The sequence below is a fragment of the Rhinolophus sinicus genome, linkage group LG02 (assembly GCF_036562045.2).
Source record: "Rhinolophus sinicus isolate RSC01 linkage group LG02, ASM3656204v1, whole genome shotgun sequence".
Taxonomy (NCBI): Eukaryota; Metazoa; Chordata; class Mammalia; order Chiroptera; family Rhinolophidae; genus Rhinolophus; species Rhinolophus sinicus.
The window spans coordinates 76,765,331-76,909,509 of NC_133752.1; positions in this window are offsets into that span (position 1 = coordinate 76,765,331).

Sequence of the window (144,179 nt, forward strand, 5' to 3'; positions counted from 1 at the left end):
CTTGCAAGTGTTTCCTTAAACAGAAGTAGTTCTGTCAAGTAAGATATAAATTAAAGAAAGGACAGAGTGCCCAATCAATGATTGTGGATAAAGGACAAGAAGAATGGAATGTGAGAGGAGAGTTAATTAGCATTCACTTCTTTCCTTCACCTCCTACTCAGCTTTCACTCAGCTTCTCCCTCTTTTCTTAGTTTCACTCTTACCTGTTTAGACCAAGGAATCTGGTTGCCTTTACTTAGTACCCTGGCAAGGAATACACTAATAAATAAATTAACCAAATATGGATCAAACTCTGAAATGAACCACTAAAACCTAGAAAATCTTCTTTCATTATTCATAAATTGCATCTCTTTAGATTTGCCATCTTCAAGCACTAAACAGATACTACTTCCCTCAATAAAGGTTTTCTCCTTCTAAAGTGAGGAACTATTGTGTTATTCAGGAAACTGAGATTAGAAAGATTTGTTATGTTGAGTGAATAATTCTGGATTCATCATTGAAATAAAATGTTGGGACAGAGGTCTAAATAAAACTAGTGGAAATCAGTGAGGTTAGTCTCTGAAGGGAGTTAAATATTTAGTAGTTCTTTCACTTCAGTCCACCCACCATGATTTTGTAGTGCAATCATCAGCAGAGCAAAGAAGAGACACATATTTAAATATAGCAAGTCTTTCAAGTAATATATTTTATTAATTATAAAAAATCTTTGATGGACAAATATCCAAAATTCTTCCTAAACTAAGTAACCAACTTGATATTTTGTCATATAGATGCAATTAAAGTGAAATGACCAACAATTCTCATTCATTACTCTCCACCTGAGACTTTTCTCTATAAAAATAATAGGTAATCCTCCATTTGATGAAGCTTTCTTTTGGCCATAATAAAATCTGTATCTTGTATGAGTTTCTGTGAAATTTTTTATGAGCTCTAAAGTATATTCTTCCGTATGCACATACTTATTTGACAAAAAATGGAAGTGAAAATGTGCTTCAGAATAAAAATTATAGTGAATAGAAAGTGATATAGTTTAATTATTTTTGCTAGTATGTTTTGAAATTATATTTCTTTGGAGTAGCCAAGCTGTGGAGCACTGAGGAACTTTAGGCACTCTCTATATAAAGTATTTTAAGGGAAGGAGGTTCCCTTGCCTCTCCTTAATAACTGATCTTTGCTGTATTCTTGGGAAAATGGGGCCAAGCAGTACCTTACTTTTGTTCTTTGAGTCTCATGTGCTTATCATTATTGTAACAGGATTTAATTTCCTCTGAGTCCTATAATAAAATGAAAAAGTGAAGAGAAGCCAAAAATCATACAGAAGGAAAAAACAATCTTTCATTTCTTTTGGTATACATACGGAATTGTGGGGATGCATTCAGTAGGGATGGAAAATTCAATATAAGGTATTTAAATAGAAAAAAATATCTATAATACTGTGAATAACTACTAATGATTAAGGACGTGTTATATGCCTAGCACCATGATAAATGCTTTACAGACATCATTTCAATTAATGCTTGCCACAACTCTGTTTAATACATTATTTTTTAAAAAGTGATTATCTGGCCTGTACTGAAACAACTGAGCTATATATTTGCATTATTTATTTAACTACACTTACAGAGTCATGGAATATTTCTATGTATTCGATACCAAGGATTGAAGAATAGTCTTCTATGTTCCCCTGGTTCTTGAGAAGAAATGATCAGAAGGTGTCAGTAGAATTTAGGCAAATCTATTTACGAACAGGCAAGGAACAAAAGCAGATCTGAACCAACGGATGCACGCTTCTTTCCGACTCCCACCCTTGATTTTGCTGGCTCTGCCAATCCCCACTGGCGCCCAGTACTGCACCTTTCTCACATGCTCGCTCCCCACGAAACTCCTCTCAGATAACTCCATCCTCTCACTTCCCTCTTCACAGCATTTTCATTAAGTAGGTCTGGTGTGTCCTATCCTATTAGAACATTTTTATCTACCATTAACTGTGACAGTGAACTAATTGGATAAACTAATCCTTACTTTTGTGTTAATAAGAAACAATAGCTTATAAGATATTCCTTCCAGGTAACAGCTAATATTCTCACTGAACTTGTCTTGTGATAAAATGTTCAAGTATTTCTAGGAACTAACTGAAAAAGGGTGATAAGGGAACAATTTAGGGGGCAGAGTAAAAAGGGCTTTAGTTCCCTTCAAAGTACACTCACTTGTAAATTGTTAATTTAATAGATTTCCTTTCCTGCATTCAACATGTACAAAACCTCCCATATGCAAAGCCGCTTTGAGGTGCTGGGGATACAGTGGTGAATAAAACAGCACAGGCCTCGTGCAGGCCCCACCTAAGTCTGTTACATATTTCTAGGGTCTATAAAGCCCTCAGAGGTGAATGAATTACAGACTGTGCTCAAGGAGTTTGCAGGCTCAAAAGTCACAGCAATGGTATTTTGATGACACTTTTTCTTCTTTATCTAATTATAGAATTGGTCATATATAGGATAAACACTGACCTCAGGGTGCTCTTTAAAAAAGTATGCTGAAAGCTGCTGAAGGAGGACACCCTACAGTGCTTTAGGCAACTGTCTTCTCTGATCACTCTGTTAGAAATATACATCAGCGTTCACAAACTCAAATATTTACCTGGGCCTGACAGGTTAAAGAAAAAAAAAAAAATCAGTGATGTCAACTGAGTATAAGATGAGCTGTTGGGACTGTTAAGTTGAAAAGTATGTATATTACTTATGACATTCCAATACAAATCTTAAAAATACAATGCCAGCTAACTAAAGCACAGCCGAGGACCCCAGAATTTGATCTCCATGTCACTACATTTTTATCTCTGATTGGTAGGATTGACTGTAATAATCAAAGGATGCAAGACCTTTAACAACTCTATGAATTCTGGTTATATTTACGGTTCCATTGGGACTGAGAACTATAAATTAGCTTAAGTAATGTTATATTAATCTATTCAAAAAATAGTTAATTCATGCCTTCAATGTCCTGGGCTCTGTTCTAGGTGTTTGGGGATATATCTGAGCCAAGCGAGATGAAAATATCTGTCTTTGTGGGGTTTACATTCCAGCAAGGTAAAATTAAATTGTGGTTTTTTTTTCAGTTTTTTTTTTTTTTTTTAATTTTTATTTTATTAAATTTATTGGGGTGACAATTGTTAGTAAAATTACATAGATTTCAGGTGTACAATTCTGTATTACATCATCTATAAATCCCATTGTGTGTTCATCACCCAGAGTCAGTTCTCCTTCCATCACCATATATTCGATCCCCCTTACCCTCATCTCCCACCCCCCACCCCCCACCCCCCTTACCCTCTGGCAACCACTAAACTATTGTCTGTGTCTATGAGTTTCTGTTTCTCATTTGTTTGTCTTGTTCTTTTGTTGTTTTTGGTTTATATACCACATATCAGTGAAATCACATGGTTCTCTGCTTTTTCTGTCTGACTTGTTTCGCTCAGCATTACTCTCTCAAGATCCATCCATGTTGTCACAAATGTTCCTATATCATCTTTTCTTACTGCCGAATAGTATTCCATTGTGTATATATACCACAACTTCTTTATCCATTCATCTATCGAAGGACATTTTGGTTGTTTCCATGTCTTGGCCACCGTAAACAAAGCTGCAATGAACATTGGAGCACACGTGTCTTTATCTCTAAATGTTTTCAGATTTTTTGGGTAGATACCCAGGAGAGAGATTGCTGGGTCATATGGCAATTCTATTCGTAATTCTTTGAGGAACCTCCACACTGCTTTCTATAACGGCTGCACCAGTCTGCATTCCCACCAACAGTGTATGAGGGTTCCTTTTTCTCCACAGCCTCTCCAACATTTGTTATTATTTATCTTGTTGATGATAGCCATTCTCACTGGGGTGAGGTGATATCTCATTGTGGTTTTGATTTGCATTTCTCTGATGATTAGTGATGTTGAGCATTTTTTCATATGTCTATTTGCCATTTGTATGTCCTCTTTGGAGAAATGTCTCTTCAAGTCCTCTGCCCATTTTTCAATTGGGTTGTTTGTTTTTTTGTTGTTGAGTTGCATGAGTTCCTTGTATATTCTGGATACTAGCCCCTTATCGGAGGCACTGTTTGCAAAAATCTTCTCCCATTCAGTTGGTGGCCTCTTTATTTTTTAAATTGTGTTTTAACAAGGATTATTCCAGTGTTGAGGACAAGTTCTATGTGAACCAGGTAGAAATATGGAGACAAGTTGGGAGGCTGTTTCAGTGATCCAGGCAAAAGACAATAGGGTATAAAATATTCCTCCCAGGTAACATGTAACATTTTCACCAAACGCTTCTGGCAATAAAGTGTCAAAATATTTCTAGGAACTGACAGAATGTCTCAGATCACGGTGCCAGCTAGGACTTAAAATTGTTGAGAAGTTTGACAAATCTAGGGTGGTAGACAGCAACAGTGAGTTATCGCTTGATGACATGTGATTAAAAGCTCTGGTGTGATTAAGGAAGAGGGGGCACGGATGTTCTGAAAGCAGGAATGAGGACTAAGAAAGACAGGTACCAGGAAAGAACCCAATTTCCATTTCAGCAAGAACATAAAGTGAGGATGAGAATGAATACTGAGGAATTTTGTTGATGATGAACCACGTGTCTCAGAGGGTACAGTCGAAGTTGTTAGGAATTGAGCAAGGAGAAATTGAGATAGGAAAAGGATACAGAAGAAGCAGGATGACTATAAAAATTGTATCTGCCAAATGGGACATTTCTTAAAGTGTAAGGGGTCACTGTTTGATGCATGTGCGGGGCAACAGACATAAGATGGGAACCATTTCTGGCCCACCTGGACTCATGGTAGAGGTGAGAATTAGAGTGTGAGTAAGGAGGGGAGCCCTGGAATCTGAGGCCTCTCAGAGCCTTTGAACAGAGTTAAAGGGCCTAATGAGATACTCTTGCTGAATTCAAGACAGTAGCAGAGGGAAGTCACATGTTTGAGCTGAGAACCGAATGACAAGCAGAAGCAGCCTTATTTCAATCTGAGGGACTAGAGAAAGAATTCCCATAGAGAAAACAGCAGGGGGGGAAGCTTGGCACCTCTGAGGAATACGAAGGCCGGTGTGGCTGGAATATAAAAAACAAGGGAGATTAGATGAGTAAAGATGACGATGTCTGGATGTAGTGTTTTGTAGGCTAAGACTCTATTATCCAAGTTATGAATTATCATCTAAACCAGGGATCTTTTGAGAATAAAAGGTGATTCTAGTATTTATTGTACTGTGACTGTAAACCTGGCAGCTCTTGGGTGCGCTGCGACATAAAGTTATCTGAATTTTGAATCAGGTGAGGAGTTGAGTCTAATTGCTCTAGACGATCTTATTTATATTGTCCACCTGGTGGCAGTATAAGACAAGACGGAATATTTTCTCACTTGTCTGACCTAATACTGACATTTTTAGGATGTCACAGTCTGTGTTTCCAAAAACTTCTACAATTTGTTAACTGTATTCATGGACTAAATCCATGCTTTTTTTTTTTTACGTTGTGGGAACATTTATAGAGACTGTAAAAAAATCCAGAACACCCACCTTAATGGATAGTCTTTTAATCAAAATAGATATAAACATTTCTCAAAACAGTAGTCATACTTCCTTAAAAGAAAAACTTGGTTCCTTTGAACAAGATTACAGACAAGGTGTATAGGTTTGAAAATCAATTATTGGCTAAGAGCTGACACTTCTTTGGGCTGTTGCTGAGTCAGCCTAACAGCAAATTCAGGTTTGTCTGAGTGTCAAGACCTCAAAATCATCACACCTTTTAAGCTCCATCCTAAAAATTTAATGCCAGGTTTTCCTTAAATGTTAGTTTCTAGACTCTTTTATCGGTTGTGAGATGAGCCAGCTTGGGAACCAGAGCCACCAAGGGCCTTTTGATGGGAAGTGCAGATAGGTCAACTGTCGTCACCAAGAAGTCCAGCGACAGCCAGGCAGACAGGTGGCTTTCTTGGCAGGCTAGTGGAACAGGGCGGGAGAAGCATTTGGCAGCAAGTAATAGATAAAGCTCCAGGAAATTTGTCTGTGTCTGGGAAATTTGATAGTAGAGAACGATGTTAATCACGTGAACAGTGATTTAGTCCTTGGATAAGGAAGAAGATTGGCCATTTTTAATCAAATTTCCCCAACTAGAATGCTCAAGGGTGAGAGTTATTAGAATATGGACCAATTCCCTCTAATTGTCTCTGGGGGAGGGTTGGGACAGCCTTCATGGAGTTGGATGTGGATTCTGAACAGATGGATGGAGGCTAGGACCAGACAAACACTGACAGACCATTACACTATGGAGCTACTAACTTCTGCTTAAATGGCCATGGGCTTTGCTCTGGCACATTTACCTCCAACCCACTAGGATGCCCTTTTGTAGAGCAATAATAATTAGGATTCATTCTCTTGTCAGGTAACAAACGCTAGATGGAATCCAAATACTACATGGGATCCCCAAGGGTTCAACTAGGACACTTAACTGACAACAGGAGATTGATTAAGGGGCTCAGAAAATAGGATTCCAAAGAGTCTAGTGCTGAGAAGACCTAGAGCCACCAAACCCAGTTTTCACTTCTTTAAATTAATCTCCATATTATTCACCTAAGGGAAAAAATAAAATGTTTTTCTGTAATATGTTCATTATCACATATACAGAAATCTCCATGAAAACCTGGCAAAATGTTAACGAACATATAAACTAAGTAATGAAATTTAGCCTTATTACTTGATTTCCCTTTGGCTTGCCTGTTCCTCTTGGCACTGTGCAGTTAGGCATGAAAATGGTCACAGCTTTGTTAAACATTGTTACTAATAGCAAATCTTTCCTTAATCCTTAGCTAGAAACAACCCACTCCCTTTCCAGAAGCTCAGTAGTTAATTTTATCTTTCATTTACTGGCTAAGACTATTGTCATTATGATGATTGTAATTATTATTATCTACACAAATAATCAGGGTACTTAAAAATGCAAAAGATATTTTGGGGAAGACTAGACAATAAAACTGTTATGTCTCAAAGGCGTTGTAGGGTGTGAAGTTCATTTTTCTCTCCTGCAGACTCAGAGATATTCGTGAAATTTTTTTTTCATTTTCACTCTCAGGTAAAAAGTAATGCTGGTTGTACAAATTCATCTTTAGTGTGATTTTTAAAAAATAGAAAGATATCAAGAGTCGTTCTGTGTTGGCTTAGGTTTGACCTGTGATGGGAGCCTGTTGTAAATTGCACAGAAGTTTTAGAAAATCTTCATTTCAGTTACATAACGTGCCCATTTGTAAAAGTCATACAGTGCTTTCTTCTAGGAAGATCAAAGTAGTGTTCAGAGAATGATCGTGAAGTGAATGCTAACTCCTTTCATGCCATAAAGGTTATGATGACTAAATAGGAGAGAAGACACGAGAGACAGTACTGAAAGGTAAGGGAAATGCAGAAAAGCACAGAACAATAGAAGGAGTGACAAAAGTATCTTTTGTAAGGAAGTACACGGCGTCGTTTAGTCTTCTTTGTGTATTTGAAAAGCTGTGCTTCTGTGTGATAGTGAAAGAGGTAATGCATATTAGGTTATTGAATCATGACATTACAGTTAAAAGCAGTTCACTATTTAAGCGGCAATCCTGACAGGGGCAAAAATGACATGATAGGTACTCAGCAATAGCATTTAATGGTGAGAAAAATAACAATTAAAATGTCAAGAAGGAATGGTCAGTTGGCCTCATTGCTTCACCTAAAGGCTAATGCATCTTTGTGATAACAATGTTAATAATTGATCTGCCCTTTCAAAGAAGACTTAAAGCTATGTTCATATAAAATAAGCTGAATTGAATGAAGCAAAATTGGTAATTCCATGGCTATTTTCAGATTGTCTTCTTCTTATGTTACCTTTGAGATTCACAAATTACTAGCTACGTCTCTATGAACTGCTTTCTCTGGCATTTAAAATGTAGATAATGTGGGTGTTTGTGCAACTTTTTATTTGCGGAACAGCTGGCACCAGAATTAACTTGGGAGGATATGTTTTTGTTTAAAAGTGATTGTCCACTGCTTACCCCAGGCTATGCTGCCTACGGACATACTGACCTGAATGATATATATTAAAATAAGCCAATATTTTAAACATAGAAAATTTTACATAAACTTTGGATTCCAAATTCCACAGAAGGTCAGATCAGTGTGCCTACATGTCAAACACTTTTTGTAGCTAAATACTATAGCTGTCCCCCTTAGACCTGGCCTGTCCTTTTCAGGTTGCCATGGTCCCAGTCAGTTCCTGTTAGCTTCCCCACACTGAAGCAAGGTGTCCGTTGCCATATTTCATTGGATTTGCATTGCTTTGTACTGACATACAGTTTACTTTAGTCATGCATATTATTCTCTCTCCTTGGTAAGTATATATATTTTCACTCTGTTCCATTTTAGAAAAATGTCTTTATAGAAGCTAATAGATGTCTTGAGGGAAGAAGCCAAAGCAAATAGATAGAATTCATTTGAAACATAAAATAAAAATAATTGGATTTCTGCCTCTCAGAGAGGAAAAGGAAAGGGGAAGGAGAGAAGGGAGAGATAATTCTAAAAGGTTTTGTAGCACTGGGAGCACAGTGTGGGACTGTGTGTCCCAAGAAAATTCCCTGGGGTTAGAGAGGCCATAGTCATTTCAATAAGAAGGACAACTAATCACCATTTTCTAGTTGATGTGAGCCAGTATGGGATAGCGAGATGGTCCATTAGTAGAGCAGCTTCTGTTGAAGCATGAAGCTAGAAACCAGAGGAAATGCCAATGATGTTAGCCCAGGAAAAATGCAAAGAAAGTAATGGGAGGCCTTTTGTCTGTACAGGGTTTAGAATGGAGTTTCATGGAGATCTTATTTAGATTTCAGGGTGCTGGCAAATCCCTTTTGACATGTTTTTACACTGTGATTCCTCTTTGGATTACTAAGATCTTTGTATAAACTTACAGTTTAAGAGAAACCTGAAAAGAGGAAGTAGTAAAGAACTAAAGTCATTAAAAATATTCATAAAAAATGACTTATATTAATCTTATTTCTGTTTTTGAGAGCAGATTAGGGAAATGTGGCAAATACAATGTATCTGGACATCAGCAAAACTTTTGACGAGGATTTATGATATCAAATAATAAGGTGGAAGCTATACTTGGATAATTAATAATCCTTTGAAAAACTGTTAAAAGAGTTCCCATCAGCAGATGTTGTTGACTAAATATTGAGTCAATTTTAACCGAAGGTGGATAGCTATAAAACTGTGGTTTCTCAAGCAACAAGAATCTGTTGATTTGAAAAAAAAGAATTATTAATTTGTTTGATGAATAGAAAAATAATTGTGTTACATTTGTAGATGACTTGCAGCTAGAAATAAAATTGCAATTTATTGTATTAGAGCCTGATTCATGTCTCTATAGGTTTAAGAACAGTAAAAATAAGAGCTTCTCTAGTTAAGATAAAATTTCACAATGTGTTGAACTTGCTAGTATGGCTTCATATCAACATAGATGAAACAATGCTTAAATATCTTGCAGAAAGATAAGTTCACCATGAGTCAATAGTTTTATGTGATTGCCAAAATGGCTACGTTGGTCTTAGAATCCATCAGGAGAAGCATAACATCAATAACAGGTATGAAAAAATTGATTTTACCTCACATGTCAGCTCTGATTAGTGATAGGTTCTGCCTACAATGCAGTGTTGAGGGGGAATCTGAGGCTGTATCTAACCTTGGCAGGAAAGCATTGCCATCAACTAATGACACCTGTCATGGCCACAGCATGGAGAGGCAACAATTTTATGCACCTGCTGTTCTTGGTAGAGAATGAAGGAGTTGATGAAAGAAGCCTCATTTTGCTCTATGATGAACATACAGCATTTGGAACCTTTAATTTTTGTTAGTTTCCATTCTTAAAAATGGTATGAGTTTTTACAATGTATATTAAATGGTCACAGTGTACACCCTAAATATATACACTTTTTGTTTGCCAATTATACTTCGGTAGGCTGGAAAATAATGTCATTCTTGTCATTCTTAGATGGAGATGAATGGAAGAGGAAAATGAAACTTTGGGATTGGAGATAGAGCTTTTTCCTTTCAACACCCCCCCCCCCTTTCTTTTTCCCCCTTCTAGATGTGTGTTAATTATATTTGGTACTTTTTGCTTTCTATCAGGTTCCTAGTTACGTACTGGTTTTTCATTTTTAATATGTTTTTGTCTTCTGTGTCTTTTGCTTTGACCTCAAACATCCCTGTCTGGTAATTTTTCTCTAGTATTGAGAGGGAAAATTCTCTATCCTTGTCCCCAAAGCAATGGTTCTCAATCCAGGGTAATTTTGACCTGCAGAGTAAGTTATTTTTAGTTATCACAACTGAGGGGATGCAACTGGCATCTAGAGGCTAGAGGCCAGCAATTCTGCTAAATAGCTTGAAATGTACAGGGGCCTCAACACAAAGAATTATCCAGTCCCAAATATCAGTTGTGCAATAGAATGAAACCTAAAGACTCCTTATCAAGATAGCCATATCCTAAGAATTGGTGTTTAACTTGCCTACTCATTTTTGCACACATTATAAACCATCTTGAACTAGCCACAAAACCATAACCATCTTCAGTATTTTTATTAGATTGAAATATGCCTATTCTATTAAGCTATATTACATTCTCTTACCCACTTACTGTTCTTCAAGTTCTTCATATCCTTGGATATTATTCATTTTCTGTGCATAGCCAATAAGCCCTGATCTACACATATGACCCAATACAGGCCAAATACTTTACCTTGACAAAGAGAAAATAGTTCCACATTGTAGAAAGGAGTCAGGAGGCTTTTGTGTTGAGTCACAAGCAGCATGAGTTGGTGGAATCTAGTCAATGGAGAGGGGAAAAAATGGACCAGCCCAGAAAGAAAAAATATTAGTAAATCCTTATGTAGCACGTAGTATACGCCTGGCATTATTTAAGTGCTCTGCATATGTTCACATCATTTAATCCTCATAACTCTATTTCCCCTATTTTTAAAATGAGGAAACCGAGGAAGAAAAAAGGCAAATGACTTACTTCAAGTTACACAGTTATGGAGTAAGCAAGCGGGAATTTGAACCCAGAAAATCTGGTTACCCGGGAACAATCTATACCTTAGTTTCCAGGTCTAGTTCCCATCACAAGCACATATGCTTTGTTTCTTATCTTTGAATTTTTGTGAGAGTACATGGTATATGATACCACCTTCTTTAGTTGAGCATGTTTGAATTTATTTCCATTTATTTATCCAAAAAAGCCTTAGCGAGACCTGCCAATTTCCATTAAAAATTTCTTAATATAGTCTCTAACTGAAATGCACTTTCTACCATTTTTTTCTGTTGAAATTGTACTACTGCTTCATGATCTAGCTCTCGTCATTCAGGTTATTTGTGACTTTTCTGAACACCCACCTCAAGTTAGAATTGTTTTTCTCCTCTTTGTTCTCAGTGAACATCTTATTCTAGTCAAGGACTTGAGACAATCTACTTTTGATGTTTTAAATTTTCTATTTTCATAATATTACTTTGAACTGTATGAAATTGTAAATGCTTAAGTATTTTTAACTTACTAAAATGGTAATTTCATGTGATTCAATTCAAAATATTGGAAGGAAAGTGATTGTCAGGGAGGTATCTTAATGATCTTTGTACCCTGAATATCTAATAAATGATTAGGGTCTCAATAAATTTTGATGAAATTAAGTGTTTCTTGGACATAACAAAATTTTAGTAATTTGGCAGAATTTTCCCCAAATATTCTCTTGGGGGTACGAAAATGTGTAGAAGAATAAGTCTACTGCTGGCCCTATATTTTTGACTTCTGAAATTGTATCTTCTTCCCAAAAAAACCCTGAAAGTAGTTATTCAATATTTTTATATGTGAATAACCACAACAGGAGGATTAAATGTGGCTGCAGAAAATGTAACAAGTTCACATTTACTAAAAGTACATTCATAAGGATTTTTGAGTTATTATTCCAGTAATATTTAGCAAATAAGTCAGAATATTACAAATGAACAAGGTCCAGTCCTTAAGAAGCTTATGGAATAGTGAGGGACCACATACAGATGGAGCTCTTTGGAAGGTCTGAAGAACAGATAATATCAGGGAGATATCATGAGACATTTCTCAAAGAAGTGGCTGAGTAGGAATTAGGACAGGAAGGAGTACGGGGTATTGCAGAATACTACAGTCAGAGTATGTACAGAACTTATGAAAGCTTGAGAGAAATCCAAATAGAACTGTCTAGGTAGAATATTCGATGTGAGGTAAGTTGAGAGAAGTGACGAGAAGAGTCACTCGAACATTTTAAGTAGGCTATTAACATTTCCAGATTTGTACTTTCTAAAGGTGAAAAAGAGAAAGTCCAAACTGCTGAGTAAAATGAAATGAGTATTCTGGCTGTGTTGCAAAGGATGATAAAAAGAGAGTGAGGGAGACCAGGTAGGGGATTACTGCTGTGATCTGAGCAAACACGATGAGGACATTGAATAAGGATGTTGCCAATTGACATTAGTAGGGCAGTATGTTCAAGTAACATAGAAAAATAGAATTGATAGGAATTGGAAATCAATTAGAGGCTGGGAGTAACCCCATTTTGGTTTCCTGTTAATTATATCTCAGTAGTTTATTGTTTTAGAATAGACCTGGATCACTTTAATGATCCAGGCTCAACTTAATTTTGAATGATGCTTAAACAAAGTCCTCTGTGAACTGAATACTTTATTCAAAATGTGTATACAGAGCCTGGAATAAATTATTGCTTCTCTGGAGACATTCTTTCAAATTAAGTTTCATATAAATTAAACATATCATGATGATGACCAAAACACACTTGAAATTAAAACATGTAATAATGTTAATTAAACAGAAGAAACTTGTAAATTAAAGTCGGCATATATCACCTTCATTTCTTTTTATGAAACTTCATTATTAATGTCCCTTTTAAAAATGAAAGATTAAATAGCATTTTGTCATTAAAAAATGTGTGCCTAGACTGCTATTGTCAGCTAAAGAAGATAATTATATCACTGTTATGAGGAACAAAGTGAGACTGATGAGAGGGGCTTATTTTGTCAGCTCACAGTTTTTTGTTTTTTGTTTTTGTACCAGCATTATGTGACACTTAGAAAAAGGTGTTTTATAACATTTATATTTTTTGGTCTTTCATTTAGTTCAAGTGGAATTGTCTTTTTTTTTTTTTTTTTTTTTTTGCTTTTTTTAAAAGGTTTTTATTAAAAATATAGCTAGTTATTCAACATTTATATGTTTAAAGAAGTGATCACCCTGATAAGTCTAGAAACCATCTGACACTGTTCAACACTATCACAATATTATTGACTATATTCCCTATGCTGTACATTACATACCCATGACTTATTTGTTTTATACCTGGACATTTGGATATCTTATTCCCCTTCACCTTTTCTCCATTTAAAAATTTTTCAATTTCAGTTGATACTCAGTAGTATTTTATATTAATTTCAGCTATACAGCATAGTGATTAGACATTTATGTGATTTAAGAAGTGATCCCCCTGTCTAGTCTAGTATCCACCTGGCACTATACATAGTTATTACTATATCATCAACTATATTCCCTATGCTTTACATTGTATCCCCATGACTATCTTGTAACAACCAATTTATATTTCTTAATCCCTTTTCCTTTTTCATCCACACCTCCGAACCCCCCTCCCATCTGGCAACCATTAAAATGTTTTCTGTATCTATCAGTTTGTTTCTCTTTTGTTTGTTAATTTTTTTCTTAGATTCCACATATAAGTGAAATTACATTGCATCTGTCTTTCTCTGTCTGACATACTCCACTCCACTCAGCTCAATACGCTCCAGGTCCATCCATGCTACCCCAGATGACAAAATTCCCTTCCATGGCCGAACCATATTCCAAACTACTGAATTTTGCCATGTATGATGCACTCCTGTGTATAATGTGCACCCACATTTTTGGCCCAAACTTTCAGGGAAAAAAAAAATCTTTTGTTTTAATTTTTTAATTCAAATTTTTATTTGTTTATATTTAGGTACTTGTTTTTGTATTATAAAGGAATTTCAGCAATTTATTTTTATGGTACAAGAAATTTTATGTAATAAATAGTTACAAAACACAAGAACAGATACAAGGTATAAGAAATTTTATGTACTGATAACAAATTTATGATATTTACACATCATAGAAGGCCAAGAACTCTTTATCATTGCAAGTTTGTAATAAAGTCTACAAAACCGATTATTGTAATTTGGTATTATTTTGCATAAGGATACTGTTATTGATATATAGAGTTACACTTTTAACTCATAAGCATAAGTAAAATAATTAAAAACATTGATATGGATACGGAATTAGTACTCCTCATGTATAATGCACATCCTTATTTTTCCCTCACAAATTTGGGTGAAAAAGTGCATATTATACATAGCAAAATACTGTATATGTGTACCACCTCTTCGTTATCCATTCATCCATTGATGGGCACCTAGGCTACCTCCACATCTTGGCCATTGTAAACAATGCTGCAATGAACATCTCCTCGAAGTAGCATTTTGGGTTTCTTCGTGTAAATACCCTGAAGTAAGGTTACTGGGTCCTTCATTGTTGGGGAGTTGGGTAGGGCAGGGTTCCAATGATTCAGGAGGGTGGAGCCACAAAGCTTACCAGGCCAATCAGATTCAGATTTGGCTGTGGAGGGGGCGGGCTCAACAAAGGAAAATGACGCCCACCTGCTGGCTGCACCAGAGAAAGACTCCACAGAGGGAAAATGCAGACTGTCCTCTAGTCCTCCCTCTGAAGCCATATACCTCAGTCTGCCCACCCTGCACATCTCCAATGCCTCCTGAGTGGCACCATTCCTCTGCCAGAGCCCAAGGTGAGTGCCTGCGAGCAAGTGAATCTGTGCGCCGGCCATTTAAGAGGATGACCGGGTTTCCCACAGCCTTCCGTCCCACCCAGGTGGTCAGAATCCCCAATTTGTTTTACAGCTAGATGCTGTGGTGGGGTGGGGGGTCCTCTTCCCATCACCGGTACTCCAGGCTGGGAAGTCTGGTGTGGGGGGCTGGGGTCCAATGCTTCTCCTGGGGTAACCTCCACAGTCAAAATATCTCTCAGGATTCTCAATGCCACACAGAAGTTTGGGGCCCGTTCCTTGTCTCCGCCCCTCTTTCAAGTCTGCATGTGGCTTCTTCTTTATATTTATAGTCATAGGACTTCTGTTTGACTAGCTTTTAGATGGTTCTCCACGTTGATTGTTTTATAATTTAGTTGTAATTTTAAGGTATTCACAGAAGGATGCAAGCACAGTGTTTATCTATCTTGCCATCTTGGATCTCTCTCCTGAATATATTTTCTTAAAGAGTTAAAAACTTAATTTCTTCACAAGAGTTAAGGGCTAATTTTTTAAAAAATCAAAATGTTTGTTGCAGTTTTGTACAAAAAGTTTCTAGTCATAAAATGTATATTACAAATCATTAAAAAGAGGGATGATTTTTTAAAGAATTAAATCATAAATGTTATCTAAATGGAAAATAAACATGTGTCATGTTTATTATTTGAGAGAATTAGTAAGTTCAAAGGAAAATGTGGAGAACACACACATATGTAGGCAATCAGGAATGTTGAATGCATTTACAATTACATGCAAAACTGTTCCATATCTATAGGGAAATAGTCAAATGCAATCCACTGGTCACAATTCATTTGCATTATTATCAGTTTTCTGTAACTTAACAGAGTTCTCAAACAGCTCAAAGATGACAAAAGGGACATTTTTCACCCATTTCAAAGTTTTTCACAATTTTTTTGCCAAAGGAAAATGTCATGATAGGAATAAAAATCATAAAAACATATTCTCCTCCTGATAACAGGTATCGAAGCTTTCCCCAAGTATCCTTATTCTTGTTTTAAGAGATCTGTAGTACATTCTAAGGCCAAGTCCAGTTTTGAGTAGGGGAATAAACATTTATCACCCTGTTCATTTTGTCAAAGACTACATATTGAGAATTTAATTTGTGCCAGTTGCTAAGTGACTGCTTGTTGGTATGATAACAGTAAAGGGAGAATATTGTGCCTGCTTTCATGGAGCTTACATTCTAGAAGGGAATACTGACAAGTGGCCAGTCAATCATATTACTGTGATAAGAACAGGGTGCTGGATTAGTGAGGTTTCTTAGAGGAAATAAATTTAGGTGAACATGTGGAAGGTGAGTAGGAATTATGCTGGTTACTAAGATAAACGAGGTAAGCAGCATTGCAGAAAAGGGGCCTATGTGGTGGATCCGCACCAAGACTTAGGGGAGCTCACAGGACTTCAGCATCTCACAGCTCACTTAATGCCTCATAAATCAGCGTGCCAATTTGGCACATATGCATTGCCAAGGCTAAAAGGAAATTTTAACTGTCTCTTGCCATTTTTCTTAGTCGGAGATTTTCTTTTTATTTAACTTCTAAGTTATCAGGATTTCTACAATTTACCTTGAAATGATAAAACAAGTTAGGGAAAATAATCCAAAGATTTAGAAATTAGGACTGGTTAAATTCATTCTAGTTTTTCCATACTGGTTTATCCTTATTACCAATACAGCCTGTTCTCTTTAGTTCTTTCACAAATCCCTTAATCCCTCTACCCCATGACCAATAACTCCTTTCGTAAGTAAAGAGAGTTTCCTTTCCTTCTGGGCAGAGACTATTTTTGTATTCCTCTGTGTTTTTATCAAAGTAGCAGTGTAAGAGAGTTGCTTTATTCACATAGGGCACAATGCAGTAAGACAATAACCGATTTAGGTTAATGTTGCAAGAGGAATAAATGTAGAAGCCACAATTTTAACAATAGAAGTAATATAAAATAAATAAAACTCCACTTTTCACAGAGAGCTGGGTACATTTAAGTTCACTCACCATATTGGTGTGAAATCTCTAAGGCCATTTTTTGGTTTGGTTTGTTTTGCTTATTGTCTTGGGGTTTTCAAACTATTTAGATGCGCTTGGTTATACAATTATTCAGATGAAGCAGATTAGAAGTCAGAGATTATAAAACTCAGGTAAATAGTAAATGGATCAGCAGATAGTTAAGTTATGAAAAAAAGGGAGGGGATCCGGCTCTATTACAGCATAATGCAGTAATTAATGGCTGCAATAATGTCTTTAATTCAAGGAAAGGGTAATTATCTTCGATATCTTCTATTTAAAGAAGATATATAATACATTTTGTATTTTTTAAATTTAAAAAGTGCTAATTAAAAAATCCGGTACACACAGAATTAAGCTTTAGCTGTCTTGGTAATTACATTGGTGATACCTCCTAATTTCCTAAGAATGGCCAGTTATATGTGATATAATATGACTCTTGACTCCTGTTATTAATAGTGTAAAAGGTTATATCTATGAGAGAATAAAGTTGTACAGTGCTTGGGTTAAATGGTGAAGGGTCAATGGAGAAATCAAGGACGCAGGATAATATTCATGTTGAGAAAAAATAAGGAAGCATAGAAGGAGAAATGTGGTGATGTGTAGCAACAGTAATTGAGGAGTTTCACCCATCTCTCATGCAGATTTGGCAAGGGTTTGTTGCTGTGGTTTGTAGAACATCCAAATAAATGGCTAGGAATTATTGCAGGAGCTTAGCTCTTCTGGCAGGTGGCCACCACAGCAAATTGCCCCATGCTGTACAGGAGATTGCTTTGTGCTGAAAAGATGATGTCTTAAAGAGGACAAAAGTAAGTGCGTTGGAGTTTCATGGTAGGATGGTAGCCATGGGGGATCTATAGGACAAAGCGCTAGCTAGGTGCAGGTTTTAACTGAAAGTGGATGATACAGCTGTAGGCAGTGATTGCCACCAATCTACCTGTTAGATGTTCAATGAATGTTATGTCATATTTTTTGTTTATTACACTTAAAATAAATCTGTGTGAAAGTGCTAGTCTGGCATTTCAGATAAGAGCTGATCAAAAGGATATGCCCCCCTTGCTCTCTGACTGCTTTCATCTTTTAGTTTTCTTCATAGCCCTCTTCATTCCCTGATAAGGTGAGGTAAACAGAATAATGGCCTCCAAAGATGTCTGCATCCTAATCCTCAAAACTCATGAATGTGTCATCTTATGTGGCAAAAGGGATTTTGCAGATGTGATTAAAGTAAGGACCTGGAGATGGGGAAGTCATTTGGATTATCTGAGTAAATCCAATTAATCCCACTGCTCCTTAAAAGCAGAAATAAACCTTCCCCGACTATAGGCAGGAGATATGACTATGGAAAGATGGCCAGAGGGATGCAATGTTGTTGGCTTTGAAGCTAGAAGGAGGGCACCATGTAAGAAACTTCTAGAAGCAGAAAAAGACAAGGAAATTTATTCCTAAAGCTTCCGGAAAGGAATGCAGTTCAGCCAACACCTTCAATACAATGAAATCTGTATTGAAATTTAAACATAAGAAACTATAAGATAATAAATTTGTGTTGTTTAAAGTCACTAAGTTTGTGGTAATTTGTTACAGTAGCAATAGAAAACTAATACATAGTGTATATATTTTCTCATTGTCTGTCTTTCCTTTCCCCATATATACACACTACAATGTAAACCTCAAAAGGGCATGAAATGTCTTTTCTTTAGTGCTCCGTCCCTAGAATATTTTGAAATGCAGCAGGTATGCAATAAATACTTATTGAATGAATGGATGATTGAATGTGAGAAAACTATTTGAACAGAATTTATGAAAATGTGTTCAAATATTTGTATAAAATAACAATATCAATTTTGAAGCACTTCTATTTTATTTGTATTTCTAAAACACTTCTTATATCATGTTTTACAAATGTGAAAATAGATATTCACAAGCTTTAGGAAACATAATCCTAGTTTTACTATCCATTTATCAAGACTAACAGCAAACTAACATTTCAAAAGCAACGTAAATGTGTAGGAAGTACCATGTAATTTTATAAAATTAAAACCGAGAAAGAGATTTCACATAAGGACACTGAGACACGCGTCACAAAGTGGTAGTAACTTGGGTTGTTTCTGTAGTCCAGGCTTTGGCTTTGCCTTTACAAAAATCTAGACAAGGGATGCAGTTGTTGCTTTTGGAAGCAATCAGGTCCTCAAGGGACAACCCTCATTTATTTATTCTGTAATATAGCTGAGCACTTTCTATGTGCTAGGTATTGGTTTAGGTATTAGGGATACCGCAAAGTACAAAGTAGACAAAAATTCCAGCCCTCATGAAAACCACATCCTAGACAGTGGTGGAGGTAGACAATCACCAAATAAACAATGAAAATATAAAATATATTAAGCAATGATTAGACCTGTGGAGAGAAATATGACACAGAAAGTTGAATGGCGAGAGAGTGCGTATGGTGTGTCTTTTATAAGGAGGCTATCTAGGGAAATCTTCAATGAGTAGGTGAAATTAGAACAAGTCCTTAAGAGAGTTACCGTTTGGAGAAAGCAAGAGCATGAGCTATGAAATTTGGGGAGAAGAATTCCAGGCAGTGGAAATAGTAAATACAAAGCCTTGAGGCAGGATGGACCTGATGTGTTTGAGGACCTAAAAGACCATTGCTTATTTATAGAATTTTAATTAATTAATGAGTTTTAATGTAAAACAAAGTTGAACTTTGAGTATGGCCTGAATGTGTCTAGATCTGTCCATAATCCTTTCAGGTCTGATATATCAAAACTGAAGGAAATAGAATCATTATTGTTCCAAGTCTTTGTTTTGAGAGAGAATGATCCAAGTCAAATGAGTATACTGTGAATCAAGAGAACATGCTGTAATTTTTTTTCGTATTTATAAATGCCATAATTTATTTTTATTTCTAAAACTGAATCACTCAAGTCTATCAGAAAAAGCAATGATTTCATTTGCACACAAAATGTGAAATCAAGTGACTAAAAGAAAAAATTCTGGAGTTTTTCACAATAATCAAGTCACATGATCTCTTTAAATTCTCTGATTACCACAGCTCTTCCTTCTCAATAAGGTTCTGGTTTAGAAAGTTTGATACATATGTACGCTGGAACAAAAAGAAATATACATTCCATTTGTTTATGTTATGGCTTCAACTATGTTGATACACTGATATGTTCCTATACTTTCTCAATTACCCATTTACTGACTGCTTTTTAAGGGTGTATTATTTCTAAAGATGTCTGCTGTCATCTACTACATTTAAAATATCATTTAAAACTGAAAACAGAATTTACAGGCATTGTAAAACTTTAAAGTATAGGTATAAGATAGAAAATAAAATCTATCACCCTATTCCATCATGTTCTCTCAAGAGTTCTCTGACTAACTTCTTTGCTCAGAATTTTTGTGCTTATCTTTCTGTATCCCTCTTCTGAACGTACCTTCCCCTCCCAAACAAAAATCCTACATTACATTTTTCTTTTTTTCTTTTTCACAAACAGTTAAACTATTACTTGTCTATATTCTGGAATAAAGGAATGTTTCTCATATTAAATATATGTTCATGTCTATAGTCACATGTTAATACCTCGCTCGCTCTCTCCCATTATAAAGATGAAAGAAGAAATAATTCTCAATATAAACATTTTATGGTTCTCCAGTACTAATTTTATGGAAAATTGATTTTTGAATGTGTACAGCTTTTCTAGATCAGGTTATTTTAATTAAATTTTCCCTGCCTTGAGTTTTATTTTTATTATCAGTAATTTGTTAAAATAGACTTTTAAAATGTCTAGTTCCTTGTTGTAATTAACTTTACACGGACTGTATATAGTCACTAAATTGCTTCAGTAGATTTCAAAATTGCAAATAGCTGTCCAGTATCAGGAGCTAAATGAAGCTTATGCAGATTCTCAAATAAAGGTCTTAGAAATGTAAGCAGTGAGGACTATTTGGCCTTGGCACAGATGTTCTGATGATTGCGGGAATTGCATCTTTAATTAAGTTTATACTCTAGTGCCAGTTCAAAAACTTTGTTTTTCACACAAAAACCCAATTAAACAGTGAAAGGATGTTCATGCTTCAATGAGTTGAAAAATCAAGAAGAAAAATGTTACAATATTTATGCAAGTTTTTTTTATTCAGACACTGTTGTTAGTGTACTATATCAGATAAACTTCCTGTTTTTACCAATGTTGAAATGTGTGGAAGACCACAATAAATGGGAGAGGGGACTATAGATACTTTCTTCTAAAATTAGATAATTTAGATAATTTAAGGGTACAGAACACTAATTTTTTTACTAGATGATAAAACTATCTCTAGGTAGGTCAACTTTATTCTATAACAATAAAAGCCTATTCAAATCAAGTGGAAATTAAATTTAGAACCAAGTTTTGAATATATTAACATTTTGTATCTTTCCATATATTTATCAATATGTATTTAAACATAAAGCATGCTATTTGACCATTTTGAAGCTGTATTTACGTAACAGAAATTTTCCTCGGTTGCATCTGAATTATGTACACTTTCAATTCAAATAGCCTAACTTTACCATAGAAAGTGAAGAGATTGAAATTGTCAGATTTTAGTAAACATTAACCTTCAGATATCTGCTGATGTCATGGGAATATCCATTGCAAAGCAATGTCACAAACTAACTTCATAGCAGTAATTTTACATAGATTAAATCCTTATCTACTTTACACAACAAACACTCATTTAGATCCCTCCAAATAAATCAACCTCGATAGATAGTTTCCTTCCTCTACTCCACCACCCTGCCTGTCACTTTGAGATGCATATCCTCAGGGTCTCATTTAAATCTTCCTTGTGTTCTTTTCGCTCACGACAGACAAATTGTGAAAGCGGTGTCAGTCTATTAATGCTGAAAACGTGTGTAGATACTTCTAGTTATATCTGAACATACATGTTTTACCCTATGTCCAGATGATGGTGTCTTTTTACCTCTTATTAAATTAGAGAAAGTCTTCACATATGTGACCAAAATAGTTTATCCATGAATGTTCCTCTCTGTGGATATTAACATACAGCATGTAATGGAACAAGGACAAGTATTTATATATCAGAATAAAAAAAGAAGTTCAGGCTGTGGCTAATTTTTAGGCATTAGCAGACAGCTTAGCTCTTCTGAATTGGATGGCACCTCCATCCTGTGTGGGTGTCCCTTGTGTTAAAATTTGTCATGGCTACTACTACTTTTAGAGCTCACTGGCCATCCATATATGTAACTGGAAAAAGATACTTTGGCAAACATTTCTACATATTTACCCCAATCCATGTTCTCTCTCTTTGCTTCTCTTTGAGGGCACAACTAGACCATATTTCCCATTCTCATGACTGTTGGTGTGGCCATGGGAAAAGCTTCCAGCTAAAAGATTATGAGTAGAGTAAATGTGTGCATTTTCAGCTCAGGCTTTTGATGAAATCAATGTGCTTTCTCTTCTCTCTCTCCCCTTCACTGGCTAAGTGCATGTGATGACGGGGCCCTAGGGGATAACAGGCCTCCTAAGTTGATCCCGGACCACTGAGTAAAAAGCTGGATCCCTGAACCACTAATTAAGAAGAATTGAATGTTGACAAAGGAATACCTTCTTGGATTGTTGCTGTGAGCAAAAATTAAACTTCCACCATGACTGACTCACTACATATTTTGGAGCTTATCTGTCACAGCAGCTTCCTTTAATAGAGAAATATCACTTGGACATTTTTATAAATTGGGTATTTTAATTAGTGCTAAAATAAAAGAGTAAAGCCACGAAAGTTGTGAATGTAATATGAGTGTCTTTGTAACAATGAAAAAAAAAAGCCATAAATAGGAGATTTCTGAATTGGTTTAAAAAGAAATAAATGTGAAATCCTAGAACCAGGTAGAGTTACTAAGCAAATACTTCTCATTTGGTAAAAGTCTTAGTTCTCCTTAGGCCTTACTTTCTCATCTAACCCTGAGTATTGGACTCCAAGATTATAACCATCTCTGCAGCCCTATTCTAGACATGGGCCATCTGTGTCTTCAAGTCTGTTTTCTGGGCTTTCCTTCAGTGAGGAAAGCACCTTCCTACTGATTACAGACAGGTGCTTTGTAGGTTTCAGCCCATCCTGCACAATGTATCAGATGATTCCTTTGCTGCGCTAATAATATTTCTTTGCCTCTGGTCTCATGAATATCCTCTGCACAGTTAACTTTGCTCTGCCCAGCGTGATTTATCTTTTTTATGGATTTTTTTAAACAGTTGTTTTATTTTTCAATTATAGTTGACATAATATATTAGTTTCGCGTGTACCACATAGTGATTAGACATTTATATAATTTACAAAGTGATCACCTCAATAAATCTAGTACCCATCTGACACCTACATAGTTATTTCAATATTACTGACTATATTCCCTATGCTATAGTTTACATCCTCATGACTTTTTTGTAACTACCAATTTGTACTTCTTAATCCCTTCTTCTTTTTCACCAACCACCAACTGCCTCCCAGCTGGCAATAATCAAAACTTTTGTCTGTATCTACAATTTTATTTCTGTCTTGTATATTTTGTTCTTTATATTCTACATATAAGTGAAATCATATGGAATTTGTCCTCCTTTGTCTGGCTTATTCCACTCAGCACAATACGTATCATCGATGTTCATCCACGTTGTTGCAAATGGCAAGATTTCATTTTCTTCTATGTCTCAGTAATATTCTTGTATATATACCACCTCCTCTTTCTCTGTTCATCCATCAATGGACACCCAAGCTGCCTCCAAATCTTCTCCATTGTAAATAATGCTGCAATGAGCATATGGATGCACATGTCCCCTGGAAGCAGCATTTTGGGTTTCTTTGATAAATACCCAGAAGTGGGATTATTGGGTCCTTCTTTGTCTCTTGTTATAGCCTTTGTTTTGAAGTCTATTTTTAGACTGGTATTAAGTATTGCTACCCCAGCCTTTTTTTAAATTTCCATTTTCATGAAATATATTTTTCCATTTCTTTATAAATTTCAGTGTGTCTTTCAATCTGAACTGAGCCTCTTGTAGGCAGCATATGTAAGGATCTTGTTTTGCTATCCATTCAGCTACCCTATCTTTTGAGTGGGACATTTAATAAATGTACATTGAAGACTTTTTGTTAGATATATAGTTATTGCCATTTTATTATTCTTATTTTCTTCTTCTTCTTCTTAAAGAAGTCCCTATAACATTCCTTGTAATACTATTGGTTTGCTGTTGATGAACTTCAAACTAGTATTTCTTGTCTGGGAAGTTCTTTTTCTGTCCTTTAGTTCTAAATGGTAGTGTTGCTGGGTAAAGTAATCTTGGTTGTAGGTCCTTGCTTTTCATCACTTTGAATATGTCATGCCAATGTCTTCTGGCCTGCAAAGTTTCTGTTGGGAAATTGGCTAACAGTAATGGGGGCTTGCTTGTAGGTAACTAACTGCTTTTCTCTTGCTGCTTTGAAGATTCTCTCTTCGTCTTTAACCTTTGCCATTTTAATTATGATGTAGGTTGGTGTGGGCTTCTTTGGGTTCATTTTCTTTAGGACTCTCTGTGCTTCCTGGGCTTGTATGTCTTTCCTTCACCACGTTAGAAAGTTTTCTGTCATTATTTCTTCAAACAGTTTTCAATTACTTGCTGTCTCTCTTTTCTTTCTGGAACTCCTATGATGTAAATTTTGGTACACTTGACGTTGTCCCAGAAGTCTCTTAAAGTATCCTCATTTTTTTGGATTTGTATTTCTTTTTGCTGTTCTGATTGGGTGCATTCTGCTACCTTAACTTCTAAATTGCTGATTCAGTTCTCTACTTCATCTAATCTGTTGATTCCCTCTAATGAATTCTTCATTTCATTAATTGTATTCTTCATTTCTGACTGGTTCTTTTTTATGTTTTCTATCTCTGTTTTTATGTTTCCTGTCTCTTTGTTGAAGTTCTCACTGAGATCATTGAGCATCCTTATAAAAACTTTTTGAACTCTGCATCTGGTAGATTGCGTGTCTCCATTTTGTTTAGTTTTTCTTTTTTCTTTTTTTTTTTTCCCCCTGGATTTCTGTTCTGTTCTTTCATTTGGGACATGTTTCTTTGTCTCCCCATTTTTGCTCCCTCCCCGAGCTTGTTTCTATGTATTAGGTAAGGCTGTATGTCTCCCATTCTTGGTAGAGTGTACTTATGTAGTAGTTGTCCTGTGGGGAAGAGTGGTGCAGTCTCCCTGTCACCTGAGTCAGTGCTCCAGGTGTGTCCCTTGTGTGGGTTGTGTGTGCCTGCTGTTGTAGTTGAACCTTGATTACTGTTGTTTGTCAGTGGGAGGGATTGACCTTCTGGCTGATTGGTTGTGAGGACTGGCCATGAGTACAGTGGAGAAGCTGTTGTGTAGGTACTGACCCTACAGAGCAGGATTTACTTTAGCAGGGCTCTGGTGCCTGCCCCAGCTGCCCTTTGGATATGTCATTTTCAGATGTGGCTGGGTGATGCCCCTCCTGGTCTGAAGCTCGCTACTGAATGGTCTAAAGGAGCCTGCTGTGAGGGGCCCTGCTGCAGGACAAATTCAGCCACAGCCTATGCCTTTCCCGTGACCACTTGGCACAAGCCACAAAGAAATCTGCATATGGCAGCAGCCACCTGTGCTGGGCTTGAAGGTGCCTGGGAAAAGCCATGCCATGAACTGAGGCTGGTCACAGCTATTGCTGGGTTTGGGGCTGTTCAGCGCAAGATACAGATCACTCTGAGGCCAGATGCTGCTTGTTTGGGAATTGTGAACATTTGAGAGATTTTAGGAAAGTCCACAGCATGAGCCATGATAGCCCATTTATAGGCAAAAGCCACTAGAATTGGCTTCAGTGTGTCTGCAAGTTGGGTGGGTGTAGTCTCGGGAATCACCAGTGTTGGGTGAAGGAATGGTGTTAGTCAGACTGATGAAGCTTCCTGCATCTGCATGCCCAGAGGGGGGAGGGCTCAACAAGGAAACAATGGATTCTACTAGTACTTCTGTCTGGGAGAAAGCTGCCCCTCCAGCCCCTCGCCCTAAGCCAGACAATTCAGTTCCTCCCCATGTGTCCCTGGTGCCTTTCAAACTGCTGCACCAGTGCTGGAAGTCAGAGCTAGGGAGTCTGTCAGTGCGCCAGTCAATACACAGGTCCTTTAAGAGGAATTACTGGGTCTCTAGCTGCCTTCACTTCACTCTGTTACAATCTCTGCTGGTTTTCACAGCCCAAAATTGTGGGGACTTCTCCTCCCATTAGCGGAATTCTGGGGAGTATGGTGTCAGGCGGGGACCCCTCATTTCTCTGGGGGTGACATCTACAACTGAGGTATCCCTCCCAATTTTTCACAGCCACACAAGGTTGTGAGACAAGTACATTCTATAACTTCGTCCCTCCTACCAGTCTCAAGGTAGCTTCTTCTGTATGTTTTTAGTTGTAGGACTTCTGTTTTTTAGTGAGACTTCAGCTGATTTCCAATGACAGTTGTTCTGTAGTTTGGTTGTAATTTTGATGTGGTCATGGGAGGAGGCAGTCATAGCATTTACTTACTCCACCATCTTGACTGGAAAATCCTCATGTTTTCTAATTGTGTTCAATAACCAATTCTAAATGTGATTTCCATTTTGGCTTAGCCAGAATGGTTTTTACTCAGAGCTCTCACTGAGTGATCTAAAGCATGGTTTCTCTAGGCATTATGTGGTCTCAATATTTGTTCACTGTACATAGAATTTTCAAGATTGTCAGATAGCTTCTTATTACTTTAAAACTAGGACTCACATTTCCTATCTGAGTGGTGCTGCTAGTTCTTAGGTCATCTATAGAGTGGATGCAGTTGACATTCCTGAAGTCAGTTAATAACAGACTTTAGTTACTTGGTCCATTCACTTCTTGAATTTCTGTTCAACATTGAATTATGCTGTTGCAAATGTCAGAAAGGAGTAGTGGCTATGCCGTAATAGAAGGAAGCCTAGAGAAGCCTAGCCTGAAATTTAGGCACCTTGTGTTTAATTCAAGCCCCACACTTATCAACTAAATATACTCCTGATATTTTATTATCTCAATTAAATATTATGGATAAAAATACTTCTTTCAGGGTTGCTGCAAGGACTGAATAAAATTGTGCACCTGGAAGCACTTAACAAATGTTCTAAGATATATTATTTTATTTATATAGCAAGTATAGTTATAATGTTTCCAATGCCTGTCAATGTTATTAGAGTATATACTATATTAAACACTTGATAATGATATATATGATACTCACAAAATGTAAGTGGAAATTCAGTCTTTTGTGTGTGGTGGAGTCTTCTCTCTTTACATAAAAATTGTTCTTAATTTTTTCCACATGTGTTTTACATAAAGGTATAAAATAAAAGGCATCAAGTAGATGAGGATCATTGGGATGAATCCTGTGGGCCCAGCAAATTTCAGCAATAGAAAAGCAATCCCTGAAGTCTATTGGCCTCAGACCCATCTGTCTGCCTATTTGATGTCCTCTTGGTATACAAAATATTGTTGTGGAGGGATAACGTTGTAGTTAAGTATCAAGGCCTCCTCTCTCAGGATATGAGCTGAGACATTTTAGGAAATGTCTGCTGCAACCAAGAGAATAGGCAGCTGCTGTTAACTCAATCCAGCAGGAGCCATGAATAAATTACATCCCATGAAATCTTGTGAACTGAATTTTCCAAAGATCCTGCTTTGCTTTATGCTCCATTTCTTTTAGATGCTTCTTTTTGTTTTAATTTCCCCCCTACCTTAGCAATGCTGAGGACTCTTGCTTATAACACATAGGCTCTTTAGGTGAGAAAAAAATGAGATATTCTATTTTTCACAAATAGCAATAGAATCCTTACACCAACCACTGTGTGTTATAAGATAGTACATAGGTTTAACATTGTGCACCAGTTATTTAACCTGGGCCCCTAGCATAGCTCCTGTAATTTTGAAAAATTAATATAATATACAGCATTAGTCAAAATTATTGCTTGCGTTTTTTCTCTAGACACCCAAAAAAGATAAAGGAATTTATCATGTCTTGTAAATTTTTCTTCAGATAAAATATCTGTGTTTCAGGTATTTAGATACATTTATAAAGACTTCCATTGAAAAAGATGTCCATCCCCTAGATTTTCATGTAACAACTTTAGTGTGACTGAGAATCATCTGCATTTTCAATAATTAAAAAATTGACCTGCTTTATTGGAGAGATAATTATTTACCTAACACCTTAATCTTAAATAAAATGAAAGAGATTCATTGAGAAAATTAAAGGGTAGATATTTGGCTGTTTGATAGCCTCCTGTCTGAAGACTAGACTTTTAAAAAAAGTAGTCATTCAGAAGATCGTTCTTTTATTATGCAATTTTTTGAAAAAATAATTCCTAAGGTTGTTTTATTTTCTAAATTTCATTGTAGAGATAGTACAATGGATTTCCTATATGGAATGTTTCTTTTAAAAATTATTATAAGTTTCAGGTGTACAAAACAACATAATGGTTAGACACATGCACATCTCACAAACTGATAACCCCACCAAGTCTATTACCCATCAGACACCATACATAGCTATTACAATACCATTGACTATATTCCCTTTCTTGTACTTTACCTCCTGTAAATGAATATATATATATATCCAAAAAAATGTATACAAGTGGACACTTTGGTCAACATATTTATGTAATCATCTATCAAAGGACACTTTGGTCATTGCCATGTCTTGGTCACTGTAAATAAAGCTGCGGTGAACATTTGTGCACATATATCTTTATGGATAAATGTTTACTTTCAGATTTTTGGGGTAGATACCCAGGAGAAGGATTGCTGGGTTGCATGGTAATTCTGCTCTTAATTTTTTGAGGAACCTCCACACTGCCTTCCATAGCGGCTGCACCAGTCTGCATTCCCACCAACAGTGTATGAGGGTTCTTTTTTTTCCATAGCCTCCCCAGCACTTGTTATTATTTGTCTTGTTGATGATAGCCATTCTGACTGGGGTGAGGTGGTATCTCATTGTGGTTTGTATTTGCGTTTCTCTGATGATTAGTGACGTTGAGCATCTTTTCATATGTCTATTGGACATCTGTATGTCCTCTTTGGAGAAATGTCCTCTGCACATTTTTTAATTGGATTGTTTGTTTTTTTTGTTGTTGAGGTGTATGAGTTTCTTATATATTTGGGATATTAGCGCCTTATCAGAGGCATTATTTGCAAATATCTTCTCCCTTTTGGTTGGTTGCCTTTTTATTTTGTTGATGGTTTCTTTTGCTGTGCATACGATTTTTAGTTTGATATAGTCTCATCCATTTATTTTAGCTTTTATTTTCCTTGCCTTTGAGAGCAAATTCATAAAATCCTCTTTGAACCTATGGTCCATAAGTTTAGTACCTATGTTTTCTTCTATGCAGTTTATTATTTCAGGTCTTATGTTTAGGTCTTTGATCCATTGTAAGGTAATTTTGGTGACAGGTAGCAGTCTAGTTTCATTCTTCTACATGTGGCTTTCCAATTTTCCCAGCAGCGTCTATTGAAGAGGCTTTCTTTTCTCCACTGTACGTTTTTGTCTCCTTTTTAAAAAATTATCTGTCCATATTTATATGGGTTTATTGCTGGGGTTTCAGTTCTATTCCATTGGTCTGTGTGTCTGTATTGTTTTGTTTTCTACTACCTTCCCAATTGTTGGTTGTATCCTCTGCTTTAATCTGCTGTTAAGTCCTTCTAGTGTATTCTTCATTTCAATTATCATATTCTTCATTTCTAAATGGTTCTTTTGTATGGTTTCTGTGTCCTTTTTGATGTTTGCTATCTCTGTGTTGAAGTTCTGACTACATTCCTTGAGACACCTTATAACCAGTGTTTTTTCTCCAATTCTTTCATTTGGGATTATGTATGTATGTATGTATGTATGTATGTATGTATGTATGTATGTATGTATTTATGTCATTAGTTATAGGCGTTTTGGTCAGCTAATCTTCAGCTGATTCTTAAAGTTGATTGCTTTATAATTTATTTGTAATTTTGACATGATCCTGGGATGCACTAGGCATAGCATTTACCTAACCCACCATCTTGAACCCTCTCCCTGGAATATTTCTTTAATACTATATCTTAGCTTGAACTGCTAAAACAGAATATCATTATCTGGGTAACTTAAACAAGATAATTGTTTTCCTCACAGTTTTAGCGGCCTGGAAGTCCACGATCAAGCTGCCAGCCAATTTGGTTGCTGACGGAACCAAAAATTCCTTTTCCTGGTTTGCAGACAACTACACTCTTGCTGGTTCTTCACATTGTGGGGAGAAACATGAGAGGGTGGGCAGAAGGGAGAGAAGATGATAGATAGTAGATAGATAGATAGATAGATAGATAGATAGATAGATAGATAGATAGATGATAGATAGTCCCTGGTATTTCTTCATATAAGAGCACTGTTCTTATCATGGGAGCTCCAACTTCATGGTTACCATCGAAACCATCGAAGCCACTTTCCTCCCAAATGCTCTACCTTCATATTGGGGATTAGGGTTTCCACATATGAATTTGGAGGGAGACAAATGCATTCAGGTCATAGCATCCCACAAGGGAATCTTGAACTGAAGGAGAAAAGGCCACATCATGATTAGTGGCAACTGCTCAGAAACAACATAGCAAGTTTCAGAAGGGGTTCTAAGGGTTGCTCATTGAAAAACTTGATCAAGATTGTTTATTGGTTTACAGTTAAGAATCAGGGCCAGTACACATATTTCTCAAATTTTACAATGTAAACTCAAGACAAAGTGATATTGTAATTATCAGTGATGGTCTGTGACTTAAGTGAATAAAGTGGAAAAATTAGCATTGTTTCATTTTTACTGTATTTACTTTTAGTATTTTCTATTAATGGCTAATGATACTAGTTTTCCACTTAAGGTGTTAATTTAGGAATTCCTTTCTAAAGGCAAAATTTTTTCTAGAAAAAGAAATAATTTTATTTAAAGCATATTAAATAAGTTCTTAAATGTGACAAAATCTAAAGTTAGTACATTTGAAAATAAAGTGTAGGAAAACTAGATTATCATATTTTAAGTGTTTTTTTCTATATACACATCTAGTAATTCCATTTGTGACCTTCTGCAACACACAACAATTGTTATGGATAATATTTCTTATTTTATTTATTCAAAGTTTTGTTTGTTGCACTTTGAGCTAATGTCCTCTTGCAATTTTCCATCATGGTTACCACTACCCCTGTTACATACACTGAACTGTGTTACCTACAACTGGGATTATAGCAAAATACATGAAACTAACTCTACAACCTTGTTGGGTTAGTAGGACATATATGGAGGCTATTTACTGTGAACTGCACTGTACCTAGTTACAGAATACTGGGAAGATCTTAATGCCCATATGCAGTATGCACATTAAATTGTCTTAATTGCTTACAAGTAAAGAAGGGATAATATTCAAATGCATAATCTTCTAAATATGCTTCCTTGGCCTGACAATGTGATCCTTAAAATGACTTATAAAAGCATATTTTATGTGAGTTGAGTTAAAAATTTTACAAGATGTAGCAGTTAGGTAACTAAAACAATTGCTTCTATCATTGTCTCTAAGAGGGAAAAATTTGGTGATTCAGACACAGGAAGTAAGGGAAGAGGGAGTAAAGCACCCTTGCCTTTTTTTTTTTTTAAGTTTTTTTTTTTTAACTCACAGCAATCTTGTCTTCCAATTTATTTCTTTTTATATGGAGGTATTTTCAAACTTCTCTAAAGATGGTTTAAACAAACTTCATTTTACTCACCAAGGAGTGTTGTGGAAGAGAGGCCTCATCAGATCAAATATAGAACGTCAGGTAGTCTCAATAAACAACAGGTTGATATCAAAGGTTTTTTACATTGTGTACTAGGAAAAAATAATTTTTAGCCATAGATTACCATAATAATGCAATTTGTTTTTATTGTTCAACTAGATATCAATTTTTGATGATACTCTACTGTTTGTTTTTGTTTTGTTTTGTTTTTTAAGATTTTATACCCTGGGGTAAATATTGCTGAATATTTTTCTTTTATGCCTCATTTCCAAACAGCCATATGTTATCAATGTATGGGTGTTAACAAAAGGACCTTAGCCTAATGATTGTCTACTACCATATACGCATTAAACAACAATATAACAATAACACATAGTTCTACCTCAGTGTGACCAAGAAGAATCACATTTTACTTGGTACTAGCAGAGGTCAGAAACCAAAGAAAAGAGGCGCCCGTCTATTAAAAAGAAAACCTGTGCCCTGTGCCTTTTGAAATATGTCACTAAAGTGAATGTGTTATGATTGCTATGGGAATACACACACACACACACACACACACACACACACACACACACTCACCATTTAATCTATCACTTTTCCAGGAAGGAATTGAAATGAGAAAATAAGACTAGCTTAATGCAAAGAAAATAAAATAGCTCATCTTTTTCACTTTCACCCCATATCAGAGCAGTCTGCTCTTTGGTGATGGGTTCTGTTATTACTTTGATAGCTTGTTTTGCCTTGTGTAGAAGAACATGACGTTTGGATATTCCATCACGATTTTTCTGGCACCCTGCCTTATGCACAGTTCCCTAGAGTGCTCCACAAAGAGAAGTCAGATGATTAATCTGACTGCTTCACTGAAAAACGCATTAGCAAGGTAGGACCAGCACACTTTTGTTTTACTCTTGGCATCATTGTTATTCATACCAGAGGTGATTCAAATGGTTTCATTCTACAAGAGACTGCAGAGCAGCCATGCCTTTCTCTGTGAAAGAGACAGGAATCTGAAATGTTTCTTTTTGATTTATAAAAAATAATCTGTTTATTTTCTACTGAGCTGTGCAGTTCTGTGATGACTAAACGCAGTACACATATGATCAGCTTAGTCCTTAGAATAGTGTTATATATGCTTAGCAATAAAATCTATGACAAGGATTATGAGATATTAGGACCTTTTGAGGACCTAAAAGTTTATCGTTAAACATAAGAATTTGTAGAATGACCAGCATATATTTTGGTCAGTGTTTGTGCTGAATCATGACTCATGACAATGCATCCCATATCATGACTTGACAGCTCTGATTTAGAGAGGAGACTTACTCCCCAGTCCCTCTTCTTACCCAGACACCCCTCTGCGGGACCAGGTTGTGTTATATTTTTAAAGGAAAAGGTCCTGCCAAGTTTGGTTAGTTCAAATTTATAACAGTAAACATGGCCACACTGGGGTGGGTACTGTACCTAAGTGGGTGATGGCATCCCCTGATTGCTTACTTGGATTTGATGTGGCTCAGTGGGACGAGGAACTCAGAGTGGGCCATTGCCTTTTTCTTTCTTTTTCAACACATTTAAATAAGCAACTAGGTGGGTCCACAGCCTGATGTGTAGTGATGAAGATGTCACGATGGTGATGAGGATAATGATCATCATGGTACCAAGTATATATTGGGTGCTTACTGTTTATCATCCATTGTCTGAAGCATTTTACATTAACACATTCATTACTCTCAGCTATAGTATAAAGTGGGTGTGATTGTTACTCTCATTTCACAGATGAGACAAATGAGGCTGAGAGACCCTGACTTGTACAAAAAGTTGGCACTGCTGGATTGAGCCTACACAGCTTGCTTCTTTTTTATTCTTTAGCTCTTTCTTCAAAGCAACTGTTAGGAATATGGCAAGATCTCAATATTTGGATTTAGAAAAGGAGGGAATGTGAAAGTGATGGGGAGAGTGGAAACCTCTGTTTAGACTCCAAGACTAAAGCAAGTTTTTGGACTCAGCTTTTAACGGAGTGCTACAATAAGGGTATACAGTGCTATCTGATTTTCATTTTGCTGCTGCTCCTTCAGTACAGTGCTTTCAGAAAGTTTATGGGTGGAATTTTTGGGTGCAATGATTCAATTGACAAGAGCAATAATTGGTCATTTATTTCTTTAATGTCAACTAACTTCACCCGCCATTATTTCTAACTTTTAATATTTTAATTTTATAGCTTGCAACTAGTTTAAATTGATCTTTTTAATAGTTTCCATTTATTAAAAGCAACACACATAAAGTTAATGTTTTTTTTCCATAGCCTTTAAATATTTGAAAAATCCGTGTGGTGGATTGACCAAAGCAGAGTGACTGCTTGATCTGTATTTTTCTGGTCCATTGACCCTAAGAAAAACAGGAAAGGAGACAGACAAGTCATCACGTGAAGGTCTGTATCCCATTCAGCCTAAGCTTAACATATGCTCATTTCAGGGCAGATAGTGAGGATGCCAAAAAAAACACACAATTTCTATAGAGGAACTTTTCAGAAGATATTTCTACTTTAAAAGAACTAGATAAGCTTGGCCAAGTGGCACATTTTTAGGGATCAGGATTGAGTCTGTTCGCATTATGGTGTTTATTTATCAGATGTGTCTTTTTGTCCAGCCACCCTGCTCTCATATAATCTGGGCAGCAGGGAAAGGAGTTTGGAAGGTAAGAGAGTAAAGGGAGACATCAACAAAGAGATATAGAAACAAATGGAGATATTTTGCCTCAAGAGTCCTTAAGATATAGGGATTCAAATCAGTATTTCCTTGGTAGTCTTAAATTAAATTCACATTAATTTTTTTTTTCTATTGAACATACAACCTGGGTTTAAAGCCGTAACACTGGATAGAGTTAAACATTAGTTTATTATTGCCAGTGCTCTAGAGTATGTGGCTACAATGCCGTCCAGCCGAAGTAGCACTGAGAGTACTTGGAAAAAGAAAGCTCGACTTAACAAGATTTGAAGTGTCTTCATGTAGCGCTGGAGACAACTGAGGTCTCAGTAACCGACAGTATTAAAAAGGGCCAGAGTAGAAGAAATAATTCTTGGATGCCCTGTTGTTGCTAATTCACATGGTCATGATATTCAGGAAACATCATGCAGTACAATGACTGGAAGGATTTTGGCAGGGAGCATCTTGCTGAAGACAGGAAAGCCTACAACAGAGGTGGTCAGTGAAGGAGCAGAGCCAGGGAAAACATTTTCCTAAATTGGACCCTTTTTCAAATCCTGGTTTTGTTTGGCTATATAATGAATAGATTGCATGTGTCTGGAAATCGTATATGAACTCCCATAGGATTCAACAAGCCCCTATTTACTCCTTAGTAAGTGAGAGAAATAGTAATAATATGTATTGCATGTTTGATGAACGAATCATTATGAGCTCACTATATATACAGTACCTTGGACAATTGGAAAAGTCCAACACTGTTAGGGGAAAATGGCATGCAAACATGAAAGTTTTACATAATGGACAGCAACGCATTGTATAGAAAAAAATAACATTTAGGATGTATTTTCCCAGAGAAGGAGAAAATACAAGTGGTTGGGGTGTGTTGTAAAAGGTGGTATTAGAGACAGTGTTCTTGATAAAGAACTTAAAAAATAAGTAGGATTTGCATCAGAAGAGGAAAAACAATAATCCAAGTGCCAATTTTAAACTCTAGAATCTAAGCTCCACAAAGACATATTTTTTCTTCAGCGATGTATGCTCAGAACCCAGAGTGGTACCTGGCACATAACAGATGCTCAGTAAATGTTTGTCAAATGAATTAATGCTGAATTGTTTTAACTTTAAAACTAGTGTATTCCTTTTTGTAATGGCATTTGAGATAATCTAATTAGAGAGAAGTTTTTCTCATTGGACTTAAACTTGGCAGTAAATATGGCTGAGGTTGACCAATTTCTGTCTCATATCAATTAAACCTTTCATGGGGTTTTACTCAGATGCAGTCATTAATGAGCAGCTGCCAAGGGCAATGATAATGATGATACATAACACATTGCACTTACACAATCTCCCTTATCCATGGAAGCATAAGTGCCTTACCAACAGTAATTATCATAGCTCTTATGGGAAGTAGGAAAGTATAATTAACACCATTTACAGCTGACAGTGGAAATAGATATTAAGCAACCAGCCTAGAGATATGTAGTAAGTCACTTATTGTTTTAAAAAATATCAGCCTTCAAGTTTTCTTATTAAGCCTTGAAAATAGTGAATGACAAATATCTGATAGCTATTTAAGCCATGTGTTTGTTTGTCTCTCTTTTTTGGGATGGTAGTGAAATAACCAAAAGGAAGATACATTTTTAACTTTGTTAACCCATGTACTGCTTGAGAGCTTGAGACGTAGTTTTAATTCTTGTTGACTATACATTGGTGGGTGCTAATAGGTTAAGGAAAGCATACAACTCGAGTCGTCTACATACGTTTCCTTGGCTCATATAAATTCAGGCATGTAACAGTTACTCAAATTTCAAGTAGAAATGATTGTGTTATCACATGTTTAGCTCCTTTTCTTGCAGCTCCTGCTTTTTCTCCTCACTTATAAAATGGCCCCACCATAGACGCTAAGATCAATCTTGATATCTGTCAAGTAGACCTAAGGAACAATTGGGTTACATTGATTTGCCGTCGAGATAAGTTTACTTTTGATTTTGATTTGATCTTGTTTTCCACTCTTAGTGATGAAAACTCTTTATCGAAGTGTATTGTACACGTTAGTGTGAGTATGTGTACATGTCTGTGTATGTGTGTGTTGGATGGGGGGATGCCAAGCATTTGTTTCTCTCTTCTTTTGTTAATAGTATACTTGTATCAGGGTATTTCTAACACAACTGACAGAAAAGCAAACCCAAATGGATATAAGCAAAAAAGAAGTTTATTAGCTCTATTAATTAAAAACTTCAGGGACAGAACTGGCTTCAAGTATGGTCTCTTTGAGCTCAAACAAGATCCAGTGTTTCTTCCACTTTTGCTCAACTCTCATCAGGGTATTGGCTTTACTTTTGGGTTACATGTGGTGGCACACTGACAGCAGTAGCTCCAATTATAAACTTTCATGTTCAAGTTCAGTGGAGGAGAGTATTGCCAGAATCCTCCAAGCTGCAGCATAATTTTCATCTTACTGCATTGGCTCTGCTTGTGTGACCTGTTCATCCTGCCCAAACCTTCTTGTCGTAGGCATGCTACCCAGGACATTAGATTGGTAAAATTAGGACCCACTACTGATGTGTAAATGCTCGCTTAAACCATGATGCGGTATATAACACTATACCTCACTCCTAACCCTTAGGGAATTATTCCTTTATCCAATGCCACTATATCGTTTTGTGGACCTGCCAACCACAGTCTTCCACCATAGCAGTAACTCTGGCACCCACGCCAGGGGTTGGCTATATGACATGGAGCATGGATCATAATGCTGATCCTCCCATCTAAAGTGATTTGTCCAATGACTGGCCGATGCTGGTAAAATCAGTGTCTATCCCTGAGATGGATGTATATAATGAAACAAGAAAGTTATCTTAGCTACAAGGCAGATACTCAGAGATAAACTAAGGCAGTGAGTGTTTGAGAAATGTATTTACAGAGATGTCTGCTGATTTCTTCACTGAAATTACTGGAATTTCCCTGGTCTCTGCAGCCTTTCCATTGATTCTGTGACATATCCTACTATCCCTCCAAACCCCCCCACTTTTTTTTTTTACTGTTTGTTTACGTGAATTTTAGAATCACTAGCAATAAAAAGAGTCATTGGTAACACTTTTTTATGTTCCTGAGACATCAGTTTCTTTCTGGTTCCAGTAAGTGGGTCCTTATCTTGCTTCCCTCTGCCTGAGTTCCTGCTTTGAAAAATTGCCTAGTAAATAAATCTTTTTCATTTTTACTGTGACATGTTTTCAAACTTGTAAAAAGTTTCTATAATAGTACAAAGGATTTCTTCATACCCAGATCATTGAAACGTTAACATTTTATTATGTTTGCTTAATCCTTTTCTTTCTCTATATAGACTTATTTTTGTATAGAGACTGAGTTGCATACATGATACCCCTTGAACCCTAATTTCTCAGAGTGCTTTTCCTAAACAGTAGATGCATCATCTTGCATAATTACAGTAAATAATAAATATCAGGAAATTACCATTGACAAAAATTGTATCCAATCTACAGTTCTTATTCAGATTTGGCCAATTGTCTCAATTATGGTCTTTATAGGGAAAGAAAATCCTGGGTCATATGTTGCATACATCAGTGTCTTACCTGTTTGGTCCCTTTTAATCTGGAACAGTCCTACAGTCTTTCTTTTCTTTCCTACATTGACATTTTTGAAGCTAAAGACCAGTTATTTTTACCATAGCATATGTTGATTTGTCTCAGTGCTGGTGTGAACCTTGATCACTTGGTTCAAGTGGCAGCTTCTAGTTTCTTTGCAGTAAAGTTTACCATTTTTTATATTTGTAATATATGTTACAACTTGAGGTTGGTGCAAACGTAATTGTCATTTTTGTATTGTTAAAATTTGCCATTTGATATTTGAATACATTCTTAAACAAATGTAGTTATGCTATACATCATTTTAATGAGCGTTTCTCGCGTTATGTTTTTTGCTAATGACTTATTATTTGCTGTTTATTTTATATTTATTTTAGACTATGGAAATGATATTAGACAAAAAGCAAATTCAAGTGATTTTCTTATTCAAGTTCAAAATGGGTAGTAAAGCAGTGGAGACAACTCAAAACAACAACAACGTATTTGGCCCAGGAACTGCTAACGAACATACAGTGCAGTGGTGGTTCCAGAAGTTTTGCAAGGGAGATGAGAGCCTTGAAGATGAGGAGTGTAGTGGTCGGCCATCGGAAGTTGACAACGATCAACTGAGAGCAATCATCAGAGCTGATACTCTTACAACTACATGAGAAGTTTCTGAAGAACTCAACGTCAACCCTTCTACAGTCATTCGAAATTTGAAGCAAATTGGAAAGGTGCAAAAGCTCAATAAATGGGTGCCTCATGAGCTGACTGGAAAAAAAAAATCGTCATTTTGAAGTGTCATCTTCTCTTATTCTACGCAACAACATGGAACCATTTCTCAATCAGATTGTGATGTGCAACAAAAAGTGGATTGTATATGACAGCCGGCCATGACCAGCTCAGTGGTTGGCCTGAGAAGAAGCTCCAAAACACTTCCCAAAGCCAAACTTGCACCAAAAAAAGATCACCGTCACTGTTTGGTGGTCTGCTGCCGGTCTGATCCACTACAGCTTTCTGAATCCTGGCAAAACCATTACATCCGAGAAGTGTGCTCAGCAAATCGATGAGATGCACTGAAAACTGCAAAGCCTGCAGCCAACATTGGTCAACAGAAGGGGCCCAAGTTTTCTCCGCGACAATGCCTAATCATACGTTGCACAACCAACTGTTTTAAAAGATGAATGAATCAGGCTACGGAGTTTTGCCTCATTCCCCATATTCACCTGACCTCTCGCCGACTGACTACCACTTCTTCAAGCATCTTGACAACTTTTTGCAGGGAAAATGCTTCCACAACCAGCAGGATGCAGAAAATGCTTTCTAGGAGTTCATTGAATCCCAAAGCACGGATATTTAAGATACAGGAATAAACAAACTTACTTCTTGTTGGTAAAAATGTGTTGATTGTAATGGTTCCTATTTTGATTAATAAAGATGTGTTTGAGCCTAGTTATGATTTAAAATTCATGGTCCGAAACCGCAATTACTTTTGCACCAACCTAATACTTGGAGGGCAGGGATGTTCAACTTCCTAAAATGCTAAATAGAGTCCTGCAAAATTAAGAATTATTCTGCTCAAAATGTCAGTGTGAAGACTAATGCCATTTATTGTTTGCAGTGGTTGAAGCAGTTAGGAAATTTAAGCCAATGAATAATGGGGAAATTGAGTATAGTAGTTCTCTGTAATAAGATCTCCCTAGTATAATTTCATTATTTGTTTAAACTGGTAAATTTTCCTTTAAAAAAATAATTAATGTTTATTGGGGTGACAGGTGTTAGCAAAGTTACATAGATTTCAAGTGCACAACTTTGCAATACAACATCAAACTCTGTTAGTCTATAATCAAGCATATCTGTAAAAAGCATATTCTTTCACTTAGATTTAAAAAAAAATACTGCTGTTTCTTGAATACCAAAGCTGTATACCATTATTACAAATAATTATAGTTGACTATGAAAACTATATGACTCTAGCCACAATTATGTCTCAGTGATGCTACAGCAGTCATCAACCAAAACTCGAAACATCTGTGGTTACTAATTTTTTAAAAAATATTTTTATTAAAATACAGCTAACATATAATGTTACATTAGTTTCAGGTGTAAACAATAATTACTCAACATGTATATACCTAAAAAGTGACGGCCATGGTAAATCCAGCAATCAGCTGACTCTGTACCATGCTGTCACAATATTAGTGACTATATTCTCTATTCTGTACATTACGTCCCCGTGACTTATGTTTCACACCGGGACATTTGAACCTCTTATTCCACTTCATCTCCCCCCCTTTAATTCTTCAATTGCAATTCATATTCAATATTCTTTTATATTAATTTTAGGTGTATGGCATAGTGATTAGGCATTTGTGCAATTTAAGAAGTGATCCCTCCAACTAGTCTAGTACCCACCTAGCACTATACATAGTTATTACCATATTATTGACTGTATTCCCTATGCTTTACTTTATATCCCCATGACATTTTGTAACTACCAATTTGTACTTCTTAATTCCTTTACCTTTTTCACCCTATTCCTCAACACCCCCATCTACTACCCCGATAAATCTAGTTTATACCATACATAGTTACCCAAATCCCTCCCATCTGGCAACCATCAATATAGTTCCTGTATCTATGAGTTTCTGATTTTTTGTTTGTGTATCTTGTTCTTTGAGTCTACATATAAGCAAAATTACATTGCATCTCTTTTTCTCTATCTGACGTGCTCCACTCAGCACAACACCCTCCAGGTCCATCCCTGCCCCCACAGATGACAAGAACCCATTTTATTCCATGGCCGAGCAATATTCCAATGTATATATGTATCACCTACTGTTTATCCATTCATCCACCCATGGACACCTAGGCTGCCTCCATATTTTAATGCTGTAATGAACACACGGATGCCCATGTCCCCTTGAAGTAGCGTTTTGGGTTTCTTTAGAATAAATACCCAAAAGTGGGATTACTGGGTCCTTCCTTGTATCTTGTTATAGCCTTTGTTTTGTCTTGTATAAGTGATGCTACCCTAGCTTTTTTTTCTCATTTCTATTTTAATAAAATATTTTCCCCATCCCTTTACTTTCAGCCTGCGTGAATCTTTCAATCTGAAGTGGGTCTCTCGTAGGCCGTATATGTAAGGGTCTTATTTTCTTACCCATTCAGACACCCTCTCTTTTGATTAATTCATTTACATTGAGTAATTGTTGATAGATATGTAATTGCCATTTTAGTATTCATATTTTTAATTTTTCTTCATCTTAAAGAAGTCCCTCACAAATTCCTTGTAATACTGGTTTGGTGTATCCTTTAGCTTTTTCTTGCCTGGGAATCTCTTTATCTGTCCTTCGATTCTAAATGATAGCTTTGCTGGGTAGAGTACTCTTGGTCAAAGGTCCATGCTTTTTATCACTTTGAATATTTCCTTCCCATCTCTTCTGGCCTGCAAAATTTCTGTTGAGAATCAGCTTAGAGTTTTATGGGAGCTTCCTTGTAGGTAACTAACTGCTTTTCTCTTGCTGCTTTAAAGATTCTCTCTATGTCTTTAACCTTTGGCATTTTAATTATGATGTGTCTCTTTGGGTTCGTCTTGTTTGGGGCTCTCTGTACTTCCTAGGCTTGTATATTTATTTCTTCACCAGGTTAGGAAAGGTGTCTGTAATTATATTTTCAAATAGATTTTTAATTCCTTGCTCTCTTGCTTCTCCTTGGAACTACTATGATGTGAATATTGGTATGCTTGATATTGTCCCTAAGGCCTCTTAAACTCTCCTCATTTTTTTGGATACTTTTTTAATTTTTATTTTTGCTGTGCTGATTGGGTGTTTTTACTACCTTATCTTTTATATCACTGATTTGATCCTCTGCTTCATCTAATCTACTCTTGATTCCCTCTAATGTATTCTTCATTTCAGTTATTGTATTCTTTATTTCTGACTGGTTCTTTTTTATGTTTTTTTATCTCCATTTTTATATTTCCTATCTCTTTATTGAAGTTCTCCCTGAGTTCACTAAGCATCCTTATAGCAAATGTTTTGAATTCTGCATTTGGTAGATTGCTTGTCACCATTTTGTTTAGTTCTTTTTTCTGGAGTTTTGTCCTGTTTTTTATTTGGGACATGTTTCTTTGTCTCCCCATTTGGCTGCTTCCCTGTGCTTGTTTCTATGTATTAGGTAGGGCTGCTATGCCTCCTGCTGTTAGTAGAGTGGCCTTATGTAGTAGGTGTCTTGTGGGTCCTAGTGGTGCAGTCTCCCTTGTGTGGATTGTGTGTGCACTCCTGTTGTAGTTGGCCATGGTTGCTATTTGGACATCAATGGGAAGGATTGACCAATTAACTGATGGTTTGTGAGCACTGGCTGTGACTACAGTGGAGGAGGTGTGGTGCAGGGGCTGACCTCATAGAGCAGAATTTGCTTTAGCATGGCTCTAGTATGCCCTTTGGGTGTGTCCTCCCCAGTGGCAGCCTAGTGATGCTCTCTGGCTTGGTAAGAAGCTAGCCACCAGGCATGCCAGCCCTGGGGCCTCCTGGGTGGGGACTGGCTGCATGTCAAGTTCAGCCTTAGCCTGTGCCCCAGCTGAGGCCACTGGGAAGGATCCACTAAGCAATCTGCCGATGGCTGCCTCCAGCACTGGACTTGGAGGTTCCTCGAGATATCAAGCCATAAACTGAGCCATCTGTCACTAGGCCAGTATTAGGGATGCTCAGCCAGAGGTACAGGACATACTGAAGTCAGATGCTGCTTGTTTGGAATTTGTGAACTTTTGAGAGATTTTAGGGAAGTCAGGCTGTTTATAAGGAAAAGCCATGGGAAGCGTTTTAGGTGGGCCCAAAAGTTGGTTGGGGAGGGGTCTCAGGGAATAAGAGTGAATGAACAGTGTTAGCCAGGTTGATGGAGACTCAGATATGGTGGCTGCCTATGTCTACATGCCGGGAATGAGGGAGGGCTCAACAAGGAAACAATGGCTTCTGCCAGCTTCTCTGTTTGGGAGAAAGTGGCCCCTCCAGCCCTCTACCTGAAGCCAGACAATTCAGTTCATTCCTGTTTGTCCCTGGTACATTTTGAGCTGCTACCCCAGCACTGAGTTCAGAGCAAGTGAGTCCATCAGCGAGTAAGTCCGTTTGCAGGCCTTTAAAGAGAAATGTCTTTTAAGAGCAGCCCTCAGTTTCATTTAGACGCAATCACCACTGATTTTCACAGCCAGAGTTTTTGGGGACTTCTCTCACCAGCACTGAAACATTGGGCTGAGAAGCCTTGTGTGGGTCTGGGACCCCTCACTCCTTTGGGGGTGGGGACCCCCATAGCTGATATATTCCTTCCCATTTTTAATGGTCATATGCTGGCATGGGGCCAGCTTATTCTGTGTGTCTGTCCCTCCTACCAATCTTGAGGCGGCTTCTTCTGTATGTCCTTAGTTGTAGGAGTTCTGCTCAGCTAGACTTAGATTTTTCTTAATGATGGTTGTCCTGCAGTTTTGTTGTAATTTTGATGTGGTCGTGAGAATAGGCAAGCACAGCATTTACCTACTCTACCATCTTGACCATATCTCTGTGGTTACTAATTTTTATTTGGTGTTTTATTATTTAAAGGGGGTCAACATATGCACAGATGACAAAGATGCCTGAGATAAGACATCTTATCTGGCCAAATGAATGCACATGTCAATGAAAGTTTGAACCTGGAGCAGATGTCTGCAAACTGCCGTAATGACAAGATAGGCAGTTTCTATGACAACCATGTCAATAATCACTGCAGAAGGGCCCACATTTCAAAGATAATGTTAATTCTGCTTAGAACCAATATGTCAATTACATTAACTATATTTTTGTCTCTCTTCAGCTAATTGCTTTATGGCTTGCATTAATCATAGTTCTGTCAGTAAACATAATTACTTTGCATTAAGACCACAATTTCATTAGAATTAGAGGATTAAAATGTAAAAATAGGTTTACAAACCTGTGATTGGGATATCCAAAATGGGGGCAGTGAGATCAAATTCTGGGAGTTAATATAACTTAGCCCACAGGGTCTTGCCTCTGAACCCTGGTCAGCCAAGGGAGAGTCCATCATAAAGACTCTTCACATTTTTTTCTCCAGCCTGGATGTTATTAATATTGATAATACAATAACTTTCTTCATAGTTAAGGCTGAAATTTGCATTTAATTAAAAGTAAAAATCTAAATGTGTTTCCTCTCTATTAAGTTTGGGAGCAGACTATTACAAGAAGGAGAGAGAATAGACATGAATATCACTTATTTGGTCTGTTATTTGGCATGTTTTTCCTCTGTGTCCTTGTAGAAAGGGGATTTTAGGATAAGAACAAGACTTTAGCCCTCAAACTCTAGTAATTTATAGCCCACCCTAATATGCTTCAGTTACCCTGATTATTTCTTTAATATGTCATTGGATTCTACAGTTTAGAATAAACTGTATCAGGTTTGACTTGATTTATGACCTGTCAAAACTACTGTTGACCCTTGAACAACAGGAGGGTTAGGGGTGCTGATCACCTGCACAGTTGAAAAATCCACATATAACTTTTGCCTGCTCACAAACTTAACTACTAATAACCTACTGTGGAGCAGAAGCCTTACCAATAACATAACTAATCAATTCACACATATTTTGTGTGCTATAATGTATTATATACAACATTCTTCCATTATAGAGTAAGTTAGAGAAAAGAAAATGTTATTAAGAAAATCATATGGAACAGAATATAAACTTATAGTATTTCTTGAAAAAAATCCATGTATAAGTTGACCTCCACAGTACAAACTGGTGTTGTTAAAGAGCCAACTGTAGTTCTTTTAGCAATTCATAGTAATAAATATGCCATTTCTCTAAGCTCTTGTATGTCTTTTGACAATTTTAAACATATGATTTGTTGAGCTTCTTATTGAAGGGGGTAAAAAATCAAAATACTATAATGTATATCCAGCAAGTTCTGTGTTTAAGCAAGACTCTTATAGTACGTGACTATGTATTTATTGTCTGTGTGATATATAACTAGCCCTACACCTGGAATACTGTAGTAAACAATACATGCACTTGTCTTCATGGAACTTATAGACTGAAAAGAATATTATTCAGAACTCTTCACTTTTGAAATAATGGTAACTCTATAGAAATAAAAACATACCTTTTTCACTGATGCTGGGAGAACTAGTGCAAAGAATGCCTATAAAACTCTCCAAAATTCAAGTACACAGGATCTAGAATCTATGATAATGTTGTGACTAAAGCACAACTATGAATAAAGAAGCCAAAATCCTTTAGGTTTGAAATACTCTTAGTGGTCAGACCAGAACATCTCTCTACAATGTCTTTGCCTTTTCTCATTCACTAGGGACATAACCTGTTCTTTCCTCCTGACATTAGTATCACTCTTTAAAAGAGGAACTCTTTTCTTTAGCTTTCCCTTTTTTGCTCCTTTATAGTTACACTTGTTGCTAAGTGTTATTGTTGCTTGTGACAAGGAAATAAAAGATGATACAAATAATAACTATCAAGGAATCCACAAAGCTTAGGTAATGTTATTAACTTCTTATGGTAGAAATGACCCCAAGTGAATTGTTTTTGATTTCCTTGTTATGATGGTGACAGAAATCCTCCTCTGATTCCTAAACTCTACTTTTCTTCTTGGGTGAGCAGGAGGAGCGTGTTTCCCACTCCTCCTCTACTATCCCAGTGTTTCTGACCTTGTCCTGAATTTAACAAAAACAAAACAAAGCAAACAAAAAAACAAAACAAAAAACAAACTGAAAATGTAATCAAAACATTACATTCCCTCAGTGCTTCTGTTGGTTAATTTTCTTTATAAAGATTTGAGAATTATGGAAGGCAGTGTGAAGTTTCCTCAAAAATTTAAGAATAGAATTACCATATGACCCAGCAATCCCTCTCCTGGGTATCTGCCCAAAAATTTGAAAGCATTTATCCGTAAAGATATATGTGCTCCAACGTTCATTGCAGCTTTATTTATTGTGGCCAAGATATGGAAACAAGTGTGCTTCGATAGATGATTGGATAAGGAAGATCTAGTATACATATACAATGGAATACCATTCTGCCATAAGAACAGATGAAATAGTGTCATTTGAGACAACATGGCTTGATCTTGAGATTACTATGCTAAGCAAAATAAGTAAGACAAAAAAGGTTGAGAACCATATGATTTCACTGATATGTGGGATATAAAATTGAAAGCAGCAAAGGAACAAGACAAACAAACAAACCAAAAAAACCCTGATAGACATAGACAATAGTTTAGTGGTTACCAGAGGGTAAGTGGCGAGGGGAGTAGTCAATGACAGTAAACAGGATCAAATATATGGTGATGGAAGGAGAACTGACTTTTGGTGGTGAACACTCAAGATGATATATAGATGATGTGTTACATAATTATACACTTGCACCTATGCAGCTTTATTAACCATTGTCACCACAATAAGCTTTAATTAAAATATATATATATAATTGAATGTCACTGATTTCTCCATACATGTAACTTATATAACCATATAAATTAGATTTCAAAAGTTTATGGTAAAATTCCGGGGTGGCCAGATGGCTCAGTTGGTTAGAGCACGAGCTCTCAGCAAGGTTGCCAGTTCAATTCCTGCATGGGATGGTGGGCTTTGCCCCCTGCAACTAAAAATTGAAACGGGTACTGGACTTGGAGCTGAGTTGCACCCTCCACAACTAGATTGAAGGACGACTACTTGGAGCTGATGGGCCCTGGAGAATCACACTGTCTCCCAATATTCCCCAATTAGAAAAAAATAAAAGTTTATGGTAAAATTCAAATTTCAAAATGATACAATACAAAAGTTGCCTACTGGAAATAGTATCATTACTGCAGACAATATGATGGTCTCACAATACTTTGCATGTTGATTAGTTTACCAACTATTGAGTAGCAAGGGACTCACATCTATTTCTCCATTATCAGAAAGAGATACTGAGGACTAGCTAGACTAGGAAAGCTAGGAGACCTAGAAAGTCTAAAAGGCAAGACAACACACACACACACACACACACACACACACACACACACAAATGTGGTAGGAGCTAGTTACAAATAGAAGGTCCTCCAATTAGTTAGGTAGAGTCAATTATTTGGACAACAAAGCCACATATAACAGAGACGCCATGGTATAGACTAGTTCTAATAAAATTCTAAATGGCAAGTACAACAGATGAATGACAAGGTGCCTAAAATGCCAAGTTGTGTAAGATGACCAGGTGCCTAAGACAAAAAGATGGACACTAGAAATAGGACATTTGTTCTGTGCCTGGGTGGGTGGTGGTGATGCCTTCACAGTGAGAGAAAATGGATGATCACTCATAGAAGAAATTGGTGAGAGTAAAGAAGGGACATAGTTTAAGACCTAGGGATGTAAAATTAAGTGGGTGAAAATATGAGGAATCAAAGGATTTTAGTCCAAGTATCTCCCCACAAAATATTATGCCTACCAATTTGTATTTCCTAATCTCTTCACCATTTTCACCCTATCCCCAACCCCTTCCCATCTATCACCTCAATAAATCTCATACCCATTTGACACCATACAGTTATTACCATATTGTTGACTATATTCCTTATACTATATCCTTCATCCCCATGATTGCTTTATATCAACCAATTTGTACTTCTTAATCTCTTCCCCTTTTATAGCCACTTCCTAAACCCCTCATATCTGGCAACCATCAAAATATTCTCCGTATCAATGAGTTTGTTTCAGTTTTATTTGTTTGTTTATTTTGTTCTTCAGAATTAACGTATAAGTCAGATCACATTGCATCTGTCTTTCTATGTCTGACATACTCCACTCAGCTCAATTCTTTCCAGGTCCATTGATGCCATCACAGATGACAAATATCCATTCCCTTCAATGCCCTAAAAATATTCCATTGTATATATCTACCACCTACTCATTATCCATTCATCCATCAATAGACACCTGAGCTGCCTCCACATTTGGCCATTGTAAACAATGCTGCAATGAACATATGGATGCATATGACCCCTTGAAATAGTGTTTTGGGTTTCTTTGGATAAATACCCAGAAGTGGGATTACTGGGTCCTTTTTTGTCTCTTATAATTGCCATTGTTTTAAAGTCTATTTTGTCTGGTATAAGTATTGCTACCCTAGTTTTTTTTATTTTCATGAAATATTCTTTTTCATCTCTTTACTTTCAGTCTGTGTGTCTTTCAATCTGAAGTGAGACTCTTGTAGGCAGCATATGTAAGGGTCTTTTTTTCTTATTTATTCACCCACCGTATCTTTGGTTTGGAGCATTTACACCATTTATATTGAAAGTAATTCTTAATATGTACTTATTACCATTTTATTATTCATAATTTTATCTTTTTTTCATCTTCTTTCTTAAGAAGTCCCTTTAACATTTTTTTTTTTTTAAATAATACTGGTTTAGTGTTGATGAACTCCTTCAGCATTTTCTCAATTGGAAAGCTGTTTATCTGTCCTTCAACTCTAAATTATAGCTTTGCTAGGTAGAGTAACCTTGGTTGTAGGTCCTGACTTTTTATCACTTTGAATATTTCCTGTCAATCCCTTTTGGCCTGCAAAGTTTCTGTTGAGAAATTAGCTGACAGTCTTATAAGAGTTCCCTTGTAGGTAGGTAACTGCTTTTCTCTTGCTTTTAAGATTCTCTCTTTGTCTTTAACTTTTGTCATTTTAATTATGATGTGTCTTGGTGTGGGCCTTTTTGCGTTCATCTTGTTTGGAACTCTGTGCTTCCTAGGCATGTCATGTTTCCTTCACCAGATTAGGGAAATTTTCTGTCATTATTTCTCTCTCTTTTTTTCCTTCTGGCTCTCTCTTTTTTCCCTCTCTCTCTCTCTTTTTTTCCTTCTGGCACCCCATTGATATGTTTTTTGGTCCACTTTATGTTGTCCCAGAGGCCTCTTAAACTGTCCTCATTTTTTTGTATTCTTTTTTTCTTTTGCTATTCAGATTGGGTGTTTTCTGCTACCTTATCTCCTAAACCACTGGTTCAGTCATTTGCTTTCTCAAATCTACTGTTAATCCCCTCTAATATATTCTTTATTTCTGACAGGTTCTTTTTGTTTGTTTGTTTGTTTTCTATCTCTAATTTTACATTTTCTGTCTCTTTGTTGAAGCTCTCTCTGAGTTCATTGAACATCCTTATAAAAAGTGTTTTGAACTCTACATCTGGTAAATTTCTTGTCTCCATTTTGTTTAGTTCTTTTTTTCTAGAGCTTTATTCTGTTCTTTGATATGGGATATGTTTTTTTGTCTCCGCATTTTGGCTGCTTCCCTATTCTTGTTTCTATGTATTAGGTAAGGCTGTGATGCCTCCCAGTCTTAGTAGAGTGGCCTTATGTTGCAGGTATCCTGTGAGACCTAGAGGAGTAGTCTCCCTTGTCACCTGAGCCAGGTGCTCCAGATACGTGCCCTTCTGTTGCATTTGAGCCTTGGTTGCTGTTTGCATGTTAATGGGAGGGATTGACCAATGATCTGATGGGTTGTGAGGACTGATTGTGACTACAGTGTAGGAACTGTTGTATAGGGGCTGACCCTACAAAGCAGGATTTGCTTTACTAGCGCTCTAGTGCCTGCCCGGTATGCCATTTGGATGTTTTGTTCTTGGATCAGGCTGGGTGATGCTCCAGCTCAATCTGAATCTATCCACTGGGTGTGCAATTTCCAGGGCCTTCTGGGAGGGGACCTGCTAGAAGCCAAATTCAGCTATAGCCCATGCCCTCCCCCTGGGCCACCTGGCATGAGCCACAAAGCAATCTGCAGATGGCCACCATCCACAGTGGACTTGGAGGTGCCACAAGAGGACTTGTTGCTAACTCAGACTGGCTTTTGCTAGTGCTGGGCTTCGGGATGCTCAGCAAGAGGCACGGGACACACCAAAGGCAGGTGCTGATTGTTTGAGGTTTGTGAAACTCTGAGAGCTTTTAGGGTAGTCCATGACATGAGCTAAGTCAGGCCATTTGTATGGAAAAGACACTGGAAGTGGTTTGGGTGGGTCTGCAATTTGGGTTGATCAGGGTCTCAGGGAATAACCAGAGTGGGGCAAACAAAGGATGTTAGCTAGGTTGATAGCGATTCAGATATGGTGGCCCCCAGGACTGTGGAAAGCTCAACAAAGAAACAATAAATTCTACCGACACTTCTGCGTGCATGAAAGCTGCCTCTCCATCCCTTACCCTGAAGCCATCAACTGAGTTCCTCCCTGTATGTTTCTCCTGCCTTTCAAAATGCTGCCCCAGTGCTGGAGCTCAGAGTAAGTGATTCTATCAGCAACTAAGTCCACTAACAAGCCCTCTTAGAGTAATGCCTGGGACTGTAGCTTCCCTCCATCTTACTCAGCCACAATCTTCGATGGTTTTCACAGCCACAAGTTATGGGGACTTCTTTCCCCAGCATTGGAACCCTGGGTGGGGAGCCTATCATGGGGCTGAGACCCATTGCTCTTCTGAGAGGACTTCTGAGCAATCCCTCCCAATTATTAAATGTCACACGTGGGTGTGGGACTAGCCTGTTCCTCATTTCTGGTCCTCCAACCAACCTCAAGTTGGCTTCTTCTGTATGTCCTTGTTGTAGATCTTCAGTTCAGTTCAGCTAGATTTCAGGCAATTCTCAATGATGATTGTTCTGTAGTTTAGTTGTAATTCTGATGAAGTGATGAGAGGAGGGAAGCACAACAATTACTATCTCTGTCATCTTGACTGGAAATCCTTAAATAAGTGAAATTATCTCGATTACATTTCTATACACTTTCTAGTACCTTAACAAGATTAATGATATTATTACTATGTAGTAACATTAACAGAATTTAAAATGTTTTTCTGGTTGTTTTGTAACTTTGTTTTTGTCACACACATGACACTCAAGTGGTTATTTTGAAGATATTTCTATGTTAACTTTGGTATGACAAAATAGTAGTTATGGAAGATAGAAGATCAAATCTCAGTTCCTCTCAATTTGAGTCATGAATGATGAAGATTTTACTTGTTAGGCTTAGCTCTTGAGCCAACTCTGGACGAGGTAAACATATATAAATAACAGGAGTATGGTGGTCAATGTTTAACATTAGGCTCCTTGGGGAAAAAGAATTTAAAGCCCATATTTTTCATATTTACAAATTGTCAATGCATTAATTCTTCTGACATAGCCCATTGCAAGCTACTGTCAAAGTCACTGACCATGTATTTGGGAAGAGATGCACAATTATTTGATTTCCTGACTGTTCAAGCCAGCTTTCGAACACTACTAGTTAAAGGCCTGAGCCCTCTAACTGAGGTCTACATTTCACTGTATTATTGAGCTGGTATTCATAGAGTAAGCCTTGAACACTCTTAAGTATTAAATGTTACAACATCCCATTTATTTATACTACATTTGGCAAGTCAAAATGAGAAAGCTTCTGTCCTGCTTCTATTTTATACCAGAATAGCCCCCCTTTATCTGTGGAGGATATGTTCCAAGACTCCAGTGGATGACTGAAACCACAAATATTAAAGTCCATATATTATGCTTTTTCCTATACATTCATACTTTTTCATTTAAAGGAAGCACTTTATGGCTTCTCTTTGACATATACAAACTGCCAGCATCATTACAGTTGTGCTTGGTGGCATTATTAAGTAAAATAAGAGTTACTTGACCACCCAACTGTGATATTGTGACAGTTGATCTGATAACTGAGATGGATACTAAGTGACTAAAGGGTGAGTAGTGTATAAAGTATGGATATGTTGGACAAAGGGATGATTCACGTCCTAGGTGGGACAGAGCAGGAGGATGGAAGACTCCATCGTGCTACTTGGAATAGCAGAGCACAATTTAAAAATTATGATTTTTTAATTTTTGGAATTTTCCATTAAATATTTTCGGACTGCATTTGACCATGGGTAACTAAAATGAACATGGGTAACTGAAAACAAAACCATAGATAACGAGGACTACTATATTCATGTTTGGCTTGGAATCCAGAATCCTATAGTAAGTCAGAGCCCAGTTTTTTAGAAACCTAACAGTGCTTGCTTTGACAATCTTTCCTCCTTTGGAGCTGAATTCTATACTTTTTTTCTTCAACTATTTATCTGTCTTTCTATAAATAGATCAGCTGACCAAGACATTGATTCTTCTTTTCCTCTTGTCTTCAAAAATTGGTTCTCACCAGTCCTTCCTGAATTTTAATTTTTCAGTCATTGACATCTGTGTAGATCAGCTTGCATTTGCTCATTTGAACGTTTCATCAACCTGCTCAGTTATTCTATTGTAATGACACTATGATTTTTCATTATCCTCAGTGAGTGAGATTAGAGTATGCCTCACCCCAAGCCCCTGAGTTATAACAACTATTGTGAGTGAATGTAGTAGAGATGCTTTAGACAGCTTGATTAATAATTTTTATTAATGAATGAGGTCTGACAATTATGTTTGTGAACTTGCCACTGTGTACTTACATTGGCAGCACTGTATGAATAGCTTGGTAAGGTTTCATAACCTTGCTATATCAGGATGTCACAGCTGTGTTTGTGTGAATGTGTGATGGTGTCTTGCCAAGTGGCGTTCATTATTGTTGTTGCATGTTTTTGTGTGCTGTCATGAGAATGTCTGAGTTTGAATTAGAGCAATGAACAAACATTACATTTCTTGTTAAACTTGGAAAAAGTAGAAGTGAAATCAGGAATATGTTAGTCCAACTTTATGGGGATACTGCCATGAATAAAATGGCAGTGTACAAATGGATTAAACGTTTATCTGAAGGGAGAGAACATGTCACTGATGAAGAGAGGTCAGGGTGGCCAATAATGAGTAGAACTGGTGAAAACATTGCAAAAATTTGTCAAATTATGCATTAAAATCATTGGCTGACTGTGAGAAGCATAGCAGATCAAGTAAACATCAATAGAGAAACAGTTAGGAAAGTCTTAAATAAAAATCTTGGTATGAGAAAGGTATGTGTAAAAATGGTCCTGAAGTAGCTCACCAATGAACAAAACCAAAGGAAGTTTTTAGTCAGTAAATAAGTAACTGTATTGGAACACCCTCCCTACTCACCTGACCTGGCCTCCAATGACTTCTTTCTTACTCTAAGATAAAGGAAGTATTGAAAGAAAGACATTTTAATGACATTCAGGACATCGAGGGTAATACGATGCCAGCTCTCATGGCCAGTCCAGAAAAAGAGTTCCAAAATTGTTTTGAAGGGTAGACAAGGCACTGACATCAGTGCATAGCTTCCCAAAGTGAATACTTTGAAGGTGAACATACTGATATTCAGCAATGAGGTATGTAACAATTTTTCTAGGATGAGTTCGAGGACTTAATTGTCCAACCTCATATTCAAAAGACCCAACGCAATTAAAACCTCACATATATCAAGTTTTTATGTAGTTGTATTTCTGAGATGTAGTATGATCATAATATAAAAGCTATGCAAGTTGAAAGGTATTTTGCTTAAATGCTTAAATTCTTTGTTTGATAAATAATGGGAAGGAAAAAGACAATGATACACATATACATAAACTTGATATGATTTCTTCACTCAGGTAAAACGATATGAATAATTTCTTTTAAGATTGTATAATATATTATTTTTAAGTCTTGTCCAGTTGACAGTAAAACTTTTCTTCATTAAAGTAAGATAGCAAGCTGGAGAAATAATTGCAAGTATGTCTTTTAGACAAAAGGAAACCTTAAGAATTCAGAGTAGCAATGCATTATACAGTGATACTTTCAAAACAATTTAGCAGAAAAGCGTTATTTAAAAACTTGCAAAAAAAAAAGCAAAAAAAACTTGCAGCATCTGTAACACACCATTAGAGAGTGTGATGAGTAGTAAAAATGGAAGATGTGTTATTTGAACAATTATTGCAGCATATTTGACGAGGTGTGCCTACTCACATATGTATGTGCTTCTCTTCAAATGTCCAGACATAGAGAAAATCCTTTTTAAAAGAGATACACACAAATTCAAAGTAGTTTATGTTGTGTCCTAGCTAGTGCTTGCATTAAAGTAAGCCTAGTGGGACAAACAAATCTAAACTCCATGATTCATAAAGTTCTTGAAAGATTTTGAAATTTTGTTTGAATGTTATATGGTGTAGAATTCAAACATAATATCAGTAGTAACAGCTGTTAAAGTCTTTAATGAAGAAAGACACGTTACATAAAATAAAGCAATATATTCTTTGAAAATAATATAATATACATATTTAAAATTAGTAGTGATAAGATTATAGTTCAAATTCTTATTTTGTTAATCTTATACTTAGCTATTTTTAAGAGTATTTCTATTTTTATAAAACACAGCGTATTACTTTCTAATTTGCGGCCAAGCAGTCAAAATTCTAATACTAAATATCATGGTAGTTTTTACAAGTCAAAACCAAAGCAACTTTCTGCTGTTCACTGATATTTTTATTTCTATTTTTTAGAAGTCTACTGAATATACAAAATCTTCATAGTCCCTATTTTCATAGTGTCTTGCTACATCTGTTTTACACAGCATTATCCTAGATATCTATAGCATGTCATTAGTTGTTGGTGATTGCCACACATTGTATGATGAATGACTTAGAAACTCTGTGTTTTTGAAAAGTGTTGTAAAACACTTTAGAAATATTACAAACATTTGGCAAAAATTACATCATTCTCAAAGCCGTGTTCAAATGGGTTAATGTGTTCCCTATGCCAGATTTCATTCATCTTGGGCTTGTCAAAGTAAAATTGCACCGGACAAGGAAGACTTTGTTCAAGACTATTGCCATAGAAGATAATGTAATCAACTCTCCTGAAAGAAAAGGTGGAATGTTTTATAAACACTAGGGTGAGCTAGTGGAAAAGCACTGGAGGACTTTAGGGTGGAGTCTAACAACTAACAAGGAGCATAGACAGAATTCACAAGTGTCATTTTTCTAGAGTAAATGCTATAAGACAGACAAGGGATGTCTGGGTTCCACAGTCAGGAAGAAATCTGTCTAACATTTAGTAAAGCTGAGGGGAATGTTCAAGTCTTCATGGTCAGACTCAAAACATGTTATTTATACACATTTGTTAGCAATACTGGAATCTCCTACTCCTTTTATTGTAACCGTTACTCTTTATGAATCACAGAAAATTTAACACTAGACTGAGAACTTAGGCACAAATTTTTGGGAGATTTTATTGACACAAGATATTGTCAACCTAAGGGAAGCAGGCTTTGTTTCAGTAGTAAGCCTATTTCAGAATGACCCACATTCATAAAGATTATAAAAGCTAAAATATTTTAATGACTTTTATCTTCCTGATGAATATGTACATAATGACAGCAAAGTAGAAATAAGTGTTTTAGATGCTGTCTTATTTATGTTCCTTGTCTTATGCTTTTACATTTCAAGGTATACGACACAATACCCATATATTTTACACTGAACTTTGGCAAAAACAAGTAACCCAAATTTTACAGCTCAAAGGGCTGGTTTCTCACAGGGATTCATGGAATGCTCACACAATGAGCTGAGGCAACTCTAAGGATGAAGTGAACCAAGTCATTATTGCAAAGTTTGAGACTTTCACAGTTAGTTAGCTCTAACAGTTTTGGGCCAAGAATGGGAAAGAATATGTTTTCTTCTGGATAAGTAACTTCTTAATAAATCAGATATGTATGATTATTAATACTATTTGTTATCAATACTAGGTCTAACTGACATCCCATCCTAGTAATAGTCATTAACACTACTTCAGGTATTTTCATTTTTCCATTAACGTTTTACAACCTGTGTCAGTCTCCAAATTTACATATTTATCTCTATTCCCTAAATCCTTATTACTCACCAGTATCACTGAGTGCATGCAAATGCCTTATTCTATCATATTTTCATACCGGAAGCCTGCTGTCTTCTTCCTCCATCCTTTAACAATCACTTTATGTTCAACTCCTTAACTTGGCTATAGAGGAGGACTGCCCTCTCAATATGTATCTTAGTTTCTCACTTAACTCACCTTTTTCTTGGTTTTAGTAACCAGAAAATAATTATACATAATGTCAAAGAAGAAAACTTGGAGAAAAGGCATCTATTGAAAACAAAACATAACAACCAGGAGTAAGAAGGAAGGAGTGTTGTTTCCAGTGTTATTTCTGTGAACGATAAACACAACACTTTCTAGCATTCCAGAGCTGTTTTCTCACCTGATAGGTGTAAAGAACAAAAGGGAAGAAATAAGGAAATGCAGAAGCTAAAATACAGCATCTGCACACTGTTTCCTCCAAAATGATGTAAATGATGTTGGCTCTGCCTGCAGTTTCTGGGTGTGGGCCGGGATCCTGTCTAGTAAGATTGAAGAATGGAAACACGGACCAGGGAGAGGCAGAGTTGTAAAGGAAGATAGTTTATTGAAAGCAAAGGGTCAGAGCTCCCTACCGGGAAAGGGTCCCGAATGTGGTGCCCAGTGACTGAGGCAAAAGTTCTTTTATACCTTCCCTTGCCTGTTTGGGGAAGGGGGCTGGAGACTTCTAATGGAATTCATCTATCCGGTCTGTCCTGTTTGCCCATCCTGAAGGGATTAACAAAATAACCCATTCCTATCTATCAGATCTGCTCCTTTGTCTGGCCAAAAGGGATTTGAGATAATTTGTTAACCTCAAGGCACATTCTCATATCTTTGTCCTAAACAAGGAGACATTCCAGAACCCAGAGTTTCAGGATATGGCTGTTTTTTTTTTTGTTTTGTTTTTTTTATTCCACCAGGGACCTCCCTTTCTACCTAGCAACATACTAACTAACCTGTCTCAACCCCTCCTCTGAAAACAGCTATTAGGGAGTAGGGTCAATGGCTGCTCTGGCTGCTTTAGGCTGAGGACAGGAGTAGAGAGAGAGAGAGAGAGAGAGAGAGAGAGAGAGAGAGAGCGCGGCAACTTTGTGGATGTCTTGTAGCTATGCCTTAAGTTCTTATGAGCATGTATTCTCCCATGAACCAACATGTCATGTGTTAGTTCAAGAAGTATTAGTCATAATTTTCACTAGTTATATACAAACCTTCTCAAGTGATCCTCAGCTATCTTCTTTTTAGTATGGTAATTTTACATAGATATTTTAAAATTACTACTTATATTTGAATTGAGGTCATTCGTCTTGGATCAGATAATTTGTTCTTCTATAAATAATGTAAGATCCAACTGGAGAGTACACAATTATTACAGGCAGCTTGAGCTTCCTTCTGTGGTCTATGGGAACGTCTCTTTAACATTTCTTTGCCTTTTTGATTTGATTCAGTTTCCCATACACTGAAAGTCCCACTGATTCAGAATGAAGCCATGTAGATTTTGTGTGGTTTTTTGTTTTGTTTTGTTTCTTTCTTTTTCTCTCTCTCTCCTGATATATCCTTCTCTTCAATTAAACTTCCATAAAAACCCAAAAGGACAATGTTGAGGGAGCTTCTGGGTTGGTGAACACATGGAGGTCCTGGGAGGGTGGCCTGCCTAGAGCAGGCATGGAAGGTCTATGCTTTCCCTCCACACCTTGCCCTATGTATTTCTTCTTCTGGGTGTTCCTGAGTCATATCCTTTTGTAATAAACTTGTCATTTAGTAAGCAAAATGTTTCTCTGAGTTCTGTGAACTACTCTAGCAAGTTAAACCAAAAGGCAGGGGGTTGTAGAAACCTCTGATTTATTGCTGGTCTGTCAGAAGTTCAGGTAGCAACCCAGATTTGTGAGTAGCATCTGAAATCAGCGTGGGGGGCAGACAAGTTGGACTGAAACTTTAACCTGTGGAATCTGATGCTATCTCCAGATAGCTCACGTCAGAATTGAGTTGAATTGTCAGATCCACAGCTAGTGTCCGCAGCATTGCTTGTTTTCAGTGTGGAGGAAAGTCACCCCCAACTCTGCCACCACCCCCCCAAACACACACACATTGGAATTGGGTCCCAGAACCTAAGCGGAGATAGCCCCTGCTCTTTATTCATGGGGTCCTTTTTGTAATTTTATAAGAAGGGAGAAAATAATGACCATCCACTTGGTGTATAATGACAGTTCACCTGTGACATTCTGTGATTTAAAACTGGATAATTACCCAGAGTATCTCCAGCTGTTCCTGTGGACCACCTATAAAGAGATGTGTTTTCTACATCTAATATTTTATTTATGTTTCTTTTTTTAAAGTAGAATTTTATCATTAGCTTGTTAACCTCCTTTCATTAATTTACATTCCAAGCAAAATAAATTTAGGCATTTCCTTATTGAGTAGCCTCACTTTTATTAGAAAAATCTTTCCCCTTAAAACTTTGGTGAGGGACTGAGAAAATTTCAGGTAAAAGCTACTTAGAAGCTACAGTCTTTTATAAGGTACTTTCAAAGAAAGTGTATGATCACTCTGCCATATGCCATGTGGCAGAGGAACCCTGATGCAATTAGGGTGGGGACTACCTAAGAGTATGTGTAACAGAACGTAGGGATCGCTGTGGACCACCTTACATTTTACAGATAAATATTTTAAAGGATAAACCAACTGCAGAGATTTATCCTTTATAACAGATAGTACTACCTTCATCAATACCTATAGTTCTGATTTGTCTTTCATTAATAATCAATAGTGTTCCTTTGCATGGGAGAGTTTGACTTGGAAATGAATGAAAGCGTAGTAAAAAACTGACACAAATTTCATTAAAAATAAATGTTTTTAAGTATATGCTATGAACTGAATTGTGTCCCACCACATTCATATGTTAAGACATCACCGTCAATATAACTGTATTTGGAGATAGGGTCTTTATGGAAGTAGTTATGGTTAAATGAGGTCATAGAGCTGGGCCCTGATCTGATAGGATAAATGTCCTTATTAGAAGAGACACAAGAGAGGTTGTTCTTTTCCCACCAAATGTGAACACAGAGGGCAACCAGGACTTCTACAAGCCAAGATGAAATCTCTTACTAGAATCTGACCAGGCTGTCACACTGATTTCAGACTTCCAGCCTCCAGTACTGTGAGAAAATATATTTCTGTTGCTTAATCCATCCAGTCTACGATATTTTGTTACGACAACCTGAGCTGACCAATACAGTATCCATTTATGGAGGGTCCATCCAATGTTATACCAGAGTAACAAAACAAAACAAAACAAAACAAACAAAAAAAATATTCCTAAAATGAGTCATTGCCATGCAGAGGAAAAGCCATGCCACAGCTGTTAAGTAGCAAGATGAGGCTCAAGACAGAGTTGCTGATGCTACCCTCATGACAGCAAAACAAAACTAAACAAAGTTTCTATGCTTTCTATGTTTGACTCTCCCAGAAAAGAAAGGCCTAAGTCAACCAATCACCACTTGCCTGCTGAGCACAAATTACCTAACCTGGCTCCAAGACTTCTCTTTGTTCCATATAAAGAAAATAACCCTGCTGTAGCCCACCAGCAAATGCCCAGTATAACTTCCTCATTCCTGCTCACTTTGGTCTATGAATATCTCTCTCTTTGTACAGCGTTTTAAAGTTCCTTTCTATGTGCTAGACTGGATGCTGCTGCCCAATTCATGAATTGCCTACTAGATCAGTACATTTTCTGCGGAAAATTTTGTTTGAACAGGTAAATCTCTACCAGGAATGTTCCATGGCCAGACTGTTGAGAAACTTGAAATTTGGATCTAGAGGGAAGGGTAGAACTTAGGAATGGAGCCCAGGTCAAATCTACGTAGTCTGAATGGCAGGTACTGGAATTCAAGAACTAAGAGCTGCAAATAGCAAGTAACAATAAAAACTAGAGGGTAGAAGAGCCTCATCATTAGCATAGGCTTTGTTTCTGACAGATAAGGTTTGAATCTCATCTTCACCAGTAATGGTAACTTTGAGCAAGTTAATTTACTCAGTTTTAGTTTTCTTGCCCCTAAAATTAAGGTATTAAAATATATTTTATATGGTTTTTCTAAGACAGTATTATGCATGTAAAATACCTAATAGAGTGTCATTAAGAGGAGCATTTGATTACACACACAAACACACACACACACACACACACACACACACACACACACACATATTCGATGAAATGTGTAATAAATTAGTTGACTACAGGGCTTAAAGAGGTCAACAGAATATTGTAGATTTCAACATTGTAGATCTGAATTCTTCAGTAGTCTCTATTTCCAGTAATGGATTATGTTGGCTAATCAAGAACATAATTTTAATGTTAATTTTATTTTTAATGGAGAAGGCAATAATATGATATAAATAGAGAGAAATTAAATTTTTGAAATTTTAAGTATTGAGGTTTTTTTTGTAGCCATTTAATAATGAAATGTTGACTTTCCAAGTCCAAATCTGTACAGGATGATACAAAATAAAAACTAATATCTGGAGCTTGTAAATAATTTCACACAAATGATCTCATTAAATTTTCATCACCACTCTTTTGATAGGCATGAGGTGTTATGTTCCTCATTTTACTAATAAAGAAACAAAGCTTAGAATGATCGTCAAAGATTACAATCAGTTACTGGCAAAGCAAGAATTTAAATGTGAGACTGCTGACTGAAAAATCAGGATATAATACCTGCTTTACAAGGGTATCCGTTAGCATTGAAATAGAGAACAAAAAACCTACAGAATGGGGAAACACCAAGCAGAGTTCCTACACATATTAAGTAGTAAGATGAACTATCTTTCCCATCCACCTTCCGTCCCCACATCTGAAGTGCTTTCTATCACATCGTGATTCTTAAGTTAGTATCCTGAATCTGCACTGTAAAGGAAGATAGCAAAAATCTGAATCAAATCTGTTTAAACAAAAAACATTATCAATTTTAGATATCAAATAACTTATTGAATATATCAAGATCACAATAGATACTGCATGATGGATCCCCACCCCACTTCTGCTCAAAGATTTTCATTATTAACCTGGACAGACAGCGTACTCATTAAGTTTGCAGGTGACAGATATTTTTAAAAAGGAGGTTAAAGGGAAATGATTGGTAAAAGAGAGATTCGAACTTCAAAGTGACATGAATAATTTGGAGAGGAAATCAGGCAAAGTGAATAATTTGCTTCAATAGTCATACAACAAATATCCATTGAATATTTCCTATGTGCATTGGGAATTCTGCAGTGAAAAATAAATATGAAACAAAACAATGATTCTGCTGCCATGGAACCTACAATCTAGTAGTAAGAGAAAGACCATAAACAAATATGTGTACATTGTATTAGATGACTATGAGTACATGGTGAAAAACAAAGGAGAATAAGGTGATGTGGGGACCTGGGGATTTATTTTACATAGGAAGGTCAAGGAAGGCCTCATTGCCAAGTTATGTTATTCAATTATGTATTCAAGTTATTAGTTCATTCCTTAATATTTATTCAGAATGTACTCTTTACAGGCACTTGGCAATCGGATAGTTCAGTGAATAACTATGGTCATATTTGCAAGAGATGATTCTGTTTGACAATGATTCTTAACACTTTTGGCAGCAAAGTTGCCCTCAAGAATCTTTTGAATGCTATGAACCTTCTACCAAGAAGATGCCTACAATACATAAACAAAAATTGTTCATTTTAAATGTTTCTTGAAATTAAAACTCAGGATTAAAATGCCTGCATTTAGGGTTGCAATTATAACCTGGCTGAACCCAGCAATATGGAGCCATTTCTCAATTTCAAGTAAATCATAAGTGGAATTGTATTTAGGATGGACAAAATTATAGTATATAAATACAGTATTCTGTACTTAAGAAAAGAACCATGAGGACAGTTAAATGTTTGAAAATAGGAAACATTTATGAGGACTCTTTATATTGGAAAAAGGGAGTTGGAAAAATCCACAGTGTCTTTAAAATGAACAAGTGGTTATTTTGAAGTAGCTTTTCTTCTCATGCAATGCATCTTAATTCTTATATAATTATAATATGAAATGTTAAATATAAATTAAAAAAACTCTATTTTTAAAATTAATTTTTTCTTATTTCTCCTGTCCTCTTCTCTCCCCTACTTTGCTTGACTCCTTCATTTATATTCACTTTGCTGGCTTCAAGTCAGTCCCAAACTGACTCTGATGGTAACATCCAGTGCATTTGTTTGTTTTGTTTTTATAGAACCATAGTCCTTCAAATCTAGATGTGACATCACATGATCACATAGTCGAAATAATTTATTTCGTAGTTGAAGAAATCAATTCAAAAGATAAATGACTTGCTTAAGTTCACACATCCAGTTATATAATAAAATCATGGCTAATATTTAGCAATAGGTAACGCTCAGGCACTGAGAAAGCTGTGTCTTACTGCTATATTCCTTTAAAAATGTGGAAGCTGAGCAAGAAAAGGGATACATTATTTGTCCAGAATCACAGGATTAGTAAATATCAAGTTGGGATTTAAGGGCAGACTGCCTGTCTTCACAACCCACCCATGATTGCATGCCTCTCAAGTCTTTTTGCTCTTAGTTCTCTGCAATATACACAGCCCTGCACTGTCTCCATCTTAATCTCCTCAACCTCTTACTCTTTTTCAGCTCGAAACCTCAGTTGCCTAAATACTGCAGTCAAGGGCAGGTGGAAAATTGTGAAAAGAACAGGTAGCAACATTCTTGTTTAGCCTTTTTTTTTGTATCTATTTTATTTTTTCTACAGATTGGGGTATTTTTCTCAATTATGCATACTTATTCATTCTGCCAAAAAATTCTTTTTAGGCTGTTAAAACTGTAGTCAATTTTCTCAGTTTGATGTTCCAAGGAACCTGCTGTGTCTTTTTCATTCTGTGCAAAAATAGGCATGGTAGGATCCACCAGCTGCTGAAATCACTGGGTGGCTTTAAACTTTCTATTTGTTTTCTCCATTGTTATGGTTTCATAGTTTTAGAATTTGAGCAGTATTTAATTTCTCTCTGCTTTATATTTTCCTTTAGAGGAAAAATACACGGCTATTTGTTTGTAGATACTGAAAGAACAAATGTCTGTGACCACTGAATACTAAATAATATCACAACCAATTAAAAAAACAAAAACAAAATTCCCAAACCTACCAGACAACAAAAAAATTCTGCAAACCAAAAAGTGCAGGAGGTCTCAGAAGTATATAACAGTTGTTCTTATTTCCTAAAATATAAAGATGCTTTACTATATCTTCTCTGCAGAGAATTCTGGCAGCATTTACCAAAGACAAAACTTATTCACATCTTTTGACTCAGCAGTAAACATTTTAAAAGTATATATATACAAAAATGTACAATGTAGCATTTTTAATAAAAAGAAATAATCAGAAAGAGCCAACTGTTCAACAATAGGACATTCATTGAATAATTTATGATATAATTACACAATAAAGTATTATAGAGCCATTATGATAATATTACTGATATTTATTAGTGTGGGCAGTCATTAACAATTTGTAGTTAAGCCACAAAACAAAACGTTTATAAAGTAGTATGTACAACATCATCCCATATTTTCATAAGGAAAATCACTTGAAAAAATTACCCCCAAATAGTTTCATTTTGCACAAATGTCTTGTATGATTACTATTTGTATAATTTTTTATGTCTTTGAAACTAATCTACTGATTTCTTGGCCACAATATTTTCTATCAGCTGTGGGTATAAAAGGGAATTAAAAGAGGTATGATCTAGCCTGTTTTCGTGACACTTGCCAAGTACCATTAATGCAGGTGTTAAAGAAATATGAGGACTGCTAGGAAGACAAAACACAGAATTCTCTTTGAGAATACAAAAGCAATCCTTGGAAGCCTAAACTCTAGGACAAACTTTTTACACAGGACTTCAAAAGAGAAAATATTTGCCTACTTGGAAGGAAAAGAAAATAAGACTGTCTATTTTTGTAAACTTGAACTTATTAGTCATTGCCTTATTTATTGACTGGATTTGTACAGATTCTTAGAAGTTAAGCCTCAACCATTTTTACGATTCCAAAGTCTAGAGTGACTTTCCTCTTTTGAATTCCTTTAGCACTATTTGTCAGCTAGCTCATTCAGTACTCAGCAAATACCATTTATTTTTATGTGCATATCACTTCTCTTCTCAACATGATGGAAAATTTCTTTGAAGGAAATATAGTCCTTTCTCCTGACTCTTCACAGAGTTTATTATGGAACCCAATAAGTAATAGAGACTAACTCAATGACTGTTGAACAAAAACCCTCCATTCAAAGCTAGATACTACTGATGTATGTTCTGTGCAAAGGCAAGCTAAATATACATTATCTCCATAGGAAAACACACATAATTTCCTATATGCTCAAAGACCTCCAAATTAAGATTATATATATATATATATATATATATATATATATATATATATATATATACACACACACACACACACACACATATATATATATATAGTATTAAATATCTCTAAGAGGATAAAATTCAAGCTTCAGGAAGCATGCTAGAGAGGATAATAGAATATAATCTTTGGAATCAGACACATATATGTTTGAATTCTAGCTCCTGAATTTCTAGCTATGTGACCTCACACATGAATTACTGTTAACATGGGAAAACAGTAGCAGACCTAAAATATTTTTAGGAGTATTTCAAGAGATAATCTTGGTGAACCCCTTAATTCCATTCTTTATATACTTTACATAGTGATTCATTCTCATAATCTCTACTGCAGTCCAAGTAGTATTGTTGTTCCTTTGGATAATGCAATAGATTTCTAGATGACCTCCCTGTTTTCACCCTTGCCCCATTGCATTTTATTCTTGTTATGGACTGAATGGTGTTCTACAAAAATCTATATGTTAAAGACCTAACCTCCAGTACCTCAGAATGTGACTACATTGGAGATAGGATCTTTAAGGTGGTAATTAAGTTAAAATGCGGTCATTTGGGTGGGTCCTAATCCAATGTGACTGGTGTCCTCATAAGAAGAGAAATTTGGACACAACAGGTACAGAGATAAAACAATACGAAGACACAAGAAGAAGACAGGGGTAGATCTCAGAAGAAACCAACCCGGCAGACACCTTGATCTTGGACTTCTAACCTCCAGAACTATGAGAAAATTTCTGCTTTTTAAGCTACCAGTTTGTGGTATTTTCTTTGGGCAGCCCTGGCAGACTAATGCAATTCTCTATTCAGATAACAGGGAGAGTCTTTAAAACTTTAAAATGTCTAAGTCATATTTTAACCTACCTGTATCCCAAGCCCGTCCTCTAACACTCACACATATCTGGAAGTCTTCTAATGTATTCATCACACTTAGAGTAAAATCCTAAGGCCCACAATACCAGCAGTAAGTATACCAGGAGACTCTGGCCTATTTCTCTGACCTCATTTTCTATTTTTCTTCCAGTCATTCAGTCTGGTCTTTCTTTATGGGCCTTGTTGACCTTTCTCAAACACCAAATTAATTCCTACTTTAGAAAATGTTTTACTTGCTGTTGCTTCAACCTGAAAGATCTTGCAAATATTTATATGTTCATTCTCTGATGTCATTCTGGTCTCTGTTCAAATGTCACCACCTGAGAGTAGCCTTTGCTGACCACTCTACTGAACATAGGCGATGTCCTGTTACTTTCTATTTTCTTACTTGGCTTTCCATCTTTTCCTGGCATTTACCTCTGAAATGTGTTAAACAGATAGTCCCTTAAATCATTGCTGTATTTACACATCACCTTCTTCCACTTCAGTATAAACCACATGAGAATAAGAACTCTGTTTTGCTCACTCTTGTAAATCTAGTGCCTAGAAATCACTTTACAAAAGGTGCATACCAAAGAGATATTTACATAGTAATAAATATAACCATTAAATAGTATTTCTTTAGTTAATATCATGAAAGGAGTTGCTGTAAGTATTTCATTTAATGAGCATGCAAAGACAAAAACATGAATCAGTGTGTCTTCTGTAATGAAGAAACATAATTTAAAGTAGCAAAGCAGTAAAAAAAATACTTAAAAAAAAACAAATATTAAATCTAATCAGCAGATTGTGTTGTTTTTGTCATATAGTCTTGTCATATCAGATTGTTAATAAAGAAATCATTGGTTGGTCAATTATAGTTGTTGGGTCTGTAAGAAAATTTTGTAACTCATTTGGTTCAGCCCTCTTTAAATTCTTATATGAGTATAAAACTGGATTCTGATCTTATCCTGTCATTTAATAAACAAATGGGCTGGGACAAATCTTTTAATTCTTTAATACTAACTGCTTCATCTGTAAACTATGAATAATAATATTAGTCCTGCTTGTCACACCGGTTTATAGCAAAGTTCCATTTTAATAATGCATTTATTTTGTTACCTGAAAAGCACTCTGTAATGATGAGCAGCAGTATGGTCTTAAGAATAGTCCAATCAAAATTGGAAAGAAATACCATTTTTTTGCCACTAACATTTCCATTGCTGTCACACAGTCCTCAAGCCTATCCTGGAATTTAACCCAAAGGAGTAATATAATTGGAAATTTTTGTACTATTAGGTCTAAGGATATTTTACCTGCTATGCTAAAATATGAATCTAGTGACTCTAATCAGATAATTAGCAGGGAATGTATTATGCATTGCCCTTCAAGGACCTAAGAGGACTTGGACATTTGATATGAACCAGGCACTGAGCTCTCCGGAGGAGCGGTCAGATGATCCTCTGACTCTGTGCACAGCTGGGATGTTCTGTCAAGAAAAGTGGATCACAGAGTGGCAAAGAGTACCTGGGGCTGGGACAAGAAAATTGTTTTGACAAAAATTCTTTGCCTTATTAAAATTTTATATTTTATAAGACTTACTCTGCTGTAGAGATGAGTAGACTGAAGAGGGCAGGGGCAGCATAGAAGGAAGGATATCAGTTTAGAGGGTATAGCAGTAAACCCACCTGGATTGTGGAGACATGATGGTGATTTGAGTCAGGATGGTAACACATGAACCTGTCCAAATCTATTTTGAAGCTAGTATCAACAAGATTTGTTCATATAGTATGACTTGTGGAAGAATGGAGTGAAAGAGGAAACCAAGATTTGAGGGTTTAACAAGAAGGATGGAGTGTGTTGACTATGATGGGGAAGATGGTGGGAGGAAAACTGGGGAGATAGGAGAGGGAGGATAAGAGTGTTTTGAGTATGTTAAGTTTGAGATGTCTGTCATGGCTCCAAGTAGAGATAGTGGAGATGAAATGTAGGCAACTTCATGTGTGTCTGGAGTTCAGAGCAGAGGTTTTCGCTGAAGATATAAGTGGTATGAGTTATTAAGATAAATTATCAATCACATTTGGGAAAAATATTTTTACATTTTGAGATCATCATTAGCAAAGACAGCAATGTACTTCTAAAACATGATCTTTAGTGCTACTTGTCATAAGTTATAGTGAACCATATTTCTGACCTGTGATAGTTCGGACATTAGTTATAAAAATCACTAAGAAGTAAGAGTCAGGAGATGGAGTTTTTCTTCTTAGGGCTTGGTATGGACTGAATTGTGTCCACCCCAGAATTTGTATATTCAAGCTCTAATCCCAAATGTGATGGTATTTGTGGTGGTATTTGGAGATGGGTCTTTTGGGGATAATTAGGTTTAGGTGAGGTCACAAGGGTGGGGCCCTCATGATACCTTTATAAGAAGAGCTGTCTCCCTCTCTTCCCCTCCCCCTTCATGTGACAACAAAGTGAGAAGTTGGCTAAATGTAAGTCAGGAAGAGAGCTCTACCAGAACTCAGCCAGGCTCTCACTCTAATCTTGATCTTCCAGTCTCTAGAACTATGAGAAAATATCTCTTCTGATTGTATTTCACTTATTGTCATACACAGCTGTTGCCACATTACCTAACTGATAACAGCACAATTTTCTAAACCTGCTACAAAAAATTCAATCATAAGGTCCATTTATTCATTTTCAAAGATTTTGTTAACGTTAGCTCCCTCTGAAGCTGTACTTTGATCAAATAGAATCCTATATCTCATTATATGCCACTTATGAAGATTCTATACCTTTAATTATTCCTGTACAGAGATTTAAATCAACATAGTTCCTATCTTCTAATTCAGTGCACCTCAAAAGTGTGGTCACTGGATCAATAGCATCAGTGTCACCTGGGTTTTGCTAGAAATGCAAGTTATCAGGTGTGACCACAGATCCACTTTGTCTCAGGTGAGGCCCAGGAACCTTTGCACAAGCCCTCCAGGTGACCGTAATGCAGCAACAGTTTGAGAACCACTGTTGCATGTAGTTGATTAACTAACCAAAGAAATAGCTTAGGCATAGATGTGTACATCGTATGAAACTTAATATTTCCTGATTTTCTAAAGAGAGTGCATTGAGAAGCAGGTCTGTCTTAGGTACCATTAAATTGATTCTATTGCTGAATATTAAAAATGATTTCCTTGTATGAAGCTGTTATTGTCAGCCTATCCCAAGGTGTATGTATCTTCTGAGGTTAAACTTGAACAAGTTTCAAATATAACTAACAAAGGATCCAACACGTAAGGAAATAAGTATTATAATGATTAAGGAACTTTTCTCTTTTACTTAAATATATACATTTGAAAACTTATATGAAAAACAGAAAGAAAACAAATGGTTTAAATATTCAATTAGTTTTGATATTAAAAAACAGCATATGGCCAAAATTATAACCATGAACTAAATTCTAAACCTAATGGGATTTCCCCCCCTTTCTCTGTAGCACATGCATAATAGACATGACCCTTTGCCTAGTATATCAATAATAGAAATAATGAGCTCTTCCATTGAATTTCAGCCTTCAGAGTCATTTAATCTAATCACCACCTCTCTTGTAAAGGGTCAGTGAAATTGGTAGGTATTACTGACTGATTCTTCCTGGGTTTGTTGCCCTCTGATTGCATATGTGATACCTAGAGTGTTACAGTCACTCCTTCAGAGGGTCATTTAGTACATTGAAGCCCTTATTTTAAAATATTTTTTCCACTAAAGAAAACTGGGCCAGAGAAGAACTGAAAGTAAATTGACAATTTTAGATGCATTTAAGAACCTTACAAAAGAGGAAGAGCAGGGTGACCCCACCAGTGGGCTGCCAAGGTAGGACTGGTGTCACAGCCCTCTCTGCCCCTCCCCTATGTTTCCCACTGCAGTCATGCTTGCCTTGTTTGGTAAAATTCTCCTTAGGGGGGTTCTGGCTTCAAGTGCTACTGTTCAATTATGGCCTCCTGTGCCATATGATCTCTCCTCGGCCCCCTGGAATACTCAAAACCTTTCAATCTTACCTCACACTGTGAATAACTGAGTATCATATGGTGGTAGTAATTGGGAAAAATTACTCAAACACTTTCAAAATTTCCAAAGTTTTTATCGTCAGTTTGGAGACCCCTGCTCTTTAAAAGTTTCAGAAATTTTTTTAAAGCAAGTATTTTCTACGGTTATTGATCTGTGACAAGCTTTCTGATTTTAATCTTTTTTCTTTTTTTCTTTTTTTTGGTAAGACAACTTTGGAAAGAAAGGAGAAGAATAGAGAAAACATCAAACTGACTGAGAAAATCCTATAAGGAATGTGATTAAGTTTTTATTAGTTCAAAAAATTCAATATTTTCTAACAACAAAGTTGGCAATTTCAGGATCTATCTAATTTATCCAGAGAATAGAAGGTCAATTTGGAAATTAAGATGCATAGGGAAAAAATTATATATTTCTGATATTCTTCAGATTGTTTCTGCCATCTATACCCAATATATTCATTTTTAAACTACTTATTATTCTACTTATATAAAGAATTAACACCACTATGGTGGTCAGCTTTTTCTATCTCCATAAAGAATCAGATAAAAAATATTTAGGCTTAATCATTGTTAAAAGAAATCCATTAGGCCATAACTAATAACCAAGAATATACTGATATTCTTGGCTGACATTGACAGAACTGGCTACCAAGGATATTTTCAACTTAAATTCAAAGGCTTCTTGAAATTTTGAAAAACTTTATCAAGCAATAATATTTTTGTGCATTTTAAAATTTTTGTTCTTAGCTTCTGGAGATGGATCTATGTTATTTTCTTTATGTCTCTTTTAGATGATAGTCTATGATTTAGAATTTCTCAGTTCTCAACTGAATATGAAAAAAGATCTTTAGCTCCCAATAAGTAACAACATTGATAAATAAAGACTAATATGACACAGTACTCACACTTAGGTAACTATGACATGTATTTAGAGACATGTAGGAGACATTCTGCCAGACCATTTCATCTTTAAAGATTCAGTTGAAATGGTCCCACCCAAATTAATGTTTTTCTGATTCTGAGAGGATGTTTTGTCTTTACCAATGTGGTAGCAATTGCTGCATCTGAGCACTGAAAATTATCTACTTTTATCTGCATCACCAGCCTTCTGTGAGCCTTTCAGGACAGGATCGGTGACTGAGTCTTTTTTTTTTAACCATAAGTCATAATAAGCGTAAACTTTGACTACCCAGCATTAAATTGCATTAAAAACATGTTTGTAATTATGAACTTAAATGTATACATAAATAATGACAAAATTAGACTCACTGTTGAGGTAAGCATTGCCTATGATGTTGGGGTCAGCATGTTATAAGGTTATCACATATGCAGAACCTTCTAGAATTGAAAGTGTCTTAGAGATGATTTAGTTCAATTTTCCTGAATTTCCCAGGTAAATAAATAAAGGTTCAGAGGGTTAAATGACTTTCCATAGGATGCAAAGTTAGTTGGTAAATACATTGTGTCCATTATAAACTTTTGAGTTAATGATAGGTAATTATAACATGCAAGTGATTAGATAATATCACTAGGCAATTAAATATTATTAAGTAAATACAATTTTATTAATAAGTGTTACTTAAAAACAAAACACTGTTGTTCTACATAGCACCATTGCACAAGTATGAATAGAGTCAAATTTTTGCTTTGGATTTAAACTCAATGAAACTGGTTTAGAGAATGGCTTCCTACGTATAAAATGGGAGTGAGTGTGTGTGTGTGTGTGTGTGTGTGTGTGTGTGTGTGTGTGTCGGTATGTGACTATGCACTCTGGATAACCTCTTAGAAAAGATATAATTTCTAACATCACAACATAATCAATGCTATAGATTATCTAAGAAATAGTATGCTGTGTATTGGAATCTTATGAGTCCAAAATGGTAGACAAAAAGGGTTTTCATTGTAAAGCTACTGCCCAGCAGGATGGCTTTTGCAAGAATATAGATGACATTGTTTTTTTCTTCCCCAGTGAACAAAGAGCTGGTCACTTCATCAGCACATTCATTCTCCCCTGCGTGGAGTTGTGTGGCCCATGCTGACTTTCAAACCTTAACCTGCAACAAATTCCATTAGAAATACTTTTTATTTTAATTATTTTTGAGAGTTTGGAAGCTGAAATTAATAGTGAATTACAGTCATTGTAACAGCTTACTATTTCTTTTATATAATAGATATGATTTTTTCTTGGAGAGAGGCTATGTGCTTAAATCATATTGGTTATATCTTTGTATTTCTCCTCAATCAATTATCACATGTTCAATATTCATTAGGAAACACATTTTCTATTAATATTTTCTGAGAGTTTTGAGAGCACATTTTCAGCAGCTTCCCAAATCCAAAGTGAATACTTTAAATACATTTATTCAGTTAGTCATTCAATTTTCTTCGATGTAAAACAAGGTGCCAGGTATTGTCATTTCCCTGATAAAATTTGAGCTGCTTTGAATATTACCATTAAAACTTTTCAAATGGTTAAGGTTTTCTTCCATTATTGTTGTTGTTGTTGTTATTGTTATTGTTATTATTTAACAAGACTACTTCATACATGGCATTGTGTCAGGGGGCACACAATGCCAGATTGTTTTCTCTTAGTGACGTTAGCACTGCAGATATTCATTGCCATCACTCATTAGTTCATCAGACACAGCAAAATAATGGTATTCTAATTATATCATTCCTTCTTCATTTATTAGTTGGATTATTTTTAGAAACAGAAACTTATCCTCATCAAATTTTGATTACCTTTAGTACACTTTCTAGGGGAAAGGCACGATAAATGCTTTGTGTTTTCACCTTTATTTTCCAGCTTTCACAATAATGATTTTGTTCCTTAGTGTATTTTATATTTGACCACTGAGTTGGATTTTGTTTTTTAAATGTCAACATGAATTGACTGAATTAAATATAGTTAATGAGTTGTAATTCAGTGCATTTATTATCTTTTTGATACTCAAATGGTTCTATCTGGCCCTACAGTAAGAGCTTATTACATGGGTCCTTTGCCAGACTCTGATAGTCTTTGATAGCTTTCTTAATTTCTGATATGACAAGATATGCCAGACTCATTTTGTACATAGCCTGATCCAGATGAAGAATCTGCCATTTCTTACAGTAAATTTAGTTTCTTTTAGTGAGAAATCATCCTTTGCTATGAAAATCTGGACACCAGTTGTGCTCATTGTTACTGAGAAGTCATTGTTTCTAGCCATTTTCAGTAAACACATACACACATATGTGATAGATAATCTCTCTCTCTCTCTCTCTCTACATATAAATAATAAAACACCGTGAATTTATACTCATATTTCTAATTCTGATTTAGGACAATAAGATTTTTATTTCACCTTATTCATACTAAAACTGTATCTCATTTTTCCTAATGAAAACAAAACAAAACAAAACAAAACTCTGTTTTCAAAGTCACCAACATAAATTTTCACTTGTTTTATCCTACCCTACACCAACAACAATCTCAGAATTCAATAGCAACACTACCAAAAATATATAATTACTAAAAATATTTTTAAGTTTATTTTTCCAGTTCCTTTAGTTCCTATTAAAGGTTATATCCCATTGGGGATGTACAAAGTACCACATCTTAAAATCAATTGGAATAGTTTTTCCTTTGTATTTTATGCCATTAAATATTTGTGTAGGTTCACTTGTTTCATTATATTACTTTCAGTTTTTAATGACTTTCTTAAAATTTTAGTTTGTTTTATAATTAAGTGAAATATTTATATTGTTCTTACATAAAATTCATAAAACTGTTTATTCAAAGAAATCTAGTTTCTATCTTCCTATTTCCTCCATTCTTTTTCTTTTGTTATATGTAAACACTTTTACATATGTACACACCTATACATACATATATGCATACATAGTTTTACATACAAACATTTATCTATGGCTCATCCATCTTTTTTAATATTAACAGTTGGACACATATGTTGTTATCCTTCCTTTCTTAGATAAATAGTAGCACTTATATACATCTGCACTTTGCTTTTTTATTTAACAATACTGTATATCCTAGAGATTACCACATAGTTCCATTTAGAGGAATTGCTCATTACTTGGTATTGTGTGGATATGCCATGGTTTATTCAACTAACCTCCTCTGTTGGATATTTGAATTGTTTTCTTTGTTTTTTTTTTTTTTCCCTGTTGCATATAGAGTGACTGAAAAAAAATTTAATGAATAGGCTAGGCTTTTACTTAGCCTCTAAATCTATTTACCAAATTACTGGAGAATAAGAAGAAAGATGGATGTGTTAAACAGTTTTTAAGAATACAGTTAGCAAAATCCACAGTGTGGGAAATGCCACAGGACTTACCTGAAATCTTCAAACACAAAGACAAAAATGTAAGAAAATATAGGATGGAGATATAGATTAAAAGGGAATTAAGAGATGTTTTAGCAGTTCTAATATGTGGACCTTATTCTGGATCCCAATTAAAACAAAGTATTATGAAAGGCAATTGTGGACTGTGTATTTGATGATACTAAGGAATTATTTTTCATGCTTTAGGTATAATAATAATGGTATTGTGCTTATGTTATACATTTTAGAGATACATACTGAATACTTACTGATGAAATGGCATATCTGAGATTGTTTTAAAATAATCTTGGGAGGGTAGAGAGTGGTGCCAGTATAGTTGAAGCAAGTATAGACATGAATTGAGAAATGTTGATGCTGGATGATGAGTATATGGTCCTCCATTATATTACTTTCTCTTATTTTGTATATCTTTTAACATATCTATATGATATTCTAAAAATTTAAGTATCCTTAATTAATCAGTTATTGCCTTCCAAGACAGGGTTATCTTATGTGTATAGTGTAATTTTCTTTAAAGATCCTGAAAATCTACATTTAACAAAAACATTTATTGGCTTTTAACTTTTTAAAATTTAAATTTAAATATTTTTAAATATTGGCTTTAAAATATGAGAATTTGGCTTAATATATCTTTTTCATGCAGGAACTAGTTCATTTGAGCTTGATATTATAAGGAATAAAGTATTACTTGCGGAGCTTATTAATGTATAAAATGGAAAGGAAAAGTTAATAAATCAGGATAATAGAAATTAAGTATAAAAATAAATTCCAAAATGTAGTATTTGTGGATTTTTTCCCCCCCGTTTGATGATAATTTCTTTTCCTGCTGGAGAAAATAAGATTGTAAGCTGTGACATCTTACGTTGTCCAAGTTCTGGAAGCCATAATGAAACTTCTAAGTTGCAGCTAGGCACACGAATTCAACCCCAGTAGTCATACTCAAAAGGGCATGACAGAAAAGTTAAATGAAATAATATGTATAGGAGGGGGAGAACCTAGTACACAGTGATGTAATTTAGTCCCCCAATGACTTTCAAAAGATCTACTCTGGTAAGTTGGATGATGTAGCACACATATTTAAGTAGATGTAATACTAGTATATAGGAGGCTAGGACTATCATAGTTTCAAAGGACTTCATCAGAACATGGAGCAGAGGCCAGTCATGGAAGGGGAAATATCTACAATCTGGTAACTAAAACAAAAAAGTTTTTACCCTGTTCCTGCAGACCATACACAGTTTTTGTAATGGTGATTATAGATTACTGTTTAAAGGAAGATCATTTACATTTTGAAATTTTACCTACCACCAAACATAAGGGGAAGAGATAGGAAGTCAGAAAAGTCCAGTGAGTGGACTGAATGCTAAGACCACAGATGTAGGGAAGCTGCTTGATTTTATGCATGTTATATCCTCAACATCTGGTCCAGAATCTGGGTTATAGCAGACTTGCAGTAAATCCCATTGCCTAAGCAAATGTGTGCATGCTGCGTAGGATAAGATGGACACAAGGTGAAGGAAACCACTCAGTGAACACTAATAAATACATACAAGCATTACTAGAACACACCCATCTTTTGTTGTTGTTATTGTTTTTATTAATGTAAGTCCCATAGCATACATGCTCATTGATAATCTCAGAATGTTTACCACCTGTGACCCTGATTTCAAAATTATTTTTTTAACTTTCCCTTCCATTGCAGAACTCACAAAGAGTGAAACATTTATTGAATCAAATTTGCTCAGTTTATCAATGTTCACTGAGGCTCCTACCAGCAAATTTAGCCCAATCATTTTCTCATCCATTCATCTTGTTAATTTTTTTTTTGTATTCAAAACCTGACTTTGAAAACACTTTGTAATTATGTAGTAATATAAAGATATCAAAAAAAAAAAATATATATATATATATATATATATATATATATATATATATCTTCTTGGATAAGAAGTCCTATCTACTATTTTGGGCAATACGAGTATGGAAAGACTTTCTAAATAAAGTAAGTGTAGACATGTTAAGTGGCTTAGTTCATTACAAACCCACATCTTGAATCTTAAGTCAGGTTTCACCACTGGAAATGAAACCCCACAAGGCAGACAGAGTCTATACATTTATAATGAGAAAATACCTTTTCATTTTTTGAGAAATCTGTTTTAAAGTAAAAACTGACAACAACAACAACAAAAACACACAGTGAATTCCAGAGGCTGAAGTTATACCTATTGCAGTTACCTTTATTAAAGGAGGAGAGTAAGGTAGCTGCTTCATATTTAGTATTACTATGATATTCATACATTAATTACTCAGTCAACAAATATTTACTGGGTATATTCTATGTGGCAGGTAGTTTTCCAGATGCTGGAGGTACAGTGGTGAACAAGGAAAACAAGGTACTGGTGTGATTTTAATGTGATTCTAATTTTGGAACATAGGGTATGTGGGGTGGAGACAGACAATAAACAAATAATAAAGAAATTTAGTATTTTCAGGTAACAATGAGTGTTGTGATTGTAAGAGAGGGGATTAAGTGACATAAAGAAATGAATAAACATAAGCCCCAAATGAGACTAATTGGGAGTGGATATTGGGAAATTGCTTTCAATAGTGTGTTCAAAAAGGATGTCTCTGAGTATTTTGCATTTTTTTTTTAAGCTGGGGTCTAAAGAGATAAGAAGCTTCCTACCTAAAGCTGTAGGAAAGAAGTTGTTGACTGGAAAGAAAGAGAGTGAGGCTGGGCAAATACTGTTCTGACCCAGAGCTTTTGCACTTCTTTCCTCTGTCCATAAATAACTTGAGATTAGAGAGTGGACAGGGCTCCAACATGAAGAATCATTTAGTATATATAATGAGTCTTGTTTTTATTTAAAATTCAAGGGGATGTTACTGATGAGTTTTAAGAAAGAGCTACCCTTTGAGCTACATTTTATTTTTCAGAGTTCATTCACCTGCTCTGTGAAGAATGGATTGAATGGATTCAGTGAGAACAGAGAAATGAGACAGGAGGCCATTTTATTGACCAAGTGAGAGAGCATAGTAGCTTAGCATGAAATAGACATTGTCTGTGTCTTTTTTGGAGATAGAGCAAAAGGTGTGTGTAAATTGATTTGATTGAGGGTAAGGGGAGGCATTGTATTGAGGTGATGTTATGTACATCTGTTTCCATGTTGAATTGTGTGATGAAGCTATTGGACAGATGTCAGATAGAATGAGCTTATATTCAATATTATAGTAGCAGCTCTCATTATGGAAAACTCAATTATCTGCAATAAGAGAGGAATGCTACTGGTTACCTTTAAGCTAAACTGGGCAATAGTGTCCCATTCCAATGAAACATTTTTTGTGTAAGTTTCTATTATAGATAAGACCCAGTTATAGGTGTTGCACATACAATATCATCTAACAATCATTGATACTTTCCATGTGGCAAATGCTGTTTTAAGCTCTTTACCTGTTAACACATGTAATACTCACCATAAGCCTTAAGCATAAGCACCATTGCTATTATCTGTATTTTACATTTGAAGAAACTGAAATGCAGAAAAGTTACCCGAACTTCCAAAAATCCCTCAGCCATAGCGGTGGAGCCAGAACTTAACTTGGATAATTTGTCCCTCAAGCATCACACAATGATGTCTCTCACATAACGAGATTAAGACTGTCCCACATTTACATTATGCTTCAAGACTTTTCTACATGCATTAACTCAGACTTTCTCATTTTATTATCATCTCATTCTGTTAATAACCACAACATATCTCTCTGTTTGGGATATCATTTGGTAAACTAATGTTTGCTGATGTCCTGCTCTGTAATGTTCTCTCTAAGTGCCAGGGATACAGTGTTGCAGCCATCAGAAAAATAACATTCTAGGTTTGAATTTCCTCTAGTTCATTGTGTGAAGTTAGCAAGGTATAACCTCTTCACATTTCACTTTCTTCAACTATATAGTGGAAGACCTATCAAATGTTATTAGTGACTGATTTATAAACAGCAATTAATTTTAACAAGATTGTTAGTTGATCAAGCAAATAACCTGATTTAAGATCAAATGTAAAAATCAATAACTTTTTCTCATTAACCACAACAATCAAATTAGAAAATGTAATAATGATGAGTAATAAAGATTTCTTTCCTATTAGTAACAAAAACTCTAAAGTACTCAGCAAACATACAGCCTAAAAAATCCAAGCAATTTTTGTGCACTGTTATAAAGTTTCCAAATGTCAGTAAAGGGCACACAAAAGACTGAATAAATGGCCATTTTTACTATGTTTATAAAAGGGAAAAAAACTCAACATTCTCAAGATCAAGATACCAGTTCTTTCTAAATTCATCTATGTCGTAGTCTCTGTTAAGATTGTTATGAGATTCAGCAAACAGTTTTAAAAATTCATAAGACTAGCAATAAAATAATTTGAAACATAAGACTAGCAATGAAACAATTTTAAAAGGACAAAGACAAGTGGCTTGTTCTACCAAATAGCAATATACCATGAAGCTTTGGAAATTAATAGTGTGCAATATTGGTTCATGAGTGAACAGTGACTTAATAGAAAAGAAAGTTCAGAAATAGGTAGGTATATGTGTGTATGCATATGTGTATATGTATATGCATATATATTTTTCACATATAAATATATAAAAAACAATGAAAAATACCCAAATCTGTGAGTGAAAAAAAGTTCAATAAATTTCAATATAGTTATCATTATAACATAGAATATATAACATAGAATATTATAGTGTAAAATTAGATTCTTATCTCACACCATATAAGAATAAAATCTAAATATATTTAAAGCTTAAACATAAGGAAGCAAACAACTTCCAAACATAAGGAAGATAATTAGGGAAATATAGGTTAAAACAGGAAAACATGTAATCTTAGAAAATTTTAAACATTTAATAATGGCAATTATGGACTTGTGGGGAATGGGCTACTCACCTACTGAGGAGGGAATATAAATTGAGTCAGGCATTTTAGAAAGCAATTTGCTAGTACTGTTTGAAACAAAAATTGCATTGACTCAAGTAGGTAGGTAGTTTTTCTTCTAAATATATATTCTTCACAAACAAAGCAGAGGAGGAAGATTTTTAACTAAGGTCACAAATCCCATTCATGATGGGATTCTACCCTTATGATCTCATTACCTCCCAAATGCTTCACCTCCAAACATCATCACATTGGGAATTAGATTTCAACATATGGATTTCCAAGAAACATTCAGTCTGTAACACACAGTTAATCAGTTGTCAAATTCTTTGAGACATTTCTTAACAATTTAGGTCAAATCTTGCCCTACATCATTAATGTATACCGTAGCTCCTTGTATCTGCACTATTGCATCAGCTTCTGTGTTACCGTTCTTGTCCTACAGCATTTGATTCTCCATTCAACAGTTTGACTTGCCTTTTTAAAATACAGATCTCCTGTTCAAATTCCTCCAGTAGTTTCTTTTCTTTTTCTTTTTTTCTCACATTTATCCCTGGCCATCTTATCGGTCCTTGCCTATCTCTTATGCCCCCCACCTACCTCATGCTCTATGCTTTGGGCCATTTGAATTTCTTGCTGCTCCTCTAATAAGCCCCTTCCCCTTTCAGGCACTTTGCATTTGCTGCTCCTGCTGACTTCCCCTCAGTACTCTAGGTGTTCACACTATTCACATCTTCTCAGAAGTCATTTTCTGAGAAAAGCTTTCTCTAATGACTCTATTTATTGCACCATGTCCCTTTGAGCTATACACTCACTCAGCAAAGTCTTGTTTATTGTCTAATATATCTTGTCCACTTGTCTTGCCACTAGTTTCCTTACTCTTTAAATTTTTCTATAGTGCACTTAATTGCTACATGTGCTACATATATATATATATATATATATATATATATATATATATATATATATATATATGTATATATATTTTTATATATATTTTTTAGTATGTTTTCCCTTTTTCTACTGTAAATTGTGTAAGAACAGGGATCTTGGTCTATCTTATTCATCAAGTGCCTGGAACAGACTAAACACATAGAAATATTTGTTCAGTAAATGAACAGGTATGCAAATTAAAGCCTAGTTTTTTGCATAGTGCTACCTAAGTCTTTATATTAAAGGGGAAGAAGCCTGTGTAAAAGTAGTGATTCACCAAGAGCAATAAATGAATTAATTGGAGAAAAGAATAAATTGGAGAAATGAATTAATTGGATCAAGGTCATAACAAGGAATAGCTTTTGAAGGATTAAAGAAGAAGAAAGGCAATGATACTGGGTTAATCTAGGGTAGGTAGGAATCAGATGATTTGGTAAAAGTGAGGCAGAATGTGTTTAGTTAGGAGTTTGAGAAAAGGGTAGACATGTCTGCAACAGCCCATGTGTCTATGGTGATATAGCATCAGCAAATGTTCAGCTAAAATAGATAATTTAATTAAAAGTTTAGCAAGGGCTTAATTAACCAGCTGTCTTCTTCTAGTTTTTAAATCCACTTGACTGCCTTCCAGGTTATTAGGAGTCAAGTAATGACCATGAATTATTGGAACACAGATCAGGTACATTTTGTTGGAAGGAAGATATCTAAAGCCAGACCTACTCCAAAATGGTCATGAAGTTTCCTTCCTACTAGTCATGAATCCTTCCATTCCATTTGTATTAAGGTCACCTGGAGATAGGTGTTGCTGTCAAGAATAGAAGTATAAAATGTACCAATTGGTAGGCACGCATATTTTGGTTATGTGATACAAATTCATTTAAACTGCATCAATCTCAATACCTGATTGAGCTTGATTTGTCTCAATGCTAATGAAGGTTAAGTTACAGGACCCCTCATTTTTACGAACATTCTTCTATGGATCTAGGCAGGGCCCTAAGAAAAATACTGGCAATGTATTTGCCTGGTAATTTGTTATTATAGAATATGGTGAAATAATATATTTAAGCTATAATAGATCAAGATCATTATCTCTACTATAACTTTTCCTTTGTCATAGTCCTACTTTCCTTTCTGTTGGGTGGTCTTGTGGCAGTCCTGGGCATATTTGGGTGCTAACTAAGGGACATTGAGTTGGGGAATATATTTTGTTGGACTTAGTGGGAGTTTTTTTAGGTAGTTTGCAGTAACCTCTTTGTATGGTTTATTTAGTGCTAGCCATTCTGGCATAGTAATGTCTTCCGAGAGTATTCCACTTGCTTATTCTTATAACTTCTGTAGTGTAGTAACTGAAGGTAAAGGAACAGAGGTCTTGTAGGGATATAAACATATTCTATGGCACCTGGCACTAGAAGAATGTATGTAGTGTGGAGATACAAATTTGAAATACATGAGGTCAGAAGCTATTGTGACTTCCAATCTTTAGATGTGCAAAGTAATAAACAAGGGATTTGCTTCTTTTTGATACCTAAGCAAAATGGGTGTCCCTTCCTGTCTATATAAATAAGTATATAAATAAGGATAAAATGCAAATTGCACAATTATGATTGAATTATACTCATGTTGCTTTTTTTGATCAGAATTAAAAGAAATGAAATAGGTCAGAATTCTTGGGTTCATAAGTGACAAACACTATAAACAGCTTATAATACTGTTTATAGCAGTACTGTTAATATAAACAAATTGTATGTTGATTAGTGACATCTTTTGTTTTATGCATCACAGATCACAGTATTTGGATCACCTTTTGGAGTACCTAACATATCTTCTGGTAATCCCAGGCAAAACAACATTAAAATTTCTACTGACACATAGAAACAACTGGAAGAAAAACCCCAAAATATTTCAGCACAAAATTTCATGTATTAATCAGTACGTCAGTGTAGGTAGTGTGGAACTAATTTGATTACACATTTATGTAGCTCAATACATAATGGCAGCAATTTAAAAATACCTCAAGATTTCCCTTGTATGTGTCTTAAATTCAGGATAATTTTCACTTACTTTCAGGAGGATTCAATATACGAAAATTATCTTGGTAGATTCCAAAATGATATACCTTCTCCCCCTCCAAGTGAGCTCAGAAATTAAACATGTAAACAGCTCCCTATTTCAATGTGGAACTCAAACCCAGGATAGTCAAAAGTTAGGAAAATAAGAGGAAGAATCACAATTGCTAAGAAAATAATGCAGATTGCTAAAATCACAACAAAATTGATAGAGAATTTTGAGATGAGAAAATATTTGCAAATCATATATCTGACAAGAGGTTAACACATATAATATATAAAGAATATGTATAACTCAATAATAAGTTAGTAAAGAAACAATCTCATTTAAAAATAAGCAGAAGCATTGAGTAGACATTTTCCCAAACGAGGCATACGAATTGCCAACAGGTACATAGATAGTGCTCAACATCACCAATCATCAGGGAAATGTAAATCAAAACAACAATGAGATATCACCTCACACCTGTTAGAATGGCTATCATCAAAATGACAAGAGATAAAAAGTATTGGTGAGAATGCAGAAAAATGGGAACCCTTTTCACTTTTGGTGGGAATGTAAATTGGTTCAGCCACTATGGAAAACAGAATAAGGTTCCTCAAAAAATTGAAAATAGAACTGGCATGTAATCCAGCAATCCCATTTCCAGGTATATATCCAAAAGAAAAAAAATTACTATCTTAAAGAGGTATCTGCAATCTCATGCGCATTGACGCATTAGCCACAATAGCAAAAACATGGGAACACCTAAGTGTCAGCCAATAGATGAATGCACAAAGAATGTGTGGTGTTTGTACACAATGGAAAGTAATGAGAAAGGTGGACATCCTGCTGTTTGGAACAATATGGATGGATCTCGAGGGTATTTTGCTAAGTGAAATAAGTCAGAGGAAGATAAATACTGTATGACATCATTTATATATGGAAGCTAAAAAAAATGCTGAACTCATAGAAAGGGAGACTAGAGTGGTGGTTACCAAGGTCTAGGAAGTGGGGGAAAAGGGAAAATGTTGATCAAAGAGTATAAAATTCCAGCTATAAAATGGATAATTTCTGGAGATTTAATGTACAGCATAGTGATATAGCCAATAATAATGTTTTATATACTCGGAAGTTGCTAAGTGAGTAGATCTTAAATGTTCTCACCACAAAAAATAAATTATAATTATATGATGTGATGCAGGTGTTAGCTAACACCATGGTGGTAATCATTTTGCAATATGTGTATCAAATCACGTTGTACTCCTTACTCTATAAAATGTTATATATCAATTATACCTTGATAAAGCTGGAAAAAAGAAAATTATGAGAATAAGTGTACATCCAAACAAGAGAAACTTAATAATAATAATAATACCAAAAAGGAGACAGAAGTAAAGAAAAACACAATTTATATGGTCAAACAAGCATGAAGAAGAGCAGCAGCTTTGCTTGGATGAATTTGTTGCCTCTGATAAGTACAGTGATCTTCAATAAATACTGTAATGAGAATAATTTTACCCAACACTACTGAGTAATAGCTTGTTTATTCACAATCATGGTTCTAGAATATTTTTTAGGGAATAAAAGAGAATATATAATGGGAAATAAAGATTATTCTGAAAGATATTTGGAAAAATATGAAAATACTTCAAACTCTTACAAGATACTTGCTAGCCCATTCCAAATCTAAAATTTGCTTTTTAAAAAAATCAGTTGTTATTCAACAAGACAGACAGTATATATATTAGGTTGATCTTCAAACTAGATGAATACATCTAGAGTTCTTAAAAGTCATGAAGATAGTAATAAAAAAAGAAACTATGTTTACTTGGATTATGAAAATTCATTGGACCAGTATCTTGGACACAAGACAGAACATTAAGTTTTATGTTGAAGTGCTAAAAGGAGTAGTTTATTAAGTTTTTAAGTGAAAGAGGTTTACTTTTCATAGGTGAAGAGGCAAAGGAGCATTTTTCAAGTAATGCAAATGGCATGATAGTGGTTGAAATTGATCCATATTTTGCACAAGCACTTTTTTAAAAAAAAATTCTGAATTAAAAAAGTGTTTATTTACCCAAAAGAGTTTATGAACAATTAAAATAATTGGAAAGTGTGGACAAAATGAAATGCTAAATCTAACAAACAAAATTAAGCAGACACTAAATACTATCCTATTATTGTAGGTTCTTTGTTGGATGTGACAAACACTGACTAATTAGTTGATAATTACTGTTCACTCTTATTATAATGCAAAACCCTCTGAGCAATTGTTCACTTTTTTGTCAACTGAAAATTATCCACTATTGACTGTTTTTAACAAATGGAATCTGTTTGGGATGATTATGAAATGTCCTTAAGCCACATTTGTGGTCAGTCATATTACTAAAAGGTGATGGTAAAGGCCTGAACATACTCTTTATGACCATTAACAAGTAGGCAGCATATGTCTAATGTGCTCTGATTCCCAACAGAGAAAAAAACTACACTCACAGTACTTGAGGTTACTATTTTTTTGTATTTTATAATGATAATGGGTTTTCTTTTGCATGTGAAGAAATTTATTTGAAGAAATGTTATCGTACATTACATACTGACTGTTTCTTTACAATAATAAGTGTATAAGATGATGTGCCTGTTGTAAAGCAGTGCAAGTCCTGAAACATTGCTACAACATTTTAAATACTCTATATTTTCAAACATATGGAAAAGAAGCCTATAGATAAATGAAATGCAAAAAAATATATATATATATTCAAAAATTTGATAGAGCCCAGATAGTTCATTTTAAACTACATATTACAAAGATGTTTTTAGAACAGGAGAAATTATATGCTTCTGATTTGGATGTATGGAAAAGGTAAATATGTTTACATTTATTCAGTAAAGATTTTCAAAGAAATTAAGTAAAATAGTTAAATCTAAAAAAAATACATAAAATCAAAAGAGAAATTGCTAGAAATTATTCTGATATCAAATTGTGACAAATACTTACTCGTATATAATACCAAAGGTGACAATTTAATAAGAGGAGAGATAAACTCTTAATAGCAGTTATGAATAGGCTCTCTTCTTACTTATTTATGCCTTCAAACATAGAGAATGAATCACACACATTAGAAAAATTTAAATTTGCTATTTGGATTGTTTTAGTCAATTAATAAGAAAACTTGAAATGCAAAACAAACAAACTAACAAATGAAAAAAAAACAACAAACAACAAAAAAACTTTGAAAAAAACGATTATGCTTCATATACTAAAATACTTATGATTCTTCCAAAATGCAACCACAATCTGAAAATTCCTAGTAAAAGTATCAATTACAAGTTGTGAAGCTAAAATAAACTATTTTAAACTATTGATTAAAAATTTTCAATCATGCTTTCTCTCTATAGAAAATTATAAAATTATTGTTCTATAAAAAGATAATTACAAAGAAAGTGTTCAAAATCTAGGTTAAAAAGTATTTTTGACAGATAGGCAGTTAATTAATACAATGAATGAATTACTTTCTGTTTATTCTGATGTTTGTGTTATTTGCCAATTTTTAAAAATTGTGATTTGTCATGATTTCTTTTCTCTAGATAAATGTTCATATCCATTCCTAACCCTATGTTTAAAATTTTGTATTCTCTTTTTAAAGCGATGGCACTCTAAATTGTGCAAGCTTCAGCTACTGTAAAATCATCATCTTTTTTGTAATTTCAATGCTTAAAAGTAAAGAACTAAAATTACTGCTCACAACTTCTACTTGCCATAATCATAAAGTAACTGTTAGAAACAAAGAATGCAAATTAACTGTTGGCTGTAGAACAGAGTCAGTGCAGGGTACAATCCCTGAGAGAACAAAGACATGTGGGGTGAACCACAGACACTTCCTGGTTCTCTACCTAGAAGCACTTTTTGGACAATGGCAATGGGAAGTGGAGTCCAGAGTATGGCAGTCTCACTAGGCGCAGGAGGCAAGGATTAAAGGCTGAGGCTCCAGATGTGGCTGTAATTTGCAGAACAGGGAACCAGATATAAGGCCAATATTCAAGCTATGTGTTCATGGGGTGAGACTCTTGAAGCTTGGCAGAGAACAGGAGAAAAAGGGAAACTGCAAACCAAATGGAAATTCCATTGGTCACAAATTTTAGGGAGGTATAGGAATAGAGTTCTCCACTAAACTCTCAGAGCATTCAATTGAGACAGCAGATGAGCCATGTCTTAGTAACAAGAATACTCTAGCCTTAGAATTTGCGCTTCTTTAGATTCACACCAAAGCATATCTTTTTGAAAAGCCTCAAAAGGACAAGATGGCCTGCCTTTAAATTAGCTTCTCACCAAAATAAAATGCAACACTATCCACAACCATCATCATGTAGTATCCATAATATTCAACAGCTAATCGAAATTGAAGAAGAAAGAAAATATGACTTATTAAAAGGAAAAAGTCAATAATGCAGATTCACAGAATACAGAAATGATAGAATTAGCAGGTTGAATCTTTAAAGTAGTGATTTTAAATAAGTTTAAGGATTTATAAAAGAATAAAAATATGGAGAATATTTATAGATAAATGGAAACAATAGGAAAGACCTTAATGAAATTCTAGAACTGACAGTAAGATGTCTGAAAATAATATCACCATAAGGAATTTAAAAACTGGCATTTTGGAAGAAAAGATTTATAAACTTATAACAAATAAATAGATACCATGAAAACTAAAACATAGTAGATAAAAGGCTGAAAATGGAACACACTGTCAGAATCCTGTGGAAAAATATCAAGCAATCAAATATGTATGTAAATGGAACCCAGAAGGAAAGGAGAGAGATGTTGTGGCAGGAAGACTCATTAAAAAAATAATGACAAAACATTTTCAAATTTGATAAAAAATGTCAATCCTCCAGATTCAAGAAGCTCAGTGAATCTATAGGAGGATAAAAACAACAACAACAACAACAAAAATCAAGTAGGCATATTATGTACAAATGTTTTAAAATTAAAGAGAAAGAGAAAAATCTTCCAATCAGGCAGAGGAAAAATAGATGCGTAACACAAACAGGAATAAAGGTAGGAATAAAGCAGATTTCTTGTTAAGGACAATGTAATGCAGATGGCAATGTGCATCATTAAAGTGAGGAAAAAAGAAAACTGTCAACCTAGAATCTTATATTCAGCTAAATCTTTTCTCAGAAATTATGGTGAAATAACAACATTTTAGAAAAGCAAGAACTGGAAAAATTTGCCCCCAGTAGATTAGCCACATAAGAACTCGTAGAAAAGGTTCTTTAATCCAAAGAAAGATGACACCATATAGATCCTGAGATGTACCCAAAGGATAATATGGCATAAGAGATTATAAATGTAGGGTAAAATAGAACATTTTTCTTCTTTCTTAAAAAATTACAAAATATTTAGTGGTTTAAATTAGTAATAATAATGTAACATGAAGTTTATAATATACATTGATGCAAAACTAATGCTTAAAATAACAAAATATGAAAGAGTGGTAAATGGAACTATACCATTTTAAGATTATTAAGTTTTATGTAAACCAGCATGGTATTAATTTATGGTAGACATGCTTGACATCTTTGAGCCTCACGATGCATTACAGGGCTACCCTTGAGTTACCCTGCTTTCACTAAATGTGCCTCCCATCCAGCAGAAAATGTTCCCCTCTGGTTAGTTTCCTATCAGTCAGACCACTTGAATCCTGTTGGATCTTCAACCTAATGTTTCACCTTCCTTTCAGCTCAGAAAATTATTCAAACAAGCCAGTCATATCCTCCTGCAGGAACCAAGGGTCATCCATACTCCTGTCCCTAGAAAGCCTGTCTCTCACAACCCATGGTTGTTCACTCAGCTCCTTAGTGCAATCACACATAGCCTTCCATGGCATGTAATGTTCACCTCCCCTGAAGCTGTGAGTATATGTGACTAAGAAATTCTTGCCAATCTTATATGTTTAGTATTGGGTATCATGTGTTTGGTCATCTCCTACTATGTAGGGCAACAGATCCTTCCTGTAATGAAGTGAATAGAGGGTGATAAGATTATAGTGTCAGTAAAATGCTATGTTAAAAAATATTTAAATATTTAATTAATACAAAGAGGCAGGGAAGAAAGAAAAAAAATATTACACAAATTCAAAGCAAACAGTAACATAGTAAAACTAAATGCAATCAAATCAATAATTATAGAAAATGTAAATAGATTAAATCTTTGATTTAAAGATATAGAATGTTGGATGTGATTAAAAACAAGAAACATTTACATACTGATTACAAGAGATGCATTTTAATAAAATGTCACTGATAGGTTAAAAATAAAGGGAATAAAGAATAGCCAAATGTTAAACATAAAAGTGGGCTAGCTATATAAATAATACCAAAGTAGACCTTAAGACAAACAATATTATCAGAGATAAAGGGGCACACTATATGATGATGAAAGAATAAATGCATCAAAGTGAATGTACAATCTTAAATTTATATGTATTTAATAATATGGCTTCAAAATATTGAAGCCAACAATGATAGAAATAAAAGAGTAAAGGACAAATCCATAATGATTTTGGAGATAATGTTACTCTTCTTTCAATGTTAAAAAAAAATTTTATATATATATATATATATATATATATGTAAAGTAAAAAAAAAATCAGTAAGGCTATAGAAGATCTGAACAATACTATTAACCAACTTAATTGATATGTATATAGCAATCCACTCTAGCACTGCAAAATTTATTTTTTTCCCCAAGTGTACATAGGATGTTCACCATTATGGATCCTGTGCTGAATCATACAATGCCTCAATGAATTTCAGAAGACTGTAATGTTAAAGGGTACATTCTATGACTGCATTGAATTAAATTAAAAATCAATAACAAAAAGGTATCTAGAAAGTATCAAAATATTTGGAAATTTAAAAAATTTCCCTTTAAATATCCAATGAGTTTAAGATTATATTACAAGTGAAAGTAATAATATGATAGTGAAAATTTGTGGGCTATAGATAGAAAAGTGCTTAAGAGGAAATTTATGTCTTTTAATGTTATATTAGAAACAAAGGTTTAAAATCAATGGTCTAAGCTTCAACCTTAAGAAGATAGAGAAAGGCTTCTGGTCAAGATGTCAGAGTAGATTAAACACTGTACTTGTCTCCTCCCAAGAGCACATCAAAATTACAACTAAACTACAGAATAACCATCATTGAGAATCACTGAAGTCTTGCTGAACAGGAGTCCTACAACTAAAGATATACAAAAGAAGCCATCTGGAAACTGACAGAAGGGGTAGAGATGCAGAATGAGTTTACCCCACACCCGTGTGTGGAGGTTAAAAATTGGGATGGATATTTGGATTGTGGAGGTGACCCTGGAGGAGTGAGGATTCCCAGCCCCACAACATCTGGCTGTGAAAACCAGCAACAATTGTGGCTGAGTGAGATGGAGGGTGGCTGCACTCCCAGGCACTCCTCCTAAAGGGCTCACATGGGCTCACTGACTAATGGACTCATTTGCTCTGAGCTCCAGTGCTGCGACAGCATCTTGAAAGGTATTAGGGTCATATGGGGACAAACTAAATTGTCTGGAGGGGCAGCTTTTTTCCAGACAAAAGTTCTGGCAGAAATCATTGTTTCTTTTTTGAGCCCTCTTCCCACCCTGCCTATAATTGTAGGTGGGTGCCATATCTGAGTCTCCATCAACCTGGGTAATACTATTTGCCCCACCCTAGTGCTTCCTGAGACCTCACCCCACTGAACTTGTGGGCACACCCTAGCCACTTCCAGTGGTTTTTCCATAAAAATAGCATGTCTTGGCTCATGCTTGGGACTTTCCTAAAATTTCTCCAAGGTTCACAAAGCCCAAGAAAGTAACATCTGACCTCAGTGTGTCCTGTACCTGTCACTAAGCAACCCCGAGCCTGTCACTAGCGGCAGCCAGCCTCAGTTTGCGGCTTAGCCTCTCCCAGGCACCACTAAGCCCAGCACAAGTGGCAACATCTGCAGATCACTTTGTATCTTGTACTAAATAGCCCCAGGCAGGGCACAGACAATGGCTCACCTTGGCCTCCAACATAGTACTTTATGCAGGTTGACCTGAAATAGCATGAAAAGGGAATTTCATGGGTTGTTGGAAATAATTTTTATCTTGGTATCCATGTGGGGTATGTGGATGCATGCACTTGTAAGATGCATTGAAATATTACACTTAAGATCTGTGCATTTCACAGTGTATAAATTACATCTTGTTAAAAATGTTCATTCTAGAAATGAATAATTTTCTGATTTTTTTAATTTTAAACAATAATTCTGAAGTAAAATCTCCAAAGTCTGAGGATAAAATGAATTTAGTGCAGTTCAACTTCATTGACATTGTCTAAAGTGCTTCGTAGGAAAAGTATGATCTGAAAGTATATGTTGTTTTTGCTCTAAAGTATCCCTCTGTCTGACTTGTTGAAACATTTACAACATGTTTATTTATTTAGTTGTCCATTAGAAAAACGCAATGTTCCGTTTTGAGGAATGATTTTATACTGTTCTGCATCTGGCAATTATCACAATTCTAAACAAACATACTCTGTTGGCTTAATCCCCAATTCTAATACAGTGCTACACTAGAAATGATTATACGGTGTGTAAGTCTAATAGTTTTTCCATCGTTTTATGGCACTTGGGCTTCACGCATTTGGAGATGGCATTCTGATGTCAAATGTATTTTCAGTTTTCCCAATCAGTTCATTTCTTGAAGAACCAGCAAAAGGATGCTATTCTGACAATTTGGCTAAACTCATGGAAATTTCAGCCTGGCCCAGATGGTGAAGCTCAGCTGTTGTATGAAACAGGTAAAAGCACCATTTAAAATGCTACTGGCAGTTTTCCTGAGCCTTGACAACAACAGGTGTTCCAAATTTCCTTTTTCTAAAATGATCTCCAAAATTGCAAATTATATGGCATTGTGCTTGTTTTGACAACAAAGAAACCTTTTCCCACCTTTGTAATAAGTGATTGTGATTACTTTAATTATATTCTAAGAACTTTACCTTTAAATTCTATATGATTGAGGTAGGGTAAAATTCAATTTATTTTTCACTAAGGTCAGGCAATGTAGGGAATATAGAATGTACAATTCATTATTATGATGGAGCTGTCAAAAGTGATAGACCCTTGGCATGCAGTGCAATGACAAGAAAGGAGCAGTGATGGCCTATATCCACAAAGTGCTTTGGTCTGGCTCATAGGGGTTTTTGTTTGTGTATGTGTGCTGACATCACGCCAAGTACTGAGCTGTATCAATTTTGCTCAATTGAATTGTATTTGTCATTTTAGTCATCAAAATTACCAGCACTATTCTAGTTATCTGGGTCATTGAATTAGATTGACTACTCTTGATCTGATTGCTCACTTGGAAATTGATCTTCAAAGAGACAATCCAGATGGATGTCATAACAAACCATGATAATGTGATGCTAAACAGCTGTGAATTGGGAGCTCTCCCAAAAGGCTTGAGTTTCTGCTCAGGAGAGAGTCATGGGAATTTTTAAATGACTCATGGAAATTAACAAAGTAAAAGTTTGTCACTTTTATGGAATCATTGCTTAATGCAAGAAGCTAACTAAATAATTGAATAAAAAATGTGTACAATCTGCTTTTGGTCTTTTAAAAATTTTTCTCCATTGTTAGATTCACTGTTTTGTGGAGTTTAAATAAAATTTCAAGAAAATATTTCTTAAATTCTAGGTAATTTTTATTTCCAACCTCAGGGAGTTCGGGGGGTGTAGGGAGGGGAGGCTATTTGTAAAATATAATCCAAGAGGTACAGGTACAGTGGCTTAAAAGGAAACTGTTGGGTGAAGAGTTTCTCCAAGTTTGGAGGATCTACTAATAATAAATCTTCATTTGCTGTTGAGTTTTTTCAGATGTCATTTCCCCCATGTGCTCCTGTACCTCTTCCATATGGGTTTGCTGTGTATATCCTCTTAATTACTCAGGTATATGTACTGTTTCAGTTTCTGAAATAATCCATCTGCTATCATTGTCTGGAAATTTTATCTGCTGGAACAATTGTTATTAGTTTTCAGTTTCTTCACTTTGATTGCTCTTTCTGCATGTGGACATGTATGCTTACTGCTGTGCTTGTATCTTAGGGGACAAAGAGGCTATGTCCCTTTTGGTGTTGAATCATGTGTATCTCATGCCACCAAAGGGAAAGAAAAACACTATTCATTCATTTGTTCATTACTTCAACAGACAATTGTTGAAACCTTCTACATGCTATGAATTAGTGTCATATATAAAATTCTTTAAACTCAATGTCAATTATTCATTTTTCTTCTAACGTGGAAGCAGAAGACCTTTTCTAGAAGTGCAACTGTTTAGTTGCAGGTCAGACCAAGGCTTTATTTCAGACTCTAGCTCATAGTCAGCTGTAGTTCATTTTAGTTATCTATGCTGGAAGAGGACATGCTGCTTTTTAAGTTTAACAAGGCTTGACAGATGCCGTTTCTCTACTGTATTTGAATATTGGAGCAGCTAAAAGATATATAAAGTGGCATACGACAAATATGGACCAATATAGAACTTCTACAGTTGATGTAGATATTAAAATATGACTTATATCTGTAGCTCAGTGGGATATAGGCCCAGTTACATACTCAGTTCAAGGGCAGAGGCTATCTCTATAAAATGTGTAGCAAAGAGCAACTAGTAGAGTAGGGCTTCTTGTGGGGAGAAAAGTGGGATAGGGATACACATGACCAGTTTCTTAGATTAAGCTTTTTTCTTGTCCCTTGGAGACAATTTGGTGAAGGCACTGGGAAAGAAGCCAGGCAAATTGGGTGAGGCAGGGTGTCAGGGAGTCACTAGAGTGGGAAGAGTTGTGGTCACTGGTTTGGTGCCAATGCTGAGTCTGGAGCTACTCAGTAAAATTCTCAGAGCACACAGAAGCCAGTCACCACCTGCTGGGGGCCTGCCAGACTCCAATAATTTACCAAGACAGAGTGTAATTCAGGCAGGGCTGGCTGCTCGTGGAGAAAGTGCCTCTGGCATTGGGGAAGTTGGTGGGGTATGGTCTCAGTGAGTCAGCAGAGTGGATCAGCGGAACTCACCAGGCCAATCAGATTCAAATTTGGCCATGGTGGGGGCGGACTCAACTTATTAAAGATGGCACCAGCCTGCTAGCTGCACTGGAGGAGGTCTTCACACAGGGAAAATGCCGACTGTCTTCCAGTCCTCTCCCCAAAGCCACACACCTCAGTCTGGCCACTCATATATCTCCAATGCTTCCCAAGTCACTGCCTCTCCACTGGAGCCCAAGGTGAGTGCTAGCAAGCGAGTGAGTCTGTGCTCAGGTTCTTTAAGAGGATGTTTGGGTTTCCTGAAGCCTTCCATCCCACCCAGATGATTGGAATCCCCACTGGTTTTCACAGCCAATTGCTGTGGGAGCTCCTCTTCCTGGCACCAGTACTCTGGGCTGGGGAGCCTGGTGTGGTGGGCCTGGGTGCCCTGCTCCTCTGGGGGGAAGAACCTCTGTGTCTGAGATTTCATCCTGCATCTTCCTGATTCTCCACCACCACACAGAGATTTTGGGCCTGTTCCAGTTCCCTCCTGCCAGTCTCCATGTGTTGTGTCTTCATTATGTTTTCAGTCGTAGGATTTCTGTTTGGCTGGACTTCAAATGGTTCTCTAGGTTGATTGTTCTGTAATTTAGTTGTAATTTTAATGTGTTCATGGAAGGACGCAGGTACAGTGTTTATCTATTCCACCATCTTGGATCTCTTTTTAATCTTGAATTTAAATAACAATTTGCATTCCCAGGAGATTCTAAAATAAAATCAAATTAAAAAACAAAGCAAAACAAAACACTGATAATGATTAAGTAGAAAGAAAATCTGCCTTTCAAAAAGTGGACATATTTCAGTAACTTTTTGGCCCCTGATTTATTTTCCAAAAAGTTAATTTAAATAATTATACTGACAAGAAATGTGATTTTCAGTTTAAGAGTGACCTTTGGTTATTGTAAAAATAGTAGGAAACATTATTCCTGGGTGGTGTGCTGTAGGGTACATGTCAATCACCTAGCTAAGTTATATGTTTGTGGCCCTGAAATCAGCACTAACAAAATCTGTGTCTTAGGGCACATTATTTCACTTCTTTAAAACTTGATGTCTCTATCTGTGAAATGTAGTGGCCAATGGCCATTTTTAAAAATGCCTCTGTTTGTGGCATTTAACATTTTAACAAATTTTAACTTGTGAGGACTAATATTCCTAAATGTAGTACAATGAGTGATTTGTATATTCCTGGCTACTAGTGCCAAGTATGTACCTGATAATCTCCCAGAGGCTTACCACATAATATCTCAATGAATAACTGTAAGAACTCTGTGCTGTAGGTACTATTATTCCCATAATAAATGTGAGAAAACTGAAGATCAAAAGTTTAAGCAGTTTACCCAGTACTGTGTAGTACATAATTTCTAGGTTTATATAACTTTTAATTCTAATCATTCTCCCTTATGATGTTCCTACTTAAGGCCCAAAGAACAAGGATTATTTGGTTATTGTTTTTTTAAGACCTATTTAGGATTTTATTTTATTTTATTTTATTTTATTTTATTTTGCTAACAATACTTAACATGAGGTCTGCCTCTCAACAAATTCGGAAGTGCCAAATACAGTATTATTAACTATAGGCACAATGTTGTACAGAAAATGCCTACAACTTATTCTTCTTACATAAAATTAATCTATTTTTTAGACTTTAAGAACCACCTAGTAATATTTTCAGACCCTTGATAATATATTTAAAATTGAAAACTAATCCCTTCTCTCAAACGTCTCTCTCATTGGATTAAATGTTTTGTCAAATTAAATAAAAATATGGGATTCCTAGACAGTTCAATTAAAAATACAAATATTGTGCTTTACGGGGTTACTAACAGTCCATAAGAAGAACTGTATGTGCATACAACTACATCTTCATGAGGTAAGACAAATAGATTTTCATGGAGATTTTAATAAACTCTTATTTCTAGTTGGATTTTGAAAAAAAATCAACAGGACCCTCTCCCAGCACAATTCTACGAGAATCAACCCAGTCAGAGCCAGTGGTAGGAGCAGGCTGATTTAAACAAGCTAAATCCTTTCCATCTAACTCATGTTTCTAGAAAATTGCATGAATGCTAAATTTCGATTCACTGGATTAATCTAGTGAGGAAAGATGAAGGTAGAAAAAAGTTTAAAGTCATGAATTAGGACAACATTTCCAATAAAAAAAGCCTTTGAAAAATTCTTTGAATTTCTCATGAAATACAGTATACACAGTTTTGAATGTACTAACCTGTAATGTTAATAGATATGGAGAACTATATAACAATATACATTGTTTAATTCCGAAGTGTTTCTTGTTTGGAACAATTCATTGCATTATCCTTTCTATTGCATTCACTTCCATCTTCTTAGACTTTTTTTTCTCTTATTCTTGTCTGAATAATTTTCTCATTTGCCCCCTATAAGCTGTTGAAGGAAACTCCATCACCCTTATCAGGTGATTTGAAAGATGTCATTCACTACTCTGTGAGTGGTGGGAGCAAAATGTCCCCTTGAGTTTATACCAACATGCATAAACTCTATTTTAAAAATATAAATTCTTTATTTTAGATTAGTTTTAGATATATAGAAAGGTTGTGAAGACACTCCATGGTTCCCATATGTCCAACACTCAGTGTTACCTGTTATTAAAACCTAATATTAATATGGTACATTTGCCACAATTAGTAAACCAATGCCCTCATTATAACTAAAGTCCATACTTTATTCAATTGGGTAGCCCACACTTAAGTAGTGAAGAATTATGCTTAATTTCCTTGAGTCAGAGCATATGCATATAGCGTGCCAAAAAAATGTACGAGTACATTTCGGTCAACATTGCTTAAGCAGTAGTTTGCCATAATCAGAAGTGTCTGGATGCTGATGGTAACCACTTTGAGCACCACTTGTAATTGCAGGAGTCAACCGTGACTTGTATTCATCTTTTGTTATTGGTATATATTGACTATTACTTTAATACAGTTTTCCTTTCTTAAAATGTGTATACATTTTCTTTTTTGTCACCCTCTGTATATATACATACATTATTTGGATTCTTTCTGTATGGGAGGTTTGTCTATTCACTCCCATTTATGTATTTATTCAGACATTTATATTAGTTGGAATCATAATTTTTTTATACTTTAATTATACTGAAATACCATTTTGTTTTCAAATTGTTCCAGCTTTGGCCATTGAAAGCTCTTTCAGTTGGTTCTTATGTCCCTTTGACATCTTTAAATTACCTTCATTGTTGTGTGTGTGGTATGTGATGTGTGTGTTGTGTGTTTAAGAAGTTCTTTACATTCTGACACTGTAAGATGCTCCAGACTCATGTTGTATAATTTCTGCTTTAGTACTGAATTAGCCTTTTTTTTTTTAAACAGCTAGGATTTGATGTCACTCATAGCGGTGTAGGCACTCCAGCTCTCTTTTTGTTACTGTTTGCATGGATTACGGTTTTCCATCCTTTCACTTTGAACCTATATATTTGTGTTTTAAATGTAAAGTATATATTGTAGACAACAAATAGCTGAGCCATTTTTTAATGTGTTTGGCTTATATCTGCCTTTTTATCTACTGTTTAATCCATATATATATATATATATATATATATATATATATATATATGGAGAGAGAGAGAGAGAGAATGTGTACACACTTTAAAAAAGGAAAAAAACTGTATTAAAATTATAATAGTATATACTGATAAGAAAAGATGAGGGTAAGGGGGATCGAATATATGGTGATGGAAGGAGAACTGACTCTGGGTGATGAACACACAATGGGATTTATAGATGATGTAATACAGAATTGTACACCTGAAATCTATGTAATTGTACTAACAATTGTCACCCCAATAAATTTAATAAAATAAAATTTAAAAAAGAAAAAAAAAAAGAAAAGATGAATACAAGTCATGCGTATACATTTTTTTTTGGCACTCCCAATATATGTATTCATTACTGATAAGATAGATAGGTTTTAGATATGCCATTTAACTGTTTTTTAAGACTTTATTTTTTAGAGCAGTTTTAGGTTTACAACAAAATTGAGAGGCAGGTGAAGAGGTTTTCCATATAACCATGCACCCAGATGCATAACTTCCCCCATTATTAATCACTTAACCAGAATCATAGTCACCGAAATTCCACAGTTTATCTGAGGGTTTACTCATAGTGTTGTACATTCTATGGGTTTGGAAAAGTACAATGACATACATTCATTATTATAATTAAATGTAGAGTATTTGCAGTGCTCTAAAAATCTGTGTGCCCCCTTGTCATCTCTCTTCCCCCCTCCCACTCCTGGCTACCATTGATGTTTTTATTGTCTCTATAGCTTTGTGTTTTCCAGAATAACATATAGTTGGAATAACATAATATATAGATTTTATAAAATGGCTTTTCTAATTTTGTAATATGAATTTATGATTTCTCCACATCTTTTCATTGCTTCACAACTCATTTCTTTTTAACACTAAATAATGTTCCATTTTCTCAATGGACCACAGTTTATATATTCATTCATCTACTGAAGAACATCTCAGTTGCTTCCAAGTATGGCAATTAAGAGTAAAGGTGCAATAAACATGTGTGTGCAGGGTTTTGTGTAGTGGACATAAGTTTTCAGCTTCTTTGGGTAGATATCAAAGAGCACAATGCCTGGGTTGTATGGCAAGAATACGTTTAGTTTTATTTTTAAAATGCCAAACTGTCTTCCAAAGCAGCTGTACCATTTTGCATCCCCACCAGTAAAGCATGAAAGTTCCTGTTGTTCCACATACTTGCCAACATTTGGTGTTGTCAGTGTTCCAGATTTTTGCCATTCTAATAAATGTGTAGTGGTAACTCATTGTTGTTTTAATTTGCATTTCTCTAATGACATATGATATAGAGCATCTTTTTATATGTGATTAGCCATCTGCATATCTTTGATGAGATGTCTGTTAAGGACCATTTTTTCATCTGATTGTTTGTTTTCTTATTGTTGACTTTTTATAGTTCTTTTTTGTATTTAGGATAATAGTTCCTTATCAGATGTGTCTTTTGCAAACGTTTTCTCTCAGTCTGTGGCTTGTCTTCTAATCTCTTGAGATTGTATTTCACAGAGTAGAAGTTTTTCATTTTAATGAAATCTAGCCTATCTTTGATGTTGTATCTAAAAAGGCATAGCCATACTGAAGTTCATCTAGGTTTTTTTTCCTATGTTATTGTCTAGGAGTTTTATTGCTTTGCATTTTCCATGTAGGTATATAGTCCATTTTGAGTTAAAATTTATGAAGGGCGTAATGTCTCTGTCTAGATTCATTTTTTGCACATGATGTACAGTTGTTTTAGCACCATTGTTGAAGAGACTATCTTTGCTCAATTGTATTGCCTTTGCTCATTGTCAAAATACAGTTGATTATATTTATAGGGGTTTATTTCTGGGCTTGCTATACTGTTCGCTTGTTCTATTTGTTCATTCAGTAATCCCACACTATCTTGATAACTCTAGTTTTATAGTGAGTAATAAGTTTGGGTAATGTCAGTCTTCCAGTTCTGATCTTCTTAAATATCGTGTTGACTATTCAGTTTTTTGCCTTTCCATATAAACTTTAGAATCCGTTTGTTGATATCCAGTAAGTAACTATGCTGGAGTTTTTATTTGGATTGCGTTTGATCTATAGATCAAGTTGGACAGAACTGGCATTTTAACAATATTGAATCTTTCTATCCATGAACATGTAATATTTCTCCGTTTATTTACTTCCTCTTTGATTTTGTTCATCAGAGTTTTGTAGTTTTTCTGATATAGGTCTTGCACATATTTTGTAGATTTATACCTATGCATTTCATTTTTGGTGGTACTATTGTAAATGCTATTGTATTTTTTATTTCAAATCTTATTTATTCATTGTTCATATATAGGAAAGAATTGACTTTTGTATATTAACCTTGTATGCTGTTTGCCATAATTACTTACTAGTTCCAGGATTTTTTATTTTGTTAGTCAATTATAAGGTGTGATCAAACAATATGGTGAATTGCTATATACCAGAAGCAATGTGTAACACAGAGTGTTGTCATGGTGGAGGATGATTTACATGATATTTTATTTATTTACGTATTTATTTGTTTTGATTTTATTATTGTTTTAAATTAAATGTATTGGGTGACAATTATTAATAAAGTTACATAGGTTTCAAGTGTACAATTCTGTATGTGGCATACTTTAAAACACACCTTCTGTCAGCCGTAGCTCACACACCACTGACTGCACAGAACAAGTTGAAACTTGTCACACATTGTTACCAAGGTTTGACATGTTGCTTCTAGTATTGTAGATCCCTGTCTTTCTGTTGGATGGCACTTGGCAGCAGCAGTCACCCTCTTTTGTGATCACAACGGAAAGGCTCCGGTGTTACACATCGCTTCTGGTACGGCAATTTCTGTCAAATAAAAGCATTGCAGTGTGTCTTCATTCACCTTATTCACTGGATCTGACACTATGAAACTTCTGGCTCTTCCCCAAAGTTAAAATGACCATGGAAAGTAAATGTTTTGAATCGATTCAGGACATTGAGGCAGTCATAGAAGCGCAACTGAAGACACTCATGAAAGAGGACTTCCAGAACTGCTTCAGGAAGTGGCAAGAATGATGGGATAAGTATGTTCGAAGTGAGGGGGAGTATTTTGATGGAGATTTATGACAATGTGTCTGTAATAATTTTTTTTTAATTTAAACATTTCACCATATGTTTTGATTACACCTCATATTTTGGATACTTTATGTGGTTGGTCACGCCAACTGCAAACACGAAGTTTTATGATTTCTTTTCCAATCTGGAGATCTTTCATTTCATTTCCTTGCCTAATTGAACTGGCAAGTACTACCAATCAGATTTCGTAAAGGAGTGGTGAGAGGAAATATCCTTGCCTTGTACCTGATATTAATGGGAAACGTTCTAGTATCTCACCATTAAGGATGATGGTAGCTGTAGGTTTTTTGTAATCTTTGTCAAGTTGAAGAGGTTCTCCTCTATTCCTATTTTCTGAGAGATTTTTATCGTGAATGGGTCTTAGATTTTCCAAATGCTTTTTCTGCATTTATTGATACAATTGTATTATTGGGTTTTGTTGTTGTTGTTTGTTTGTTGATGTGTTGGATTATATTATAGCAGGTCCTCAAATAACATCATTTCTTTCAATGTTGTTTCTTTATAACATTGATAAAAAAAATAAATAAAAGATTCCTACATTCCTAGCTGGCACCCCTGTCTGTGTGGTGTTTGCACATTCTCCCCACATCTGTGTGGGTTTTTTTCTGGGTAGTCCAGATTCTCCTCACATCCCAAAGGTGTGCAGACTCGGCGAATTGGCAAGTCTACATTGTCTCAGGTTGAGTGAATATGGGTGTGTGTGCGGGCGCGTGTGTGTGCATGCCCTGAGTCCTGTTCAGAGTGGGTTCCTGCCTTGCGCCCTGAGCTGCCTGGAGAGGCTCAGGGCACCCATGATCCTGTGCTGGAATAACTAGGTTAGAAAATAATTATCTTACTTATTTTTATTAATCATTCTTAAATGCATGTATAGCTCATATTTATTTCAATGTTTAGTATTAGAAGTGCTTTAGGTCTTTATTTAGAAGTTTGGTGACATTTTTGTGACCAGAAATATGCTATGGGAACTTAACTCTTATTTAGATCAATTAGCCTATGGTAAAATTGGTTTTGTCGTACGTAGTTTTGCTTGAAATCACTGTTTCTGAGAACCAACCAAAGAAGTTAAGTGAGGACTTACTATAATTGAGTTTTGAATGTTAAAACCAGTCTTTCATACCTTGGATAAAGCTCACTTGGTTGTAGTTATAATTATTTTTATACATTGTTGGAAAGGTTTAGTTCTTAAGGATCTGCTATATTTTCAGACTGGCTGATGACTGTCTTACATTCATGACCAGAGAGTCTTCATTAAGACCATAAAATAGAAACCAAACCCTACTGTTTCGTTAATTTTAATTTTGTCTCCTTTCTATAGTTTCATACTTCCGTGATTCATTCATTGTTCAATGTGTTGTCCTTTCTTCTTACTTGGTTTCCTTTTCCTTATACATGGAAACACCTGTTGTTCAAGCCTAGCTCTGTGCGCTGACTTGCTCCAGTAGGTCACAACCTGCAAACACACAGAAGTCTACCTGTAGGCTGAGCATTGATGAAACAGCTCCATTCCAAACTACACGGCATGTGAAGGGTTTCAAAAATTGTATCTACACTCAAAATTGACAAAATTACGGTAGTGTAATCTGTCTGGATAATGAAAAAGAAAGTTCTGAATGGAAGCGTTCTTTCATTCAGAACTTTCTTTGTCATTATCCAGAATACTGAATACTGAAAGGAAAGAAAAGAGATTCATTTAAAGTGAATACATGTAGATTTTTAAAATTTAATTTGGAATGTTCATAAGTATATTTAAGGAATATAATCCAAATAGGGAAAATACACAAATTCCATTTATATGTATAAATTAGTATTATATTTATAATAATTATTATACATATATTGTTATTCCTGGAAAATAGGTATTCTGTTCCATCAGTTATCAATTCATTTCAGCTTACTTCTTTCTGTAATTATAGAAAGAGATTTCCACTCTGAGTGCAGTGTTTAGTGAATTCATAATTGCACAGTTGACCTCTTGGGTTCATGTTTTTGAATATGTGTCAGTGTGGCCTGGAATAATAAGTGCCTGCATCAATGCTCTTCATCTTTTCTTCAATGTGATTTAAATGCATTGTGCTTATATTGGAATACAAATGTGTCACTCACTATTGAGTATGTCATTCTGAAAATGCAGCCTAGATGCTATTCATTTTCAGGTGAAAAAAATTCCATCTCTTCTAGGGACAGAGGGGCAGTTCATCCTCTGATAACCATGGAGATCTACCGAGGTTGGGTACACGCTCATGTGTGTGCTCCATATCAGAAGAAAATAGCTGTACAAAGATCACAGAAGTCACAGTTCAGCCTGTAGGGAGGGAAGTGCGCACACTCAGGGTATTACAGATTCACACACTTTAGATTTAATTCCGATACTTGGTGTTTCCGATCAAACCTATTCAAAATTATTACAAAATGAAAGCAAAGTGAATCGAACAGTCATAGAAGATTTCAAGCACGTAAATTTTTAAAAAGAGTTGATTTTTTTCCTAAGGCAAAGTCATTATGTGCAAACCAATAATCTCTTTAGACCAGTTTGAAATAGTTCATCTCATTCTGTAGTCCATCGGACTATCCATGCACTTGATTCATTTAAAAATATACTGAAATGAGGTCCTTACCATGTGTTGCAAGTCACTATATGATTTTACTCCTGGCACCATTTCTCCTTCCCCCTGTCTTTTAACTTTGCATCTGCTCTTGCCTCTGCTTTTTGGGCTTTTTGCCTAGGTGTATACTTGACTCATCCTCCCTCTGTCCCTCATCAATCTTTGTGTCACTATCCTGCTTTCTCTGCTCTATTTCTCAACTCTATTTTCTGCTTTCTTCAAATTATATATGTATACATGTATATATGTATATCTATATATTTATCTATCTATGTACATATATCTACATCTATCTTTATCTATCTATCTATCTATCTATCTATCTATCTATCTATCTATCTATCTATCATCTGTCTATCATCATCATCTATCTATCTGATTTGTTGGTGATCTGACCTCCCCGATTCTTACCATATTCCTTCCAGAATGTAAACTTCCAAAAGAAAATACCTTGTCTGTTTTACTATCTTATCTTCAACACTTAGAACAGTGCCTGGCATATGATAGGTGCTCATAAATATTTGTTGAATGAATGAAAGAATTCAATATCTCTTTTTTCCTCTTATTCTAAGTACTATACTGTACAATCAGGTTAAATTAAAATCCATCAAATTTCTGTGAGTTTTCAAACAGAGTAGTGATAGGAGAGCAAAAATGATTGTAAGAGTCATTTCACAATAGCATAGTACCTTTGAATTGTGCCATTGGGCTAGAAAAGCCAACACCCCTCCCCCCAGAAAATCTAGATAGGTAACAAATTTCCAATAAATGAATAAATCAACTTGATATTAATTATGCCAGATTCTTTTAAGTTGTAATAAAATATGATAAATTCCAGTGTTTTAAAATATCTACAATAGGGAACATAATTTTATGCTTGTGGATATTTCAACCTGATCTAATTACCCTCCTCTCTTTAAACTTAGCTTCCTAATAATCTTAGTATTTCTCTTACAGTTATAGCTATCGACTCAAACATTCAGTCTTACAATTTTTATGACATGTATAATTCTCATGCTTTTGCTTAAACCCTTTTTCCTATTAAATTGGACATCATATCATATATGACTCAGGGGAGGAGGTGTTTTTTTGTGCTTCTACTTTCTTATCCAGGCCTGCAATGAGGATGTGATGATGGAGAGCCAGTCACTGTCTTGAGGATCACAAGGATGGTAGTATAGAAAGTTTGGCTCCTCTGAAGACTCCATGAATTCACTATGTTAGTTATTGTGTGTTGTGAATTGTCTTCATTTAAACAAGAGACAGTTGAACTTCTATCATGTGTAAGCTATCCTTATTTTAGATTGCCCATTACACATATTTAATTCCAATCCTAACTGATACACACCTCACAAATAAATCCTCTTTATTCTATTGCCACCTTTCCACTGGATAATCATAAATGTTTTCTAGTTTGTCTTCTTGTATGCAGTTCTTCATGTAATGCTGCCAGATTGATTTTTCTTCATCTTGGCTCTGTTAGTCTTTCAGCTCAAAAGGCTTTGATAGCTCACTTTGAGCAACATAATAAAACTATATACCTTCATCTGACAGTTAATATCTTCTATAATGTTGCATTAACCTATTTTACCACTTTAGCTTTCTTCATTCCTTCCATTTGTCCTGCATTTTCACCACAGTGAACTATTCTACCTGGTAGGCCACCACCTGACAATAGCTGCCATATCTGTAGCCTTTTTGGATCAACTCTTGCTGTGTCCGTTCTTCTTTCTGTACTACTATGCACTATATACTATAACATGTCATCTGTAGTTCTCCTATAGTGCCATATTCTACCTAATATGTTGGTTATCGATGTAAATTTATTTTGAGAGTAGTGATTCTATTTTATTTAATTTGAATACCCTGTAGGTTTTTATACATAATGAAAACTCAAGAAGTAATTATTAAATAAATGGATGGATGGATGAGTAGATACTGGCCATGTTTCTTTTTCAGTTCCTTACATCATTTCACACTCTGATTCCAACACTGGCAAATCTATTCTCCTTGAGACGAGAGTGGAATCTGATTATTTTCTGATTAATCACCTTGACTACATTCCACTCTGATTCCTAAATAATTTTCTGAGATAAAGAGTAATTGAGTGTTCATGAAGTTTACTTTTTTCTCTCTGTGGAACACCCCATTACACTGAAAAGAATATGTGCTAATATTTGCTGTCTGCTTGCTTCTGTTGAAAGAAGAAAGGTGGAGAGAAGAAAAGTGAAACTGAGGCATGCACATGATTTTCCAAAGAATATTACGTATTCTTGGTATCTTTGATCTGTTACCTAGAAGAAAAATGTTTTTTGTTTTGTTTTGTTTTGTTTTTACTTGTCTTTCCTTGAAATAAGATTAGGACATTTCTTCAGCCTACTGAAGCCTTTGTTTTCCCACTTGCATAGTTTTATCCATACAGTTTACCTGTAACTTCAATCTTTATAGCAACTAGTACTTAGATGACACGTTACAGACAATCAAAAGTACCCAGACTCATCAGGTCTTCACAGTAATCTGATAATGTAAACAAGGTGGAAATTTATTTCCACACATACAAAAGAGAAAACTAGAGTTCTCAGAATTTGTATCATGTTTTCCCAAAAATAAGACCTAACCGGAAAAAAAGCCCTAGCATGATTTTTCAGGATGACATCTCCTGAACATAAACCCTAATGCGTCTTTTGGAGCAAAAATTAATATAAGACCCGGTCTTATTTTTTGGGAAACACGGTAATTTTTCTTAAATCATGTATATATAAGTGACAAAGGACTCAGGTGCTTTGATTTCTAGTCCAGAGTTCTCCTTTGCATTTCTACTTTCTTATTCAGGTCTGCAATGAAGCCACAGTTTTCTTCTTCCCCTCTCCCCCAAAAAAGAAGTGATCATATAACCAGTTAATCTAAATTAATCAAACTTATGCATATCAACTATATCTGTTTATACATATGGCAATACATAAGTAAAATGTCTTGCTTGTTTCTTTTCTTCCTACTTTTTCTTATAACTGTCTGTCTACCACCATCTATTATCCTGGTTCCAGGCACCACGATCTCTCACATGGATCACTGCAAAAGCCGCCACAAACATCTCCCTATTTCTGCCCTTGCCCCATTAAGTCCATTCTCTAGGCAACAATGATCATTTTCTTTTTCTTTTTTACTTTTGACATTCAATATTATTGTATATTAGCTGCAGGTGTACAGCATAGTGATTAAACATTTATATAACTTACAAAGTGATCTCCCCAATTAGTATAGTAACCACCTGGCACTATATACAGTTACTACAGTATTGACTATGTTCCCTAATCTGTACTTTATACCCCATGTGACTGTTTTGTGCCTACCAACATGTGATAATTTTAAATAACTCATAATTTAAATAAATCATTGAAAATAATTTTCTAGGCAGATTGATTATTTTAAATAAATCAGGTCATGTAATTTCTCTGCTTACAACTGCACCATGGTTTAGAATTGTCAGAAAAAATACAGAACATCCAGATAATTTAAATAGAAAAACGCATGATATTTTATAAATAAGCATGTCCCAAATATTGTATGTAGTGTACGTATGCTAAAAATGTATTTGTTGTTTATCTGAAATTGATATTTAAATGGGTGTCTGTCTTTTTTATTTGCTAAAGCCAGCAATTCTACACAGGTTGCCATAATAAAAGCAAACTCCTTCCCATGGTCTCCAAGCTCCTGTGTGGGAGGCCTCTCTGACCTCTCTGACTTTGTCTCTTATTACTCTCTCCTTCACTCTGATTGTTTCCTAACAGGTCAGACACTTTTACTTCAGAGCCTTTGTTCTGACTGCTCTTTCTGCCTATCAGCTACCCGAATCACCTGTTTAATACTGCAAACCATCTTCCCCACAGCATTTCTGATCTTGTAACTGAATTCTGCTTGTTTTTCCATAGCACTCATCTCCCTCTTGCGTGTATATTTATTGGGTTTATTGTGTATTATCTGCCTTTCTTCACTCGAAAGAGAGCTTTACAAATGCAGGAATTTATGTTCAGCATTACACTCCAACCACCTAGAAAGTTGCCTGGCACATAGAAGGCATTCAATTAATATTTGTTGAATGAATTACTGATAAAATATAGAGATGCAGAGGATGTGAATCGAAAAATTGAATAACAATCTTTCATGCAATAAGGAGATGGATAAAATGTAGGTAATTACAGATTGAAATAAAGGCTAAAACATTGTATTCTGTTTATAGCCTATTTATAGACTTATTTGTGAGAAGAAGATACATTTATGTAAGATAAATACAGACCACATTTTTTTTCCATTAAATGTCTGGATATTGCTATTGCCTAAGTGCATCATTCTTTTGTTACGTGTTATTTATTTTCTGTTGGCTTTTAAGGATTGGAGTGTTTCTGTATGACTTTATTGATGTCAGTAAAATAACAAAAATGTTCAAATGAAGAAAAGAGAACAATGGACTTGTTTGACATTTTCACTGTAATCTCCTATTTAGAAGGGTCAACATTATTTTTCTGGGCAAGCATGGCAGAACAATCTGTACTAAATGTTACAGCTTCCAGAAAGCCCACTTTGTTTGTGTTCAACTATATTTTTACCCAGTACAATATTATCACATTCATGTCCTAGATTCTGGGTCTCAGTCCTAAAGATTAGACAAGGTTCTTTTAAAAGCTTGCAAAGGAAATTAAAGTTTTCACGGTGGTGATGAGGCAGAGAGGGAAAGAAAGAATAATAACGGGTCTGTTTCTTATAGAATGAGGATAGATTGTTATGTCTCTTGGACATACAAATAGATTATATGTTTACTAAAGGTCAGCCCATTATTAGGGGAAATTGAGGTGTTCAAAAATAACTGCTGGCACATCCCATATCAGTTTTTCCTTGCAATTTTCAGATGCCAGAATATTAGCCATAACTAATATGTGCTTTCTTATTGCAAATAAGCAAAGTAGACTGGTGAACAAAATTGGATGAGAAAATGGAAGAAAAGTGTTTAGGTGGAAAATGAATGTTTTCCCTCTCTATTCTCTAAACTTGCTCTGACATTATTATTTCACTTTTGTAGTTAAAATAGTAATGTAATATAAAATGAGAGCTATGGGGAAATGCAACAGTGGCTGTGGCACATGAACATTAGAGCTCAAAGACTTACCTGGCACGAGGCAATAATAAACGTCCGTAGAATTCTAACTTGATGATCCTTTCTGACAGGTCAGCTTTAGAGACAATGGGGAAGAACAATAACTTTGAAACCTGACGAACCTAATAAAAGCCTTTTTATTTCTCTTTTAAAAGGAATACACATCATTTTTTATATATCTATAAGTTGAAGTTATAGTGACTTTCATTTTAAAAATTTATTAAAGACTCAAACTTATTTAAATTGGTCAAATTTAGGTTAACATAAGGAGAATGAAGAGCATAGGAATCATAAATAATATAAAAGCATGGTCATGATATCTAAATCTCTATTATCTATATCTATCTATCATCTATAATATCTATCTATCTATCTATCTATCTATCTATCTATCTATCTATCTATCTATCTATGAATCTCTTGACCTATCTTTTTTTTTCTTTTCTAAGAAAGGTACCTGTTTGTGATTTTATCTAGACCAAATAAATCTCATGGTTTCATATTGTCATGAAATGTTCTTGTGGTAGCAGTAGCCATAATTATTTCATAGTAAATTTTTTTTTTTTATGGATGAAACACTTTTACTTGAGAAAATCGTATCTCTCAGTTACTTTACTGTAAAAATGAAGGCCTTTAACTAGATTTCTAAGTAAACTCCTCTTCCTACAAGACTACTTCTTAGTATTATAGCTTTTCCCTTACTGTGTTTACAATGCAAAATCCAGTGATAGAGATTAGATTTTCAAATGATTCTGACTTAGAAAACTTTTATGAATATTAGAAAGAATTAGTGAAGTTTCAAGGAAGTAAATTATAAAACACTTGACTATATCATAACTGCATCTTATTTAGGAAAAATTAAAATATAATCGACAAATTAAAGGAAGACTGCATTGATTTTTTTAAAGAGAAAGGATATAGAAAAATGGAAACATGTTGTTTTAAATAAAAGGGATCAATTACCTACTTGGCAATGACTACAGGAATTTCTTACCCTTAACCTTACATGCACCCCTTTTCCCCTCCTCACCCCCCCCACACACAGACTTAGGCAGACATGAAGAGAAACATAGACACGGAGAGATAAATCAGAGAGTACAAGTTTAATGTGCTTAAATTAGCTATCCCGTAATTCCAAAATAGAATGCCCTACTTCTGGTTTCAGAATAATTTTATTCTTCACTTAAAATATTTTGAGCTCTATCTATTCCAGTAATAAGTTATATCTGGAAAGGCATTTTGGAATCGCGGGAAGGATATGCTATTATAATTAATGATGCATCTTGAGTTCCAATGTCACCATTTATTGCCTGCTTGACCTTGGAAAACTTTGTAATTTTAAACCTCTGTTTTCTGGTTTATAAAATGGAACACTGATTCCTGCTTCTCTAAGCAATGCAATTCCTTTGGTATTGACAAGATCAAACTAATTCTAGTAGAGCAGGGCAAGTTTAAAACTACCTAGTTAAATGCAGATATATATGATGTGAGGAGAGTATATTTACAAGTTCTTTTAAATGTGTATGTATTTATAATGTGGATACACTACTAGCTCATTAGTTACAGAAGACAGAAATCTTGAGTCACGGAGAAATCATAATTTATGTACCTTAGTTTGCTGCTGCTTTCATTGTGAATGATTGTATTATTGACTATCTGAACAAAGAGAGTGAAATAGGAATTGCCAAATGATGCTTGGCTTAAATAAATGAAATAAGTCCATTTGTATTACACAGTGAAGACACTGCATGTTAAAGTATCATGAACACGGGACTAACTCTTCAGAGCTTGCTCCTCTATCTTCTTTATTTTATGCTATTTAACCGTAAGTGAACAAAGACAGGCTTGGTCATCATCTCTCTGCTTCTTCTTCTCATAGTGGAGCTAGAACTGCGGCCACTTCTCTGGCTGTATGCTAGAGATGCTTCTGCTCTCCTACACACCACAGGTATGGTTGGGGGTGGGGGGACATCTCCTTTGCTGTCTGTATCACTCTCTCTGCTTATGTGTGTTCTGGGAAGAGGGTTATAGTTATCTTTTGCATGACCTTTTTGGGGAGAAATTTGGAAAGAACTCTGCCCTATGATTCAGTCCAGATTATCTGGAAGGTCTATATTTAGTTTTCAAAGACCCATTCAGGTAATGATAAAATGCTTTAAAACTTCCTTGGCAAAATATCCTTTGTGAGCTTCATGGTTTGGGGTTGCTGTGCTTTGATGCAGATCCCATAATCACTTTTTTTTTTCCTTGACCTTACGGCTGTCATAACATCATAACCTCACCATGGTTCCTATCTTTTTATTTTTTACTTTCTTTTTCTTTTCCCCACACCTTGTTTCTTAATACCCTTTACTCCCAGAGCTGCTACAGTCATACGTCTCAGGTTTATGCCTCTTATTTTAGGAAGGGGCTTGTGGATCTCTCAAATACTTCAGTTTCCAGTGTTACTTGGTTTTCCTTTGACCAATAAAAAACTTTTCTTATTTCAGTTTTGCTTAGCCAGAACTATGGGGTAAAGCAATTATACATCCTAGTTTTTCTTGAACAGTCCCAATTATACCTGTTTTTCTTGAATAATTATTAATAACTCTTTTTTTTTTCCACTCTCAGTTTTTTCCTAGTCTGTATGAAAAATTATATGGTCTCCTAGCTGTAAGAAAAAATGAAGATGACTAACCTAATTCATCTTGTCTTGTGAGTGATTAGAAGTGTTATAATTCTTCACACAAAGAACTCTCTGGAAACTATCCTAATAGGAAGACAAAAAGGATTATATCTAAGACATCAATTAAACATTAAACAGAGTTTTTGGTGGAAATTGAGTAGCAAAATAAAGCATAGCAAAATATAGGGGAAGACATTGTATGTTATGGTTGATGTTTAGAGATAGGAAGGAGGATATACAATCAATCCTAAACATGTTCCTTGCCCATAAAAATGCTGTTAGAACTCTAGTTAATCAGAGACATATCTTATGTGGGGTCTTTCTTACTTGAAGTTGCCACTTATGATGTTTGACACTTTCTTACCTCTACCTGCAATGTCCAAAAACACAGAAAATACGTCATGCTCACCAGCAAGACTTGCAAAGTGATTCCTGGAAAATCCTTCACAATTATTTACATTTTACTCTAACACGTTCCGTAAGCAGTATCTCTAAACACCTACTGCTTTAGACAAGTTGCTTGTTATTCATCTTCAATTTAAGCAAGGCATTACTCATTCTCTCTTTTTAGACAAGGATCAGTTCTGAGTATAAAAGCAGAAGCTCTGTGGACATCAAAGAATAACATGATATGTAGGTGAACAGCTGTTTCATAAGTGGTACGATAGTGACAAAGGCATACATGACACTAAAAGTGGAAATGTTTTCTACAGATAAAGGAAAGGATGTCGAATTATATTCACAAAATGCTTATTTTCTCATCCGGAATCCAAATAATGTGAAATGGCAAACACACGAGCGATGTTTGTCCTCTATTTTTATAAGAACAGGATAGAGGACCTTAAAAAGTTGATATTAAATAATTCATAGGGTCTATTTCATTATTCTGGCAGAGATTGTCTGATTTCTTATCACTTCTACACTTATACTGTAAAATAAGAGGTGATATTCAAGTGGATAATCTTATAGCATCAAATTTTAAGTTAAAAATATTACCAAGAACCCAGAATGTGTAAGTTAATAAACGAGATATGATTTAATTGGGATAGTTCCTGGCACATAGTAGAAACTCCATGATGTAATGAAAAATAGAGTCCTTTGTTTAAGAAATGTATAATTTATTAAGAAGACTTGGGAGAATACACAATACACTGTATATAAAACAGAGTAAGTCCGGGATAGAAAAATACCACTTTTCTTCACCCCAGCCCCATTTATAGATTTCACCACACGTGATTACAACTCCAGTTTCTTTGTGTGTGTTGGTAGTCCCTAGTTGAGACTTTGATAAATAGCAAGGATTTCCTTTCATTTTTTCCTACTCAACTTAGGTCCAAGTGAGGTAGATAAAAGGCATGACTGGCTGCAGAGGTAGGAATGACAGCAGAAAATGAAAGGCAGGGCTGGCTGCAGAGCAAGAAATCTCAGCCCCTTTTTGAAACTCGTTGTTGAAACTTATCACCAGACCCCAAGACAGGATAGATGGTTAATAGTATAGGAGCCACAAAGATTGGCTGCAACCAGCTAGAGCCAACACAGCAACAGAGTTCACATAGCAGCATCCTTAAGACTCATTATACATTCATTATAATGCTTAACATGATAAAAGTCACACCCTAGGCCAGCCATGTTGGACACAGAAAGACAATAAAAGGACACAAAATGGCTAAGGGAGCCAGTCCAAGAAATCTCTGCCCATTCCCAGAAAACCCTTGAATATTCCTCCTATAAATTTGAATGAACAGCCCCTAATTCAAGGGACACTGATAATAGACTTAAACCCTGGGAGGAGTGCTGTCGCTCTGTCTATGGAGTAGCCCGCCACTTGTCTCTCCTCTGCTTAAAGAAACTTCTTGCTTTCCTTGGTGCTTGAATTCTTTCATGCACACTGCAAGAGCCCACTGGTCGGAGACCCCTCTGGGCCTCCCAAGGCTCGGGGGTTCCCAACCTCCCTACATCACCTGCATCACAAGTATTATGTCCCTTATCCGTTCCCCTCTAACCCTGTAAAATAACTTTCCTCCTTATGGATTTATTCAAAACCAAATAAAGCGTCTTTAATGAGTATAACTTAAACATGAAGGGATTCACTTAATTTTACTACAAACCCAGTTATTTCAACAGGAATATCACATTCCTCCCCCCACCAAAAAAAAAAAAAAGTCTCAACTTGTGACTTCAGCAGAGTCTCAGGGATTTATGGAGTCCTGCACTCCTTGGCTATTGCAACACAACAGGTCCAGCATGGCACCCTGGGGTACAGACAAAAGCAGAAGAGAAGAGTTGTGCCCTGATGGCTAGGTGACAAGTGAAACTTTACTCCCTAACTCTCAAAAATGTTGGGGGGTAGTTAGGAAGAAGTTTTTATTCTTATTTTTCCTTTAAATATGGCACGCTAGAATTGTAAAAGATGCCAATGAGTTTATCCAAGAAGGTGATATAATTATTTCTCCAATTGCCAGGAAGTGAGAGTGAAGGTGGCAAAGCCAGCTAGCACTGTTTCTATTATCGCAGTGATTGGCATCATGAACTGGCAAAGGTATTGAGATTACCATGTAATCTGATTAACAGAAAGGTTTTTGGGAAAATGTACCTGGCTTTGCCCCTTCATGTTTTATATTTTAGGAGAAGATATTTTCCCAATATACATATATTGCGTTGAGTCAAACTAACTAGGGTAACATTTAAGATGCCTATATCATCCTAGGAGATTACAATAGCAAATGGCAAGCTTCTTGTGTTTATGTCTTGAGTATGCTAAAATTTTGAAATAGGCTTTCCAGCACACCACACTGGCTTAACATCTACAGCCTATTAATACCTTTCACTGGTGACAAATCTGCTCCTTAAATTAATAGTTGGCTTGAAGCATTTGCTGAGAAATCAATTGACAAGCGTGTCCTATATTTAGGGTATGTTTATAATGTTGCCCTTAAGGAATCTGCAACCCAATTGGGAGGCAAAATAAATATGCACAAAACAAAAACAGTAGGAGCTAAATTTGTAGCACTGACTCAAATTGTGAGAACAGTTCATAGAAGAGAGCCGATTACCTATAGCCACCAAAGACTTTATACGGAAGATTTTAGTTGTCTTGAACAAGTTGAAGAGGTCTTGAAGAATGAGGAGGTTTTAATAAACGGAAGTAATTAAAAGGAGTATTCAGGTGAAAATCACAGTATTTTCAAAGATTGGGGCAGGAGTAATGATTACGGTCTGGGAGCAAAAGGAAACTGATTTTTGCAAGAAGAGGATAAATGAAGGTAACTTCTGGTTTCTCAAGTTGCTTGTAGAAATCTCAGATGAATTTCAATCGAAATTCACAGGAAGAAAACATGGTAAATACTTGAATTAAAATTTGTGATAGTATTTATAATTTTTTTTTCTTTCTGTTTTCTAGTTTGAGACCCAAACCACAGATGAGATAGAGAAAGAAAGGAACAAGAGCAGTCTCAGAGGCAACTATGCTCTCGATGTTCCACTCATAGTTTGGCTAGTAGTACTGGTTAGGGGTGTTGGGACAGGCTGCGGTCTCACAACAAATGTGAGCAGACACTACTACTGCATGGCCTGTAGACCGATCAGTTCTTATCACTCATCCACACCGTTGAAAGTCTGCCTTATTCAGGCTTTTTACTAAGTATCCCGTTTTTCTCAAGCATAGTATCTAAAAGATAAAGAAGGTCCAAATTGGAGGTTATATTATTATTATTATTATTATTATTATTATCACCTTATTATTATTCTTAAAATCAAACAAAATCTTATCAAAGACCCAAATCGATAAAACAGATAAACTGTAATAGTGATTTTAGACCAAATGGATACTTTTTGCCGGGTGTTGGGTGAACTAAGTGCTTTACACACGTTTACATTTGTTGTCTAAAATAACTATCAGAAACCACTGTGAGGTCAGTGTCATCATCTGTTTTTTTTTGTTTGTTTTTTTTTTTTTATTTTGTGTGTGAGGAACTTGCCTTAGATCCCACATCCACTAAGTAGCAAAGCCCAGGGATAGATTCAAATTCACTTGATGTAAAAGCCTGCGCATTCAACCACTGTTTGAATTCCTCTCCAATAACAGAGGAGCTCCTCTGGATTAAGCTGTAACTGAGTCAGGAGAGGCGTGCCTGCTGCCATCTTTTCTCAAAAGAGGCATGCTGCCATCCTTGGGAGAACCCAAAGAATTATATAGAGAACAATGGGAAAATCATGAGTTTGGTTATTTTGAGTTATACAATGATATAACATTGTCCCAAAGAACTACTATTTAATTCCAAATGTTTATGCTCTTTCTTTAAATGTAATTTTGATATTAACAAGAAAATGCAAATCTAACCGTAATTCAGAAATAAAAGTTTTTCAAAGGTGCTCTAAGGATTACTTATTACTTATTGAAATGCAGATCATTTTAGTTAATCATGCTAGGATATTACAATTGGTTGGTTAGAACTCAAACTGTATGGCCCCATATAAATAATATTAAACGTTAGCTACATTCCATAAACAATTGATAAAAAGGCTGTGTTGTATGTGAAACATGTGACTTAGTACTAAAATTACATCATAACGTTATCTGTAAAGATATTTTTCTGGCAAATGGCTTCAAGTAAAATTTGGGTCATCCAGAAATCATCTTTCTGCCTTAACCCTTCACTGTCTCCACATACAAATGCATTGCTGCGGTGGGGTGGGCTGGGTCTATATTTCCCTGCATCCACTTTCCTTTTTTATTGGCATTGGAATGAAGATCTCTTTCTATTATAACGCATTTTTTATTATTACTACTAACTAAAGCAGGTGTCTGAACAAAGTCAGGAAAATGTAGAGATATAAGGTTCAGGACTCTTGAATGGGGAAAGAAATAGGAGTTTAAAGTAAACTTTACTGAGAGTAAAGACAGACATCAAGAGAGAGGGAACTTTGTCTCTTTGGCAATGCTGTCCAATAAAAATACAATGCAAGTAACATATGTGCAATTAATTTTGTTTTATTAGTTTCAGGTGCACAAGACAAAGCAATACTTAGACGTTTATCATTTATATCCTTCACACTGTGTGAACCCCACCACCCCCATTCACTATCCCTCTGACATCACACAGAGCCATTACATTTCCACTGTCTCTATTCCTAATGCTGTACTCCGCTTCCTGTAACCATATACATATATATATATATATACATACATATAATTATATTTGGTATTCATTATTGTTCAGCTTCAGGTGTACAGTGCAGAGATCAGGCATCTACATCATCCCTGAGGTGATCTCCCAAATAGGACACGTGTCCATCGGATACCCTATAAAATCTTTACATTATTGATTACGTTCCCCAAATTAATTTTCAAAACCCCATGGCCATCTTGTGGTTACTGACTATTTTCTAAACCTCTCACCTTCCCCCTTTGTGCAGTTAAATTTAATAGTAGCCATATTAAGGAACAGTAAAAAAAGGATACTACTTTTAATAATTCACTTTAGTTAACCCAATATATCTAAAACATTCTTTCAACATGTAATCAATATTGAAATTATGAATGAGATATTATTTACATTATTTTTTAACATTATTTTATTCTTTTTTTTATAATAATAAGTCTATAATCTGTTGTGTATTTTGCACTAACAGCACATCTCAATTTGGGCTCTAAATTTTCAATGGTTACAGTGAGTTTAGAAATATGTTCAACGAAAAAAAATGTGCACCATTTGTTTCTAAATTTAAATTCAGACAAATTAAATTAAAAATTTAGCTCCTGAGTTTCAGTAGCCACATTGGGAGTGCTAAATAACCACACATGGCAAGCGTTATAGACTGTCCACCTACATTTTCCACAAAGCTTTGACTAAGGAATCTCTGTTTTGAGGGGATTGTTCAGGGCTTTCAAAGTCATAAGTGTGTACATTTGTACTATATTGTTGTTTATATTTTGTCACAATGGAGGAAGAGGGAGTAGTAGGAACTGATAAATCTACATTTGAACATAATCCATTGGAGAATGATGCATTTTAGGATACGGCTGCCTCGGGAGGCCACTCCTTAATTATAAAGCACTTCATACTATTAAGACATAAGATTTTATGAAAGATCATTTAGGACTTATTACAAAATAGATTATTTCAACTATTTCCCAATTAAAAGTAATTGTAATTTCTAGCTGGGAGTTCTTATGATATACGTGGAGCATGCATCAAAGGTTAGGCTAGCATAGAACACAGGGGGGATTTGAATGGTCCATGAGCATCATGAGTACATGAGACATAGGAGTTAGAATACTATGATACACAAAGCAGATATATGCACCTAAGTAGAATGAAAATAACCTGCTCATGTGAACTTTAGCTTTCTGGAAATTTAAGCCTAGGGCTTACTGTACATTCTGGCCATTTTTATTGTTGATGAAATCAATACCATAGATTGTGATGAGATAGGTAAATTTCCATCTGCAGCGCAATCACCTATTCAAAAAATATCCAGTCCAGACAGATGAGGTGCAAAGCCAAAATGTGCCAGGTCACCAGCTTCCACGGGGTCTAATGGATGTTGCCATGTGAACAGCATTCTGTCAGAATGCACTTGGCTGAGGACAGTGACTATTTTCTCTGACTAAGACATAAAGCTTAGAGATACATTTTGGAGATAACCCCAAATAAGACTACTGAAGAGAACTTGCACTGCTAAATGTTTTGTTAATGGATGTCAATGTGGATTTGATGAATTTGAGGGTATTGTAGTGCACACCTGCAGCAGATGGCCTGTGCTATTCAGCTGCTCTTATGATTTAGCTACAAGTAGTTTAAATCCCAGCTGTCATCCTATAAGCACTGACCATAAATGTTAAGATTCACAAGCAGCATTGCCAGTGGCAAGAACACACTTATTGGGGTCATCCTGTTGTGGGAAACATGACTCAGCTGACCTTTTGGCCTCTGTGTTACTTAAAGATGCCAGAAGAAATTGCAAAAACGAAGTCTACTTGATCCATTTCATGATACTGCCAGAGAACACTTTGGTACAGTTACTAAAGCAATGCTAATTTTAATCCTTTATATTTGCATAGGGCTTTGTTGGTCACAAAATATTTTTTACATCCATCATCTCATTTTATTAATAAAATACCCATGAGAAATAAGCAGGACAGACGTTATTATTTCTATTTAATAATTAAAGAAACTGAGGCTCATGGAGGTATAAGGATTGGGCATGTGTAACTTGATGAGGTTCAAAATGGCAACTTGAATAAAATAATAGGGGAAATCAAGCTAAAAATAATCCATTTGGGTTAAGAGTATAGGATATGAGAAATTTCTCTCATAAGTTGTCTAGTGTTTATTTTCTTTAGCTTGAGGCTTCTGCTCTCTTACTATGGTACTATGAAAACTAGCTTTAAAAAGGATCTCTAGAATGAGGATGAGAGAACCCCCACCAAAAAAGCCATATTATTTGAGACAAGGTTGCCATTTACTCTCTTCTTGTTTCATAGTAATAGAATCCTTGATGTAAACCTTACATGTGGCCATCCTGAAAAGAATAGTATTTCTCATATTTCATTGCATGATGTTTTCTGACAAAAGTGATGTGAGCAGATTCTCAAAATTGTCCTTAGTGGAAATATATTAGTCAACATCAGCCATTCTATTTCTTCCAGGTGTTGAATACATTAATATAGAGAATTAGGAGCTTACCCAATAATTGGAAGAGCAGGGGAAGCAAAAGTCACAGGAACCACTAGTGTTTTTTTTACAGCTTGAAGTGACAGATTGGGCGGTTCTTAAGAGTTTTCTGGGGATACGCTGAAATTATGAAGTTTCTCTGGAAAGCTCTCGCCAATTATCTCTGTCAGAAGTTGCCACATGAGTTGTTCACAGAGCTCCCTGGGAAAGGTTATGACTCACAGCCCTGAGAACATATCTAACTACAACTGCTGCCAGAGATTACAGTCTTTCCTTTCTTCAGCCTCCAAATTGCAGGGGCATGACTCACATTGGAAACCATTGACCTGGAACTGTGGGGAAAGGGTTTGGGGAAACGCAATTCCTGACTTCTGTTTTGTCTTGCAGAGAAATCCTACAACGAGGTTGTGCTATTGATTTGACAACAGACAATCCAATACAGCCCACCTCTTTGTTCAACTCAGCATCCATAAATGGCATTTAACTTATATTTAACTTCCAAATAAAGACCATGACAGTGCCACACTGTGCCTACCACAATGCCACTCCTCTTACATAAATGGGCCGGTGCAAAGTCGCGTATGGCATTTATCTACCTCAAGATTATGCTCATTGCTTTTTTAGCTCACTCATTTTCCCTTCGAATGATACTATAACTTAAGTATTGATGTTAACTATTACTAATATACCTGATAGTCATTAGAAAGGAAATGTGAAAAGACAAAAATCAGTTAATACATAAAAATATACACATGTCATGGCCAAAAGTAAAATATGCATAGCTACCATTGTCCTCCAGTTACACAGCTATAATTTACATTTAGAACTTTTTTCTTTACTGTTGTTTCCTTTGCCATCAGGTGTTACCTAAGTGGGTCATGGTGTTTTACTGGGCGGGATGTAAACCTTATTTATTAAAGGTTTCTAGCATTCATTACCCTGTATATATCACATTGGCACAGCTTTTCGTTACTTTTAAACTAGTGAACATAGGAGTGCTAAGCGGTGCTCTCAATAACAATATCTTAGACTCCAGAGATATACCCTTCCATTATCCTCTATGTGGTAGCAACTCTATTTCCTCTTAATAGCCAGGAACAATCACCCCAGCCAGAAGGATAACTCCTTTATTTGTCTGTAGATTTGGTGACATGAGGAATCCAAAATGACCTGGTGGAAATTTTAGCTTCCAGATCAAAGGAGCTCTTATTTAATCCCGGATAAAATCCTCCTTGGAGAACTTGAATCACTAATCCCAATATAGTTGTAGGGAGCTAGAATAACTATTTTCCTAATTGGTCACTAAGGATATTAGCAGAGGAGCTAATCCCTCTTCTGCCTTTTGATTCCCAGATTCAAGTTACCTTACTAAGGGATAGAGAGCACCATATATTGATTTTTAGTTTCAGAGCGTAGGTGTTATTCGTTGCCACTGCCATTGAGTCCTCAGTTTACATGAGGCAATTCCAGAGTTGTCTAACATATTTTTACTTTATCTTCTTTTGGCACTTTCATTCCAATTGAATGCTAACTTACATGTCAATCCTAATTTGTTGACATATTTCAGTGCTCCTCTGTGTTGTCAAAAAAACTCATAGGAAATCCATTTTTAATTTTTAGATTAAAACTTTATATCAGTTTTATATAGGCTTGTGTCATCAGTGTGGTAAAGGGTAAGAGAAGGGCATTATTATTATCATTTAGAATTTTTTTCAAATTATACATTCCTGAGTAGTATATTTCCCTCTCCATCCTGGCAAGTTTTGCAGAAAGGTATAGAGTAGAACCTCATTAAGAGAGGGATAACAGAAAAGGACTGGAATAAAAGCAGATGGGCATAATATGAAAATTTTCTGATGTTCGTTTAGATATCATTCACGAGCCTTGGTTAAAAGTCATAGCTATAAGCAGTTATAGGTCTTTCACCCCGTGTTGCTATCCATACCTATACACTCATGATTTCAAAACCACAATCGTGTCCAAATCTATAATCCTGACTTATTCTTTGAGATCTAGCATTTTCATCTACTTCCTAGACATATATAGCCATTTATTATCATTTATAACCTATTTCACAGGTTATTGTAAAGATCTTATGACTTAATACCCTAGTATGATTTAATAAGTACAGTAAGTAGTCAGTAAATGCTGGTTAAAATATTGCTAATTGTATAGGCAGTGCCTTCATAGACTATTATAAAAACATCTGGACATTCTCAAAACACTTATTTAATGCACATACAAAGTTTGTAATTCTATTCTTTGAGATAGGGGCCATTTACCCACCTATGTGGTGTTTTCAAGGATGTAAGTTAAGTTAAATTTAGGAATTCTTGGGTTACACTAATGTTTGGGTCCTGCTGCCTCTAAGGATGATGGGATTACATGTCCCATGTAACCATGTTTTCTCTCTTTCTTTTCTGGGTAGTATATACACAAATCAGATTTGAAATATGGTACGTCAGAAAGGTCTGAACTGAGAGTCTTTGAATGACACTCCAAGCAGAGGTGTGTTAAATTGAAATAACAATAGTTACATGATTAGTTCTCACTGTGTCAGGCACTGTTCAAATTCTTTTGATAGGTTTGCTCATTTTATACTCATATTATCCATATGTAATAGGTAATATTGTTATTCCCGTTTTACAAATTAGGAAACTATAGCACAAAAATATTACATCAATTCGTTTTTTTAGTTTTTTTTTTTTTTTTTTTTTTTTTTTATATAACCGATGACCTCAAGATTTAGAACTTTATTACAACAGCCATTTATTTAGTTCACAATTCTGTGAGTCAGCAAATTGATCTGGGCTCATTTGGAAAGTTCATTTGTTATGGCTGGGCACACTTATGCTTCCATGGTTAGTTACACATCAGGAGAAATATAAATATTTTAGGGGGCTCTGCTTCTAGGGGTTGAATAGATGTTGGCTGGCTTGACACTGGTGACTGGGTCATGTGTTACGCGTCATCCAGCAGACCATTCTAGGCTGTTCAAATTCTAATTTAATATAGAGAGAAAGAGTGAAAGAGAGCAAGGCCTAAATTTGGAAGTGGCACAACTCCAATTCCACCACATTCTATTGATTAAAACGAGTCATAGTGCCAGCCAACATTCAAGGGATGGGGCAGTATATGCCATACTCAATGGGAGGAGAAACAAAGTGACACTGGATACTGGCAGGAGTGTTATGTCCATTTGCTGTGTAGCATTCAGAGTGAGATGTGTGGAGAAGAGAATATCTAAATTTATTGGGAGTTCTTTAATTTATCAAGCCCAGTTATTTGAACGGCTACCCATGATATTCTCTCAAAGTTATAGTGAAACAAATATTAGTATTAACCTTCAAAAGGCTTCTCTATCCTGAAATTCTGTATCTGCCTTAAGGTGCAGAGAGCATTGCTACAAAACACTGGCAAGTTAGCTTGAACATTTTTGAAAGCTTTTACTTGCTGTTATGTTCTTGAAGACCTTTACTATGAAAATTCATCTACAATGGCTTTGAGCTATCTCTTACTTTTCTTAAATTTATTCATCAAAGAGCAAATGGAGAAAGATTGCTTTGTGATTGTTACTCTAATCTAAGATTGTCTCATCTTTCTCTAAAATTAAATAGTTTTTAAGCAACCATTTATTGAGCTCCTTCTATAAGACAGGCACTTTGCTACAAGAATTGAGATACAAGACAAAAAGACATGTTCTTTTGTCCTGATTCAAGATGTAAACAGATATATATATATATATATATATATATATATATATATATACACATATAATTATGATAGAGGCACAAACAATGAATTTGAGAGAGAAGGTTAACCTATCTTAGAATTGGGGTGTTGGGAATCTGGAGAAGTTTTCTTCATAGCAATGAAGCTTTAAAAGACAAGATGTAATAATCAGAAAATGCTGAGGATTGGAAAGGTAAAATGTAGAAATATTACAGAAACAACAACTAAAATAGATTACCGTAGTTTCAGTTATATCGATGGGAAATATTAAGGGACTAATGCAAGAGCAACGACAGGAAGGATGGAGAAAAGGAGAGATAATAGAAAGGTATAAAAGTGATAGACTTATAGGAATTAATGACAGATTAGAAGTGAGGGCCAAGACAGAAGGAGGAGTTGAGGATGACTTCCACGTATTTCCCTGGGGCACGTATAAGTATATGGGCATATATCTAAGTTCCATATGTGTGTAATACATATGTACTATATACTGTTTTTCCCTGAAAATAAGACCTAGCTGGACCATCAGCTCTAATGCGTCTTTTGGAGCAAAAGTTAATATAACACTTGGTCTTATTTTGATATAAGACCGGGTATAATATAATATAATATAATATAATATAATATAATACTGGGTCTTATATTTTTTTTTTGGTCCAAAAGACACATTAGAGCTGGTGGTCTGGCTAGGTCTTATTTTTGGGGTAACAAGGTAGAAAGGGGGCAGGGGAGGAGAACTTCCCATAGAAATCAGTACAGAGAATATTTAGACATCAGTTTGCTCATTTCAGCATAATTATTTTTAATACCAATATTGCAAAAATATAGATATCGGTATATGTAGAAATAGAGATCTAGATTAAATGACAATACATTTCTAAAATAGATATGTAACCTGTAGGGTTTTACAGATATTATATAGACACTTTCATCAATATTTGTAGGCTATAGATTTGTAACCTATTTGATATGTTGAGATCATTTCCCATATGACTACATATTCCAAAAATATGTATTTTGTAAAGGCCGTATATCATTCTATCAAATCATGCTTTCATACTTTATTTTATTCATTTCCCTAATGTTTATTATTATTCCAAAACTTGTGCTTAAATTTTTTACCATCTAAGTAAACGGTGGTCTATTTATGGCATCTTCGCTCACATGATCCTGTCTATGGAGGAGTATGGTCATCACATCATTTGTTTACTTGCTTGGGAGCACTTAAAGTGAGGCTGATCTCATGAACTGCAAGGATGCTTGGCTCCATTTCCTCTGAATCTGACAGAAATGGCTTCTTCCTTCTTGGTGACAAGAGTTGGACTTAGAGGAGAGAAATTATGTGACACTTAGTTTTTCCTTTCAAGTCAACCTGAATAAGGCAATAAATTCTCTCGTGGACTCTTTGGTATTACATTACAAAAGTAATTGGGACCTTTAATTGGGTGTCCAAGAAACCTGTCTAATCATCCTCATAAGTGACTGTAATGGGACCTTTACCAGGTCACATTTATCAACACATATCTACTGTATATTTATTTCATTTAACTAATGCATATTGCATTTCTACAAATTTGCTAAAACAGATAAAAATGACCTTTTTCATCTTCCTTCTAAAAAATGAGAGAGAAGTAAATAGTATTGCATTACACTGAAGGGCAAGGCAACAAAGTCTAGGATAGTTGTGGCCCAAAGGTAAACTATGTATACATATATATATGTAAGTGAACGGTGGAAAGTTCACGAACTTAATTGTCCGACCTCGTGTGTGTGTGTGTGTGTGTGTGTGTGATATAATAAATATATAAATATATAACATGTAATATGTTATATATATATATATATTTAATGTATATATATATATTTACACACATAGACAGACAGACCTATATATAGAGAGAGGGAGTCAATGTTGATCTTCATTTTTTAAAGTATTTGAATTGGTGGATAAACTTTCTGTCAAAGCAGTAAACCTAGTAACTCTACATGGATGCAGCCTATATTTTTATGGATTTCACTTTTGTGAAGCAGATATTTCACTTTTGTCAATTTTTTCATGTCACTAGCAGTGATGATTTATGTTTGAAGCATTGTCTACACAGGAAGCCATTATCTCAATTTTACGTTTAGTGACATTCTTGCCATCTATTCTATTTTCAATTTCTTAGCGAAAGAATGGTTGAGCTCTCATTCAGATGCACCACGGATTTTAAAATCATCTATAGCTCTCATGAAATATGAAATAAAAAAGGACTATATAATAGTAACTATGAATTGCTGCTTGTAGAATACACATTGATTTCAAGCTTATTTTCCTTATGTGATTAATTTTCATGTTCCTCACTAGGAATCTGCGATTTAATTATCTATGGCCATAGAAAATGCTCTACAATAATTATTCTGGTAACTACATAATATTCAGGTTAGTCCTTCTTTTTCTAAGAAAAGACCACCCATTGCACAGAAGATGAGTTTGTCCTTATGATGATGACCAACTATACTGCCCTGCAAAATCAGATACGCTTACTCTTTTACAATGGTTGAACTAGTTTATATTTGGAAAGATGGCATTGATCTAGAAACCAAAGGTACACATTTGGCCAGCTTGTGTCATTAAGTCGGCACTGACAATTACTAACACCCTCCAGGATAAAAGTGAAAATTCCAGTCAATCTTTTAAATTTGCACAACACTGAACTTCTTATATTTATCAGAGTTTCACCCCTAAAGATTATGATTGATAAAGGTGTTATTTTTGTCTTTTTTTCTAAATCCTAGTTTAAATTATATCTTTAATAGATAATAATCTATGTTCAAATGATACATAATGTTGTTTACTGCTAAGTACTGCATCATAATTTTATAATATGCAACATGGAGTGTTCTCACAAACTGACATGTAAAGTATATACCTTTATTTAACAATTATTTTCCCCCGACAACACCGTTGGTTGCTATAGGATATAAAAAAATGTGACACAAAATTTAAGCTCTTTTGCATCCTCCAACATAATACCAGAGATTGAAGTTTAAAGATAACTGTTAAACTGTGAAAATTTAAAAGCTTAATACTTTAAAACATTAAGCAAATCCAAAATACGTATTACAGTTTTATTCATCCATTAGTCCCTGTCAAGGAGATTTTACAGTTACCTTAGGAAAGCATATTTTGAATACCCAGCCTCTGCACATGTAATCTCTTTTGTTCTTCTATTTGACTGATATTTTTTCTACATTAGTTTTGCTAGTGTTCCATAAATATCTTGCCAAGATCCTTTATGTTCCTTAGAGGGAACTATATATTTCTCTGTACAGTTAAATGTCTAGGGCTTTTCAAAAACAAGGTCTCATTTTCTGCTCCAGACACTGAGTCAGTTGGAGATTATTTTCACCAGTGAGGTTATTTTCCTTGAATTCCATAAAAAACTTTTTTTTTTTAAAAAGATGGACCTCGCATTTTTCTATCTACTATATATTTTGATTCGTATATTCCTGCATCAAAATATATTCTTTTGAGTTGAGATACAAATTCATTGTTTCTGAAAAAATTCTCTTGACTGTATTCACTAGGGAAATTAAATAGTTCAAATTACTATGGAACAACCAACTCTGTCGTCTTTGTCCTCTTTTCTAGAAATCCTCTGGAGTTCAATGGTGTTAATGGGAAAGTTCTAGACTATAACGTCTATACTGTAAAGGTGTAATATTTAAATTATTTTCTAGAGAAATATTAACAATGTACCTCGAGAGCATTTATTGTGGCTGCAGTAGAAGACCACTTTCACTACTCAATTGGGGATGATAGTAGATAATTCATAATTTAGGAAGACTTGATAGATGTGGAGATATTGCATTTGAGCTGTTGAGGATATGCAGGATGTGAACAGGCTGAATTGGAAGAGAAGATATGTAAAGAATCTGACACAAAATATATAGACACTAGCTTTTCAACTGGAAAGTACAGGAATTTGTCTTGCTTGATCATTCTTATCTTGCTAATTATTTGGTGAATGTTCAATCTAAAAGATTGAAATGTTTGACCTAGCAGTCATCAGTCTGTTTGAGACATCAAATAGCTGTTTTGTCAAGATTAGAGTGTCATTAGTTGTATTTCTAAATGAAAGCTCTGCATGTTAATGCTAATTGTGACATGAATAGTAAGATTGGCATTAAAGACTTTCTGAAATGAGAACATTCATGATAAACGTACAGAATGTAAAAATTGGGAGTCATCTAGTAACTTCATGAGGCTTTGTTGCATTGTAATTTCATTTTTGTTAGTAATGAAATTGTTATGGAATAATAACGGAACTTGAAGTGTAATAATTTAGTCAGGTATAAACAAATTGCTACACCAGGTTTAGAACTTCTAGTCATTTAGTGACTTACAATTTTCATTTAAGTCTTGAACTAAAATTTGGAGATAGAATTTTGTTTATGTACATGTCTTTACTACTGTTGGCATACTATTTATAAACATATCAAAGATGACTGTAACTGGTCATATATTCTTAGATCCAATCACCACGTTCTGCAGTTTCAGTTGGGAAGAAAGGAATTCATATTTATTGGATACCTCCCATGTGCCAGAAAGTTTATGTGTTTTCCCATTCAATCTTCCCAGTGAACCAGTGAGATTATTATTATTATCCACATTTTACAACTGAGAAGACTGAAATTAAGGGAAATTAAATAAAGTGGATATGTGTAAATATATGTTTGTTTGTTTCCTTAGTACCTTTATTTTTGAGTGCTGCTCCTCACCCCCTTTTGTACCACATGGTCTTGTTAAATACTCATCCTTCTTTCTTCACCTAAAGGAGAAGCAGTGTTAAAATCTATGTAACCTAAAATCAATGGTTAATCTAAGGTGGGCTCATGATTGCACAGGCCAATAAATGTTCTTTATTGAGGTTTGATAAAAACACCATGGAAGAAGGGGTTTTTCTCTTTCGATGATCTTGAACCTTACGAACCACGTAATCCTGGCACTCTTTTCAGCACCCATCTTTGCTCATGTAGGAAGAGATCTTGCATAAGAATAAAGTCATTAGAGAGTATGGCAGAACTGAGAAATGGGTTGGGTAGGGAGAATGATTCTGGGGCTATAATTTGAAGTTAAAAAAAAATCTGGCCATAAAACCTAGTAGAGGGGAGTCAGATATACATGTAAGTGCAATAAATACTATGCTAAAGTATTTCCTAGAAAAAGCACTTACTCTCATCACTAAAATTTGTTTCACTTCTCAAGCTGTACAAGCTGTACATCCCTTTAGGATATATCTGTAATATTTCTTGACACCACAAAAATGACTTCAGTTAGTAACATGTAAGATGTTGACCAGTGGGGTACTCAAATTTAGCAAAAAATGTGGAAATTAAGGAATTGTATTGTATAGTTATGGGTAGTTTTAAGGGGTCAGAGCATATTAATTCTTATTGTGTTTACTGACTTTGCCATGTCTGAATTGTGAATGTGTTTCTCTGAATTTGCAAAAGTAACATGGAAATACCAGTACAGAAATGACCCTTGTAACATGAAATGAGTATTGCCCTTGGTATATTGTATCTTTGTGTCTTGGGGTTTGGCTGTTTCCTGCTCTTCTCAGTCAGGTTTGACTCTTTCAGGGGCATTCTTTTTTGCTTGACACACATGCTGTGTGTAGCAGTCATGCAAGTAGTGAGTATCCTAACAGTTTGAAAGTGCTCGTTTCCTCTAAAGAGAGTAGTGTTTACTTCCTGCAGATGGTTGACTCAGAGACCAGATGATGCCTGGTGACCCTGAATCTCTCTTATCTGAAGGAAGTTAATAACAATACGGTTGTTTGTTTGTTTGTTTGTTTTTTGCTATTGTGAAGGGGAGAAAGTGTTCCCATTCCCAGAAGTTTCTTCTGGGAAATAGCTAATGGCAACTAATACTGATGCTAGCAATCTATTGCGTACCTTCTAAAAACCAGACACTAGGTTAGGAATATATTATTGTTAATCTTCACAACCATCTTTCAAGGTGTGAACTAGGTGGGAACTGAGGCTCTGAGAGTTCTAAGTGACAGAAACAGGTATGAAAACAAAATGAAATGACACATGTGAGAATCCTTCGTACACACATTGCACGTGGTAGGCAGTCTGTTTCAGCTATTCTGTTTCCTCTCCTGTCTTCCCTTCTGCTATGGTTTGAATGTTTGTGTCTCCCCAAAATTCACGCATTGAAACCTAATGCCCAATGCTGCAGTATTAGGTGATGAGGTCGTTAGGAGGTGATTAGGTCACTAGGGTCGAGCCCTCATGAATCAGATTAGTACGGCTATAAAAGAGACCTAGACAGCTTGCCCATCTAACACAGGAGGTTACAGATAGAACAACATCAGTGAAAAAGCTGAACCTCACCAGACACTGAATATGCCAGCTCCATGATTTCGGATTTCCCAGCCTCTAGAACTGTGAGAAATAAATTTCTGTTGTTTATAAGCCACCCAGTCTTTGCTATAGTAGCCTAAGCAGACTAAGATACCTTCCTTCCTTTTTCCTTCCTCTCCCTTTTCCTCTTTTCCTTGTGTGCTTTAGTGCATACATCAAGCATTTTCCATTTAGGCTTCTCTTTGTTCATTACAATGACCTGATTCGGCAACTTGCAAAATTTTCAAGTCTTTTTCAATTTCACATTAAAAGCTGTGCCAAATACTGGGTGAATTTTACAGCTTCAGCTACAGTGGATACTACTGACCTTGTTTACTAAGTACAGGAAATTCCCAAGTACTGGAGCTGCAGTGGATCTTGCGTTTGCCTCAGAATGAGCTCAAGTCTAAAAATAGATTTTGTTCTGTACGAGGATTTCTTCTCTAGTGCTTTTAAACCTCTGCTTCTCAAAAACAGTTGATGCAGCTCAGAGGCAGAAAAAAAAAGAAAAGAAAGAAAAGAAAGAATAAAAGAAAGAAAGAAAAAAATAATAAAAAAACAGTGAGAGTAACTCCATAACTCACAGTGGGCGGAAATTGTATTAAAATCCTAATGAGTTCTGACACATTCCATCATAAAGTGCTACAAGTCATAGTAACATTTTTAGGAGTAACCTTGTTAAAAAGTTATAAATTTCAAACTTCATATATGTGACCAGGGTTTATATATTTATAGCTCATGATTCAGGATTTGTCTTTGTAATATATTTTACTATATTTTACACACAAGCACACACACACATACACACATGACAGTTTCTAATACTTCTGGGAAGTCATCTTTTAAAATACCGTAACATTTTCATTATATAACCAAGTTCTACTTTAATTATGTTTTTTCCTCCTTTTAACTAGGATCGTGTCCTCCAATTAAAACAAAAATTATCAAAATGCAACTTTGAATTTGTCTGTGTTCCACGAGGCATTTTGAGATTTTGCTAACTGCATCAGTGGTTGTTAACATAAAGCACTACACTGGATGTCTCAGGTTAATTTGGTGGTATGAGCAGATTGAATCAACTGTTTGGTGGGGAGCAGTAACAACGCCGATAATGCCTCTCATCGCTGTACTTTCAGACCTCTACCATGGCAAAACACGTGCTGTACTATCTGTATGTCTGCCTTGTCTATTTGTGTTTCAGCAGCTAGAGAAAGGCAGCCATGCCATATTCAGTTTTGTGTTGTCCTCAGTGCCTCTTGTGATGCTAGATGCACACTCTTTCAAACCTCACAGTGGAGGAGAGACAATGTGTGACCTGGGGGTCACACAATGTGTGACCTGGGGGCATATTTGATTTAAAAAGAAAAGCAGGGAGGAGGAGTGGGGGGGGGAGAGTTGCTTTAAATTAACTTATATGGAATAACATTTACATGCCAGAACATGTTCTGTATTCACCCTGAGATACTGATGATGGATACCTAATCAGAGTGTGTTGAATTGAATTAGATTTAGCAATCCAGTTTCATAAATCCAGGAATAAAGACAATTCAGCTGGAGTCAAGATAGGCATAGTTTTGAAATCCTCTGCCTCCCTTCCAGTATCCTATAGCACTTTTTGCTCTTGTTCTCTCATCTCTATGTCTTCATTACTTCCCAAAGTCTCTATACCATCCCTTCTATCAGCATCTGTACCAGATCTCAGGGCAGGGACTCACAATGACACATGGGCCCCAAGTTCACATTGTCACAGTTGAAGGATTTATAGCCCAGCTGAGGGGCTAGAGAAGCAAGTAACTGCCAAACTGGCCTGCTGTAATGTATGAATTCTGATTTTGAATTCCATCCAGTGTAGCATAATAGCAAGATCACGGGCAGTGGGATCTGACAGAGCTAGATTCAAATCCTGGCTCTCACTATGCCAATTCTACATCATTGCGTAGATCATTTAAGCGTTCTGTGACTGGCATTGTTTTGGGTGCTTCATATATGTGAGTGCATCTATTCCTCATTGACACTTCTTGACGTTGCTATGTTTCTCTTCACCGTACACATAGGAAGGTACCATGTCTTTAAGAGTTAAGAAATTGTGCTGATTTATGCATCTACAAATTGGCAGAGGTAGAATTGAAGTCCACCAATCTAACATTAAAACACTTTCCATGCAATGTGCTATCATCTGGAATGACTAAGCATGTCTTAGAGAAAATGATTTCAATTATTGTAGTGCATTTTTAATAGACTTTAGTTTTAGAACAGTTGTATTTACAGAAAAATTAAAAAAGATAGTAAGAAGCGTTCCCATGTACCCAATACCAAATATACCCCTATTATTAACATCTTACATTAATATGACACTTTTACTGCAATTAATGAACCAATATTATTAACTAAAGTCCATAATTTATTCAGATTTTCTAAGTTTTTACCTTACATCCTCTTTCTGTTTTAAGATCCCATCCAGTATATCATATTAATATGTGATTGTCATGTCTTCTTAGGCTCCTATAGGCTATGACTGTTTCTCAGACTTTCCTTTTTTCTGATCATTTTGTCAGTTTTGAAGAAAACTGGTGAGGTATTTTGTAGAATTCTTCTCTATTGAAAATTTTCAGATGTTTTTCTCATGTTTAGACTTGGATTATGATACTTGGGGATGAAGAACACAGACACAAAGTGGTGTTTACATCACATTAAATGAAAGGTACATGCTAGCAGCACAATTCATGACTCTTGATGATAACCCTGGCTGAAGTAGTATTTGTCAGATTTTTCCATTGTAAAGTTACTCTTTCCCCTACCTCTCTATCTTGTACTCTTTGTACAGTAAGAGTCACTATGAGCAGCCCAAATTTATGGAGTGGGAATTTATTCTCTCCCTCCCTGAGAGATTATTTGGAATTATTCTGTATGAGAGACTTGTCTCTGCTCCATTTATTAATTTGGTCAATCATTCATATGTAGCAAAATAGACTCATAAATATTAATTTTATATTTTTGGTTATAATCGGAGTTTACTCATTATTATTTATTTATTTATTTATTTATTCATTTTTGCTCAATTTTTCCCAGTTTTGGCCAGTGGGTGCTATTTCAGTTGGCTCCTGTGTCCCTTTGCCATAACCCAACATATCTTGAACCATATTTTGTGCTTTTTTTTCTTTTTAGTATGTTTTTACTTTCTGACTCTACAAGATGTTCCAAGCTCATTTTATATAATTCCTGCCCTAATCCTTGAATCAGCCATTTCTCCAAGAAGTTTGTTCCTTTTATAGAAGAATGACATTAGAAACCAAGATCTATGCTGTTTTTTGCACCTCTCAGCTGACAGAGCAAAGGAATGTATGTGTATGTACTAACCCATGCATATACATATGTCTATAAATATTTTTATTTACAACCATATGTAATACATTAAGCTAAGCATGAGTTGTTATTGATGTCTCCAACTGTAATCTGTTACTACCTGGATCATTCTAGCCTGTTCTCTTTGCTTATTGTAATGCATTTCTAATATAACATGGGTATAAGTTTTTTTTCTAATTACTGATGATAAAGAAACATTTACTGATGGCTTACTATGTTTCAAACATTTTTTGAACTTTCTTTAAATGATCTCATTCAATTCTCCCACCTAACCTGGTAGGGGGATGTCCTTTTTTTTCAAGTTTCATTTTGAAGAACTTAATATTTACATATTTAAAACTTCTTATTTACCAAGAGAAATAAATAAATAAGACATACTTAGTAACTTGGCCAACACTGTGAGGTGGTGAGGGCGATAGCTTGGGTTCTCTGACTTCGGAACTTGTCCCTAACTATTCCGCAGACTAGCCCCTGGCTCCCAATGTCCCTCTGCTTCCCATGGTGGGTCTCAATGGGTGAATACAGTGTGGGCACCCTCAGGAGGACAGCAAGAGCGGAGGCATATATGTACCCAATTACCTTAGAGAGGCCCATTATTTTTATTGTTTGAAGACACAATCAGTGCACATTTATTTATCTGATGAGAACAATGGCCAAGAGATTACAGAGGAATTTAATATATTAGACTCAGACAAGCCCTGTGTTTGTTATCTATTTTCACACAAACCTTCCCTTTGACAGCTGCTGTATCCTCTTAAAATGTTTAACTTGTGGCTTTGGGGATTTTGTGGACTAGGGAAATATGAAAGTAATGTTTTATAGGTTAGCAGGAGCAGCAGAACTGCTTTTTCATACATCATGAGTGAATGTTAATAAATGGTTATGCCAAAATGTTCAGAACACTTAGTGCCTAGTACTTGTATGAATGTCATGACTTTGTTTTCTAAGCAATATGAATAAGTAAAAATTCTGAGGGAGTTATTCTTGGTCATAAAATTATATGGATTTCCAGGAGACAATGTATATTGATAGACTGAATTGGGGAAACAATTATTACTCTACGATCACTAGTAATACTCTACTTATATTGTCATAATCATGTAGACTCACTTGGGGTTAGGTATAAACATGCTGAATTTTCTCAACTCCATTCTAGGTGAGTATCACCATCTTTTTTATAGCTACATCTGTGCAATGCCAAACAAATGGTCAATTCAGTTGTAATTTTTTTTCTCTGGCCCTTACCTGCTGTCCCTAAGAAATTCCCAAGTTACTCATGAATGTTTAACTTTTATCATCGATATTTTCATAAGCTCTAAGCCTCAGATTCTCCATATAAAAATAATAGGTGGTTATGGATCCCCTATTAAACACAAAGCACTTTTAAGAGAACTTTAATGTAATCTTTCATTTAATCTTCCTGACAGTTTTATGAAGTCGGTAATATTGATTATCCCCATTTTATAAATGAAGAATGTGAAAGACATTAAGAAACTGGCCAGAGTTCACACATTTCACATATAGCAGGTTTGGTACTTAATTCTAGGTGATTTGACTTTTAACTTGCACCTCTAACTACCTCTCAGTAGGTTGTAAATCCAGGTAGGTTGCAATCCCAAATGAGCAGTGGCTAAACTAAATATAAGTGTATTTTTTAAATCATATTACATGTCTCATACAACTTGGCCGGGGGCTGTGATCTGCAGTCTCTCAGAGCTCCACTGTCATGTATGGTACAATCTGGGGCACAAAGTCTCCTCAGTCACTGTGCCAGAGGAAGAGACTGCTAGAAAATTCTGTTTTAGTTCTTTTATACTTAAATCTCAAAGTGACAACGTTGTGCGCTAGAACTAGTCAGTGTGGCTGTCTGACTGCAGTGGGGATAAGAAATGTGTGGGTAGAGGCAGAATGATTGGACAGTGTTACAGACTGAATTATGCCCCACCTCCCGTGCATATGTTGACGCCCTAACCTACAATGTGACTATATTGCACATAGAACCTCTAGAGATGTGGTTAAGGTTAAATGAGGGTAGGGCATAAGTACCATAGGATTGGTGCCCTGATAAGAAGAGACATCAGAGCCAGGTGGCCACCTTTAAATCAGGAAGAGAGATCTCACCAGAAACCAAATTTGCCAGCCCTTGATCATGGGCTTCTAGCCTCCAGAACTGTGAGAAAATAAGTGTCTGTTGTGTAAGCCACTCAGTCTGTGTTACTTTGTTATGGCAACCTGAGCTGATTAACACATATAGCACCTGTCTCTGTTGTTGCACTATGATACACGTTTCAAGGAATTGCTAGGTGAATTAAGCTGAAAAAATGTTAAAAAAAAAAAAAAAATTCTTAACTTTTTTAGTTACTAAAAGGAGTTGATATTCAATGAATGGTAATAATTTTAAGGCTTTCTATTTATCTTGCATGAGATGAAACACTTCTAAATTTGTTGCTGTTCAGTGCTTTTCCTTCTTAGTTGTTTTGATCAGCATTCCCTCATAGTATACATTTTCCATTGGAGAGTATTTTAGTCAGGGTTCTGTAGAAAAACAGAACATCAGTAAAGTTGCTGCATAAAATTCACTATCATAAAGTGGAAAACATGAAATATTAAGAAAATTATTAATTAATTTTCAATTTGTGTCATCATCAAACTCTAAAAACATAAAAACATCTACTTGAAGGTCAGCATGAGAGTTGTTTAAATGAGGAAGTATAAATATTTTAATATTGATCTCTCAATTGCATCCACAAATACTTCTGAATATTTCAACACATCTTAAGCTGGTTATAGAATATAGAAAAAAAATTATCTGTGTGAACATTTACATATATGTTCTATGGCAATAAAATACTAGTGACATATGTACAATATTCAGTGATTTACATTTTTACAAATTAGTATTTTGAAATACAGCAAATATTGTTTTAGTTCATAAATAATAAGTAATAAATCACAACAGATTTTAAAGTAACCAGTAGAAATATCAAATGGTATTGCTTTGATTCTCTGAAAGTCCACACACAAATGTAATCTTTGTGTTTGCCTTTTAAAACTGTATGTACATAGTTAAATTTGGACGTGCCCTAGTTGTATGTTATTTTATATGGTAAATATTGATACGAGGTCAGACAATTAAGTTCACAAACTTGTTGCAATGATGTCACTAATGTCTTTTGATATCAGAGGAATTATTCATTATGAATTTGAACCAATGGGACAGTTAACCGAGTTTACTATTTGGAAATGCTCAAAAGGCTGTGTGAAAAAGTTAGACGATCTGAACTTTTCGCCAATAGTTCATGACTCTTGCATCATGACAATGCACCAGCTCACATGGAACTATCTGTGAGGGTTTTTAGCCAGTAAACAAATAACTGTATTGGAACACCCTCCCTACTCTCCTGATCTGGCCACCAGTGACTTCTTTCTTTAAGATAAAGGAAATGTTGAAAGGAAGACATTTTAATGACATTCAGGACATCAAGGGTAATCTTATGACAGCTCTGATGGCCATTCCAGAAAAAGGAGTTCTAATATTGCTTTGAAGGGTGGACTAGACACTGGTGTCAGTGTATAACTTCCCAAGGGGAGTACTTCACAGGTAATTGTAGTGATATTCAGCAATGAGGTATGTAGCACTTTTTCTAGGATGAGTTCATGCACGTAATTGTCAGAACTTGTACATTCAAATCCAGTTATTTCTCCTGTGGAACAAATGTGCCCACCTCCAATTATTGCAGTCTTTCCTTTCCTTAATTAATTAATTTTCATGATAATACAAATTTATAAGCTTGTGCGTGGATTAAAAAAATCAAGATTCACAATTGTACTGCCAGTGTTAGCTATTCAATACCATATAAATGTATTACATTGGCATAATTAAAAACCAGAATTGTTTGAAGATCACATCTGTGCTTATTACACTGACTCATAATGTTATTATTTCATTGTCATATTGAAAACGCCAACTCTGTTGTCTATTCTAGTACTTATTAGAAAGAAAAAAAACAATTCTGTTGTAAGCCAATCTATGAAGTTATGGAACTTATTTTTCCCTACTTTTACATCTGAATGTCTATAGGTGGAAAAGTATTCTTTACCCCATATATTTTCCACATTTACTAATAGCTTTCATTTAATTAAGTCTCTATGTATATATGTGTGGGGAGAGATTGTTTCAATTTCACATTTAACTGAGAATCCTGACAAAATCAAACTAATTGGAGTATGTCAATAGGCTCAGTTGATCCTCAGCAGAGCTCTGCAATATTCAATATACACTAGCATTCACCCAGGATACAATTCACAATGTTAACATAGAAAGTTTAAAGTACATGGTGATTTAAAAGAATGGTTACGAAAAATTTACTATAGATTTTTCCATAGGTGACTCTATTGGTATCGTTTATCAGTTTCTCTAAACTTCTTAAATGGATTAAGCCAATTATTGCGTCTTTTTATGATCATTTGATTCTTAATGGCAGAGGCTGTTAAGTTTTTCTTTTTCTTTTGATTTTTTTAAATTTATTTTTTAAAATTATCGGGGTGACAATTGTTAGTAAAATTACATAGATTTCAGGTGTACAATTCTGTATTACATCATCTATAAATCCCATTGTGTGTTCACCACCCAGAGTCAGTTCTCCTTCTATCACCATATATTTGATCCCCCTTATCCTCATCTCCCACCCCCCACCCCTCTTACCCTCTGGTAACCACTAAACTATTATCTGTGTCTATGAGTTTCTGTTTCTCATTTGTTTGTCTTGTTCTTTTGTTGTTTTTGGTTTATATACCACATATCAGTGAAATCACGGGTTCTCTGCTTTTTCTGACTTATTTCGCTCAGCATTACACTCTCAAGATCCATCCATGTTGTCACAAATGTTCCTGTATCATCTTTTCTTACCGCCGAATAGTATTCCATTGTGTATATATACCACAACTTCTTTATGCATTCATCTATCAAATAGTAATAAGTGTTGGAGATGGTGGGAATGCAGACTGGTGCAGCTGTTATGTAAGGCGGTGTGGAGGTTCCTCAAAAAATTACAAATAGAATTACCATATGGCCCAGCAATCCCTCTCCTGGGTATCTACCCGAAAAACCTGAAAACATTTATCCATAAAGACACGTGTGCTCCAATGTTCATTGCAGCTTTGTTTATGGTGGCCAAGACATGGAAACAACCAAAATGTCCTTCGATAGATGAATGGATAAAGAAGTTGTGGTATACATACACAATGGAATACTATTTGGTGGTAAGTTTTTCAAAATCGCTTTCCTTTTATTGCTCCGCACAAAGCTGGAGTACTTTTTGCAATTAGGTGTGACTATGTGACAAGTTCTTGTTAAGGGCGTGTATGTGGAAATAATGTGTACCATTTCTCAGTAAAGCCTTTTTGTATGTTGTTATGTTTCCTTTTCACTCTTTTCTCCTCATTCTATGGGCTGGATGAAGATGACAATAAGGTTCTAGAAGAGGACAGCAGTGCTTAAAAGGAATCACATTAAGCATGTGTGATAAAAACAATATATGATAGCAGTTATATTTATTTAATTTTGATAAAATTAGATATACCTTCCAAGAAAGCCAATAAAAAGCAAGCTTTCTGGGGGAATGAGGTAAACGTTAATATTTTCTTGAGTTTTTGTTTGTTTGCTTGTTTGTTCATTTGTTTTGTTTTTGACTCTTACGACCAAGGATAAATCTACCCTATAAGGAGGAATGTCATGTGCATATTTTGAGAAAGGAGGAACTCAGTTTCCTTTTCTCAAACAGCCTCAAGAAGGTTATTAAGTTTATCTTTTTAATTGAGTAGTGAAACTTTTTCCCATAATTTGAGAGGCAGTTAAAGATATAGGGTAAGAATGTATGAGACGTCCTTCTAATTTGCTCACCAGCTGGTGGACATCGTCAGTCTGTTGACTTGACACCAGCTCCTGCAGGGATGCCCACAGTAGGGAAAACTCCCACCCAGGTTTTTGGTGTAACTTATCTGGATAGAGAAAACAGAATAGGGTCAGCTCACTGCTTACTGGCTAAATGGTTCATTTACACTGACCATTGATGCATTACTTCATGACCCTGAGCTTTCTCAAGCTGTGTTTAATTTCAGAAACATGCTCTTTTCTTTACAATCTCTCAAGATACCTTTTTCCTAGCATTGTTACCGGGAATGATGTTGTACCTTGGCTCTTTGTCTTCTTGAAGGAAATAATTCAATCAAGAGACAGAGTTTGTGCAGCATAGAACAATAAGAAATTTATTAGTAAAAGCAGGTACACTCCGTGACATGGAGCGGGCTGACCCAAGGGAGGGAAGCAACCGCTCCGTACATTGTGTGAGAATTTTTATCCCTATGGGTACAATTGTCTCCCCGTCTCCCTTCTCTTTATCCATCTTCCTCTCCTGCTGAGGTGACTAGTCTTCTCTTTTGGTTCTCAAGGTAGTTTCTGTCAATTTTTTTTTTTAAGATTTGTTAGAGAATCTCACTAACAAGGTCCTGATAAGCAGGATGCATACTCTGATAAATGGGATGTCTCTTCCCTTCTCTGGCTTCTAATAATACATTCCTTTTATTTAGGGGCATGTGTAAACATAGTCCTTTGATTTAGGGGTATGTGTAAGTCTGGAATTCTGCTTGTCTAGTAAGGTATTTTTGGTCCTGACAAGCAGGATGCATACTCCGATAAGCGGGATGTCTTCCTTCCTTCTCTGGCTTCTAACAACACATCCCTTTGATTCAGGGGTATGTGTAAGGCTGGAATCCTGCTGGGCTAGTAAGGCGTTGGTGCCCTAAGTGAGGGCAGTTGCAAGGGGTCTTGACCCAAGTAGGAGCTGCAGCAAGGGGTGTTCGAACCTGGGCTAGGTCTCTCCTTCTCCTGCTCATTTCTATCTATCTACCTATCCTATCAGCATTGCTTATGAAATGTCATTTTTCCCATGAAACCTCTTCAACAGCTTTAGAGAAACAAAAGGTATATTACTTTCCTATGTAAATATACATAATTCTAAGACTATGCGTTCCATAATTTATTTTAAATATAAGTATTAGTGACTGTTCATTCATCTTTCTGAATATGCATATAATGCTTCTCTGTGTCAGGCTGGGTTGTTTTACTTTCAGCATTGAGATAGTGACTGTTATTTGCTTCTTTCTTAGTTGGTCACATTTTTAAATGCTCCTTACAGAGAAATATGTCCAAGATTATATCAAAGGATGCCAATTGTTGGACTTTATGATCTAATTTTATGAAGATTCTTGTTGCATCCTTAGCATCTCCAGAAATAGTAGCAACTGCTTTTTAATAGGCTCAGGTCTTTTTCTTTTATATAACTTTCTGAACATTCATACATTCCCAGGAAGTCTTCTTCAAGTAACAAAATGCCTGCCTTCTAATTCAATTGGGAGTTACATTGGCAACTACTGTCAGATTTGTCTTTGATGCTTGAGAATTGTGACTAGTGTCTGAGTTAGTGGTATAGTTGAAGGTCATGCAAATGAGGAGGAATTCTCTTGAATCAGTGTCTTTTCATAATGGGAAATAAGCAAAGAGTTGTCAATAACGTGGGATATTGAAAGTAAAAACTTCCTAGTAAAGCAATGTTTATCCTCTTCAGTGGCTGTGTTTCCTTATCAAGAAGCAATATAACATGCTGGAAAATATTTTAGGCTAAAAATTAAAAGCAAATAAAAATTTGGGGTCTTGGCTCAGTTTGCCTCTTACTCAGCCTTGAGCAAATGATATAAGCGCTGGAAGATTTAGTATTTTATCTTTAAAATGGGAGTAACAAGCTCCAATTTTACTGTAATGTTTGCTGTGAAAATAAGGTAATATTTAAGTGATCCTGGGAAGGACTCTTTTTTCAAAGAGGGAGATAATAAGAAAATGATCTGAAATGATGTAGCTTTTATTCAAAGATAAAATTATTGTTAATTCCCTTCTACATAAGTTTGCTCTTTTTAAGAGTGATCTCTGCATATTAATAATGTAATCCTATTAATAATTTCTTACCTACAGATGACTTGGCAAAGAATCAAAGACTATGTATCACATAGAATGTTTGTTCTAACAAAGTAAACCAGCTGTGGACCTTTAATCAATACATCAACATCTAGATATTTTAGCTTCTATTTCTGTTACATTCTGCCAGTCAAGGCTCTTTATATAAATATAAAGAAAAATCAAGAGCTTGTAACACATTTATGTGTTGTTCTAATGAACTTTAGAATGCTTAATATCCTCTTGTTTAATTTCATGTTTCATAAAATCTTCTCAATTGCAGGATCAATTACTTTCAATCTCCACATCAATCAGTCCAGATGGTTCTCATTATTTACTAAGGAGAACTGCAAATTGAAATTTTGAACCCATGATACACATTGTGTTAATCCTTGATATAGAAGGGTCCTTCTGCAGAATAATTAGAGCTGGAAAAGGTGTGTTTTACATTCACAAACTGAATATTATTTAAAGATTGAAAAGTGCTTTTCTAAAATGCTATATTCTGAATACTGTATATTAAAAAATACAGTGTTCAGAAAATCTAGTCCTTTCATTTATGTATTCATTGCTGAAATAAGAGCATCATTTCATTTCTGATTCTAGTTTAAATTTTGATTTACAGATAAAATATCCTCAGGATTTTTTTCTATTACAGAATAAGCTATAACTTGTTCCATAAACGCTATTTGTTCTTAGACTAAAAATATGAGTTATATTTCTTTGTGTATGATACAATTCCTTTATCGTCAATTTTTCTTGTATTTAACTCACAGGGAGAATATATTCCAATTTGAATAGTTTGAAGAATAATGTAACTGATATAGAATAATAATTTTACTTTTCTTATTTAACTAAGGAAGTACTTTTTAATAATATCCATTTGCATTTGGTGGCATTTTCAACTGCTTCAATTATTTTCTATATTGAAAGAAATTATGAAGATGAACTTTTATTCAACTTTACATGTTGCATAAATTATATAATTATATGTTAAATTTGGAGGGGAATCAAGCCTCCATACAGTCTTAAGTTTAATTATAAATTTATTGGGGAAAGGGTATAATTCTGAATGTTCAAACAAGTAACGGACATACACAAGAGACAGAAATAATAATTAAAATGTCAGTTCAGTAAGACGATATGACAATTGTAAATATATGTGCATCACAACATTGTAGAACCTAAATATTTAAAGCCAATATCAGGAGAACTGAAGTGAGACATAGACAACAATACAATAATAGTAGGGGACTTCAGTATCCCACTTTCATCGGTGGAAAGATTATTCAGATAGAAAATTAATAAGAAACAGTAAACCTCAATAATACTGTAAACTTAATGAATCTAAAAGGCATATACAAAGCACCCCATCTAATAGCACCAGAATACACATTGTTCTCAAGTGCACATGGAATATTCTTCAAGATAGATCATATATTGGGCTGCAAAGCAGTATTAACAAATTTAAGAACATTGAAATCATATCTAGTATCTTTTCCAATCATAATGGAATGAAACTAGAAATAAGTAACAGGAGGAAAACTGAAAAATTCACAAACACATGGAAATTAAACAACACCAAACAACCAAAGAGTCAAAGAAGAAATAAAAAAGAAGGAAAAGCATCTTGAGATAAACAAAACTAAAACACAACACAACAAAATTAATAGGATGCAGCAATAGCTACACCTAAGAGGGAAGTTTATAGCTATAAACACATACATAAAGAAAATAGAAAGATTTCAAATAAACAACCTAAGTTTATGCTTAAGGAACTAGGAAAAGAAGAACTAATTAAGCCCAAAATTAGCAGGAGGAAGGAAATAATAAATATCAGAGCAGAAATAAATGAAATAGAGACTAGAATAACAACAGAAAATATCAATTAAACTAAGAGTTGGCTTTTTGAAAGGATCAATAAAATTAACAAACCTTTAACTAAACTAACCAAGAACAATTATAAATGAAAAATGGCACATTACAACTGACACCACAGAAATACAAAAAATCATAGGAAGATATTATGAACAAAATTAAACCAACAAATTGGATAAGCTAGAAGATACAGATAAATTCCTAGAAACACGCAACCTTCCAAGACTGGTATCATTAAGAAATAAAAAAATATACGCAGACCAATAATGAATAGGAGATTGAAGCAGTAATTCAAAGTTCCCACCCCCCGAAGAGAAGCCCAGGATTAGATGGTTTCACTGGTGAATTTTACCAACCATTTAAAGAATAATTAATGCCAATCCTTCTCAAATTCTCCAAAAAATTAAAGAGGATGAAACACTACCAAACTCATTTTATGGGGTCAGCATCATCCTGATACCAAAGCCAGATAAGGACACAAGAAGAAGAAAAAAACTACAGGTCAATATCCCTGATAAATATAAATGCAAAAATTTTCAACAAAATTATAGCAAATCAAATTCAATAGTACATTGAAAGGCTCATACACCATAATCAAGTGGGATTTATCCCTGGGATGCAAGGATGGTTCAGAGTACACAAATCAATAAACATGACACACTGCATTGATAGAATGATAGATAAAGAACATATGATCCTTATAATTGATGCAGAAAAAAAAATTGAACAAAATTCAACACCCTTTCATGAAAAAACTCTCAACAAATTAGGTATAGAAGGAACAAACCTTAACATAATAAAGCTCATATATGACTGACTAACCCACAGCTAACAGTATACTCAATAGTGGAAAGCTGAAACCCTTTTCTCTAAGATCAGGAACAAGACAAGGGTGCCAACTGTCACCACTCCTATTCAACACAGTACTGCAATTCCCAGGCAGAGCAAATTAGGCAAGAACAAGAAATAAAAGAAATTCCACTTGGAAAAGAAGAAGTAAAATCATCTTTGTTTGCAGATGATATGATCTTACATGAAGAAAACCCTAAAAGACTCCAACGTAAAACTCTTAGAACTAAAAAATAAATTCAGTAAAGTTGACACAAAATCAACATACAGAACATCTGAAAAAGAAAGAAAACAATCCCATTCACAACAGCACTAAAAACAATAAAATACTTTTAGATAAATTTAACCAAAGAGATACACTGAAAACTATAAGACAATGATTAAAAAAAATTAAAGAAGACACAAATAAATGGGAAGATATCCTATGTTCATGGATTAGAAAGATTAATATTGGTAAAATGTCCATATTACCCAAAGAGATCTACAGATTCAATGAAGTCTGTATCAAAAATTTCAATGAAATTTTTTCAATGAAATAGAAAAAAAAATCTAAAATTTGTATGGAACCACAAAAGATCCCAAATTGCCAAAACAATTCTGAGAAAGAATAGCAAAGCTGGCAGGATCACACTTTCTAATTTTAAGCTATATTACAAAGCTATAGTAATCAAAACAGTATGGTCCTGACATAGAAACAGACATATAGACAAACGGAAGACAATAAAGGGCTCAGAAATAAACCCCTACATTCAGTCAACTAATATTTGGCAATAAAGCCAAGAATACTCAATAGAGAAAAGATAATCTCTTCAATAAATGTTGTTTGGAAAACTAGTTATTCACATGAAAAAGATGAAACTGCACCCCTGTCTTACACCACTCACAAAAATCAACTTGAGGTGGATTAAATACTTAAATATAAGACCTGAAACCATAAAACTCTTAGAAGAAAGCATAGTGAAAAATACCTTGACATTGACCTTAATATTTTTGGGGGGTATAAAAATAGCAACAAAAGGAAACATAAACAAGTGGGGCTACATCAAACTAAACAGCTTCTGCACAACAGAAGAAACAGTCAAAAGAATGAAGAGGCAACCTATGGAATGGGAGAAAATATTTGCAAACCATATAACCAATAAGAGATTAATATTCAAATTGTATAAAGAACTAATGTAACTCATTAGCAAAAATTCAAGCAAACAAACCAAAAACAAATAATTCAATTAAAAAATGGGCAAAGGAACTGAATAGACATTTTTACAAAAAAGACATACAAATAGGCAATAGGTACATGAAAAGGTGCTCAACGTCATTAATTATCAGGGAAATGAAAGTCAACAGCACAATGAGGTATCACCTCACTCCTGTTAGAATGGCTGTCATCAAAAAGACAACAGATAACAAGTGTTGCTGAGGATGTGGAGAAAAGGGAACCCTTGTGCATTGTTGGTGGAAATGTAAATTGATACAGCCATTATGGAAAGCATTATGGCATTATGGTGTTTCCTCAAAAAATTAAAAATTTAGCTATTGTATGATCCAACAATCTCACTCTTGGGAATATATACAAAGGCAATGAAATCACAATATTAAAGTGATATCTGCACTCCTATGTTCGTTACAGCATTGTTAACATAAGCCACAACATGGAAACAACCTAAGTGTCTGTGGATGGGTGAATGGATAAAGAAAATGTGATGTATGTATAATATAAACAATAGAGTATTACTCAGCCATAAAAAGGAAATCCTGCCATTTGCAACAACACAGTTGGATTTTGAGGGCATTACGCTAAGTGAAATAAGTCAGGCATATCCAGTATGGTCTTACTTATACGGGAATCTAAAAAAGCCATACTCATAGAAAAACAAAGTGGAAAGATGGTTGCTAGGGGTTGAGCAGTGGAGGAAACAGGGAGCTATTGGTTAAAGGATACAAACTTCCATCTGTAAGACAACTAAGCTCTCAGCATGTAATATTCAGCATGGTGACTATCATTAGCAATACTATATTATATACTTGAATGTGCTAAGTAGATCTTAAGTATCTCACCACAAGGAAAAATTATAATCATGTGGGGTGATAGATGTGTTAAATAACCATATGTGGTAAGAATTTCACAATGTATATTTGTATCAAATTCACATTGAACAACTTAATCTTACACAATGTTATATGTCAATTATATGTCAATATATCTAAAAAAAAGAATAATTAAAAATCTGTAACACATTGTATTGATATTCCCTCTGTGTTTCTGTCCTTTCCACTAGACTTTGAGGTCTCGAAGACAGTGATCAGGTATTAGGTTCAATAATTTAACCAATATTTTCAGGGAATTGATGCTGTAAATAATATTGTAGGATTTAATTTGTCTTTCAATTATGTATATTATTTAGAGAGCTGGAGGGAAGGATAAGGGAAATTAGCATAATATAGGTGTGTAAAACATCTTGAGACTTAGAATCTTTGTGCAATTATCTTACACGTAATTGCCTGGATATAAAAGCAGAACTTGATAAATGAAGAAATTTCACATTTTCAGCTAATGACCAACACATAACAAATGGTGCCATTGAATTTCCTCAATAAA